At 32.0% G+C, this 136,324-nt stretch overlaps 12 protein-coding genes across 14 annotated transcripts; 6 read left to right on the forward strand and 6 right to left on the reverse strand.

The window, feature by feature from the left end:
- The first annotated feature begins 879 nt into the window (after nt 1–879).
- Nucleotides 880–42,479, forward strand: LOC119605237 (ras-related protein Rab-44). 2 transcript variants are annotated; one of them, XM_037958217.1, is made up of 5 exons: nt 880–1,078; nt 5,705–6,719; nt 38,016–38,414; nt 41,478–41,621; nt 41,684–42,479. In XM_037958217.1, exons 2-5 carry the CDS (start codon nt 5,871–5,873, stop codon nt 41,798–41,800), a joined length of 1,509 nt encoding a protein of 502 aa, XP_037814145.1. In that variant the 5' UTR covers nt 880–1,078; nt 5,705–5,870; the 3' UTR covers nt 41,801–42,479. The 2 variants fall into 2 exon arrangements, with proteins under 2 accessions (XP_037814145.1, XP_037814143.1); XM_037958215.1 differs by lacking the exons at nt 880–1,078; nt 5,705–6,719 and adding an exon at nt 26,404–28,846.
- A 4,915-nt stretch (nt 42,480–47,394) lies between these two features.
- Nucleotides 47,395–47,946, forward strand: LOC119605247. The gene has a single exon (XM_037958231.1). The coding sequence runs from the start codon at nt 47,395–47,397 to the stop codon at nt 47,944–47,946; it is 552 nt and encodes a 183-aa protein (XP_037814159.1).
- Nucleotides 47,947–52,641: 4,695 nt separating this feature from the next.
- LOC119605233 lies at nt 52,642–53,193 on the forward strand. Its single transcript, XM_037958210.1, has one exon. The coding sequence runs from the start codon at nt 52,642–52,644 to the stop codon at nt 53,191–53,193; it is 552 nt and encodes a 183-aa protein (XP_037814138.1).
- A 13,461-nt stretch (nt 53,194–66,654) lies between these two features.
- Nucleotides 66,655–67,570, reverse strand: LOC119605238. Its single transcript, XM_037958218.1, has one exon. It carries the CDS (start codon nt 67,480–67,482, stop codon nt 66,718–66,720), a length of 765 nt encoding a protein of 254 aa, XP_037814146.1. The 5' UTR covers nt 67,483–67,570; the 3' UTR covers nt 66,655–66,717.
- Nucleotides 67,571–69,999: 2,429 nt separating this feature from the next.
- LOC119605250 lies at nt 70,000–70,957 on the forward strand. Its single transcript, XM_037958235.1, has one exon. It carries the CDS (start codon nt 70,170–70,172, stop codon nt 70,923–70,925), a length of 756 nt encoding a protein of 251 aa, XP_037814163.1. The 5' UTR covers nt 70,000–70,169; the 3' UTR covers nt 70,926–70,957.
- Nucleotides 70,958–73,185: 2,228 nt separating this feature from the next.
- Nucleotides 73,186–74,511, reverse strand: LOC119605248. Its single transcript, XM_037958232.1, has one exon. It carries the CDS (start codon nt 74,360–74,362, stop codon nt 73,601–73,603), a length of 762 nt encoding a protein of 253 aa, XP_037814160.1. The 5' UTR covers nt 74,363–74,511; the 3' UTR covers nt 73,186–73,600.
- Nucleotides 74,512–79,408: 4,897 nt separating this feature from the next.
- On the forward strand, nt 79,409–83,681 carry LOC119605234 (uncharacterized protein K02A2.6-like). The gene is made up of 2 exons (XM_037958211.1): nt 79,409–83,599; nt 83,646–83,681. The coding sequence occupies exons 1-2, from the start codon at nt 79,409–79,411 to the stop codon at nt 83,679–83,681; spliced, it is 4,227 nt and encodes a 1,408-aa protein (XP_037814139.1).
- Nucleotides 83,682–88,205: 4,524 nt separating this feature from the next.
- On the reverse strand, nt 88,206–103,170 carry LOC119605236 (probable serine/threonine-protein kinase clkA). Of its 2 annotated transcripts, XM_037958214.1 has the most exons (4): nt 102,142–103,162; nt 97,299–98,384; nt 92,417–93,326; nt 88,206–88,309 (listed from the first exon to the last, which is right to left on the reverse strand). In XM_037958214.1, the coding sequence occupies exons 1-4, from the start codon at nt 102,567–102,569 to the stop codon at nt 88,307–88,309; spliced, it is 2,427 nt and encodes an 808-aa protein (XP_037814142.1). In that variant the 5' UTR covers nt 102,570–103,162; the 3' UTR covers nt 88,206–88,306. The 2 variants fall into 2 exon arrangements, with proteins under 2 accessions (XP_037814142.1, XP_037814141.1); XM_037958213.1 differs by lacking the exon at nt 88,206–88,309 and having other exon boundaries at nt 92,345–93,326; nt 102,142–103,170.
- A 743-nt stretch (nt 103,171–103,913) lies between these two features.
- LOC119605241 (zinc finger Ran-binding domain-containing protein 2) lies at nt 103,914–105,852 on the forward strand. The gene is made up of 3 exons (XM_037958224.1): nt 103,914–104,201; nt 104,450–104,718; nt 104,781–105,852. The coding sequence occupies exons 1-3, from the start codon at nt 104,104–104,106 to the stop codon at nt 105,647–105,649; spliced, it is 1,236 nt and encodes a 411-aa protein (XP_037814152.1). The 5' UTR covers nt 103,914–104,103; the 3' UTR covers nt 105,650–105,852.
- A 392-nt stretch (nt 105,853–106,244) lies between these two features.
- Nucleotides 106,245–107,391, reverse strand: LOC119605242 (28S ribosomal protein S15, mitochondrial). The gene is made up of 3 exons (XM_037958226.1): nt 107,049–107,391; nt 106,857–106,990; nt 106,245–106,804 (listed from the first exon to the last, which is right to left on the reverse strand). Exons 1-3 carry the CDS (start codon nt 107,261–107,263, stop codon nt 106,308–106,310), a joined length of 846 nt encoding a protein of 281 aa, XP_037814154.1. The 5' UTR covers nt 107,264–107,391; the 3' UTR covers nt 106,245–106,307.
- A 356-nt stretch (nt 107,392–107,747) lies between these two features.
- LOC119605243 (39S ribosomal protein L52, mitochondrial) lies at nt 107,748–108,513 on the reverse strand. The gene is made up of 3 exons (XM_037958227.1): nt 108,318–108,513; nt 108,101–108,246; nt 107,748–108,026 (listed from the first exon to the last, which is right to left on the reverse strand). The coding sequence occupies exons 1-3, from the start codon at nt 108,364–108,366 to the stop codon at nt 107,838–107,840; spliced, it is 384 nt and encodes a 127-aa protein (XP_037814155.1). The 5' UTR covers nt 108,367–108,513; the 3' UTR covers nt 107,748–107,837.
- A 487-nt stretch (nt 108,514–109,000) lies between these two features.
- LOC119605249 (DNA polymerase epsilon subunit 2) lies at nt 109,001–110,824 on the reverse strand. The gene is made up of 2 exons (XM_037958234.1): nt 110,015–110,824; nt 109,001–109,955 (listed from the first exon to the last, which is right to left on the reverse strand). Exons 1-2 carry the CDS (start codon nt 110,715–110,717, stop codon nt 109,081–109,083), a joined length of 1,578 nt encoding a protein of 525 aa, XP_037814162.1. The 5' UTR covers nt 110,718–110,824; the 3' UTR covers nt 109,001–109,080.
- Nucleotides 110,825–136,324: the final 25,500 nt, after the last annotated feature.

Here is a 136,324-nt window from a genome sequence, read left to right on the forward strand (position 1 = left end):
CAGAGTCCCAATGATTTATGGACTAATCAGTAAAAGTAGCCGAATTTCAAGGCTTGAACACCAACGTAGTTTTAAGTTGTATAGCTTTAGCTGTTGCAACAACAATCAGGTTAAAAGTCTTTAAACTTTGGACAGGAAGACTTTTTGTTATTTTTTTTTTAAACCTAATCAGCAGTCAATATTAAGAGAAATTACAAATCCCTAACTTCTTCCCTTAAATGGGCAGATGTACAAAAAGGACGGACATATTTAACTAGGTAGTCTTAAAATTGTATAAGTACCCAAATTTCAGATTTTACATTGTCACAATCATCAATTAAGTGAACGACATGTTCTTTTACGTGAAATAAATCTCTTAGTTTTTATTTTACATGCGCTTTTTCGACTAAAGAGTGACTAAACACCAACTAAGTTTACAATAACAATAAAACAGCAACCACAACAACAAAACAGCATGCTGCACATGAAAAGTGAAAGGGTATTTCTTGAAAATAATGAGAAAAAAATGCATGTTCTCTATTACATGAATATTCGTGATGATGACGATGAGGTTGATAATAGGAAAAAAAACACGTTAAATTTGTATCCAACAATAAAACTTTTTTTTTTAATATTTGGGGGTAAACCTACAAACCTCCAACCATATAGTGCAGTGTGAGTAAGTTAGCGGTTATATAGGAAACAAAAGCACAAGTTAATAAAAAAGAGCTTACTGCTCTCAATATAAAAGTTTATGTACTTTTTGCTACTGTTTTGTATTTGCCAGAGACAAAAACAATAACAAAGAAAAAAAAAAAAAAACATCAACAAAAACAAGAAAATACGAAACCAAAAACACACACAAAAAATCCAAACAAAAACAAAGTTAGAGTCATATTACGTTATAAAGTTTAGTTGTTATATTGAGACACTTGTGACCGGACGTTAAAGTGAAAATTAAATAAAAATTCACACAAAATTCATCGCATATTTTTATTCCGCCAATTATTTGTTTTTAATTTGTTTCAGTTACAAATTTTTAAATGTTTTTATTATTATTGTTGTTCGCCGTGAGTGTTTGCAGTTAAAGTGAAAAATTGTTAGTTTTTTTTTTCAACATATTTTAAGAGTTTTCTTTCTACTTCTTTATCATTTTATTATATTTTTTTGCAAAAAAAAGTGATAAAAATTACTCAAAGATAATACAAATTATAACGGTTTCATTAAATGTCAAATAACTACTAAAATAAAAAACAACAACAACATAAAAGCATAAAATAATTGAAAATATTGCCAAATAAAAAGAAAGAAGGAAAAAAGGTTTTTTTGTTAAGAGAGAGAGAGAGAAAAAGAGTGCGAGAAATATTTTTCATTATTGGCTAATTAATAATATTGTGAGTTTGTTTGTGTTTTTGTTTTTATTTCAAATATTTGCTTGTTTTTTTTTCATCATGCTTTTATTTTTAACTTAAGCTTTATTTGGTAATTTCTTTCTTTCTCTGCGTTTTTTCTTTATTGACCAAATTTATTTAAAATTTTTTGCTGCCAGAAGTCTTCTTGACAATTTTATTTATTTTACCAATTGAAGGTCTTTGAACTTGTTTTTGTGATGATTTTGTTTAATGGTTTCAATTTAACAATTTTGCATTTTTTATATTTTTTTTTTTCATTCAATTCATTTTTAATTCTTTTGTGAAGTCTGAATAATGGCAAATATTTTTTGTCAATATCATTCACATTCATTGAATGTGATAAGAATAACAAATGATGCAAAATAATAAAGAATAACAAAACAAATTGTTCTGTTAAAAGTTTAGATAATTTCCGCCTGAGAATTAATTATTAAAACAGCTACAACATCATTTGTAAGCAAAACAACATGTTAGTTATCATCTCATTCCATCCATCCAGCCAGTCAGTCAGTAATCCAACTACAATGTGTTCAGAAATGACCTAGGTTATGTTTACATAGGGGTTTAGTATAAAATCTGGTTGATTGTTCGTTTTTCGAAGAGTTCAAGAAAAACCTTTAACAACGAACTTGGAAGTTTTCGAAAGGTTCCATATAACCCGCAAGTAATGTTTGTGGAAAAAACGCAGAGCATTTCAGTGCTGTTGTACACTTTTCTGTACTTTTTGACATTAAAAATACCGTAGAACCCACGATATATGTACATATTAAGTACTTTTAATGTTTGAAATTTTCATAGATAAGCCCATAAACTAGTCAACAGATAAGTGCGTAGACTAATCAATAGACTAGCAGGGAAATTAGTTTATAGACTAGACCATATACTAGAACATAGACCTCAACATAGATTAGTCCAAAGAATAGGCAATCTGCAAATCCAGGAAATAATCAATCAATTCTAATTATCAGTCAAAAAACTATTCAATCCACTTGAAACTAGAATTAGCTAAAGACTAGTCCATGGAGTTAAATATTTTTCATCGGAAGAAGCACTTGGGCACTTTTCACTATTTTTGACATCGAAAAAATCCCTAGAACCCACGATATACATACATATTAAGTACTTTTTATGTTACGAACTTTCATAAGTAGTCAATACATTACTCAATAGATTACCATATAGATAATCCCATAAACTAGTACACAGATTAATGCGTATACTAATCAATAGACAAGCAATGAGATTAGTTTATAGACTAGACCATATACTAGAACATAGACCTCATCATAGATTAGTCCATAGAATAGCCATTCGGAAAATCTAGGAAATAGTCAATCGAGGTCGTTAATATTCTAATGGATCAGTCAAAAAAAACTATTCAATCGACTTGAAACTAGAATTAGCTAAAGACTTGTCCATGGAGTAGTCAATAAACATTGAATAGATTGAATAGAGCAGTCAATAAACTAGTCCACAGACTTATCAGACCTTCAACTAGATTAGTCCATAGACTTGTCCATCGGTGAGTAAATAGACTCATCCATAGAGCCAAAAAGTAATTTATTACTATGTAGTTTGTGAGTAGGGGTCAAATTAGTTAATTTTAGAGAAATTACAATATTGATAGAACAGTGAAACTTACCTCATAACTTTTCGGCGATACATCAGTCAATCGAAAGAGTGGGATCTAGCCATTCCTGCAAAAAAAAAATATATTGGAGTATATATGTATGTATGTAATCCATTTAGGTTATTTAAAAACTACACCTGTTCAAACATTATTAGAGTACATTATCCGATTAGTAGTCCTATATAATACAGACTATTGCAGGGACTATTTAGATTTGTTTTAAAAACAATATGGTCCATAGCCTACATAGAACCATGTTATGGATCATATACTATTAAAAATGGAGTAGTAAGTCTCAAGTTTTACAGGGATATAAAACGGTTCTTTAAAACGATTTTCTATCAATCAAATTTGGTAAATAAAAGTCGAAAAGCCAAAATAGCCGACTAGTCTTATATCGGGTACGAGTTCACTAATTTCTCAAGAATTGCAATATCGATAAAATAATAAAGATCCAAAGATCGGAAAGCCAAAATAGCCGACTAGTCTTATATCGGGTACGAGTTCACTAATTTCTCAAGAATTGCAATATCGATAAAACAGTAAAGATCCAAAGAATTAATAGAGTTAGATAATCTAGTTAAGTATTGGACATTTTTTAACTAAATTCTTGCTGAATCTACTCTATATTCCGAAGGTCATAGTATGATTTTTTTAAGATCTTAAACGTAATATAATTTTTTATTATGAATATTCATTTCTTGATTAGCAACAAATTTAGTGCTTTAGTATATTATTTAATAGATCCTACGTTTTATGATTTATTTTTAATGCGATAATTATTAATTTAAATATGTATACTTAAAATCCACTTAGATTCAATTAGCGCATATTTTTGATTAGCGAAGTTATGTACCAAAATAGCACATGCAGTTTTCTTGTATAATTAATACAGTATTATTCCATAAAATTATGACAGATTAGAAATTAAAAAAACTTCTACAAAATAATACAAAATGTACTTTACTTTATTATTTTTTGTGAGAGGGAGGATAGCGGGAGACATTTGGTTTAAATCTTTTTAAATCGAAAGTGACGGGAAATACTACAGCAGGAAGAATTTCCAATCTTTATCAAATGGGTATGTTCTTGATGAAAGGTATCGGGAACAAGTTTCCCAATATAAGAGGAACATATTCCATTGTAATATCGTAAGAACAGTGAAATACACTCCACATTGCGACGGTACTTTAGGGAATTACAAATAGGTAGATTCGACCTGCAAAATAGATTTTGAAGCTCCGGTCCATATATGAGAGTCGTATTACCGAGACACTGAATGCTTCTTTCGATACTTCAAAAAAAAAAAAAAATGTTAGTAAAATCGACTCTATTAGCTCGACCCCATTCAGTGATTTTTACCATTTCACGGTTGAGCGATTCATTTATGTTATGCCTCGAGCATTCTGTCAGGCAAGAATTACTAGGCTTCCACTTCTTACGAACTGGCGTTATATTAGCAACCATCCAACATGCAGGAAGTATGCCGACATGGTATAGAATGATAAAGATTAACTATTGGACTTGAAAAGTTCTGAACATGTTGCAATTGGGCAGTAAATATCAGGGTTGTTAACCTCTCTCTTCTTAGGAATTGGCGTAACATTAGCAACGTTACAACATGCAGGAAACATGCCGATTTGGTATAGAATGATTGAAATATTAGCAAAGGTATGAGCTAGAGTAGAAGATCACTTCCCCTGCCTTCCGGTCCAGAAGGCTTTTAAATGTTGAGATCTGCTAAACCCTACCTAATGATACCTTTTCGAGATCGAGCTTTTTGTCAGGAGTTTTTAGGAGTTTGCGTTGTACTAGCAACCATCCAACATGCAGAAGGTATGCCGGCATGGTATAGAATGATGAAAAGTTTAACTAATGGTCTTGGAATGTACTGAACATGTTGCAATTAGGCGGTAAATATCAGGATTGTTAGCCTCTCCCTTCTTAGGAATTTGAGTTATATTAGCAACCTTACAACATGTCGGATGACATAGAGTAGCAGAGCACTTCTCCTGCCTTCAGGTCCAGGAGACTTTTTAATGTCGTAGATCCGCTAACCCTTTTCGAGCTCGAGCTTTTTGTCAGGCACGAATTACTTGCAAAAAACTAAGTTAAAATGATGGTTAATAAATCTAACTTAAACAATCGGGTCCTTACACATTTAACGTACTCGATCTACAACAAAAAGTCTTAAAATTTCTCGGAACAGTAGAATATAATACTATTACTTGTTGATGGACCTTAAAATTCTGGTTGTTTTACAAAATTCTAAGACGTTCTCGATAAGATTGTCTAATAGCTGACTAATCAGTCTAATATTACTAATGTTCTAATTTATTTCAATGACACTGTATATTTTGTTCTTAAAATAAAAATACCATTCAATATTCACTGTCATAAATTAAATTTTATAGTGTCATTGTCTGATATTGTTATTGTACTCCTAAAAATTTCTTAAGATAAGGCAGATGCAGTATTTTTGTTAGTTTCGCTAGTGATGATGACCTTGAGCTATTGATAACTTGAAGTCTGTATTGTTGGTGGTTCTCAAACAAGACTGGATCGACGATTGATCTATTTATGCTCTTAAATAATGTTAAATAGCTGTTAATTAGGCCCTCTCTCTCTCTCTTTCTCTCTTTATTCACATGATTCACTAAAATTTTGTTATTCTCATTTTTAGTTTAAAATATTTGTTTGTAATTGCAAAACGATAAAAATTTTATTAATAAAATAAACTACATTATGGTACCACGTGCTTAATTAAATAAAAAGAAAAAAATATTAAAAATACAAAACAACAATAACAACTATTTAAGCAATTTTATTTTTGTTTTGCCATATTGTGTATGGCAAATGCAATTTTACGTGACGTTTTATCGACAACTAACAAGCAAAATTTAAACAGCGCAAAGTGTAATAAAGAAACTGATAACACCATCAGCACCACAACCACCTCTAGCACCAGCCGTAGAAATATCAATAACAATTGTACTAAAACAACCCACCGTTTAGTAGATTTTGTATGTACGTGTGTGTGTCATCACTCATCAAAGCTCTCGGCTGATTCACCCCATTATAGGCAGCACTTGATACCCAAACTATTGCCGGTCAATACAACAGCTAATAATAACAAACACAATACCAATACCACCGCTTTGGACGATGAAACTTTAGACTTTCGCTATTCGTATACAAGTTCAGAAGATTGTCAACGTTCAAATTGTCCCATAGAATATTTTAAATTTCGCACAATTGAAACATTTTCCAAACTAAACATTTCGTCGTCTACAGCATTTGAAAATACCTCTAACGAAGAGGTTACGGACGCGGATACCCTTCACACACCACCCCGAGAATATAGCGCCAACTTTAGAGCTTTGGGTATACTACAAGAGAAACGTTCTCCCTTATTTGGTCCACCTTTGAATACACCCTCCGGAGGAGTGTCATTGCGTAGCCAGAAACCCTACTATACGCAGCGTATTCTACAAAAAGAAGATCTCATATCATCGCCCAAGTCTGTTAAGAGATTTAAGGAAAATATCGATTATACAGCCACCGAAGCAATAAGTATGAATGGCGGAAAACAATTAAATAATGGACCATTAGGAACATTTACAAAATCAAACTCAACTGGACGGATGGCAAATGGTGGTATTGATATAAATCGTAATAATGGTGCACCTAGAAATTGGGTAAGTTTTTAATGGATTCTTTTTGCTATTTAGTTTAGTAATTTAAGTTAATATTAAGGCAATTTCTCAACTAAAAAGATGTTTTGATTAATGTATAGTAGCCCGATTTTTGTAAATTTTTATATTCTAAAATTTCAATAACTTTTTTGGGATTTTAACTATTCTGAGTTTTGACTATAAAGGTTTGCTTAAATTCGGAATTTGTAACTGAAATTGGACTCGGCGTTGCCAAATGTTGCCTATCATTTGTCTGATACTTTTCTCAAATATATAACATTAAGTTAAACTATATATTGTAGTCGATTTGGATTTTGAATTTCTAGTGAAAATCGAAATAAACGAAAAAATTATTAAATTTTATAGCTTCAGTATGGATTTTATAATAGTTCTTAAGGTGATTGAAAGAAGCCAGGTTCTGTAACAAATACTAGTACCCTTGCAGCATTTTCCGTGATTTGTCAAGGCACGGACCCCTTGCCCTTGGCTATAGTCGATTTTCATAACAATGAAATCGTACATGAAGTTGCGCTTTAATGGCTCCTCTCGCAAAACTTGTTCATTTTGCATCTCAAAATGTTGTCAAGTATCTGTCCATTATTCGATCAGACTTTAAATCGGTTTTAAATGTCTATGGTGTAAAATTTGTCTTATAGCTATCTCAGTTTACACTGAGCTCTTAATTTACTTTGATAGTTTAGACTGGAAGACTCCATTTTGTTACCACCTGGTTGTCAGAGCAATTAACACATTAAAGAGTCATCTGAAGAATGTGACTACTGCAGGTCTCGAAGCTATCTTAGTATATGTCGAGCTCTTAATTTACTCTAAAAATTTAGACTGGAAGACTCCATTTTGTTACCATCTGGTTGTCAGAGAAATTAACACATTAAAGAGTCATCTGAAGAATGTGACTACTGAAACTACTGAAACCCATCTCCCTCTACCTCCGATCTTTCAAGTTCATGGGTGTTATCGCATTTTTGACAATCTAGTCGATATTCCTGAGACTTCCTCTTCGTCCTGTTCTTCAGTTAGTCGTTAACCTTTGCATCCTTTTGAAGATGGATTTTCAGAGGGTATACGTTTTAGTGTCCTTGTTTCTGCTTCCCGATAACTTCAAATGAAATTCTGAAGCAAATTCGGATTCAGCATAGCTCGGTTGGAGGGTTATCGTGGTAGTTCTCTGCGCGCGAACAGTCAAGTAAAGTCGAAGGGACTACGTTTTGACTGTACCACTCCACTCGTCAGATGTAGTATTGTATAGTATTATATCGAGTCTGTAGCCGCAAGAAATCTCAGCAGTTCATTAAGTTTTGACCCAGATATCTTACCAAGATTGGATATAAAGAAATTGCCAAGGAAAATTAGTCTTTTAGCGGCTAGAGGAGGGCATTCGTAGAAAAGATGGAAGACCGCCTTTACAACTGGGACAGTATTCATTGAATGGGAGTCCAAGCCGTCTTGCTCGTCTTCCTAGCACCCAGTGACCAGTTATTACTGCCATTAACCTCGATATATCCCTTCTGTTTGGGGTTAAAAGTTGTGTTGTGCGTTTCCCATTGAAAGAAGGCGACAATAACTTGGCTCCTCTACATGTGACTTGATTATTCCATCTTTTTTGAAGAAAGAACCTTAGGAACTCCTATCGGAGTTGCAACTGAAACGGCATTGCAGATATTCAGTGCAGATCCCGTTCTGGCTATCTCATCTGCCTGTTCATTTCCAATGCGCAGGCACCCAAACAAGGGTGATGTCTGACAGGTGATCCAGCCTTGACAGATCTTTCTTGCATTGCTGACTAATATGGAAGCGGTAGTGTAGGAGTTTAGTGAAAGAAGTGCCGCTTGACAATCGACAAATATTCTTATATTGCCTTGAATATTGAGGTCAAATAGTACCCTACAAACAGACATAATCTAAGCACTACAGTTGTTGAGAAGACGGTGAAAGATCCTAGTGGTATGTTCGCTTGGAAAGTTACCCCTACACCAGAGATACAAGCCGATGCAAAATGATCGGCGGCGGCGGCGCAACCATTTTAGGTCGGCGGCGGCTGAATTGTCGGCTCAATTTAACTTTTTCTTCAGAAATTGACCTTATAAGCGTTAATTATAATGAAAAATGTCTGTATAATAGTCTGATATATAGAAACCTGTCTCTATATAAGTTTTTTTCTGCAGAAAATGGACATTTATAGTAGTTTTCACTATTTTAATATTAGCACAATATTGTGTGGCAACTCTTTTCAATTTACCATAAGAATTGAAATTCAAATTTGTGAAATTATTTTCTGAAATACATGTGCGATTCCACTCTTTATCAGCGGCTACGTTTAAGCCGACTTAGCTTTTGAGCCGAAAGAATTCGGCGGCGGCGCGGCTTGCAAAATATTACCGGCGGCCAGCCGCCGCCGATTTGAGCCGTCTCGGCTTATATCTCTGCCCTACACCACTCGTTCCAGAACGGAACTCTGACTTTGAAAACTCTGCCAAAGTTCGTATGTGGGTTGATATACTACATAGTATGGTGGCTCAAGAGGTGACTCATTGAGGTCAGTAGACTTAGGCTGATGTCAGAGTGGATCCCGTTCTATCTATCTCATCTGCCTGATCATTTTCATAGTAGTACCAATGCGCAGGCACCCAAACAAGGGTAATGTCTGACAGGTGATCCAGCCTTGACAGATCTTTCTTGCATTGTCTGACTTATATGGAAGCGGTAGTGTAGGAGTTTAGTGAAAGAAGTGCCGCTTGACAATCGACAAATATTCTTATATAACCCAGAATATTGAGGTCAAATAGTACCCTACAGACAGACATATTCTAAGCACTAGAGTTGTTGAGAAGACGGTGAAAGATCCTAGTGGTATATTCGCTTGGAAAGTTACCCTACACCACTCGTTCCCAAACGGAACTCTGACTTTGAAAACTCTGCCAAAGTTCGTATGTGGGTTGATATACTACATAGTATGGTGGCTCAAGAGGTGACTCATTGAGGTAAGTAGACTTAGGATGATGTCAAACCTTTCCTTGCGTTTTCTTATGTGTCATGTCAGAGTGAAAGTGAAACTTGATGCGAGAAAACACAAGTAAAAGTTTGTAGCAGGCACTCTGACATCAGCCTTTAAATCGTAGCATGTTCTTGATCTCCAACTTCCGCTGCAGGTCTTCACATGATGGCCATGTATAAAGTTCTATGGGTAGGATGTGCAATATAGTGTTCAGAGCACCTGTTATTCCAATGCATGCTGATCATTGAACTTTGTATAATTGTTCTACAATAAATTTCTTATTTGTTTAAGTCCACCATACAAGAGATCTATATGTAAGAATATACATCCATTTAACTATGTTGGGACTAATTCCCCATTTCAGCCCAAATATCTTACGACACGCATAGTAGGCTACCGTTGCCTTCTTGACTCTGTGTTGAATGTTAAGTTTCCATGATAATTGAGAGTCTAGGATGATTCCACTGTTTTATTTAAGTTTGAAATACCTAAAACTATAAACAATTTCTCTTGAATGAAATTTCAGTCCAAACAAAATTCATTGATACTCGTACAAGAAAAACACAACTGGTCGTAAATAATTTCTCTAAATAATTAATTTTATTGTGTTTTTAGTCTGGCATTGTTTGGCACAACTAAAAAAAATAAATCAGCTTTTGCTCTCTTTTACCGCATTCAATGAATATTCAATTACACTTAAACAAATAGGGAAAGAAAATTACTTAAAACAAATATCAAACCGCAGACGTGTTTGAAATAAACAAATAACTTTTTAATACTACTGGATTTTTGTTTTTATTAAGAAATTGTATATTGATGGACTTACTACACAGACTATACGTATATACATACTTACTATACTTTATGGGGTAATGGAAAAACGTTTAATTATTTAAATTAACACATATTCATACTTACAAAGGTATATGGACAACAGCCCAGCAAGAGAAATACAAAATAAATTGTATAATTTTTAAACTTTGGTTGACTTTTTTTAAAACTGGCAGTTGTGTTCTGCACAGTGGAGGTATTTTTAACAAAAAGTGGAAATAAATCTGTAGTTTCTAGATGTTCAGTTCGCCCAGAATTGAGAAATTGTTCTTTGAAATCAGATCTATAAACGAATAACAGTGATCGTTTTAAAAAACCCATTCCTTGGGAACTTTTAAACCCACTCACTGTAAGTCTAAGGGAATCTAATTCAAAACTAAACTCCACTGCAATTCAATGTTTTAAAATTTATAAAATTTTCTTTTCAATTTCCCTCCCCACTGTGCAGCGTAAAAGTATTTAACCATATTCTACGGACAGTGAAAAAAAAAATACAATAACAAATGGTTGAAATAAATACTACTAATTATTAAACAAGTGTTTTTGTATTTGTTGTTGTCTGTAGAAGAATTCCATTGAAATTAAAAGTCAACAAACATGTTTTTAGGAAAAATAAAAAAAATCTTTAAAATTATTACAAAAAATATGATTATTGGTCAAGGTCGTTTAACGTTTACGCTCCACAGTAATTAGCTTTAATGGATTTATTTAGTTGTTCCACTTTCGTGGTGAATTGCAACTGCTTGGAATTTAAGCGTTTACTTTATTCATTTCATTTTATGGCCAAATACAGATTGTGTGAGAAATGTTTTAAGAAAATGTATACATTTTAAAGAAATCAAATATTTATCTCAGTATATTTTAGTATGTCTAGATGTGTTTGTATTCTGTTCTCATAATTTTCTAAGTATAGTAATTATTCTACGGAAGATCGTTCAGAGATAGGCCCATAAAACAGTTATTTTGTGACAATATTTGAGATACTATTACTAACCTCCGGTAGGTTCTAGTCTGTCAATCCGAAGTTTGTTGGTTCGATTGCCATCAGATACACTGGCAAAGGAGTGCACAATAGGCTCGGTGAAGGCCCAGGTAAATTTTTTAGGATTTGATCGAACATACATCCTCCTATCAAACTAACTAACCAATTAGAACTATCAGACACAAGGATATTTCTGTGGATCATCTCCACCTATCTATTGATTTTGTTTTAAATGTCATTTATGAGTATAGTGTCAAGTACTTTCAGCCACCAGTTATATTTTTCATAATTCGGAAAAATATTAATGAAATAATGTATTGATTTCATTGCTTCACCTAGCATTGTCATCAGAAGCCCCTATTAAGCCCAAAAGATCGATCACTTCCGCTCAAAGAATCAATGCCTCCAAAAATGAAGGTATTTTCCACTAACGTCTTACCACATGTTTGTCTCTAATTCGTCTTTCGTCAGGAATGTACACTTTGTAAAAAAGAAGGAAGTCAGTCGTCGCTATACTGTCCCCAAGTAATCTGGAGAGTGGATAGCTTGAGCAAAAAGGTCCATTGCTATACGTTTTCTCCTTGAACTAACTGCCGCTTTGTAATCTTTGGAGTGATGATTGACGTCATCCTAGGACAAGCACATGTTAACATAGCTAGGTACCTGTGTAACCGGTGGGTTAACAGCACTACTACCGCTACAGCAAAAATACAAATACCTAACATTCCAATAAAGAACTTGAATGGTCCTCATTGAAAAAGGACCTAAAAGAAGACCAATTGACTGGCTAAGCAGGCAGCAAAGAATATTTATTATATCTATCAGCACTAACGCTTAAAACCCTCCCCACTCTAGTGGTGCAGGATTTGCTGACTAATTTCTGCAGTGACGGACCTCTCTTTGAATCCTTTAATAAAAACAACAACAACACCATCAACCTAATCACAACCAGGATTAAGTTGAGAAGTAGATGACTGGAGCAAGTGGGCAACTACACAGCCAAGTTATCGACCAGTAAAAACGGCTATTTGGTGCACATAGGAAGAAATTGAAGAAGATGCTCATATTAAGTCAAGCTCAGGACACTTCCAAGGATAAATTAGACTCTTGATTAGACGATTGAAAAGAGAAAAAGAGCCTGGCAAAGTACCTGAAGATCAGTATTGTAAGTTGAAAGAACTGGTAAAAAATTCAATAGTGGATTAATGAATAGCTGTAAAGGGCAAACGACCCATAGAGAGCGTAAGCAGCAAGTTCATCGGGGGATTAATGATTATGAGGCTGAAATCCATCATGAAGAATTTTGCGGAAAGTTCTTATGGAGAACGCTCCATTCGAAGGAGCTAAGGTAGACCTAGTTAAGAAGAGAAATCCTCCGGTACTTCTGAAGTCCACTGATTAATTCTAGTCAGGCCAAATGCTAAACTAGTCATGGATAAAATGAAGATATTTTACAGAAAAGACTACCAGAAATCGAAGGCTAGCTTTACTTCGTCTCTAAAACTTTTGTGTCCATGCCCCGACATGGACACAAAAGTATCGAAGATGGTGACCACAGTATTATTAGCAGGGCAACATGGAGGAGTCAAATCATAAAAACCAGAAGGTGATCACCAGTTTAGCTGTGTTTTCCAAAATTAGATAGTTGCCCATTGAAAGGTCTTTTACAAAGGTGCCTGCAGCATCATTAGCCCCTGCAGCAATAAATAGGGACCCATAGAACCCAAGTTAATATTATTTGGTGGCCAAATAACTTACAAATCTGAAGTTACCTACTGTTTTATATTGAAATAGAAATTCTTTTGAAAACAATCGTAATATTTATGTTTATAATATTTTATTTCCTTTCGTTTTTTTTTTTTTTGCCCCACAACATTTTATTTTTGAGCCACACCTTTAAGACATGTAAACATTTTCGATTATTAAATAAATTATTGCATGTGCCAAGTAACAATACATTCGAGACATGTTAGTAGGAAAAACTAAATGCAGACAGTGTCAAGCAGAAGTTAAACAATTTATGCACTAAGTTCAGGAAATAGAGTATGGACGTTAAAAAAGTAGTTTTGTGATATTCAATATTTTATCTGTTACATGTTTTGCTCATCACTGTAAGCAAATACAAACATATGAGTATAATACATACAATACAACCCTTTCTTTTGTTGGCTTTATAAAATTTTAATAAAATCGTTATTTATTGTTTGTTATGAAAACGAACCAACTAGTTTTCTTTAAACTTTAAAAATCGTAAGGGTTGTAAGTTTCAACAGTTACAAATTTAGTTTCAAGATAAAATAAAGAATAGATTTATTTACAATAAGTGAAATCCAAAATGATGTGCACAATTTGGAATAATGTCAACTTCAGTCACATTGTTTTAAGAATTAGATTCAACTAAAAAAACAAACCTGCAAAACCAATACTTATAAAACGTATAGTCGGTCAATAGTATCGATGTAGGGTATCACTGATATGAACTTATTTTTAGATGTACTGTGTATGACCTCAATCATGGTTCTACCTTGTTCTTAGGATCTTAGGTTTAGGTTTCTCAGACTGCTTACTGCTAGGAGTTGAGCTTTAGTTGGGTCCGTTTTGATTCGACTCCTTCATGTTACCTGGATAATAATACTGTGGTCAACATCGTAGGTATTTTTGTGTCCATGTCGGGGCAACAGCCCTTCCACCATACCAATTAGGACAGATGACAGCTATAGAGGCGAAGTAAGGCTAGCCTTGGATTTATGGTTGTCTTTCCTATAAAATATCTTAATTTTATCAATGACTAGAACAAAATAGTGGACTTCAAGAATACCGGAATATGCCTCTTATTACCTAGGCCCAGCTAGCGCCTTCCCTTCGAATCTTCAGGATTCAGGATTCTTCAGGTTCTTAATCATAATCATCATATTCATTACTCCCCCTACAAACTCGCTGCTCACGCCTTCTTTGGGTTGTTTGTCCTTTGCCCTTCTGTAATACTTTATAGTATTTTTGACCATGTCTTTCAAGGCGGATTACCTGCTAATAGCATATATAGTGCGGATATATTTTATTCGAACGATGACGTCTCTTTTCCTCTTTCAGAGTCTGGCTTCCTTTTCCGCATTTTAGGGACTTCTTTTCAAACGGCCTTATATTCGCCGTTAATTTACCTGACATTTTTATCTTCTCAATATCTGACTTGACTTTGCCTACCTTACTTTTCTGGGTAGAAGCCCTTTGAGCAAGGTATGGCTTGGTTTTGACAGTATTTTAGATAACGAGGAGATCTTTTTGGGTTTGTTTTCAGTGTTCAACTCATGCGGAGATCGGAATCTCTTTTTTCAGAAAAATTCCAATTTACCCTTGGATGTGTCCTGATGACGTCTCTTTTCCTCTTTCAGAGTCTGGCTTCCTTTTCCGCATTTTAGGGACTTCTTTTCAAACGGCCTTATATTCGCCGTTAATTTACCTGACGTTTTTATCTTCTCAATATCAGACTTGACTTTGCCTTCCTTACTTTTCTGGGTAGAAGCCCTTTGAGCAAGATATGGCTTGGTTTTGTCAGTATTTTACATAACAAGGAGATCTTTTTGGTTTTGTTTTCAGTGTTCAACTCATGCGGAGATCGGAATCTCTTTTTTTAGAAAAATTCAAAGAAGAGTCTAATTTCCCCCTGGTAGTGTCCTGAGCTTGATATGAACATCTTCTTCCTCTGGGCCACAGACAGACAATTTTAATGGTTGATAACTTTGCTGTGTAGTCGCCCACTTGCTCCAATATCTTCTAAACTTCAACCTAGTTCTGATTAGACTTATGGTGTTATTGTTCTCATTAGAGGTTTCAGAATCAGAAACGTCATCTGCTGAGGTTACTTCAAGCCCCCAAAGAGTAGAACCTTCCCCTTTACCTCTTCATTTTGGCCAATGGCATGTTGTACACTGGATGCATTACGCGCCACGGAAGCCAAAATATCCACTTCCATAGTAGTATTTGGTCCACGATCACAGGATCAAGACGAAACATTTAGCCTAACCTACAGATAAATTTGATAGCAACTGTCAGTTTACCCTTCACCACTAAGTGTAGGTGGTTCTATACTACCTTAACGTATACTCTAGAATATAGTTCTGAGTTGAGTGGAAACCTTGTACGAAAATACAAAGCTTTCAAAATAATTCTATGAAAAATAAAGCTTTGGAGCTCATTTTCCTCATAAAGTCTAATTTAGAAAATCAGTTTGATTCCATTTTAAATATACTCATAACTGGTGGGTACCAGTTATGAGTATAGACCAGGCCCGTCTATACTTTTTATACTCATTACTAGTGGGTATCACTTGGTCGACCAAGCCCTCCTTGCTTTTTACTTGTTCTCTTTTTTAGAACGTTCATAACTGATATGAAAATAACTCAAAAATAACTTAAGAACTGAGCGTTTTTATATTTCATATAAATTTCCAAGAGTAATTAAAATAAAATATTTGTCATCACTAACAGAAAAAAATACCAAAAAAAAGATAAGATTACAAAGATCCAGTAAACCTATACAAAATGAAATGATGCTTAAATAAAACAAATACAAAGCACTTTAATATAAATACTTTGTTGAAAAAAACGCATATAAAAATTGTTACACTTGCACAATCACGTTCGTTTTTATTTCAATATTTATTTAAAATTCCTTTTAAATCTTGTTTTTTCTTCTTTTGTTTCAATTCTTAATTGCATATTTTTACTATAAACCATACGTTTTTATATGGATTTTATTTGTTTTCTACTCCCTTTTACTTTTACTTTAGGTTTATGTCAAAGGAGAAAAAAAAACAACCATTAAGTTTTATTTATCATAAATTCAAAGTATTGCAAGTTGCAAGCAACTACCACTTTTAGAAGAAATGTTTGTAGTAAAAAAATGCATTTATGTACCATAAAATCATACTCGTAACTTAAAAGTAGGTTAAAATACGTAAGAAATATTACACTCAACGAAAAGTGTTGGTAAATGACACGTATGTATGTTGCAATTATTTACTTTATGAGGGAGAATTTTCCCAAATTAAATTCATCACCTCTATTTGTCATCATTGAATGCACTTAACTCCAACGTAGTAAGTTGGAATTGAGTTCTATGTTACATGTCAGTGGCCAAATTACTACATACCAAAACAATTACTTTTTGCGATTCTGATCATGAAGACAACATTTTTTTGGCTTCATATGTTCACAATATTTGTTCTTTGTGAGAAGAGCAACAACATTCCCTCAGAGAGTAAATCATCTAGTTTAGCCAGAAAACGATTTTTGGTGCGAAATAAATGTGATTACAGATTTCAATGCTTTTTTCCCTGGGGCCTCTAGTTTAGCCAGAATATGGACTTTTATGTTTTCACTCAAAAATCGATTTTTGGTAGGAAACAAAAGTGATCACAGATTTTAAAGTTTTTTGCCCTGGGGCCTCTAGTTTAGCCAGAAAATGGACTTTTATGTTTTCACTAAAAAATCAATTTTTGGTAGGAAATAAAAGTGATCATAGATTTCAATGCTTTTTGTCCTGAGGCCTCTAGTTTAGCCAGAAAATGGACTTTTATGTTTTCACTCAAAAATCGATTTTTGGTAGGAAATAAAAGTGATCACAGATTTTAAAGCTTTTTGCCCTGGGGCCTCTAGTTTAGCCAGAAAATGGACTTTTATGTTTTCAGTCAAAAATCGATTTTTGGTAGGAAATAAAAGTGATCACAGATTTTAAAGCTCTTTCCCTGGGGCCTCTAGTCAAAAAATGGACTTTTATGTTTTCACTCAAAAATCGATTTTTACTAGGAAATAAAAGTTATCACAGATTTTAAAGCTTTTTGCCCTGGAGCCTCTAGTTTAGCCAGAAAATGGATTTTTATATTTTCAGTCAAAAATCGATTTTTGGTAGGAAATAAAAGTAATCACAGATTTTAAAGCTTTTTGCCCTGGGCATTTAGTTTAGCCAGAATATGGATTTTTATGTTTTCACTCAAAAATCGATTTTTGGTAGGAAATAAAAGTGATCACAGATTTTAAAGCTTTTTGCCCTGGGGCCTTTAGTTTAGCCAGAAAATGGACTTTTATGTTTTCAGTCAAAAATCGATTTTTGGTAGGAAATAAAAGTGATCACAGATTTTAAAGCTTTTTGCCCTGGGGCCTCTAGTTTAACCAGAAAATGGACTTTTATGTTTTCACTCTAAAATCGATTTTTGGTGAGAAATAAAAGTGATCACAGATTTTCAAGCTTTTCGCCCTGGGGCCTCTAGTTTAGCCAGAAAATGGACTTTTATGTTTTCAGTCAAAAATCGATTTATGGTCGGAAATAAAAGTGATCACAGATTTCAATGCTTTTTGCCCTGGGGCCTCTAGTTTAGCCAGAAAATGGACTTTTATGTTTTCACTCAAAAATCGATTTTTGGTAGGAAATAAAAGTGATCACAGATGTTAAAGCTTTTTGCCCTGGGGCCTTTAGTTTAGCCAAAAAAGGGACTTTTATGTTTTCACTCAAAAATCGATTTTTGGTAGGAAATAAAAGTGATCACAGATTTTAAAACTTTTTGCCCTGGGGCCTTTAGTTTAGCCAGAAAATGGACTTTTATGTTTTCACTCAAAAATCGATTTTTTGTAGGAAATAAAAGTGATCACAGATTTCAATGCTTTTTGCCCTGGGGCCTCTAGTTTAGCCAGAAAATGGACTTTTATGTTTTCACTCAAAAATCGATTTTTGGTAGGAAATAAAAGTGATCACAGATTTTAAAGCTCTTTCCCTGGGGCCCACAGATTTCAAAGCTTTTTGCCCTGGGGCCTCTAGTTTAGCCAGAAAATGGACTTTTATGTTTTCACTCAAAAATCGATTTTTACTAGGAAATAAAAGTTATCACAGATTTTAAAGCTTTTTGCCCTGGAGCCTCTAGTTTAGCCAGAAAATGGATTTTTATATTTTCAGTCAAAAATCGATTTTTGGTAGGAAATAAAAGTAATCACAGATTTTAAAGCTTTTTGCCCTGGGCATTTAGTTTAGCCAGAATATGGACTTTTATGTTTTCACTCAAAAATCGATTTTTGGTAGGAAATAAAAGTGATCACAGATTTTAAAGCTTTTTGCCCTGGGGCCTTTAGTTTAGCCAGAAAATGGACTTTTATGTTTTCAGTCAAAAATCGATTTTTGGTAGGAAATAAAAGTGATCACAGATTTTAAAGCTTTTTGCCCTGGGGCCTCTAGTTTAACCAGAAAATGGACTTTTATGTTTTCACTCTAAAATCGATTTTTGGTGAGAAATAAAAGTGATCACAGATTTTCAAGCTTTTCGCCCTGGGGCCTCTAGTTTAGCCAGAAAATGGACTTTTATGTTTTCAGTCAAAAATCGATTTATGGTCGGAAATAAAAGTGATCACAGATTTAAATGCTTTTTGCCCTAGGGCCTCTAGTTTAGCCAGAAAATGGACTTTTATGTTTTCACTCAAAAATCGACTTTTGGTGAAAAATAAAAGTGAACAGATTTTAAAGCTTTTTGGTGAGAAATAGAAGTGATCACATATTTTAAAGCTTTTTGTCCTGGGGCCTCTAGTTTAGCTAGAAAATGGACTTTTATGTTTTCAGTCAAAAATCGATTTTTGGTAGGAAATAAAAGTGATCACAGATTTTAAAGCTTTTTGTCCTGGGGCCTCTAGTTTAGCCAGAAAATGGACTTTTATGTTTTCACTCAAAAATAAATTTTAGGTGAGAAATAAAGTGATCACAGATTTCAATGCTTTTTGCCCCGGGGCCTCTAGTTTATCCAAAAAATGGACTTTACGTTTTCACTCAAAAATTGATTGTTGGTAGGAAATAGAAGTGATCACAGATTTATAAAGTGGTATAAATCTGTGATAAAAGTGATCACAGATTTTAAAGCTTTTTGTCCTGGGGCCTCTAGTTTAGCCAGAAAATGGACTTTTATGTTTTCACTCAAAAATCAATTTTAGGTGAGAAATAAAGTGATCACAGATTTCAATGCTTTTTGCCCTGGGGCCTCTAGTTTAGCCAGAAAATGGACTTTTATGTTTTCACTCAAAAATTGATTTTTGGTAGGAAATAAAAGTGATCACAGATTTTAAAGCTTTTTGCCCCGGGGCCTCTAGTTTAGCCAGAAAATGGTCTTTTACGTTTTCACTCAAAAATCTATTTTTGGTAGGAAATAAAAGTGATCACAGATTTTAAAGCTTTTTGCCCTGGGGCCTCTAGTTTAGCCAGAAAATGGATTTTTATGTTTTCAGTCAAAAATCGATTTTTGGTGAGAAATAGAAGTGATCACAAATTTCAAAGCTTTTTGCCCTGGGGCCTCTAGTTTAACCAGAAAATGGACTTTTATGTTTTCACTCAAAAATCGATTTTTGGTAGGAAATAAAAGTAATCACAGATTTTAAAGCTTTTTACCCTGGGGCCTCTAGTTTGGTCTTTTACGTTTTCACTCAAAAATCGATTTTTGGTAGGAAATAAAAGTGATCACAGATTTTAAAGCTTTTTGCCCAGGGGCCTCTAGTTTAGCCAGAAAATGGATTTTTATGTTTTCAGTCAAAAATCGATTTTTGGTGAGAAATAAAAGTGATCACAGATTTCAAAGCTTTTTGCCCTGGGGTCTTCAGTTTAGCCAGAAAATGGACTTTTATGTTTTCACTCAAAAATCGATTTTTGGTAGGAAATAAAACTGATCACAGATTTCAATGCTGGGGCCTCTAAATAAAAAATAAATTTTTGGTGACAAATAAAAGTGATCACAGATTTCAATGCGTTTTGCCCTGATGCCTCTAGTTTAGCCAGAAAATGGACTCAAAAATCGATTTTTGGTAGGAAATAAATTCCGAAAGGTTTGCAAGACATTTTTCAAAAATAACACCGAGGCCCCAAATCTTTGGGGCCTATAACTATAAAAGTGCATGACTTTGGGCAAAACTGGAAGACACGGGTCTTCTTATTTTTGGTCTTTTATCATATAGTGGTGTCTGTGTCTGATGCACTGTGTCACCAATTACTAATTCATGTAAAGCCATCAAAAATTTTTTGTAATTTAAATTTCTTTTTGTTTTACTAATTTAAGGACAACATTTTCGTGAGGGTTCTGAAATAGATAGCATTTGAATAATAAAGTGAGGAAATAAGCTGTTGAAGTACAAACACGTGTATATATGTGATTTGCATTATATTAAATATTTAGTTAAGAATATTCCATAATGCAACTACGTTCATAACAAAAAGCTACGTGCCATTTTCTTAAAATTCCTAGATCCTTTATAAATATGGGTCATTAAAATGAGTTAAATGCAGATGTATGCTTTTTAATAACACACAACCAAATTAAAATTTAATTAAAAGAATATAAATTATGTTTAAATACATGACCCTAGGGATAAATTATTTGAATAAAGATACATATTACATTACATATCGATGTGTAATCCAAAATATCCAATGCTTTGAGTCCATGAATATAATTTTAAAAATATCTAGTATAGTAATTATTTTCTTGATAATTGAATATTTGCAACATTAACTAAAAATGTTATATATTCTAATCAAGTTTACGTGGAAAATATGTTTAGTTGTTATAGTAAATATTTTTAAGGAAATATACAAATGTTATTCGCAAAGATAAATATGATACATTTAACTATTTGCGGTTAATGATTTTATTGATTTAGAAATCAACTAGTACGAGCATTTCGTCATTGTTAATAAATATAAATGAATATATTATATGGAAAAGGGCATTAGTCACATATTTTTGTAATGTACAACTTTTTGGCGCCATTTTATATTTAGGATTTTTATATATTTTCTGTAAAAAGGGCATAAGTTTTACTATTATTGGGTCTGTAGGAAAAGGTCACGAATTTGGTCCTAATAAATTTTTGTAAAACTAACAATATTTGAAAAAATAAAACAACATTTTTAGAAATAGACTCTTTTGAAATAATGGACTTATGCCCTTTTCGAATTACCTACATATAAGTATGTAGTATGTATGGATATTGATGCATTAACATTACACTTACTGATTTAGAATTATTTAAAACCCATCAAGTGCGTGTGAGAAATATTTTTTTGCATGAGTGATTAATGATTTACTTTTTGGAATTCTTCTTGTCCAATACTGGTTCTAACTGATTCTAAGATTAAAATGCAGTACCTTATGAACATTTGATATGCTTGTTTGAATGGCCAAGAAGCTAAACAGGTTAACTATAGTTGGAAGGTATATTATTTGATGCTTTTTAACCTAAGTATTTGGTGTAGTTTGGTATAATAGGCATATTGAGGGGCTATATTCAAGAGTCTCTATCTTAAAAAACAAAAGTATTCAGGAGATCAAGTAATGGATAAATTTCAATATAGAAATTTATATCACGGATGTGGAATTGTTTGCTGAGTCCAAATTTTTTAATTGTATATATAGACGCCATTTAAGTGAGACCTGACAAATGACATGGGCAAACTGTTTAAATCACTGAGAAGATGACAAGTAAACAGAATACCTTTACAATAACAACAGAGTATAAGAACGATACTTTGGTTACGGATGAGAAACAACAGTACGATATTTGGAAATGAAACTTCGAGAGAACTATGAACGTTATTAACAGAAAACGTTAAAGCTATTCCAGAGAAGACTACTGATGGTAATATTTATAAGTTTATGGGACCGTGAGATCACAGAAGTTAAACTATGGCTAGCTTCAGCCATCACAGGCTTGCAGCAGCTGGCTTCAGCCCTCACAGATCCAATACTTTAAAAATGATTCATAGGCTTGCAGCAGACTATGAATCGTTAGCTCATACCAGTTTAATCTATGGCTGGCTTCAGCCCTCACATATAGAATATTTTAAAGCTGATACTGAATCTTACAGTAGGCTACTTAAGATAAGATATATATTGCGATAATACCTGTTTAATCTGTAACTGGCTTCAGTTCTTACAGATCGAGCTTAGACCATTTTAATACGATCAGCATTAGTACTAAGCAATCTGTCGAATTCTATAGACAAGACCATCAATAGACTGAAGACAAGACTACCGACAAGACTATCGAAAATACTATAGGCAAGACTACAGACACGACTATAGACAAGACTTTCGACAAGATTATAGACAAGACTATAGTCAAGATTATCAAGAATACTATACATAAGACTAACGACAAGACTATAGATAAGACTATAGACATGACTTTAGACAAGTCTATTGACAAGACTGTAAACAATACTATGGGGAAGACTATAAACAATACTATGGACAAGACTATCGACAACACTATAGTCAAGACTATTGACACGACTATAGACAAGACTAACGACAAGAATATAGATAAGACTATAGACATGACTATAGACAAGACTATCGACAAGATTATAGACAATACTATAGAAAAGACTATGGACAAGACTATAGACAAGACTATAAACAATACTATGGCCAAGACTATCGACAAGGTTATAGTCGTTCCCATGACAATTGTCAACTCAGCAACAGCTGTATCAACCGGAAGTTTTTTCCCCAGGGAAGTACGTCCAGTCACAGCCAATCTCTTACAACAACAACAAGACTGAAGTCAAGACTATGGACAATACTATATACAAGACTAACGACAAGACTATAGACATGACTGTAGACAAGACTATCTACAAGACTATAGACAAGACTTACGGCAAGACTATAGATAAGACTATAGACATGACTATAGACAAGACTATAGACAATACTATAGACAAGACTATGGACAAGTCCATAGACAAGACTATAGAAAAGACTATAAACAATACTATGGACAAGACTATAGACTATCGGCAATACTATATACACTATATATGACATTTATGGATTTCTAAAAGGTGTTCGAAGCAGTTAGACCAAGCAGTCACCTTGGGAAAACATATTTTCCAATTAATGAACTTCGTCTTTTTCCAATATTTAAATTGTCGATTTTTGGAACATTTTTCATAGAAACTTTATCTAAACAATATTTTCGCAAGTTAAATGTGAACCGATTTTTTCATACTTTTTAATATAATTTCCGGATGCATAAAGCCCTTAAATAAGTTTTATTACGATTTTTGCAAAACCTACATTGCAACTGTAATTTGAGGAACAATTGCACGGGGCTAGGTGAAATCGGGGACCAATATGACTCATAAACAGATGTATGTAGATCATAGTGGAACTTTAGAGTGGCCCAGAAAATATGCGATACAAGAGAAATCCATCTTTTTTATACAAATTATTTTCATTTATTTAACCATAACTGTAAGGCCCCACAACTGTCGACATAAATGTACATATCTATAATTATCATATATATTTTTTTGACATCACATAAATATGCGTTGTTAAATCTAGTCAAGCATAAAAGGTAACGGATCTGGTTAACCATCGATTAATAACTTAAATTACATTAAGTAATATTCCCTACCGTTGTTATTGATATTTATTTTCATATGAAAAGCAAGCGAAGAAGTTTTCCTTCCCTGCAGCATCAATATCACTTAAAAATTGTATTGACTATTGACTTCTATATTTAGTGATGATGATTAAAATTGAAATCATAATTTTTAACTAAAGCATCACTTGTACTGGTTTGTCATTTGTATATTAAATCAATACATTTGATTGTTTTTATATTTATTCATTTTATATTTTATATTTTATTCATTTGCAAATATCTTAAGATTTTGTTCATTCAATTGGAATGTCAGGGTTTTGATTTAGTTTGTATTTATTTTTTTTTCTAATCTTAATCACTAAATATTTGTGTGAAATAATAAAACTGACCATTGTTGTGTGAAATATAAAGACAATATTTATTATTTATTAATCAGTGGTAATTATTTTAAAATAATTTTTAAGATAGTGCATTGCAAAAGTAGTGTTTAGAATGATTAGGATTGAACTTGGACTGGTAGGATTAAACTTGTACTTATAGAGTACATTGATTAGAAATGTCAAAATATGAGCGCAGTATGACAGTTCGTTTGACAGTTAACCCTTTCGGAAATTAACCTAAGTTCTTTGCATCAAACCGCAACCACAACATAGAGACATATTTGGTAGTCCAAAGGACGAACTCCATTAAGTTGAAAACAGTTGTTTCCATACCATAGGAGAAACACTGTGATAAGTTAGGTATAAACTGAAGAAATTCATGCATAAAAGACCAAGATAATCCCATTCAACAGACATCATCCATTCAACAAGGACGTTACCTATTTTTTGCAATATCAACTCATTTTTCTCCGTATTGTTCCACCTTTATTCCATCCGTGGTAGTATCTGTTGAGTTGGCAATAACACCGGAAACTTATCCCGAAGTAATAACTAGTTTTAACATTCACTTTCCGCTTTTCTTTCAACATGGCTTTCAAATGACGTGAACCCCGAAGGGACGTCACAAGTAACTAGCACAGGACTGTCATCTCTCGTCCTTTTAATAGTCACTGTAGACCAGAGGTACACCTGGAAACACTTCTATAACCAGGGATTGCATTAACATCAAGATATTGACGGTTCAGCAAGATAACATGCCCCGGGAGATATGGACTGATAAAACTCAGAATGCTGGACGTTAGTAACTATCCAATGATGTCACTTTTTCAGTCGCAGTAGTAACTAAAGACGACTCAGCACCGACCCCTTTTCTAACTTGTAAAGAACACACAGGTGACAATTACAGTACTGTTTCCGGTCCAAGTACTAATCAATATCAGACCAACAGATTCCGTAATATCCACAATCACACTGATAGAATGGTCTCTGCTGATTCGACAACAACAACTATAGACGTATTTGATGGACCGAACACGATCTCCATCAATAAGATAAGATTTCGCTCTTGCTCACAGAGGGCATACTGCTGTATGTCTGATAGAAACAGAGTAAACTCTGGACATACCATGACAAGGAAGGAAATTTTATCGATAACACATCAATAGGAATACCGTACATCCATCACTATTCAATCCAACGTATTATTTTGAGAAATTCCACGGACCCCAATATCCTGGTGAAGTGAACTCAAGTTTTACGCACAGTAAAATACATGGAGCTATAAGGGGAATCATTCCAAAGCTTTGAATTAAAGGGAGACAGCATGGTTTATCTGAGAACTTTATATATATAAGGATATCAGTTGGTCAATATTAAAGCATGATATTTAGGGATATTTCGACTCTTATATAAATAATTATATATAAAATGTGCGAAAATCTACACTAATCTAAATTTCACATTTAACATTTTAAATGTGAACCTATCAGAAGTCTCAACTTCTAATAGTTGAAAGTTTTCCACTTCCTACTTGTATACTTTTCAAATACTTAATCTTCTTATAAAAAAAATCCAGACTGAATTATCTGTAGTCAACATGTGTCAACATTTACTTGCATATTCATACATGTCTATGCACTTGTTGCGAGCACTGTACATTGACCGCAATCAATTTTGAGCAGAACTCAAATTTCCACCTCAAATTGTACTCATTTGGTGTGATGGTTGTTGGTCCCTTTAACTTAGACCAGACTAGAATAGATAGAATTGGTTTGATTTGACTTGAGGTGTCTACATAGTAGTATAGTGTGTATGAGTGTGTAAACATAGTACATATTGTAATCTAAAACCCTTATTCACAACAAATTGCAAATACTACATGGACTGACTACTGAAACACATTGTTTGTTTGTCGTTCGTGGTTGGTTTGGCCCTCAAATGTATAAAGCAGATGACGACGTTTGTGTTTTGATATATTTTATTTTTTTTTTTTTGCTGCTGAATGAAAACTTAAAAACAAAAACAACAAAAAAAATTTATAAAAAGCCTACAAATACCTAGAAGAGAATAGTTATGTTCAAATTGGCGTTGTAAACGGTGGTGATTTAAATACGATTAAATAACGGACAAATATTTACAGTTAATTACTGTTGGCAGCAACAATAACCGGTTAAAAAAGCTCCGCCCGCAAACAAGGATATAACATTTTAAGAAACGTATTATAATGAGTGAAAATGGTCCAGGATGTTGGAAAAATAATTATAATAACTAATAATGGAATTTTATACAAGAATTTGTAAATGTTTTTTTATGAATTTAAGTTTGTGTTCTATTTAAAATAATTGCATTAAAGAAACCTTACAAGTGCTTTTAGTGAAATCAAGAAAATCTTTTGCTATAATTTATGTTAAATCAATTGAAATCTTGTTGTACAAAACCCTTCGTCCTTCACGTCCTCTTTAAAATTCCCCTCATTCCTTTCACTCGTGCTAAAAATTTATAATAATATGCAAAATATTGACCCGGGCGAAAATAACGATACTTTAAACAAGTTTGAAAACTTGCAACTAACACAACCCACTTCACTAGAAAGTTTGACTTGTGAACAACATCAACTTTTAGAGGATAGTTCTAAAGCTGAAAGTTCTCGTACCATACAGTCTGATCCGGAGGAGACTCAAGCTAAAACCAAAACTCGTTCACGTTTTTCCTCTGCTCTGAAAAAACTATCACGTTCTACACGCAAAAAGGAGAAACCAAATATTAAAGGTTCTTCCACAGCTACCGAATCTTCAGAACAGATTATTTCAAGTGGAGCTGAAGATTTACCCGAATCTAATCTGTCAGCAGATGACGATAAGAAATCAAAGAAAAAGAAGAAATCTGGTAAATCTCTATTTGGACTAAAAAAGTCCAAGGTAGCGGCTAAACAAGATCCTGAAGCAAAACAAAACTTTGAAGAACAAGAAACTGCAAAACTTTTAGAGCCGATTTTTCAGGACAATGAAAATGAAGTAGTTATTACTACAGAACGTCTAACACCTTTGAACTCTAGAAGTAAAGTTCAAATTACAATCAAATCGAAGAAAATCGAAACCGTGGCTTCACAAGAACAACTAAATAAAAACCCATCTACTCCAAAATCATCACCAACGCCGTCCCCAACCAATAATACCAAAACCTTAGATGATAATAAACCTAAGACCACAGATACCGTGACGAAATCATCTGATGAAACATTAGATAAAAGTAAAAAACTCAAACCTAAACATACAACTCAAACGACGCAGAAACTCTCAACAACAACAGCAACAGCACAATCTAAAAGTAAACAGCAAGAAGAGATAACAATCACTCAAAGTTCTAAAGATACGCCACCCAAAGAGAGAGCACCCACTAAGCCATCACGCTTAACAACGACAACAAATACGAGTACGACAACATCTACACCGACCAGTCAAACGAGTACAAGCAGTGGTGCAATACGCAAAACAGCTACCACAACTAGAGCAGCTATTAAACTAGTAACGGGTGCAAAATCCAAACAGAAATCGTCGTCTTCGAAGACCGCAAAAGGATCCAGCACAGCTGCCAACACGTCAGCAGCAGCCGCAACAGATAAAACTGTAGCCGCAACAAAAAAGGAAACAGAATTAATGATAAATCCACAAAGAGGTCATAGACTTCCAAGACCTACCTCAACAATAACACCACCACCAAATACTGTTAAGGAACCCCAACTTGTGGAAGCAGCAGTTGTTGAGCCAACAACAGCAACAGCCACACATGCAACTCAAGCCATAGATCATACATCACTGCCAACGAATTCATCAATTCAAAAACAACTACAACCAACAACACCCGACAGTCTGACTACTTGTAAAAGTTTACCACAAACATCAGCTGAAATTCAATCTTCTTCAACTAACGCTTCATTGGCAACACCGCCGACGCCACCGATTTCAATCACAACAACATCTGCCACCGACGACATTACCACTGTTAGACAGCAGCAACAGGAAAATATACAAACATCTCCCATTGACAATTCGAATTCAGTTCAATTGAAAACCTTTCTACAAGCAGACGATCACATCTCATTAGCGGAAAGTGTTAAACCAGGTGATTATTCTGGTGACACGCATTACGATTCTCTTGAAGCAATCAAGGAACCCGTTACCGTACATTTCGCCGTAGGCAGTCCAGTTAGAGCTCCTTTCCAACAGTCCTTATTTGAGTTTAACGTTCAGGAACCGGCCAATCTTTCGGAAAAATACATTGACGACAAAGATACATCCCTGGCAGAGGCAAATCGTCGTCGCATACACTATATATCACAGTCGAGTATATACGACGAATTGAATTCGTTGGAATTGAAACGTTCGCATTATCGTTATCAATCGGGTGTTAGTGATTTATCCTTGGATACGGACGAAAACCAAGTTTCACTTGAAGAGTTACAACAGATGCCAGCTTTTGGTGATTTAACTATGGATCAAGATATGGAACCGGTAAGAATATGTTTGCATATATTAGAAACCGTTAATGAAATAGTGTGGGTATTCGGTAAAACGTGTTTAAACTAAGCGGAGTATTGAATTCCAAAAAGAGATATCTATGTATGTCTCTTAACCTGTTTAAATAATTAACTTAAATTATGGGAGTACTTGGTCTATAACAATCCAGTTGTTATGGACCATGTAGTTTTCAAAAAATGAACATGGTCCTTGTCTGGATTACTTAGGACTACTAAACGTCTCATGTACTCCAATAATGTTTGTAGGGATGAATCATGAACTGCAAACAATTTTTGCATGTTTTGGGATTAATCTCACGTAAGGTATATTTGGATCATGTAGACCTTAACTAAGACATCGTTACCTCAAAAGGAGCATGAGTTTTTATTAGTTTTGGACTAACCCAAGTGCTTTGGGGACTGCTCTTTACACACGTGTAGTCTAAATTTTTGCCGAGAAGTGAAGTAAAATTTTAAGGAAATAATTAAAATTGATTAAGTTGTTCATTGCGTCCATAATATTTGAGATACGACCTTTATCCTTTGGTCCAGCTCACCAAATATTAGCAAAAAGAAACAGATTTTGAGAAACATATGTATTATTAAATTGAACTAAACTTGTATTTTAGTTCAAAACATTCCAACGAAAACTTTACCTAAATCTAAACTGAAAAAAGTGACATTTTACTTTTCTATAAAAAAAGGAGCTAAGACCAATTATGAATGTATCCTAAGTTATATGCGTTTTAGTTATTTTCGATAGAAGACATTATATGGGAGATATAGACAATCATAGTCCAATTCTACAAAAGTTTCACAACAAGATTTTTGTATACACAAAAATCCTTCCTTTTCGAAAAGGAACCTTTTATGGAAGCTATACCAATTATGGACCCATCATCAAAAACAGTTGGATCAAATTGTGTGTTAATATCATAACGTTATTAAAGTTTACGTGATTTTCGGAGAGTGATCTTATGTGGAAGCTATTCTCGATTATGGACTGAAAGAATTTTACTCGCATAAGTAAAATTTTGTAAAAGGATGTTATTAACAATAAATCTATTTTTCGGGAATATATATACATTTTTGTGGAAGGTATGAGAATTTTTGGACCGATTTCACCAATTTTCAATAACTGACAAATGAAATTGAAATGAAATTCTTTCAAAATATTTAATCGGTCCAAATAGTTATGAATCAAAATTTTAAATATCGATATTTTACACAAACATCAACAGCTTAAATGAAATAATAAGAACGATGGGAGAATCCATGTGAAAGCGGACAGCAGTCGGATTTACCATCTCCGATTTAAATGAAACTTACCACACATATAATATATATAATATGTTCCACATATCATTGACTTTTTGAGTGGAATCTCATTCCAATGTAAAAATATCGCGATTTGAAAATTGAAAAATATGTTAAAATTTCCTAAAAGTACATACACATAATTGCCCGTAACTCTGAAACTACTTAAAGTCCAACATAATTTTTGATTTCATATTAAGGCCAAAGATATTGTCTTTAAAATCGTGTAAACAGAATATTTCACTTCCAAAAGGTTAAAGGTCAATTTTCATAGTGTATAATAATTCAATGTCAAATAGGTCAGACAGCCCCGTGTTAAACATTATAAAAATACATGGTATGAGAATACCTAAACTCTCTTCTATATTTAAGTGAAAACTTTTCGATGGAGACTCGTGTAGTTCAGGAGTTATTAACCAAAACGTAATTTAAAACCAGTTTTTTATACAAGATCGTATGAAAAATTAAACAAACAGAAAAAATACAGATTAGAATCAATTTCAATTTATATGGTAAATTACATTGTATCTCATAAACCGATTTAAATGAAATGTGCAAGAAAATTATGAAGGACGATCAGGCCTTACTGGAGGTATCCTTTGTCATCACAATATTAAAATAAAAGGTGGAAAACAGCGTTTAAGAAGTTAACTCTTCGACTTCAAAAATTATTTTAAAGCTTCTATCATCTATAAATGAGATCAAATTTAACTGATCATAAACTTTTCGTAATCTATACAACACAGTAAAGCTATATCCATATTGCAATACTAATTAAATTTAAGGGTTTAAGAGATATAATTTAAATAAAGTAGTAAACAAAAGTTAAACAATTAAACTAAAATAATTTTTCAATTTTACTTATAACTTAGTACTACCATTAAGTTTTATAATACCCGTAATGTCTACTATAAGAAAAATTTAACTTCAGCCAAATCGGTCCTTATTTGCAGATTTGTGAAGCTTTAATATTTTTTTATAATCGAAGTACTCTCATTAAACACCACGTACCTCACCTTGTATTTTAACACGGCGGTAACAAGGTAATTTTTCAGTAAGGTTAAATCGTTCTTAATAATTTTCTTGTATATATTATTTAAATTGGTCCTGCAGTTTAAGAGATACATAGCATTTTCCATATAAATTGAATTGATTCCACTTTGTATTTTTTTCTGTTTGATTAATTTTTCATGCGATTTTGTATTAAAAAAACTTGCTTTAAATGACGTTTTGGTTAATAACTCCTGAACTACACGAGTCTCCATCGAAAAAATTTCACTAAAATATAGAAGAGAGTATAGGTATCCTCATACCATGTCCTTTTATAATTTTTAATACGGGGCTGTCTGATATATTTGGAATTGAAAAATACACTATAAAAATTGACCCTTAACCTTTTGGAAGTAAAATATTTTATTTACACGATTTTAAAGACAATATCTTTGGCTTTATAACGAAATCAAAAATTATCCTGTACTTAAAGGAATTTCAAAGTTATGGGCAATTATATGTATTTACTTTTAGACAATTTTAACCTATTTTTAAATTTTCGAGGCACGATATTTTTGGTCTGGAACGGGATTCCGATCAAAAAGTCATTGATTTAGGGAACACTTTCCAACCATAATATATGTGGGAAATTTCATTAAAATCGGAGATGGTAAATCCGAAAATTGCTGTTTTCTGTCCGTTTTGATATGGATTCACTCCGATATTGTATTATGTATTTTGGTAACACCCAAGAGGTATCAATTGTCCTCTTTACTACAAGATCAAGATACTTATGCAATAATGTCTCCTACAAGTATTACAACGAAAATCATCTCTCAAGAACCATTAGTTAATAATACAGTTCAACAAAGTAAGAAATTATAGTCGGGCGAGGCCGACCATATAATACCCTACATCAGTTATAAAAAGAAAATGTGATATATGTAGTTTTCATAATAAAACATTTAAGTTGAATTGTACTTTGCCTCAGATATACTTAAGCCATTTATTTTTGAATAAAATTGTGGACATTTAATTCATATTTTGAAGGGGGCTAGGGTCAAATGAGGCCCTATCTTTATAAAACGAATCAGGATCTTAAATGTTAGTATATACATAACTTGGTTTTGCAGCTTTTTGTCAAGATACGAGTATATTAAACGTAATTATGAACTTAAAAGCCCCATTCGGGGTATTCAGTTGTATGGGGGCTAAGTGAAATAATGGATCGATGTTAACCACTTTCGTCTCTGGTACAATAGAAGATTATGTGACAAATTTCATTGAATTATCTTCAAAATTGCGACCTGTTGTTTGATTACAAGGTTTACAAGCCCTATTCGTTCAGATCTGGACCGATCTTAACCATCAATAGGCTTCGTCCCTGGGACAATAGAATATTATGTACCAAATTGAATTATCTTTAAAATTCGAATCATAAAATGATTCTACGCCGATTGGTATACTTTAAGGTGGGTAGCTATAGGACCAATATTATTGTGCGTTACAAACATCAGCACAAACCCAATATAACCCCCCCACTAAAGTGGTGTAGGATATAAAAAGTCGAAACCCAGAGATCAAAGCATACCTTTTGTATGTTATGTCATTTGAAAACTCGACTTGAAAATATAGGTTTAACATCTGTTTTATCTTATTTCTTTTTCGAGATATCTTGACCTTAAGCTTGAAACTACTATTAATTCTAAGAAAAATCACGGCAAAAACTTCAGCGGATGATATCTCACCAAATTCAAGAGATTTTTAAACAATTAAAAATTTTTTTGATGGGACATGCATATTAGGGTATATATAACCCTAATTTTAGAAAATTTGCCGCTGGGTACTACGTAGTGATAGGGCCCAATTTTAGTTATAACCCTAATGCATATCTATGAGTTTCTTACAATAATGGTTGTATCAATGAAAGAAGCAGATACAACGGAGGTTAAATCTTCATTATAAAGTCGTCAGATTGGGCTTTCAGATGCCATAACAGGTTTTACAAACAAATATGAGTTCGCGCTATTATAACCTCTGAAATATGGCCTAAACGTTAAGGCTTGATATCTTGAAAACCTAATGTGATTGAGAAGTTTAGAGGCCAGATTCAAGTTCAAACCAAATTAATTCTTTAGAAAGGTATACTTTGGTCTCAGGGCTAAGAATAAGATTTAAAGGTGTTGGCCCTCACCTTTAAGGTATTGATAAATTTCAATCTAATTTTACATTAGCTTTACACATGTTACGTCCTTCCTACTTAAAACCTTGGAACGGATAGTCGATAGCATGGTTAAAAGCAGCATACCATACAATGACCTTAAATATAAGCAGCATGCTTATGTAAAGGGACGATCGGTGGAAACCGCTTTAAATGAAGTTGTCCACTACATAGGTGAATCTTTCGATAGCAAACTGTATACACTGGCAGTATGCATTGACATCGAAGGCGCTTTCAATAACGTGCACACTGATACCCTTATCCAATCCCTAGACCAGTTTTATGTTGACCGGGTGCTCCGTAACTGGATCAACTACATGCTAAGGAACAGATGGATAAGCTGCGAGATGTACGATATAACTATAAGGAAAAAGGTATTTCGAGGTATACCACAGGGTGGCATTTTGTCACCTTTACTCTGGGTCACCACGATTAATAGCCTCCTAAGGACCCTAACCGAGAAAGGACTTAGACCTGTCTGCTATGCAGACGATGTCGTAATACTTTTAAAGGGAAAGGATCCAAATTACTTGTGTAGAAGAGCTGAGGAGGCTCTGAATACGGCCTTGAGCTGGGCTCAACCGAGAGGCCTCAATGTTAACCCGGCGAAGACGGAAATCTGTCTTTTCACAAGAAAGACAAAAATTTCTACATATACTGAACCTTGCTTCTTGGGCAAGAAGATACCGGTGACAGACAAAGTTAAGTACTTAGGTGTAATACTTGACCGGAAATTAAAATGGAGACACCACATAGAGGATAGGATCAACAAGGCACATCGGTGCTGGGCGATATGTAGGAGAACCATAGGCATGAAATGGGGTCTTAGTCCTACTATGACAAATTGGCTTTATAAAAGTGTAATTAGACCAATTCTAGCTTATGCTTCAATAATCTGGTGGACTGCTTTGGACAAAAAGTGTAATATCAAATTACTACAGGGAGTTCAGCGTACATGCTGCTTGGGTATAAGTGGTGCCATGTGTACTACTTCAACCAAGGCTCTGGAAACGTTGCTAGATATTCCACCCATTGAAACATATATAAGATATGAGGCGGCGCTTACAGCCGAACGGCTCTTTACTTTAGGCGAACTGGCCAGAAACGGTTATAGGACACGTCATCAATGTATACTGGACACATTGGAAGGTTATACACATTCATCGGACGTGCCTGATCGCATACCAGACACTGAATATGTCGGAAACTTTGAAACGCTAATCCCAGATAGAATGTCTTGGTCAAGCGGAACATTAGAGCAAATACCAGTAGGAATCCGTTGCTACACGGATGGCTCTAAATTAGGGGACAAAGTGGGTCTGGGGTTCTATATTGAAGACCCAGAAACAGAAATATACCACCGTTTACCTAATCATAACACAAGCTTCCAGGCAGAAGTACGAGCAATAACGGAATGTGTAAATTGGATTAGAATAAATATGGCGCCCACAGGGCTTAATATATTTACCGACAGCCAGAAGGCAATTTGTGCGATATCAGGTGATAGAATTAAATCTAAGACCGTATTGGATTGTAAGAAAGCTTTAACTGAATACTCTCCCAGAGGTAAGGTTCACATCATATGGGTACCAGGCCACTCGGGAGTAATCGGCAACGAAAGGGCGAATGCAATAGCTTTAAAGGGAAGGGAGCTCGATGTAGTTAACCTGACAAACGCAAAACCATTCGACGCAACAAAAGCTGAATTAAAAATATGGATGAGAGAATCCCATAAGGCCTCTTGGAATAATGAAACGGTGGGTAGAACCACAAAGATTCTATGGGGTGACCCTGATGAGAGCAAGACGAGAAATCTTCTCAAAATGAGCAAGTCTGAGGTTAGTATGATGGTACGTATTCTCAGTGGACACACAGGATTACGAGCACATCTATACAAAATTGGACGTGCGAATTCAGACGAATGTAGAGCATGTGGAGAGGACAGTGAAACTCTGGAGCACTTTCTTTGCCATTGTCAGGCATTCGTCGAAGTTAGATCCAAGTATCTTGGAAGTGATGTTATTCCGGAAATAACATTCTTAACCAACACCGATTGGAAGATTCTTAGGAATTACGTCCAGGAAACTGAGTTTCTGAACATTCAGTAAACAATTTTTTTTTTTTTTTTTTTTCTTGAATTGGAGCGCACAACAGGCCCGATAGTGGCCTAGGTGTATTTCTTCGGATTTGATGTAGTATACATCCTCCTATCAACCTAACCTAACCTAACCTAACACATGTTGTGATAATTTCTACATACAAATGTTGTAAAACAATTATAGCCATGTTTTTTTTTAAATTTAACGTGATATAGACAAGGCGACACTTATTCAGTTTATTCACTCGTACAAGTATATAGTTTTGAATTAAATAAATACTTAATATTAGGAATCAAAAAGCATGTAGCTTTTTTTAAAATACTCAGATCAATTACATATATTCATATTTAAATTATTACAATTATCATTGTACTCATTAACAATACAAATCTATATGTCTTTCTTTTAAATGTTTACAACTCACACAGTATTTCTACATTCTCAAACTATTTCCTTATTGATTTAGTTGTTGTAATAGGGGTTTTGAGTGAAAACTACAAGAGAAATTTGAGTCTGGAAACCTTAAAAATGCTATAGTTGATTTCTTTTCCTGATTTTTAATGTTACTGTCTGTTGCTGCAAATAAATAAATAAATATTTTAAATAGTATCGATGTTTTAATCTAAATTATTATTATTATTTTTAACATGCTTTTTCAATGACTTTATAGTTTCCATTTTTTTTGTTTGTTTTAATCTTATTCTTAGGCTAAAGAACCATGTTCAAGGAAATAAAAGTCATTCAACTATTTACATATAAGAAACCCTAGAGCAAAGAATATAAAGAAATTGGGGCTTGTCAGTTGGTACGTAAAGGAGTTGTCATTCGGTACCTAACTCTAAGTATGTATTGGTAGAATTTTTGTATTAGTATTGGAGCTCCAACCACTTTCACCACACTTTCCAAACATACATGCTTGCATAAAATCGTACATAAAAATTTTAGGAAAAATAAATATCATTTAAATTTCTACATTCGCAGATTTTTTAATTTATTTTGCCCACATCTAATCAGTAAACATTTAATAAATATATTTTTCGGACTTAAAATCTCTTTTTTTGCAAAAAAATAAGTTTATTTTAAATAATTTTTTCATTTTCAATACCAAAATATACAACTTTGTTTTGTCAATTTTAATTTCAACACACAAAAATTAATTATCAAAAAAATTAAAATAATATTTTTTTAGTTTGTGAAAAATAAAATTATTTCGGATTGTTAAATGCGATAAAATTGTGTAAAAAATTAAAAAATAGTTCTGTGTTTGTGAAAAAACGTCGTTCAAGTCCTATTATCCCGGTATTTTCGCGAAAAAGTTTTGAAGTATTGTGAGAGAATTGAGTTCTCACAAGTGTGTTGAATTTACACAGAACTCGTCTGTGAAGAGAAGGAAATGTTATTGTTGTAAAACAATGTCATAGTCCAACTTCTTATTATTCTTTGCCCTAGAGCTTAAAAGAAAATCTAAGAAAAAGACTAAGTCTAAAGACTGGAAAAAAGTTTAAGAAATCATATAAAAAAGATTTTTCAATGATTTATTAAGAAAAAGAAATCAATTGCTTATACGATTTACTGATTTGTGGCTTCAGATTGAGAACTTTTTTGAGACTTTATTGAAAAAAAGTCACTTTTTATACCCTACACCACTTTAGTGGGGAGGGTATATTGGATTTGTGCTGATGTTTGTAACATACAAAAATATTCGTCCTATACCCACCTTAAAGTATACCAATCGGCTTAGAATCGTTTTCTGAGTCGATTAAGCTATGTCCGTCCGTCCGTCCGTCTGGCTGGCTGTCCATGTAAACCTTGTGCGCAAGGTACAGGTCGCAATTTTCAAGATAATTGGATGAAATTTGGCACGCACGTTTGATTTGGCCCAAGGACGAAGCCTATTGAAAATGGTTAAAATCGGTCCATTATTTCACCTAGCCCCCATAGAACAGAAACCCCCGAAAAGGGCTTCTGAGCTCATAATTATGCTAAATATACAGATATATCGATAAAATACGGCACAACTAATTTTTATTGAAGTCTTGATGACCCTGCCAAATTTCATAAAGATCGGGCCCCCTTTTGACCCTAGCTCCCATACAAAGTCCCCTTCAGAAAATTACTTGAATGTCCCAAATTAACTTATAAACACAAATATCGCGATGAAATTCAGCACAATAAAATATTATGTAAATATAAATATATTGAAAAAATTTTACCGGGCTTGGTCCATATTTGCCCCTAGCCCCCATATAAAGCCTCTTTCAGAAAATTAGTTTTTCATCCATAAATTGCTTAAATGTATCGGAACAAGGGAATATTGAAGATAAATGCTTTATTATGAAAAATAAATCACATTTAATATTCATAACTGGTGTAGGGTATCATATGGTCGGCCACGGCCGACTATACTTTCTTACTTGTTTCTTTTTGAATTAAGCATTTTCAAAGCTTTATTTTAAGTTTACTTTGTTCTTAACTATTTCTCTTTATATTACCTTCTTCTAAAGAATATTTTTCTTTACCTATATTTTCTTTTCCAGACTGTAATGACATCATCAAGCACTGAAAAGCGTGAGCATCTTTATAAAATTCTAGTCATCGGTGAATTGGGCACTGGCAAAACATCGTTCATTAAACGTTATGTTCATCAGTTTTTCAGCCAAAATTATCGTGCCACAATTGGTGTGGATTTCGCCTTAAAAGTTTTACACTGGGATCCCAATACGATTGTACGTTTACAGTTATGGGATATTGCCGGTCAGGAGCGTTTTGGTAATATGACAAGAGTGTATTACAAGGAAGCCGTTGGTGCCTTTATTGTTTTCGATGTAACACGTAGTGGTACATTCGATTGTGTTAGTAAATGGAAAGAGGATTTAGATTCAAAAGTACAATTGCCAGATGGTAGTCCGATTCCGTGTATATTGCTGGCCAATAAGGTAAGTGTTTGTTATTTTTATTATTTATTATAATCTTACTGGCGATAATAGTGAAGACCAGTAGAAAAATAGACTTTTTAGAGGGAATTAAATCGGGAAACCTAAGATTGGTGGCTCATTTACCACCTTTTTACGGATATAAAGAGTCGTAATTCAGGTTCGGGTCATCGTTTGGCTTTTGACAGTTTTACCTCCCGCTCGTTGTTATACGTTGTCTGCATTAACCTCTTAATCTTATTTTACCCCAAAGTGAGATTACGTTTAACTGGTAGAGATCGTTGTATTCTCGAAATATACCCTGTTGGAGAATATATAAACTCTAATAGTATTCTTGTGTAAATTCCTTCCCCTCACTTAACTCAACTTTATAAATTATTTTGTATGAAATAGCGAAACGGACCAAGATCTGGAGTAATAGGCAAATGAGACAAAACTTCCCAACTACTACTTCGTAAATTGTTTTTAACTGGTCATTCGTCATGTTTGTGGACCAATGATAGCTTCAGTCAACTGAATTGCATTTAGTATAGGTCCACCGTGATTATTTGACATACAAAAATGTCGAAAAATAATCAACATTCATGGAGTAAAGCTGATCAGGGTCAAATTTCGTGTCAAATTCTCCATTACTTAATGGCACAAACCAATTCTCGGCACATTAAAATCGGTGGAACATATTTAGGTTAAACTTGTTGGTTCAAGTATTTCAAATGTTCTATTGGTCCACAAATGTTCTGACCACTGCGAATATCTCGCAATGATTCCATTCTCGGATACCATGTTCTTATTGAAACGAGTTTTCTGCAAAATGTTAATCGATTCTATACTCAGATAATCACTGATGGGGTTTCTGTATGTATGGAGACGATATTCATTCTATGGAACAGTGCAGGAATCAGTTCTTTAATCAATGTTTCTAATTTGACAATATCGGAACTATTTCTAGCGGAGCTTTAAGAAAAATACTCAGGAAGTTTCTTTAGAACAGTTCTAAAACTAGTTAAGAATAGGATCAAAAACTCAATTCAAACATTAGGAATTGGTATCTCGAAAACTTGATGTGATGAAGAAATTCTGAAGCCAGATTCCTTTAGAAAAATAACCACAGGTATTTGCGTTAACAGTTTTTCGGTCTGTGCCAGGTTAAGTTAGATTGATAGGAGGATGTATACAACATAAAATTTGAAATTTGGGCGATGTCGTTCCTGTTGGTCCAATTTCCTGGACATAATCCCTTATAATTTTCCAACCAGTTTTCGTGAGGGAAGTTATATCCGGAACAATATCACTCCCAAGATATTTGGATCAAATTTCGACGAAAGCCTGACAATGACAAAGAAAGTGCTCCAGACTTTCACTGTCCATGCTCCATATTCGTCTATATCGTCACGTCCTATTTTGTATAGCTGTGATAGTAATCCTTTGAATCCTTATTTTGAGGAGACTTCTCTTCCGGCTCTCCTTGTGGTCGCCACATAGTATCTTTGTGGTTTTACCTAACGTTTCATTATTATAAGAGGACTTATGGGATTCTCTCACCCATATTTTTAATTAAGCCCCATAAATCGAATGGACAAAGAGAAGTAGGGTTGGCTAAGCAGTTGAATATGTGGTGCGTATCGCGGGGACCTTGACCACATGTTGGACATTAATTGGGGACGGCACGGTCTATAAGTGACCAGTACGCATTTAGCCTGTTGCTCCATTTCGATCTTAGTTGTGCAGGAAGTACTCTTGATTTCCACGGCAGGTTTTCTTCTGTGTTTGCTATGGGCGGTGGGCGACTCCAAGTACGACATGCGTTATCCTGCGACAGCGGAATTTATTGCGGCTCTATTAATGTCATTCAAAGCTGCCGTATACCAGGACTGATCTATTGGATCATATACATAACTGCGTATATTCTCCTCGTATCCCCCGGGGCATATTTCCTTGATGAATGGCACCATCTTGGTGCATTGCAATCCCGGTGTATAGAGTTTCTAACAGTACCTCTAGTCAGCCGGGACTATAAACTGGTGATGATGAAATGTATCCTTGGCCTTTCCTTGCAATTTTTTGACATGGGATCGAACCAGAGCTCCTAGTTTCAAGGAGCAGTACAAATCACAGGGCAAGGCTGTGGATAAATAAAATGTTGGATTTGAGCTGATAATGCAGACATTGGGTATGCGTTGGTGTGCGATTTACCATCGGATACATGTATCTGATTGATGACAGTTATTCTGAGTTGTATCTGTGGAGATGTCGGAATGATTTATTTGCGATTTTCCATCATGATTGCGTGTGTTGGAGTTTACTCTAAAACTCTCTCAACTTATCACAGTAGGTCCTTGTGGCGACTGAAATAAGTCTTGTCAATTGAAAATAGATCCGTGTTTCGGATTGAAAGATCACCGTAACATAGGCCAATATGGCAGATGTTCACGTAAAGCACTTCGACACTCATTTTCCTCGTTTGTACGAAGGTTCTTCCTCACATGCCTCGGCGGAGTATCCAACTGTTAACTGATGTTAAAGTTAGAATGAATCGTCCGGTGATATCGCAGGAAAAACTATTTAGTCAACATGACATTGTGTTCCTTTTCCGAGAGGTCCTTAGTTTCCTTGTTCAGATGATGTTCCGAGGTAATTTGTAAGCAGCCCGTTACAGTCCTTAGGGCAGCATTTTGGCATCATTAAATGTTTCTCCACTGGCTATCACTGAGCGAAGGTTTCTTTAGCAACAACAATTCAGCCCCGGTAGCGTCTGTGTTGTCAAAATGACATTGGATTCGTTGACCGGGAGGGCCTTAGTTTCCAAGTGCAGATAATGTTCCGAGGTAATTGAATACGAGGTATGTAGAATACCTCGAGTTCCCTTTCCTTTAAAGCTATTACATTCATTCTTTTGTAGCCGACTACTGGCGAGTGGAATTGTACCCGTATGATGTAAACCTTACCTCTGGGAGAATATTCGGTTAAAGATTTCTTACAATTCAATAAGAACATTGAACTTTTTGGAACTTCTACATATACATTTTTAAAGTTAACTAAAAATATTTTTAATTTCTTTTTTTTTAGTGCGATCAAGATAAACAGGGTGTTGTAACGAATACCGAAAAAATGGATGAATATGTTAAGGAGCATGGTTTTGCTGGATGGTTTGAAACATCCGCCAAAGAAAATATCAACATAGATGAGGCAGCTAGAGCGTTAGTTAATAAGGTAACAAAAACAAAAATTTAACATTAATTAAAAAGAAATCTAATCTTAAACTTATATTGCAGATTTTACTAAACGATAAACTAATAAGTGCTGCAGATTTGGCCGACAGTGAAAAATTCAATCTCAACAATACGGGAGATCAAACAGCTTTAGATGGCAAAAACAAATGTTCCTGTTGATTTTGTTTTTATCATCATCATTATATTATAATTATTAAATATTATCATTATTACTTTATATAAACATAATACATATGAGAGAAAATTTAATACTGTTTGCCTTATACATTTATATAAATATTTAATAGAAGTTTTGTTTTCACTTTTCTTTAATTTATAATATTTAACGGTTTTCTTTCTAATATTGTAAATGTATTTATAAAACAAAAAATCGAAATTATTGAAAAAAGTTTTGTCATTTTTTTTTCATATAAAATAATTATAATTATTACAACACTTTAGTAGATCAAAATACATACACTATAAACACTTTTTATAAAAAAATATATATTATACATTTTAAAAACTAAAATAAAAAAAATAATAATTAAACAAATATAATAATTTATAAATGAAAAAGTAAAAAAAAATAATTTATTTTTATACTTGTTCTCTAGTATTTCTATTTTTTTCTTTCACACAGCCCTTGAGTTTTTATAACTATTTTTTTGCTATTTAGTATATAAACTAATTACAGCAATTAGCAGTAGAGTAGTAATGTTATAAAATAATTTATGTGCTGCATACATAAATACATACATATATAAAACTAAAATCTAACATTTAATAATGGTGTGAAATCCGTCTGTAGCCATATGCAAATGCATACATAAAATATTTACTTTAGTTTTTAAGATAAGCAGCAAAAAATCATATTTTTTATTAAACAATTTTTATGTTAAAATTCTTTAAAAACATTGTTTTTATCTTAATTTGTTTGTTTTTAGTTTTGTTTTTCTATTTCTGTTTATTTTATTAAATTTATTTACTTTTGTATTATGATGCAACTTAAAACAAAACTTTCTATTTAATAGTTTATTTCTTTCAAAATTGTGTCTTTTGTTTTTCTCTTATTTTATCTATTTATTTAAGAAAACATAAATAATAAAAAAATTAATCTCAAATCGAGACAAATGTCTAAAGAATACTATCTTTTATAAACTACAGTAAGGTTTTTTTAGAAATTATATTAGTAATATGAATTATGATCAGAATGATTACAATGCATTTTCATTTAAACATACGCAATTTTGGTAATCATATTCAAGGTTAAAATTTTTATACCCTACACTACTATAGTGGGGAGGGTACTACACGTTTGTGCTGATATTTGTAACAGCCACGCTACAGGTCGCAATTTTCAAAATAATTTAAAGAAATTTGGCACATAATAGGGCAAAAGAAAAAGAGGAGATATATGCCCCCATATAACCCCTCTTTCAGAAAATTACTTTTTTTTGGCAAACACTTTTTCAAATATTTCGGAATAAAGGTAAAATGTTGTATTCTTAGAAAAACAAGTTAGGATTTTTTAGTTAATATGTACTAAAAAGGACATATCTCCTATGTCAAGCCTGTGTTAAAATCATCACTTCTTCAGATCTTTTTCAGTACTTCCATAGAATAAATTCTACTTCTTTTTCCTTCTTTGGAAGTTCTTTTTTTGCTGGAACTAGAGATATCTCTATCCAGAAGTGATTTGTATATATAAAGAACTTATTTCTGCCAAATTTTCGTCCAATATCTTTATTTATCAATGAAATATACGATTTTCATAAGTGGATCTCATATGAGATATATGACCAATTATGGACCGACCCGGAAAATATTTCTCAGGATGGTTTATATCTACTTTAAACGCATTCATTACGAATTTTATACCAATATATCTTTATTAAGTAATGAAAAATTTCCGTTTACGTGGTTATTGGTAGTGGTCCTTATATAAGAGCTATGACCAATTGTGGACTTGGCCGAATCTTAAATACCCTCCACCTGTAAGCTACTTTTTATGAAAACACATCTAAGTAGTTTTAGATATTACGTGATGAGGGTGCTATCATTTAGAAATCATTTATTAGTTGTTTTATACATTTATGGAACTAACTTTGATCAAGTCTTATAGACTAGACTTTATGTAAGATATGACCAATTATTGGCCAATTCGAATAAAATTTCCCAGAATGATTTATAGATATTCAAAATATTTTATTTCGGATTTTATCCATATAAACTTATGAAGTGACTTAAGAAAGTGGATCTTTGACTTATTATGGAAAAAAAAAAATATATTCCCAGCAAAAATAAAATGAAGTACTTCCAAAAGAATAACATTTATCATCACTTCAAAAGTAGTATCCTAATTAATGTTAATATTATTTAAGTCAAATTTGTATTCTACATATAATACTACAATTTCACTTCCGAATAACTTCCAAAAAAAGAGCATTAAAATTACTTCTTGAGAATGACTTCAGAAGTAATGAATTTGGAATCAAATAAAAAGGACATATCTCCCATGCCAAGCCTGTGTTAAAATCATCACTTCTTCAGATCTTTTTTCAGTACTTCCATAGAGTAAATTCTACTTCTTTTTCGCTTCTTTGGAAGTTATTTTTTTGCTGGAATTAGATATATCTCTTTTCGTCGATGAAATATATGCGTTTAAGTAATTTTCGGAAGTGGACTGTATATCGATGACTAGACAAATTTTGGGCCTATCCAGAAGTGATTTGTATATATAAAGAACTTATTTATTCCAAATTTTCGTCCAATATCTTTATTTATCAATGAAATATACGATTTTCATAAGTGGATCTCATATGAGATCTATGAGACCAATTATGGACCGATCCGGAAAATATTTCTCAGGATGGTTTATATTTACTTTAAACGCATTCATTACGAATTTTATACCAATATCTTTATTCAGTAATGAAAAATTTCCGTTTACGTGGTTATCGGTAGTGGTCCTTGTACAAGAGCTATGACTAATTGTGGACCGATCCGGAAAAAATTTAGTAGAGTCATATAAGTATACACAAAACATATTTATGCCGAATATTATTCCAATAACTTTATTTCTCAATAAGTTATGTGTATTTAAGTGATTTTCGAAAGTGGACCTTTTATGTGAGTTATGACCAATTATGGACGGATACAGATCTAAGTTGGTAATATGATTTCTGTTTATATCATATAGATATCTGCAAAATATATCTGCAATAATATATAATATTATCTTCAGTAGTTTTTGAGGAAACAACCCGAGAATTAGGAAAAAAAAATTAATTTTTTAGAGGTAGTCTGAATTTTTTACTAATATATTTAAACGTTGTGAACCGATTTTGTTGATTTTCAATACCAAACTGTTTAGGACATCAATGAATATTTTCGTTGAATTTGAATTACTTCCTTTGATTAGTTTTAACGTGAGCGTGTTTTAGGCAGCTAATTCGACTCAGAATTTGATAAGGACCCGGAATATATATACTTTGTTGGGTCTTAGATAATAATAAACTTATATATACCCTCTATCACCTCTAATGCCCGACTACACATTCTTACTTTTTTTTTTAGTTAAAACCTATTTATAAGTTGTATGTATATTTTATATCATAATGAACAGGTAAGAATGTTATATTTGGCTATGCCGAATCTATCAAAGTATGTAAATTTTATAATAGTGTATGGGTAGTAATGGACCGATCTCTTAAGAATTTAAAAGCAAGATTGATACTTTTTATCGAATTGTATCATAATACTAAAATGAAAGGGGATATGATTAATTATTAACCGATTCACATAAAACAAGTAAGATAGTATAGTCGGGCGTGGCCGACCATATGATACCCTACACCAGTTATGAATATTAAATGTGATTTATTTTTCATAATAAAGCATTTATCTTCAATATTCCCTTGTTCCGATACATTTAAGCAATTTATGAATGAAAAACTAATTTTCTGAAAGAGGCTTTATATGGGGGCTGGGGGCTGAATATATTTATATTTACATAATATTTTATTGTGCTAAATTTCATCGCGATATTTGTGTTTATCAGTTAATTTGGGACATTCAAGTAATTTTCTGAAGGGTACTATGTATGGGAGCTAGGGTCAAATGGGGCCCGATCTTTATGAAATTTGGTAGGGTTATCAAGACTTCTATAAAACTTAGTTGTGCCGCATTTTATCGATATATCTGTATATTTAACATAATTATGAGCTCAAAAGCCCTTTTCGGGGGGTTCTGTTCTATGGGGGCTAGGTGAAATAATGGACCGATTTTAACCATTTTCAATAGGCTTCGTCCTTGGGTCAAATAAAACATGCGTGCCAAATTTCATCCAATTATCTTTAATCGACTCAGAAAACGATTCTAAGCCGATTGGTATACTTTAAGGTGGGTCTAGGACGAATATTTTTGTATGTTACAAACATCAGCACAAATCCAATATACCCTCCCCACTAAAGTGGTGTAGGGTATAATTACAAAGTGTTTTTTCGATGCATTTTCTGTAGTGGACTTTATGGTGGCTAAAATCCAATATGGACCGATTCTTATGAAATTTGCGCGAGAGAGTTTAAGGTTTTATTCCTATATTATTATTTTCAAGCTAGTAATCAGGCCTCTGAAGAGGGTCCTATATGGACCGGTTCTTATACGATACGCTTACAGGCAGTAAGTTTGATGATGATAAAATGATGTGTATAACCTGCATAGTAGATATTTTGTATTACAATATAGATTTATGTATTAATCCTATGGTTCTCCTACATAGCGCCCAACATCGATATGTATTGTTGGATATTAAATTGCAATAAAAAATTAAAGAAACCCAATTGAAAACCTCAAAAAGACCATTTTATCTTTGATCCAGCTCACCAAATATTATTGTCAGGGCAAAACTTTTGAGATATGCTAGGATATCATTTCTCAAAATTGAACAAAAATTAATGAAATTTTCACTTTCTGCGGGAACATCAGATATATAAATTTGTTGGCCAACCTTATGTTTAGGTTAGGTTATGAAGGGTTATGCGCCATAAAGAGGTGCAACTTCAATCGAAGACCATAAGGCCAATCCTTATATATGTAATATAAAATTAATAATTTGTCACCATTTAAATGTTATTATAAAAGTTGCAAAAAATATAATTGTGTTTAATTTGTTCTAATATTACCCATCCGATTAATAATAACGACAGACTTCCCATTAAACTTCTAATTTTACTTATAATGCGAATGGCTCCTATTATTAACAATTATAGTCATTTATTTATTTAGAAATAATATTAATCACTAAATTTATGAATAAATTAATTAGAGGGCTTGCTGCAGTAACATGATAAGCCACTCTATATCGAAAACTGATTTTATCAGTTAATTGCATTATCAAATATCTTGTCTACCTCCACCAAAAATATTTTCATAAAATTTTAATATAATTATTTTATATAGCGAGACCAAAAAATATATTGGAAATGGATGCAATATTCATATATTTATATGTAGATGATTCAATTACATCAGATAATGTAATTGAATCATCTATTTCTGATGTACTTTTAACTGATAAAAACCGCAATGCTAGTGAAGACATGCGACAGAACGATGACGTTTTTTAACAGATTTTTCTCACAAATATTTTGCAATAAAAGGAAGCTTTATATTAATATTAGAAATAGTAAAGCAAAATTCTTCAGATCAACAACTAAAGACTTTTTATCTAAAGAACTTATTAAAAGTAATTAAAAAAATTTTATTTAAAAATGGATTCATCAAGTGTTCAATGTTCAAATTGTAATAAGTATTTTAATAACGATGACATTATTAGCGCATCAACCAAATGTGGACATTTGTATCATCAAACATGTTTGAAGGCGAAATTTGAAAAGGAATCCCGATTATGTGATGGTAGATATCGATGTCCAGCGACTTGTTATCCTCGTTATTGTAGACGTGTGTACTTACAATTTAATACTTTCAATTGGTTACAAGTAAAACCCAAAATCTTTAAACGTGATGAAAAGGAGTTTGAGGACAGAGCATTAAAGTTGGGCACCAATAAAAAAGGTCACAATATTTATGCCGCTCGTGTTATTCTTGAAGATAAAATTAAAAAATGTTACTATAATGTACAAACCGAACAGATATACGCTGATTTTGAATGTAATTCAGAATATGTCTCTAAGCCATATGAAATTTTAGATGTCAGCCAGGATTCTGAATATCAATACGTTTGGGAAGATTGCCAACAAACATCAAGTAATGATTATTTCAAAAATAATAAAAAATTATTAAGAATACCGGCCAAAATGTAATCATATTGCAGAAAAGCTGTGCTGTTTTAGTTTTAGATTTAATACTCTTGATATTTTACTTTATTGTTTTATTAAAGTAAGGCAACCATTATTTGATATTTATTAATAAAATTAGCATTTAAATAAAACTTTTACAATTACTTTAACAATGCAGGTTTTACAGAGTGTAATATAAAAAATTAACAAAAACTTAAATTAGAAATTAAAAAAAATTGTCCCCATAATTTATACTAATCAAAACCTGCCCATAATTGATCTAAAATCCCATTGGAGGACCTCTTTCAAAAATCACTCTGACAATGATAAAGTTCGTTATAATAAGTTTCATAACAACATGTAGGGTAGAAGGGGGATCATAGCCATAGGGGCACATCTGCCAATAGCGAATAACTTGAAAACTGAGTAATCGATTTTATCGCATTATCAAATTTTGTTTTCGTTTATCGAGTATCTATCATCCCTGAAAATTTGAAACATTAACTTTACATATGATGGGAGGCAGACATGATTTATTGTTTTTCAAAGGGCTGAGAAAATATTTCACTGTGTGAACTTTTTGTGCTAACTTTTTTAGTTTTTGTGATAGAAAAAATATATTGGTCAGTATTAGAACGTCAATAATAGTGAACAATAAGACATAATAATATTTTCAATAATATAATTTGAAGCCCGAAAAAAATTGAAACTAAACCCCAGAACTGCCCGTGGGGCACATACGCCAAATATATGTAATGCTTGTGATGTAGAACAAAATTTGGTTAAAATATAAAAAAATCAGTAATAATTAGTTTTAATTTTTTTGTTAAGTTTTGTGAAATAAACAATAAATATCTGGTTTATTATACTTTGTTTAATGAATTAAAGTATAAAACAGCAAAATAAGTTTTTATTTTTGTAATCTTATCTTTTATTTTACTAATGACAAATCTGCCCCATCCCCTTGGCGCATTTACCCCATGGATGGGGCGGTATCGCCGTTTTTGGTCAGTGCGGAAAAGTTAAAAAAATATGTACACGAGGATGACTTAGGAAAGATTGAAAGGAATAAAACTAAAGCCAACATATCTAAGTATCCGAACCAAGAAAAAAATTAAGAATATGTATTGTGGTTTTAATTTCAGGCAGCCTCAAAAAAAAGTGGCGTATGGTCCCCCTTCTACCCTATAACTCTATAAAGAGAACCTTTACTAACCCTTATACTACTCATACCCGTTAAAGACTCAAGAGATTTTTGAGATTTTAATATATAATATTGATATAATCTTAATATTATAAAATAGTGAGAAGTTGAGTAAATCGATTAATTAATTAAGATGGAATCAGTCCATATCGATTTTTGAGATTTTAATATATAATATTGATACAATCTTAATATTATAAAATAGTGAGAAGTTGATTAAATCGATTAATTAATTAAGATGGAATCAGTCCATATCGTAGCGTATATACGACAATTATTACACACATTTTTATACAAAACACCACTATAGTGGGGAGGATATTATACGTTTGTTCTGATGTTTGTAATCCACAAAATATTGGTCCTAAGTCCTACTACTACTTAAAGTATACCAATCAACTTCAATCATTTTCTGAGTAGATTAAGCCATGTCCTTCCGTACGTCTTTTTCATCCGTCCATGTAAGCCTTGTAATCAATGTACAGATCTCAATTTTGAAGATAATAATTCGATGAATTTAAATCGGTCCATTATTTTACCTAGCTTCCATACAACGGAATCTCCCAAATATGACTTTGGAGCTCCTGTTAAATATGCATGTATCTTTATCTAAATTCAGTTCAGTTTTATAACAGTAAAGAAATATACTGCCGATTTTAGTAATAGTAGATTCATTGGCAACAATAGCCCCCATACATAATACTCTTCACGAAAATCTTTTAAAGTCCATAATATACTTATAGGCATTACTTTTTGCTGAGATTCATATGACATATGCTGTTCAATTAAACTAAATATTGTGACGACTGATTTATAAATATTGAATTATAGTTTTCTAAGAATAAAACTTTATTCATTCATTTGTCGCCGATATTCTTGCGGTTTGTATTGCGCAACGATTTATATATTGTCCTAGGCATAGTACATACTTTACGAATAGGTTTTAAAAGTTTTCACAAGCCTTCATTTCGTTGGCCTGAATTTGAGACATCTTAAGACCAGATTCCAGTCTCTGGGTTAAACATTTAATGGCTTATATTATTTTAACACGTAAATGTTGTTATATATATTTTAAGATTCCTTAAGATGACATCCAAAGGATGTCGAAATTTCGTATGACAATAAAGGGAATATTGAAAGATAAACATACGACCGCAAGCTCGAATCAATTTTTTCACTTATTAATAGGATAAAAAGGTCGAAGAAAATTTATAAATATTCCGATATATTTGTTGTTATATCGGGGAATGAAAAATAAAATTTGTTTCAATGATTTTGTTTTAAATTCTTATTTTATTTATAAATATAAAAAATAATGGCTGCACAGTATTTCTTCAAAATGATTACATTTTGGCAGGAATCCTTAATAATCTTTTATTATTCTGGAAATAATCATTGCATGATGATTGTCGACAATCTTCCCAAATATATTGATGTTCAGAATCTTAACTGACATCTAAAATTTCATATGGCTTAGAAACATATTCTGAATTGCATTCAAAATCAGCGTATATCTGTTCGGTTTGTACATTATAGTAACATTTTTTAACTTTATCTTCAAGAATAACACGAGCCGCATAAATATTATAACCTTTTTTATTGGTGCCCAACTTTAATGCTCTGTCCTCAAACTCCTTTTCATCACGTTTAAAAATTTTGGGGTTTACTTCTAACCAATTGAAAGTATTAAATTGTAAGTACACATGTCGACAATAACGAGGATACCAAGTTGCTGGACATCGATATCTACCATCACATAATCGGGAATCCTTTTCAACTTTCGCCTTCAAACATGTTTGATGATACAAATGTCCACATTTGGTTTGAACATTGAACACTTGATGAATCCATTTTTAAGTAAAAAGTTTTACTTTTAATAAGTTCTTTAGATAAAAAGGCTTTAGTTGTTAATCTTATGAATTCTTCTTTACTACTTGCAATTAGATGATAAAGTTTCTTTTTTTTGCAAAGTATTTATGAAATAAATTTAAAAAAAAAACGTCATTACTCTGTCGTACGACTTCACTATTAATAGATTCTAGAATACGGCATCGTTCTTTGCGGTAATCAAAGGTATATCAAAAATAAATAATTCAATTATATTATCTCATAAAAATATAATGATGACAATTTACTAATTAAACGCTCCATAACAATTGTAGCCACTTAATCGTTTACTCACATAATCATATTTACAAGGACCATATACATATGTATGTATATATGTATTTCCTGGTCATATGTTTATGGTCCTTGTAAATATGCAATGTATTGAAAATTAATCTTTTAATAGGGATTTAATCGACATAAAATTTGAAAAGAAGAAATATTTATGCAGGAGGGCCTCGGAGGGCACAACAAACGAAACCGTTTCTTTTCACAAGAAAGACTAAATTTCCTTCCTATACTCAACATGACGTTATCAGTGACGTCGCCAGATACTAGGGATTCCGCATATCGTGGTTATTTAGGAGTTTCTTTTTTCAATATTCACATTTCTCATCAATACATTTACCATGTTTTCAGAATATTCTTCATCATTGACTTTAATAAGATCAACATCAGATTTATTCGATTCAATAAACTCCACATCTCTACTAATAACAATATTCTTGTAGTTTAAATTAATAATTAATTTAATAATTAATAATTAAAAACTTCCGTCTAATACTGGATGTTGATTTCAGCATCATTTAATATGCATCTTGTCATTTCCATTAAACTTTGGTTTTTCCTTTCTGCCACCCCATTTTGTTCAGATGTGTAGGGATCAGTAAGTTGATGAATTATGCCTTTACATTTCAAGTATTTATCCATCTTCTTGTTACCACGATTAGTTCTTACAACTTTTAATTATAAAAGTTGCAAAAAATTTTGTAATTGTGTTTATATTGTTCTAATTTTTCCTATCCGATTAATATTAACGACAGACTTCCTATTAAACTTCTAATTCTACTTATAATGCGCATGGCTCCTATTATTAACAATTATAGTCATTTATTTATTTAGAAATAATATTAATCACTAAATTTATGAATAAATTAATTAGAGGGCTTGCTGCAGTAACATGATAAGTCACTCTATATCGAAAACTGATTTTATCAGCTAATTGCATTATTAAATATCTTGTCTATCTATATTTTTCATTTCAATCTTATTTCATAAAGTTTTAATATAACTATTTTATATAGCGAGACCAAAAAATATAAAGATTCGAAAAAATTGTATAAAATAGGATGCAATGTTCATATTTATATAGATGTATCAATTACATCAGATAATGTAATTGAATCATATATTTGTGATGTACTTTTTAACTGATAGTAACCGCAATCCTAGTGAAGACATGCGACAGAACGATGACGGTTTTTATGGGATTTTTCATAAACATTTTGCAATAAAAGGAAGATTTATATTCATATTAGAATTAGTAAAGCAAAATTCTTCAGATCAACAACTAAAGACTTTTTATCTAAAGAACTTATTAAAAGTAATTAAAACTATTTTATTTAAAAATGGACTCATCAAGTGTTCAATGTTCAAATTGTAATAAGTATTTCAATAACGAAGACATTATTAGCGCATCAACCAAATGTGGACATTTGTATCATCAAACATGTTTGAAGGCGAAATTTGAAAAGGATTCCCGATTATGTGATGGTAGATACCGATGTCCAGCGACTTGTTATCCTTGTTATTGTCGACGTGTGTATTTACAGTTTGATACATACAATTGGTTACAAGTAAAACCCAAAATCTTTAAACGTGATGAAAAGGAGTTTGAGGACAGAGCATTAAAGTTGGGCACCAATAAAAAAGGTCACAATATTTATGCCGCTCGTGTTATTCTTGAAGATAAAATTAAAAAATGTTACTATAATGTACAAACCGAACAGATATACGCTGATTTTGAATGTAATTCAGAATATGTCTCTAAGCCATATGAAATTTTAGATGTCAGCCAGGATTCTGAATATCAATACGTTTGGGAAGATTGCCGACAAACATCATGTAATGATTATTTCAAAAATAATAAAAAATTATTAAGGATACCGGCCAAAATGTAATCATATTGCAGAAAAGCTGTGTTGTTTTAGTTTTAGATTTAATACTCTTGATATTTTATTTTATTGTTTAATTAAAGTAAGTCAACCATTATTTGATATTTATTAATAAAATTAGCATTTAAATAAAACTTTTACAATTATATCTTAATTATAACAACTCCAATTGTGAATATTTTGAAAAACAAATTTAAACTTCATAGTGTTGCCAGACAGAACCACAGAAAACAGTTTGCTACCAAAACAATGCAGGTTTTATAGAAAAGAAGAAGACAACTGCAAGTGTAATATAAAAAAATTAACAAAAACTTAAATTAGAAATTAAAAAAAAAAAATTATATCGAATTCCCCATAATTTATACTAATCAAAACCTGCCCATAATTGATCTAAAATCCCATAGGAGGACCTCTTTCAAAAATCACTCTGACAATGATAAGGTTCTATATAATAAGTTTTATAATAACATGTATAAAGAAGACCTTTACTAACTAACCCCTATACTACTTATACCAGTTAAAGACTCAAGAGATTTTTGAGATTTTAATATATAATATTGATACAATCTTAGTATTATAAAACAGTAAGATCGGTCGCGAAATCGATCATGCTGTTCAATTAAACTAAATATAGTGACGACCGATTTATAAATATTGTATTATAGTTTTCTAAGAATACAACTTTATTCATTTACTTTATTCATTCATTTGTTGCCGATATTCTTGCGGTTGGTATTGCGCAATGATTTATATATTGTCCTAGACATAGTACAAACTTTACAATTAATAAGAAGAGATTTTTTTAATTTCAATTGTTATGAAATTTTTACAATTAAAATTAATAAATACATAACAATATTTCTTTAAAGTTGGAAAATTATTCATTAATTTCGATTGTATAAATTTCATAAAATTTATTTTAATATTAATAAATTTTATCCATCAACTGGATAACTATCTTGCCGCGATGTGGTGGCTTAAATGTTGGCTGTGCATCCTGTCTCTCAAATAGACTCTACACTAGCATTGTCTACTTAGAGTCAATCTTTAGGTGAACGATTAGCTATTAAATTAAAATTAATCCTCTAAAGTTGTTTTTGAGTACTCAATTAGTTAATTTTGTTTGCAAGTTTAAGCGCCCAATGGAGGTGGTTTAAACTTGAACAAAAAATTAAAAAGTGTAAACAGCTGATGCAAAAAAATTATCACAATTTTTATAAAAATAAGCATTAAAATGTTTGATTTATTGATATACATTTTTTGTTTTAAATTTAAGTTTTCATTTCTCCAAGATATGAATACCAACAATAATAATAAACAAAAACAAAAGAATAAAAAGAAGAAGATTGGCTCCTTCACAGAAGACGACCTTTTAGCCTCTAGATAAGAGAGCGCAAATAATGTCATCGTTATTAAAAAACTTATTACAATTTGAACATTGAACACTTGATGAATACATTTTTATACCCTCCACCACCATTAGTGGTGATAGAGGGTATATATAAGTTTGTCGTTCCGTGTGTAACATCAAGAAATATTAATCTATGACCCAACAAAGTATATATATTCTGGGTCCTCATGAAATTCTGAGTCGATTTAGCTATATCCGTCTGTCTGTCTGTGTAAAACACGCTCACGTTAAAACTAAGCAAAGGAAATCAACCAAATTCACCCAAAATATTTATTATTATCCTAAGCAGTTTGGTATTAAAAATCAGCAAAATCGGTTCACAATGTAAAAAGTTATGAGTAAAAATTTCAGACTACCTCTAAAAAATTACGGTTTTTTCATAATTCTTTTGAAGTTTTCTCAGAAACTTCCAAAGATATTTCGATGAATTTTGTCACACATTATTTTTTCAGGGCAGTGATCAATTATGTTCAAAATCTTTACAATCGATCCAATATTTCCCATAGCCCCCATACAAAGGTATATATTCCCGGAAATTAGTTTATCGTTAATAACTCCCTCAAATATATCGGTCTCAACACAAAATTTTGTACATGCAAATATAATATGAACAGAAATCATATTATCAACGTAGATCTCAGTCGTTTCACAATTGGTCATAGCTCTCATATAAGGTCCACTTTCGAAAATCACCTAAACGCACATATTTCATTGATGAATAAAGCTATTGTGATAAAATTCAAGTTAAATATGTTTTGTGTACATACAAATCATTCTACGAAATTTTTTACGGATCGGTCCATTATTGGTCCTAGCTCCCATATAAGGCCCACATCCGAAAATTTTTAAAAGCTCATATTTCATTGTCAAATAAAGCTATCTTGATAAAATTCGACACAAATATGTTTAGACTAAATATGAATCACTCTACGAAATTTTTTCCGGAAAGGTCCATAATTGGTCATAGCTACCATATAAAGTTCACTTCCGAAAATCACTTAAACGCATATATTTCAATGAATTATAAAGCTATCGGGATAAAATTCGACACAAATATGTTTTGTATACAAACAAATTATTTTACAATTTTTTTTTACGGATCGGTCCATTATTGGTCATAGCTCCGATATAAGGCCTACTTCCGAAAATCACTTAAAAACACATATTTCATTGTCAAATAAAGTTATCTTGATAAAATTCGACACAAATATGTTTTGTCTTTATATGAATCTCTCTACGATATGAATCTCTTTTCCGGATAGGCTCCCATATATTTCTTTGAATAATAAGGCTATCGGGATGAAGTACAACTTGAATATGTTTCGTGAGCATATAAATCATTCTATCAAATTTTTTTCGCATTGGTCCATATATTGTAATAGCTCCTATATGAGGTCCACTTCTTACTTTCGACTAGATTTGTGTACTCAATTTTAAAACGAGAAAAATTATGAGAACTCGTTTTAAACGAGAAATTTACTCGGATTCGATTTACAGAACAGACAGTATTATATTAAAATGTTTTCAAGCTGGCCTATTAATATACATTTTTCTCGATCTAATTAAAATTAGTTTGAGATATGCATAAATGTTAGCACCCTCAATACGGAAACAAAAATTTCAACAAGATATCTAAAAATTAGATAGTTAAATGGGTTTCAATAAAAAGTAGCTTGCTGGTGGAGGGTATTTAAGATTCGGCATAGCCGAATATAGCACTCTAACTTGTTAAGTAAAAAGTTTTACTTTTAATAAGTTCTTTAGATAAAAACTCTTCTTTACTACTTGCAATTAGATGATAAAGTTTCCTTTTATTGCAAAGTATTTATGAAATAAATTTTAAAAAACGTCGTCATTCTGTCGTAAGACTTCACTAGTAATAGATTCTGGAATACGGCATCGGGTTTTAGCCTATATTTTCAATGAAAAGGAGCGCACAATAGGCCCGACTGCTTAGTGTCGGATCTAAACTACAAAATCAACCGATTTTTTTAGTTCGAGTTTTTATAAACAAAAAATGCATTTATATAAGAACACATATTAAAATTCTCAGCTTTATTTTATTGCATACTTTTAGGAGGCTGATAATGTTATGGAAAATCAGTGTTGCCATGAAAGCGTTTTTTTTTAATTACGAAATATCTTTTAATGGTTCACCACAAAATCTCAATCAAATTGAGGCCTGGGGGTTTACTCTGTAATCCAATTCGAAGGCAAAAATCCTCCAATTTGTATGTTCAATACATTTTCTTTCGAAAGCTTTCTCTTTCGAATCGAAATACGAAGTAACCACCCAGGACTTTGGGCGGACTACTTCATCTATAAGAAATTTTGTGGGTTAAGCTATTTATCACGATTTTTGACGTATGCTTTGGATCTCCGTCCCGCGGAGAAATTAAATCTTCGAGTAGCGGCGATACTGGGCGCTCTTGTCTACAAAAGTAAAACGATGAATTTTCAAAATACAAAGAAGACTGTGTATTGTGACAGGGACTTTGAGGTGGACTTTAACTATGGAAAATTTTGGTTGCTAAGCCATTTCGACGGTGTTTTTTATTCAAAAAAAAAAGGCGATGTATTGTACAAATCGTAAAGAATAGACTAGACTATAGACTAGACTATAGACTTGACTATAGGCTAGACTATAGAATAGACTATAGGCTAGACTATAGACTAGACTTTAGGCTAGACTATAGACTAGTCTATAGACTAGACTATAGACTAGACTTTAGACTAGACTATAGACTAGACTATAGACTAGACTATAGACTAGACTATAAACTAGACTATAGACTAGACTATAGACTAGACTATAGACTAGACTATAGACTAGACTATAAACTAGACTATAGACTAGACTAGACTATAGACTAGACTATAGACTAGACTATAGACTAGACTATAGACTAGACTATAGACTAGACTAGACTAGACTAGACTATAGACTAGACTATAGACTAGACTATAGACTAGACTATAGACTAGACTATAGACTAGACTATAGACTAGACTATAGACTAGACTATAGACTTTCTCTTTCGAATCGAAATACGAAGTAACCACCCAGGACTTTGGGCGGACTACTTCATCTATAAGAAATTTTGTGGGTTAAGCTATTTATCACGATTTTTGACGTATGCTTTGGATCTCCGTCCCGCGGAGAAATTAAATCTTCGAGTAGCGGCGATACTGGGCGCTCTTGTCTACAAAAGTAAAACGATGAATTTTCAAAATACAAAGAAGACTGTGTATTGTGACAGGGACTTTGAGGTGGACTTTAACTATGGAAAATTTTGGTTGCTAAGCCATTTCGACGGTGTTTTTTATTCAAAAAAAAAGGCGATGTATTGTACAAATCGTAAAGAATAGACTAGACTATAGACTAGACTATAGACTAGACTATAGGCTAGACTATAGAATAGACTATAGGCTAGACTATAGACTAGACTATAGGCTAGACTATAGACTAGTCTATAGACTAGACTATAGACTAGACTTTAGACTAGACTATAGACTAGACTATAGACTAGACTATAGACTAGACTATAAACTAGACTATAGACTAGACTATAGACTAGACTATAGACTAGACTATAAACTAGACTATAGACTAGACTATAGACTAGACTATAGACTAGACTATAGACTAGACTATAGACTAGACTATAGACTAGACTATAGACTAGACTATAGACTAGACTATAGACTAGACTATAGACTAGACTATAGACTAGACTATAGACTAGACCATAGACTAGACTATAGACTAGACTATAGACTAGACTATAGACTAGACTATAGACTAGACTATAGACTAGACTATAGACTAGACTATAGACTAGACTATAGACTAGACTATAGACTAGACTATAGACTAGACTATAGACTAGACTATAGACTAGACTATAGACTAGACTATAGACTAGACTATAGACTAGACTATAGACTAGACTATAGACTAGACTATAGACTAGACTATAGACTAGACTATAGACTAGACTATAGACTAGACTATAGACTAGACTATAGACTAGACTATAGACTAGACTATAGACTAGACTATAGACTAGACTATAGACTAGACTATAGACTAGACTATAGACTAGACTATAGACTAGACTATAGATATACTATAGACTAGACTATAGACTAGACTATAGACTAGACTATAGACTAGACTATAGACTAGACTATAGACTAGACTATAGACTAGACTATAGACTAGACTATAGACTAGACTATAGACTAGACTATAGATTAGACTATAGACTAGACTATAGACTAGACTATAGACTAGACTATAGACTAGACTATAGACTAGTACTATAGACTAGACTATAGACTAGACTATAGACTAGACTATAGACTAGACTATAGACTAGACTATAGACTAGACTATAGACTAGACTATAGACTAAACTATAGACTAGACTATAGACTAGACTATAGACTAGACTATAGACTAGACTATAGACTAGACTATAAACTAGACTAGACTAGACTATAGACTAGACTATAGACTATGGACTATAGACTAGACTATAGACTAGACTATAGACTAGACTATAGACTAGACTATAGACTAGACTATAGACTAGACTATAGACTAGACTATAGACTAGACTATAGACTAGACTATAGACTAGACTATAGACTAGACTATAAACTAGACTATAGACTAGACTATAGACTAGACTATAGACTAGACTATAGACTAGACTATAGACTAGACTATAGACTAGACCATAGACTAGACTATAGACTAGACTATAGACTAGACCATAGACTAGACTATAGACTAGACTATAGACTAGACTATAGACTAGACTATAGACTAGACTATAGACTAGACTATAGACTAGACTATAGACTAGACTATAGACTAGACTATAGACTAGACTATAGACTAGACTATAGACTAGACTATAGACTAGACTATAGACTAGACTATAGACTAGACTATAGACTAGACTATAGACTAGACTATAGACTAGACTATAGACTAGACTATAGACTAGACTATAGACTAGACTATAGACTAGACTATAGACTAGACTATAGACTAGACTATAGACTAGACTATAGACTAGACTATAGACTAGACTATAGACTAGACTATAGACTAGACTATAGACTAGACTATAGACTAGACTATAGACTAGACTATAGACTAGACTAGACTATAGACTATAGACTAGACTATAGACTAGACTATAGACTAGACCATAGACTAGACTATAGACTAGACTATAGACTAGACCATAGACTAGACTATAGACTAGACTATAGACTAGACTATAGACTAGACTATAGACTAGACTATAGACTAGACTATAGACTAGACTATAGACTAGACTATAGACTAGACTATAGACTAGACTATAGACTAGACTATAGACTAGACTATAGACTAGACTATAGACTAGACTATAGACTAGACTATAGACTAGACTATAGACTAGACTACGGACTATAGACTAGACTATAGACTAGACCAACGGTTCCCAAATGGGGGTCCGCGGACCCCTAGTGGTCCGTAGTAAAATCCTAGGGGGTCCGCGAAGACGAACGAAAAAAACCATGAATAAACAATATTCTGCTTTTATATGTATGTACAAATATCTCCAATTTTTGTGCAATAATCCCAAATTTTTTGGTGACTTTTTGAATTTTATTTTTTCGGTTGTTTATCAGGAGGAAGCTAGGCCCTACAAATTTATTGTATAACTTTATAAAGTAAAGTATTGCGTGATTTGTAATTTTTATTCCTGTATATGTACTGAAATAATGTTTTTTATTTCAGACAAATAATACTCTGCCTTACAATTAAATTAGGGATACTGGTATTCCGGAGTATGAAGTTCAATTCAAAGACAAGCTTATTACAGATTTAAGTTTACCAAATTGTAAGCAAAAGTGTTCTTGTTTGAAAGGACTAAAATTATATATTTCCAAAACAGAGGTGACTCTTTATGCATCTCTTTATAAATATTCCAATCCGACGTGATACACAGATTTTAACTTGATTTTGTCGACCAATACATATTATTAAATTAACATCAGAAAATCCATAGCGTTTCGCGTAAATATGTAGCCAAAAACCATGAAGTAAAATAATTCGTTGGTATTTTAAAATTCAAATTTAAGTTCCAAATTCACAGTACTTTAACAAAGAGTTCAAATCATATATTATGCGCATAACGCATTCCGCAACAACATAGAAGAAGTCCAACTTTCTTATATCATTTTCCCGAAAACTTAGCTCACTTAATCAGTTCACCCTTTGCAATCGCAACAAATTTTTGAAACGTGACTCCTTAAGCACATGTGACAATATTTGATAAAGAAACCTTTTCGCTACCTCGAAGAAAAATGAACATGAAAGATCTCACGATCATAAAATGAAACATCATGAAACATATCAACAAAGAAGTCATTCTATCTTCAAAATATGCAATTTGAAAACCTATCTGAAATATAATATATTCTCAATGTACGGGAATATTTTATAGATATGACATCTCTACATTTATTAGACCTAGGATTAATGAACTAGGTCCATTTTCGGATGGACAATTATTTAGAACATAAGATATCAAATATGTATGGGGGTCCGCGAAATTAAATAAGTTCTTCAAGGGGTCCGCGAAGTAAAAATCGGTGGGAACCGCTGGACTAGACTAATAGACTAGACTATAGACTAGCTATAGACTAAGAATATAGACTAATACTATAGACTAGACTATAGACTAGACTAAGACTAGACTTAGACTAGACTAATATACTAGACTATTAGACTAGACTATGACTAGACTATAGAATAGACTATAGACTATACTATAGACTTCAGACTAACTATAGACTATACTATAGACTAGACTATAGATAGTAAGACTAGATATGAATAACTCTAGACTAGACTAGACTAGACTATATCGACTAGACTATAGAAAGACTAGACTATCACTAGACTATAGACTAGCTATTAGAATAAGTATCTTAGGACCGAATAAAAACTATGACTAGACTATATAGGACTAGACTATAGACTAGACTATAGACTAGACTATAGACTAGACTATAGACTAGACTATAGACTAGACTATAGACTAGACTATAGACTAGACTATAGACTAGACTATAGACTAGACTATAGACTAGACTATAGACTAGACTATAGACTAGACTATAGACTAGACTATAGACTAGACTATAGACTAGACTATAGACTAGACTATAGACTAGACTATAGACTAGACTATAGACTAGACTATAGACTGGACTATAGACTAGACTAGACTATAGACTAGACTAGACTATAGACTATGACTAGACTAGACTATAGACTATAGACTAGACTATAGACTAGACTATAGACTAGACTATAGACGACTATAGACTAGACTATAGACTAGACTATAGACTAGACTATAGACTAGACTATAGACTAGACTATAGACTAGACTATAGACTAGACTATAGACTAGACTATAGACTAGACTATAGACTAGACTATAGACTAGACTATAGACTAGACTATAGACTAGACTATAGTACTAGACTATAGACTAGACTATAACTAGACTATAGACTAGACTATGACTAGACTATAGACTAGACTATAGACTAGACTATAGACTAGACTATAGACTAGACTATAGACTAGGACTATAGACTAGACTATAGACTACTAGAGACTAGACTATAGACTAGACTATAGACTAGACTATAGACTAGACTATAGACTAGACTATAGACTAGACTATAGACTAGACTATAGACTAGACTATAGACTAGACTATAGACTAGACTATAGACTAGACTATAGACTAGACTATAGACTAGACTATAGACTAGACTATAGACTAGACTATAGACTAGACTATAGACTAGACTATAGACTAGACTATAGACTAGACTATGACTAGACTATAGACTAGACTATAGACTAGACTATAGACTAGACTATAGACTAGACTATAGACTAGACTATAGACTAGACTATAGACTATAGACTAGACTATAGACTAGACTATAGACTAGACTATAGACTAGACTATAGACTAGACTATAGACTAGACTATAGACTATAGACTAGACTATAGACTAGACTATAGACTAGACTATAGACTAGACTATAGACTAGACTATAGACTAGACTATAGACTAGACTATAGACTAGACTATAGACTAGACTATAGACTAGACTATAGACTAGACTATAGACTAGACTATAGACTAGACTATAGACTAGACTATAGACTAGACTATAGACTAGACTATAGACTAGACTATAGACTAGACTATAGACTAGACTATAGACTAGACTATAGACTAGACTATAGACTAGACTATAGACTAGACTATAGACTAGACTATAGACTAGACTATAGACTAGACTATAGACTAGACTATAGACTAGACTATAGACTAGACTATAGACTAGACTATAGACTAGACTATAGACTAGACTATAGACTAGACTATAGACTAGACTATAGACTAGACTATAGACTAGACTATAGACTAGACTATAGACTAGACTATAGACTAGACTATAGACTAGACTATAGACTAGACTATAGACTAGACTATAGACTAGACTATAGACTAGACTATAGACTAGACTATAGACTAGACTAGACTATAGACTAGACTATAGACTAGACTATAGACTAGACTAGACTATAGACTATAACTAGACTATGACATAGACTATAGACTAACTATAGACTAGACTATAGACTAGACTTGATAGACTAGACCTATAGACTAGACTATAGACTAGACTATAGACTAGACTATAGACTAGACTATAGACTAGACTATAGACTAACTATAGACTAGACTATAGACTAGACTATAGACTAGACTATAGACTATACTATAGACTAGACTATAGACTAGACTATAGACTAGACTATAGACTAGACTATAGACTAGACTATAGACTAACTATAGACTAGACTATAGACTAGACTATAGACTAGACTATATACTAAACTATAGACTAGACTATAGACTAGACTATAGACTAGACTATAGACTAGACTATAGACTAGACTATAGACTAGACTATAGACTAGAACTATAGACTAGACTATAGACTAGACTATAGACTAGACTATAGACTAGACTATAGACTAGACTAGAGACTAGACTATAGACTAGACTATAGACTATACTATAAGACTAGACTAGACATAGACTATACTATAGACTAGACTATAGACTAGACGATACGACTAGACTATAGACTAGACCTAGTAGACTAGACTATAGACTATACTATAGACTAGACTATAGACTAGACTATAGACTAGACTATAGACTAGACTATAGACTAGACTATAGACTAGACTATAGACTAGACTATAGACTAGACTATAGACTAGACTATAGACTAGACTATAGACTAGACTATAGACTAGACTATAGACTAGACTATAGACTAGACTATAGACTAGACTATAGACTAGACTATAGACTAGACTATAGACTAGACTATAGACTAGACTATAGACTAGACTATAGACTAGACTATAGACTAGACTATAGACTAGACTATAGACTAGACTATAGACTAGACTATAGACTAGACTATAGACTAGACTATAGACTAGACTATAGACTAGACTATAGACTAGACTATAGACTAGACTATAGACTAGACTATAGACTAGACTATAGACTAGACTATAGACTAGACTATAGACTAGACTATAGACTAGACTATAGACTAGACTATAGACTAGACTATAGACTAGACTATAGACTAGACTATAGACTAGACTATAGACTAGACTATAGACTAGACTATAGACTAGACTATAGACTAGACTATAGACTAGACTATAGACTAGACTATAGACTAGACTATAGACTAGAATAGACTTATAGACTAGACTATAGACTAGACTATAGACTAGACTATAGACTAGACTATAGACTAGACTATAGACTAGACTATAGACTAGACTATAGACTAGACTATAGACTAGACTATAGACTAGACTATGACTAGACTATAGACTAGACTATAGACTAGACTATAGACTAGACTATAGACTAGACTATAGACTAGACTATGACTAGACTATAGACTAGACTATAGACTAGACTATAGACTAGACTATAGACTAGACTATAGACTAGACTATAGACTAGACTATAGACTAGACTATAGACTAGACTATAGACTAGACTATAGACTAGACTATAGACTAGACTATAGACTAGACTATAGACTAGACTATAGACTAGACTATAGACTAGACTATAGACTAGACTATAGACTAGACTATAGACTAGACTATAGACTAGACTATAGACTAGACTATAGACTAGACTATAGACTAGACTATAGACTACTATAGACTAGACTATAGACTAGACTATAGACTAGACTATAGACTAGACTATAGACTAGACTATAGACTAGACTATAGACTAGACTATAGACTAGACTATAGACTAGACTATAGACTAGACTATAGACTAGACTATAGACTAGACTATAGACTAGACTATAGACTAGACTATAGACTAGACTATAGACTAGACTATAGACTAGACTATAGACTAGACTATAGACTAGACTATAGACTAGACTATAGACTAGACTATAGACTAGATTATAGACTAGACTATAGACTAGACTATAGACTAGACTATAGACTAGACTATAGACTAGACTATAGACTAGATTATAGACTAGACTATAGACTAGACTATAGACTAGACTATAGACTAGACTATAGACTAGACTATAGACTAGACTATAGACTAGACTATAGACTAGACTATAGACTGGACTATAGACTAGACTAGACTATAGACTAGACTAGACTATAGACTAGACTAGACTATAGACTAGACTATAGACTAGACTATAGACTAGACTATGGACTAGACTATAGACTATGGACTAGACTATAGACTAGACTATAGACTAGACTATAGACAAGACTATAGACTAGACTATAGACTAGACTATAGACTAGACTATAGACTAGACTATAGACTGGACTATAGACTAGACTAGACTATAGACTAGACTAGACTATAGACTAGACTAGACTATAGACTAGACTATAGACTAGACTATAGACTAGACTATGGACTAGACTATAGACTATGGACTAGACTATAGACTAGACTATAGACTAGACTATAGACAAGACTATAGACTAGACTATAGACTAGACTATAGACTAGACTATAGACTAGACTATAGACTAGACTATAGACTAGACTATAGACTAGACTATAGACTAGACTATAGACTAGACTATAGAGACTACTAGACTATAGACTAGACTATAGACTAGACTATAGACTAGACTATAGACTAGACTAATAGACTAGACTATAGACTAAACTATAGACTAGACTATAGACTAGACTATAGACTAGACTATAGACTAGACTATAGACTTGACTACAGACTAGACTATAGACTAGACTATAGACTAGACTATAGACTTGACTATAGACTAGACTATAGACTAGACTAGACTATAGTCTAGTCTATAATATAGACTAGAATGTAGACTAGATTACAGACTAGACTATAGGTAGAGTGTTCTCCACCAGTCAAATGCTTCCTACGTTATAATGATTTTGTCAAAAAGCCATTTCACAGTGCCTGGACTGATGCTCCAAGTCTTACCTATGGCCTTCCTACATCCTTAATACATTTAAGTAGATGTCTTGACAGCTTAGACAGCAATGTCTGAGAGCCTGAGATCCACACCGTAAAAACGAGCGGCGGAATAGAACATATAAACAATAAAAATATTTAATTTTTTGACGATACCAAAGAAAATTTTTTCTATTAAAGTTTAGTATTACCCTGTATTAAAGCAAATAGAGCTGAAAATGAATTTTGAACAAAAATATGTATCTCTTGAACTAAAAATGGTAACTACAAAGATAACTCGCAAACACCTCAGCATCGAATATATCCAATAGTTCTAAGCCACTGTTAAATACCCTTTTGTATAATTTTATCAATATTAGGAAATCAATTTTACATTCGCTTAAATTTTTACAAATTACATACATATTTTATTAAACCCAAAATGAAACTGCGAATTTACACTATACATTTAGTACTTTTATGGATTTCTTACTAGAACTTCGCAGATATTCTTGTCATTTGCATGAAATTCAATCTCTTCGTTTCCAAAAGCCAAATAAATTTGGTTATTTTCACCATTGTCTGTCGAGCATAATTTGCCATAAAGAATTTTACCTTTGTATACACCACGAGCAATATAAAGCTTCTCGTTCAATTTATCTGGTCCATCAGCATCACTCGACAATAAATCCGAAGAGCAGTGTGTTATATCAAATGCATTTTCTGGAAGCTGATTGTTCTCGAACTGTTGCCATTCATATAAACGTATATCATCAGCGCTTATATCCAGAAGATCAATATCCTCTTGTAGCTGATACGCATGTCCGCCAAAAGTCGTAATGGCACACTTCCGGGCGGCGACATAATAAGCTGGTAATATGTTTCCATTAAGAAAACATCTTGCTGCGTAAATATCATCATTTTTGTTATCGATTCCCAGTTTAAGGCAAGTTTTAGACAATTCCTGTGGTTCCAAAAGTGTTTTAGAATCACAATACATCCAATTGTACTCCCAGGGATAAAAACCATCTTCACTTTGGACTTTTGATTCTGAATATACATTTAATTTACGACATTGACGTTTATCATACAGTACATGGCAAACGGAGCACGTTCTTTTGTATATTATTTTTCTCAGGCACTCTTTATGATAAATGTGTCCACATTTTATTATAGAGTATACGTTCTTAGAATCATTTAAATTGTCCAAACATAAACTACACAGAACACTTTGAGAGTACATTTTGTTACTTTGAGGATCGCTCGTACAATGTAATAATACAAATTGTTGTCGATCTAGTTTACTTTTAAATCAGTTCCTGATATGGTCGATATGTTATCATAAGTAAGTTGTTTTTTTAAATAATGAATAAATCATTTCATTTCTAGTTATTTTGTTTGTGGTCGCAATATCTACATTAATTTATTTAAAAGATTTCAATAAAAATAAATGAGATTCTTGATCTTGAACACTTAATACCAATTGTGGAATTGAAATTACAGTTACAGTAGAATAGCTCAAATTTAGAAGAACTAACATTTTATAGTAGCCTATAAATAACTAGCTAAGATCGATCCGCGTTGCTCACCACAGGATTCACTTTGAAGGAACCTAAATTACACCAAAAAATTAAGGTGTTACTACCTCAAATTTAAGAATTATCTTTAATACTCCTCATGTTCCCTATAATTTACCTAATTTTGTTCATTAGATGCCGTAGTTCCTGAGTTCATAGAACCCATACCCTATCCATCCAATACCCTAATGCGTTAAAAAAGCACTTTTAAGGTCAAGGTGGTTGGAAGCATTGCCGAGAGCCTGAATGGCTAATTAGTGCAATACGGATCTATCCTTAGACGGAGGACTGACACTAACTGACATTCATGCTAGGATCTTGAAGCATGGACATATAATGTGGACGTCCTTCTAGAGCTGTAGAAGGACTCCTTTGGAGAATCCAGCGCCGCACAGAGGTTTGGGGAACATGACACCACTGCGGTGTCTGCTCATGGTTGGAGGACAGAGTCATCCCAATTGTACTAATTTTCAACCGAGTTTATCCTTGGATCACAACAATAACTTGTGCCTACATTTTGGAATTAGCTGTTATATTTTCTAAAAAATTTAACAATTTTTTCCATAATATATGTATATTGGCATCATGGGTTCTTTCTTAATTTTGCGGAAATCTCCTTTATGTATGGAGCGATTCCGCTGATTTTGAAAAACGAATTTTCAATAAAGGAATGTAAAACAGTATAGATTTCGTTTTTTTCAAATCTCACTTGAAAGAGATTTCGGCAGTATGTATAATGAATGGAGTATTACCGTTATACCCCATTCAGACCGATTGAAAAGTTGGGCTAGAAATGAAATCTTACCTGTTCAGACTGTTGTTTTTGGCAAACGGATTTTGCTTGCAGGCTAAAAACGTTCTTTTGCGTAACATTGATCTTTTTAAACTTTAAATAATTACTTTAATCACTTTTATTAACTTTTTTAGCAATTTAATTAATTTTTATCGTTTTTATATTGTTTTAAAATATGCATTAGTTTTTGTTTCGCGCACAGTTGTAAAAATATGTAGGTAATTTTAACACAAAGACAGGGCTGTACATTGTGATTACAAGTTAATTTCAATGAGATTAAGCAAACTTGATTTCAAATTAACAAAATCTATGGGAAATTACTTACGGCCGGTTTCTCTAAATGCGAAAGAACATTTTCTTTCTTACAAATACAGTGCACTCGCGGTAACGTGAACACCGTCTATCGTGAACACCGCCTAACGTGAACGAGATGTTTTTTACATTGACTACTCTGTAACGTGAACAAACACAGAAAGCTCTATAACGTGAACAATTTTTTTCACAATATATGTTTTCTAAGCATGTAGACAACATTGAAATACATTCATTAAATTCGAATTTTAAAATTTTGGGAATCTCCTTATATAAATGAATGTATATCCCCTAAATTATTTTGTTTATATGGCAAAGAAATTTGAAGTTATGAGTATAAAAAAATCTAAATGTTTGCAGTTAAAAGAAAAGGCAGACATTTTAGATAGTTTGCAAAGAGGAACAAGTGTGACTAGTTTGGTTTGGTTCAAATAAGCTATACATTTTCGTTCGTTATTAGTGTTCTATAGTTGAAACGAAAAGTCGACTTTTCGACTTTTTTCATTTAGTTAAAAGTCGACTTTTCGGCTTCTCGACTTTTTGCATTTATGAAAAGTCGATTTTTCGACTTTTTTATTTAATTAAAAGTCGACTTTTAGACTTTTCGACTATAAATATTTTATAAATAGTCGACTTTTCGACTTTTTTCGACTTTTCGAATTTTTTCGACTTTTTTCGACTTTTTCCGACTTTTCGATTTTTCGACTTTTTGACTATTTTCGACTTCTTTCGACTTTTTTTTCCACTGTTTTAAGATTTTCGACTATTTTTGACTTTTCGACTTATCGATTTTTTTTCGAGTTTTATTAACGAAGTCGATTTTTCGACTTTTTTCACAGACCATAGTCGAGTTATCGACTTTTTTGGAACAAAATAGTCGACTTCGACTTTTCGACTTTTTTCGACAAAAAGTCAATTGTTCGATTATTCGAAAGTCGATTTATAGAACCCTATTCGTTTCGTTATATGAGAATTAACAGTAGTGGTGAATTAATAATAACAAAAGTGTTGCCATGTTAGAGAGATTAATTCATAACATTGCTATTAAAATCTCTACATTTAATAGAAAGATCGCTAAATTATCACACTGTTAAGAATGCAACTAGACAAATTTAATTTCACAACATTACTACTACTGCATTATTTAAATCATGGATAAATTAAATGTTAAAGAATAGAAATTAAACAAATTTTTATCTAAAAGTACTAATTTTTTAAGTTAATTTTGATTCACTTTTAAATTTGCAAATGTCTTCGTTAAATATTTTGTGCGCAATTTGTAGTGAATTTTTCAAACACAACGATATAATATACTCTACCCGTTGTGGACATGTATTCCACAAGGGGTGTCTATTCAGGTGGCTAAGACGTTCATTAACCTGTCCACAATGTCGAAAGAATTGTTTGAAACATAATTGTCATCAGTTGTATATTAATTTTGTGGAAACGGTACCTAGTGAAAATGGACCGGAAATGGAATTTCCTAAAATTTACGATTGGCTTTATATAGAACATGATATGGATGTTAGTGATATAGATGCCTTCGCTTTGAAATTTGGCCAGAATGAAGAAGGCAATGATATATATGCTGCTCGTGGTCGATTCAATGGTGATCTTATACCTGGCTATTATGTGCCTCACAAGAAATCCGTTATTGTTCCTTGGGGTTTTAAATCACACTTAATTACCGATGACATAGAGTTATTAGATGTTTCAAATGATGATGCAGAATACAAATGGGTTGCAGCATCCAATGGTGAAATTCCCGAAAATGCCTTTGCCACTGGACACACTATCATGGGTGATGTTCTCTATACGGCGCGAGCGGAACATGAAAATATGATGTTATATGGTAAACTGCATCAACGTTATAATTCAGCATATGTGCCTTATAAAGATCTGGAAATTTGTACTGGTTCTTACGAGATTTTAGTGAGGAAACCTAAAAAAAATACTACTACAGATGTTCAGCACCAAAAACATTTCCCAAGATTTTATGTATAAAAATAAAACAAAATATGTTATTGCAAAATTAATGAGACATGTAAATCTCCTCTATATATTTATTAATATTTTACCTCTTTAATAAGGTTTTCCATAGAATAGAAATGCGTTTGTAATAAGTTTTAGAAATATGTAAAGGATTTAGAAACTCTTAGAAGTTGCGGTAAATAAATCCCCAAAAGTTGGTCTAGAAACATAACCCTCTCCGAACGAGTGGATATCACAAGGAGGGAGCGTCAAACTATGCTCTTAATTACCATAATTAAAATTCACTGTAAGAGATTCAATAGTCTTCGAAGCCGATTTCCATGTATGTACATTGTACATATCATTTTTCTCAGAAATAGATCCTCCAAGTTCAAAGTAATCAGTAGATGTGGCTTGATATTTATCCGCTACCACTTCAAATTCATTAGACTATTAGAATAACAGACGTATTAAGAATAACAGTAACATGTAAGAAAACACAATAGATAATCACGTTGATTTATAGATAATCAACAGATGATTCACATTTTCATCACCAACTCTGTTGGTAAAATTAACGTTTTGTTATTACAAATTGGATCCATGAAGCGGTTATTAAACCTATTCTCTTTTACGGGGCTGTTGTCTGGTGGAAAGCACTGGACAACAACTCCAATTGTATACTTCTTGATAAGGTACTAAGAAGGATAGCAATCCTTATAACAGGAGCACTGAGAACAACTTCCACCAAATCTCTATTCGCAATGCTTAATTGGATCCCAACGGATCTGATAGCCAGAAAACTGGCACTCATCACTGCCCTCAGACTTGATGCCATAAATGCTTGGACACACAGGCCATACGGCCATGCGGCTATTATGAAGGAAACATCTTTCCTCCCGGGCAATATTGATTACTGCACACCCAAACCTTTCCTCCGTAGGGACTTCGGATACACAATATCCGAAAACTCTTCACTGGAGGAGAACAGTTCCCCAAGAACCCTCCTGGTATATACGGATGGTTCGAAAAAGGGGAACGAGTTGGAGGTGGCATTTTTATCCCTGAATTTGGAACTAAAATAAGCTTTAGGATACAGAATAATTGTAGTCCACTACAGGCTGAACTATCAGCCATAAAAAGAGCAGCAAATTGGCTTTGGTACTACAGAATATCAAACAGAGATATTCAAATTTGTACCGATAGCCAAGCTGCTATCAAATCCCTGATTGGTGTATATACTACATCTAAACTAGTCCAGAAATGCCGGGCATCCTTAAACAGGATGGCGAGACATTCAATAATCGTGCTCAAATGGGTACGGGGACACGGGGATTTGACTGGCAACTATATCGCTGATGAATTAGCGAAACTAGGAGCCTCAATGTCCGACAGAGACATAGACATCTTTTGCGGAATACCGCTAAAAGCTTGCAAGACCATAATAGATGGAAAGTTCTATGAAATTTCTCAGACAAGATGGCGTAATGAACCAACTTGTATCAATACCAGGAAGATATGGCCAAATTTGGACAGTAAACGCACGTCATATCTTCTGCAACTAAACCGCCCTCATATCAGCAACCTTGTTGCTGTCATTACGGGGCATATCTTATTGGGAAACCATGCAAGAAGACTTGGAATTCCCCACAACGACTTCTGTAGAAGTTGTCAAGACGAAGAGGAGGAAGAATCTATCGAACATCTTCTCTGTCAATGCCCTGCGCTAGCGGACACTCGATCCGTATATCTAGGAAAACGACTATTTGATGATTTGTCAGAACTATCCAGTCTAGGACTGGATAACATAAATGCCTTCATCAGGCACAGTAACTGGTTTTAGGACCACCAAGCCATAATTAAGGCATTCACTAGTCCACAAGGACAGACCTCTCAATCTTCTCCTCCACTTCAATTTCTCTTCTATGACTTAATCCTAAACTATCTTCTACTATCCTCTACCCTCTTTCTTTTATATTTTATTATCTTTACAGGTATCACAAAGGGACCAACAGGACCCAAGTGTGCGTCTTTGCAGCCTGAATACCTAACCTAACCTATTACAAGTTGCATAGACTGATTGACTCATCTCCATTATTATAACAAAAAATAATTTAAATAACGTACAATTAAACATGATCGCAAAAGCAGTTGTATTGTTTTCAAAAATATGATATTATTTGCATTACTAAGAATAAGAAGAAAATAAAAGAACATGTTATGACCTCAAATGCAATACAATGATTAAATTAAAAGTACCCATTATAAAAATAGAATGAAATTTTCGCAAATAAACTTTTTATTACTCTACATTTCACCTTCGTCAGAAGGGTATAAATATAATAATAGTATAATAACAATTATAATAATAATAATTTAGAAAATATTTAGACGGAAAACTGTCAAATTGGAAATGTTTAATTTTATCTAAAAAATAACAGTATTGTATACTGTATTATTTCAAATAAGAAGATTTTCAAAACATTGGTAAAATTTAAATTAAATTTTCTTCATCTTAAAATACAACAACATTAATATAGCTTATATTAAAATATTTTTAACAAATACATAACGCTAATTTCACAAATATGTATGTCAGTAAATCCAAAAAGTCCAGTTTTAAAAGTAAACAGATAAAAAACAATATATAAGCGTTATTTATACAATATACTAATAAATATACAGAAAGATTGGCAAATGAAATTGATTTATACACTATCCTTGGGTATTCTAACCAGTACTTCATAGTTTCGATTATTAAGTTCCTTTCCTTTATATGGTATATAGGCACAGCCATGTGATGGATGCAATTTTCCATAACGCATCCTATCATTGTGTACATAACGGGCAGTGTATAAGGTTTCCCCAGTTTCAGCATAGCCGGATGCTAAAGCATTTGTTGGTATTTCACCATTCGAGCTTGGCAACCATTTGTAATCAGCATTATCGTTATTAATGTGTAATAGTTCAATGCCTTCGGTTAGAAAATGAGATTCACAATTCCAAGCAGCGTAAGCACCTTTTAATTTAGGCACATAATAGGCCGGCAAGAGATCATCCTCTAAATAGACACGAGCCGCAAATAATGGATCACTTTCCTTATCTAGACCCAATATAAAACCAAATTGTGCTATTTCTTCGGCCGTAATACTTTCGTCAACATACAACCACTCAAAACTCTTAATGGGTTCGGCATCGATTTCGTCCATTGCAGTGGGTTCACTGAAATTCAAAAATAAACGATGCACATTGTGTTGATGTACACTGGCACGACACTGGGGACAGGTATTGGAACGTGTCAGCCAACGGAACAGGCACTGGCGATGAAAAACATGACCACACTTTGAAGTACTATAAATGATATCGGTACTTTTAAAAAATTCACTACAAATCGCACACATCACGTTTAAAGATGATTGCAATGATGTCACTTTAGTCTCAACATTTTCCTCTTTATTTTCTTCCTCCATTATTGTTTTGGAAATAATTATGAAATTTTCGTCCAGAGAATTAACTTTTTTCTTTGTCTTGAAGTGTAGACTAATGAAGACAACTGCATCCAACAAATTTCGCAATAACAAATATAAATAAAAGAATAACAACAACGACGCAATGATGATTAATACAAAACAAAGTTCCCTATAGGAAATTCTAAAAGAATATCTCAAAGCTATATAAAGTGAAATTTTTAAATATAACTGTCATGTGTGACAACTTGAAATTATGTATGTATATCCGTTCAGATGTTGTTAAAGCGAATTCAGCCAAAGGCGAATCTTGTATATCGTCACCTGAAACCCAAACGGCCCTAACTAACCAAAAATTCAAAATTGATTTTATTGTTGATTCTAATGTATTGCATCAAAACAAATATCCACACCAAAAATTGGACTCCTCCGACCAAAATTATCAATTTTATTGACAAAAAACAAATGGCCCTATCTACAAAAACATTAAAATTTTAAAGACAAAAAGTCCAATTTATCCATTTTTATATACGCCATTATCAACTATCATAACAAATGATAATAATTTGTTTATTTACTACAAATAAATTGCGTTGATAGAAACAAACTTTTCAATTTAAATAGTTTTTTGCTTCTCCTGTAAAATTTTAAAAATGTTAAATAGGGCTGTTTGCGTTTTAGGTGACGATATGTACATATGGTTTTCTTTTTATAGAGTTTCTACGATCCACAATTAATTTAAATGAAAAAATAAGTAATTTAATGACGGAATAACTTTATTTGCATTAAATAGTTTTTACTGTGATTGTCTTAGAGCGGGTTTTTGAGATGGTAATCAAATGCCAATTAATAATCAGATTAGTTAATCTAAAAACAAGTTAGAGTGCTATATTCGGCTGAGCCGAATCTTAAATACCCTCCACCAGCAACTTTTGTATTAATACATTTCTAATTAATAAAATATTTGTAGAAATAAGTTTTCTCATGTCTTAAATAGAAAAATCCCAAGATTTAAACAGCTTAAATCTACTACAATTCCAAGATTTATTGAACATTAGAAACGCCACTTTCATTTACATTTTTATAGCGCCCTAAGATATGCTTTAGCGATATCTCGTATTTGCATGTATGCATGTGTGTGAAAGATTTAAGGATTTTAAAAATACATACATATATATAATTTTGTTCTACACAAATTGATAATGCAAATAGTTAAATACGGTTAAAGCGCTTTTAGGGGCAGGACCTAGTATGAGAGATATGACCAAATATAGACCGATCGTGAAAAATTTTTGAAATAGCATTAAGTGCTTTTTGCATTACAAAATAGTATTTATGAACAAAAATAGTATTTATTTATATCATTATTTGGTAATGAGTTATGTGCCTTTAAGTGTTTTTCTGAAAGGGACCTTGTATGGGAGCTATGATCAATTATGGATCGATAGGAAAACAATTTCACAGTAATATTTCTCTGTATATGAGCAATATTTTTGCCAAACTTTATATGGATATCTTAATTTAGTAATGAGTTATGTGCGTTTAAGAGATTTTCGGGAGGGGACCTTGTATGGGAGCTATGATAAATTATGGACCGATCGGAAAAAAATTTCACAACAAAATTTCTGTGCATATGAGTAATATTTGTACCAAATTTTATATGGATATCTTAATTTTGTAATGAGTAATGTGCGTTTAAGTGATTTTCGGAAGGAGACCTTGTATGGGAGCTATGACCAATTATGGACCGATCGGAAAAAAATTTCACAGTAATATTTCTATGCATATGGGCAATACTTATACCAAATTTTACTTGGATATCTTAATTTAGTAATGAGTTATGCGCGTTTAAGTGATTTTCGGGAGGGGACCTTGTATGGGAGCTATGATCAATTATGGACCGATCGGAAAACAATTTCACAACAATATTTCTGTGCATATGAGTAATATTTGTACCAAATTTTATATGGATATCTTAATTTAGTACTGAGTTATGCGCGTTTAAGTGATTTTCGGGAGGGGACCTTGTATGGGAGCTATGACCAATTATGGACCGATCGGAAAAAACTTTCACAGTAATATTTCTATGCATATGGGCAATACTTACACCAAATTTTACTTTGATATCTTAATTTAGTAATGAGTTATGCGCGTTTAAGTGATTTTCGGGAGGGGACCTTGTATGGGAGCTATGACCAATTATGGACCGATCGGAAAAAACTTTCACAGTAATATTTCTATGCATATGGGCAATACTTACACCAAATTTTACTTTGATATCTTAATTTAGTAATGAGTTATGCGCGTTTAAGTGATTTTCGGGAGGGGACCTTGTATGGGAGCTATGACCAATTATGGACCGATCGGAAAAAACTTTCACAGTAATATTTCTATGCATATGGGCAATACTTACACCAAATTTTATTTGGATATCTTAATTTAGTAATGAGTTAAGCGCGTTTAAGTGATTTTCGGGAGGGGACCTTGTATGGGAGCTATGACCAATTATGGACCGATCGGAAAAAAATTTCACAGTAATATTTCTATGCATATGGGCAATACTTATACCAAATTTTATTTGAATATCTTAATTTAGTAATGAGTTATGCTCGTTTAAGTGATTTTCGGGAGGGGACCTTGTATGGGAGCTATGTCCAATTATGGACCGATCCATAAAATTTTTCCTCTGAAAGAATTCTATTGACATAAGATTTTAATTTGTAAAATTTTGTGAAGATATCGACATTGTGGCGGAAGTTATTAACAAAAAACCCATTTTCCGGGAATATGTACTTTTGTATGGGAGGTATATGAAATTGTGGACCGATTCTGGCAATTTTCAGCAGGGATCAAGATCATGTGCAGAAACGAATGTATGGTGATTTCCATGGAATTATCTTGCATAGTTTTCGAGAAAACTACATCAGAATGTGTAAAAAATGCTTATTTTTTTCCGAGGTTGTTTTAAATTTTGATTCATAACTTTTCCCGGTGTGAACCGATTTTGCCCATTTGCAATACCAAACAACTTAGGAAAATGAAGAACATTTTGGGTGAATTTGGTCAAGCTCTATTGCTTCGTTTTATCGTGAGCGTGTTTTACACAGACAGACGGACAGACGGACAGACGGACAGACGGACATAGCTAAATCGACTCAGAATTTGATAAGGACCCAGAATATATATACTTTGTTGGGTCTCAGATGAATATTTCTTGGTGTTACACACGGAATGACAAAGTTATATATACCCTCTATCACCACTGATGGTGGTGGAGGGTATAATAAATTTAATCTTATGTTAATCCCCTTTGATGTTTTTGAGTACAAGATTAAACTTCGCAGTGTTGCCATATAAAACAACAGAAAACCTTACTGTTTGTTATCAAAACAATGCATATTTTATAAAAAGAAGAAGACAATTGTAAATTTAATATGAAAATTAATGAAAACTTAAATTAAAAACAAAAAAATGTATTTTGAAGTGTCCATAATTTATACTAATCAATAAATAGAATTGATTTCCTTTTGTATAAATACGCTTGGTTTTACTATTTTTCCAATTAGGTTAATTTTAACATATGTTCAGAGTGCTGCCAAGTTTTAGAATAAATCGTTGTTAAAAAGTGTAACTAAAACCGTTAATTTCAAGAAATTCTATTATATTATTTTCAATAGATAGTTGATTGGCAACTGTTGGAATCACAGAATATGAATTCTATTTAGAAATAAATCACTCAAACATTGTTTGAAAATGTACCATAATCCTTTTCTGGAAAAAATCTTACTTTTTCTTATTCCTTCTAATAGATTTCTATTATTCTATTGAAACAAAAAGTCAACTTTTCGTTTTTTACAACTTATTTTGACGTTTAGCTACAAACATTTTGACTTTTTAGGGCAAAATTGTCGATTTTGACTTTTTTCGACAAAAAGTTGATTTTTCGAATGTAAATTCAGAAAAAGTATGAAATCAAACTCATTGACCATAGCTCCCATACAAGATAATGTTCTGAAAATAAACAAAACGAACATAATTCATTAACAAATAACCATATCAGGACAAAATTTAGGACGAATATGTCGTGCACATACCAGCGTTGTCAAAATTGGTATATTTGTCTTTTTTTGTACAATTCGATCTTCAAAAGTACAATGGGTACACCAATGACCCATTTTTTACAATTTTAATCATTGAAATAATAATTTAAAATATATGTACTAAACTTCAGAAGATAACATTTACAATTCTTCTTTATATTCTCTCACATTGTAAAGAAGATTGGAAGATATTAAATCAGACAAACAGGAATAACTATTACCAAAGAGAGTACTTTTTAGAATAATTTTTTTATACGATCGCTTTTCTATGGTCTTGTCTATTAACTAGACCAGGGATTACTCTATGAATTAGTCTTTGGACTTGTATATCGTCACCTAAAACGCAAACGGCCCTATCTAACATTTTGAACATTTTACAGGAGAAGCAAAAAACTACTTAAATTGAAAAATTTGTTTCTATCAACGCGATTTATTTGTAGGAAATAAACAAATTGTTTAATAGTGAAACCTATCATTTGTTATAATAGTTGACAATGGCGTATATAACAAGTAAGAGTGCTATATTCGGCTGTGCCGAATCTTATATACCGTTCACCATAGTGTATTTAAAAAAATCTATTTTATAAAATTTAAATTTATTTCATTTTCCCGACAATATTATTGTTATAGTAATAGCTAAACAAAATAAACAACAACAACGCTAAACGAAATAAACACACAAAAAACAAAATACACAAGGCAGTAAAACCAACAGACATCCAAACATACGAAACGAAGTACACAAAAAAAAAACTGTTATGTTTAATACTACTTGTTTAAATTTGATTCTTAAACGTTTGTAGTAACTTATGATTTTTGTTTACTTTTTGAAGTTTATGTTTTAAATTGAAATTATTCGATTGTTAATTTTTCATTGCTGTATATCTAAATTTAAATAAAGAAATACGTTATTTAAAAAACACAATATTGGTGTCAGAAGTGGGATATAATGAGTATGTCCCAAGAGCAACTATCGAATGTTATGGAATTACTGGCAGGAGCAATTCGCTCTGCAGTTGCAGATGTGGCGCAGACTGCATCCATGGGTTTTTCGTCGCCTTCATCTTCTGCAGAATTGAATTCAAAACCACCACAATTTTCAATGGTCGAATATAAACAAGAAGATGGAGGATCAGTTTCTGATTATTTTACTAGGTTCGACTGGGCGTTGCAGTTGTCGAGAGTTGCAGAAACTGAGTATGCAAATTACGCACGTGTGCATATGGGCACACAACTGAATACAGCTTTAAAAATATTAACAAGTCCGAGATCGCCAGGAGAATTAAATTATGCTGAAATCAAAGACATTCTGATTCGTCATTTCGATGGAAAGAAAAATAAATATGCAGAAAGCGTGAAATTTAGACAAATGAAACAAGAACCGGGAGAATCAGTAGCAAAATTTAGTCTTCGATTGAAAAATGGAGCAGTTTTCTGCGAGTACGGCCAATTTTTAGACAGGATGCTAATTGAGCAGCTTTTAATGGGGCTAGAATCTGCAACTATTTGTGATGAACTGATTGCAAAACAACCACAGAGCTTTAGTGAAGCATACGAGATAGCTTATGCTAGAGAACTAACTCATCATGCAACAAAAGAAGTTAAATCCAGCAATGAGCCTTCGCAACCGGAACAGACATTCAAGTTAGGTTTTGCTCCAGTTAAAACCAAAAATAAAAATAGTAAATCTGATGCTGTATTTCCAAATAAAGGTAAATGTTACGGGTGTAATGGGAATCACACGAGAAACAACTGTAAATTTAAGAGTGCGAAATGCTTCGCTTGCGGTAAAATCGGCCATATTTCTAAGGTATGTAAAAGTAAAACTGGTCAAGTAACGATGGAACAGGACGAAGAAAACGATTCTGTTGAGCAATTGCGTTTTATAAATAAAATTAAATTTTCAAAACCGTATGAAAAGAAAATGATATTTGTGAGTATCGATGGTAGGAAATTGGAAATGGAGCTTGATACTGGTGCTCCTTGTAGTATAATTAGCAAGAAACGCTTACGTGCTATCAAACCCTATTACACTTTACATAAATCTGACAGAAAATTTGCTAGCTATACAGGTCACTCAATAAATTGTATTGGCAGAGTTGTAGTAAATGTGACTTTGGGAAAAACTTCTCGTGTCTTGAATTTATATGTTGTAGAAGATGATTTAGACACTTTGTGCGGCCGTGAATGGATAAGTCATTTTGCACACGATATTAATTTTTCAGATCTATTCGCATCTACACCGCCAAATAATAACTCTCCAAACGATAGCTTTAGTTTAAATACTATTACTTCCGATGTATCGATATTAAATTCTATTGAAAAAAATCAACTACAACAAATTGTAGATAAATTTGATGATGTATTTGGAAGTTCAGCTGGAAAGCTTAAATGTCCTCCTATAAAGATTCATATGAAGCCGAATGCTAGACCCATATTCGCTAGACCAAGAGAAGTTCCTTTAGCTTTAAGAGAAGCATATGCCAAGGAAATTGATGCTAAAATTGCTGCCGGTTATTATAAAAAAGTCGAATTCTCAGAATGGGCTTCCACGACCCATGTAGTAACTAAAAAAAATGGAGCTATACGTATTACTGGAAACTATAAACCTACGGTCAACCCTCAAATGATTATCGATGAGCATCCTATTCCAAAACCAGAAGATTTATTCAACAGAATTAAGGGTGCTACAATGTTTGCTCATCTAGATGTTACCGACGCATATACGCATTTGCCAATAGATGAAGAGTTTGGACATGTTCTTACCTTAAATACTATTACTCATGGCCTTATACAACCCACTCGTGCAGTCTATGGGGCTGCAAATATTCCAGCAATATGGCAGCGAAAAATGGAAGAAGTTTTAAAAGGATTACCTAATTGTCTTAATTTCTTCGATGATATACTATTATTTGCAAAAGATTTTAATGAATTACAACAAATTTTAGATTTGACTTTGGCCCGAATTAGACAGTGTGGTCTTAAATTAAACAAATCGAAGTGTGTTTTTGCAGCAACGTCAGTGGAATTTTTAGGGCATTTAATTGATGCCAAGGGTATACATAAGTCAAATAAGCATATTGAATCTGTATTGAACGCACCGAAACCAAACTCTTTAGAAGACTTACAGCTATTTCTAGGTAAAGCCTCATACTATAGTGCCTTTATTCCGGATCTAGCAACCCGTGAGAGGCCATTACGAGATATTCTAAAATCAAAGGTATTTTCATGGAATTTAATCGCGGATGCTGCTTACAACGATATTAAGAAAATTTTAGTATCTCCACAAGTTTTAATATCATATGATCCAAAACTACCATTATTGTTGGCAACGGATGCTAGTAAAACTGGCTTGGGCGCGGTATTGTCTCACCGTTTACCTAATGGCGAAGAACGACCTATAGCATACGCAAGTAGAACAATGAGTGTGACAGAACAACGTTACTCTCAAATAGATAAAGAGGCTTTGGCCATAGTATGGGCCGTTCAAAAATTCTTTAAATATTTATATGCACGGCATTGGACATTAATAACCGATCACAAGCCACTTACTCAGATTTTGCACCCTAGTAAATCGCTTCCAGTTCTTTGTATTTCTCGTATGGCAAACTATGCCGATTTTTTAAGTAACTTTGACTTCGAGATAATATATAAACCATCCAAAGAGAATATTAATGCAGATTACATGTCACGTATTGTTCCAGATAATTCAGTAAAGTCACAATGCAACGAAAATTATGTAATTACTGAATACGACGAGTTTGATACTTTTATTTTCCGACAAATTAACCAGTTACCCGTTACAGCTGAAAAAATTGCCAATGAAACCCGTAAAGATTCAGTACTTGGAAAAATAGTTGCAATATTAGAGAAAGGACATTCGTTGGCAAAATATGGTTATACTGCACCAGAATCGAATTATAGACTCTCAGGTAATTGCTTAATATTCGAACACAGAGTTGTAATTCCACAAAAGTTTCGAAAAGACATTCTTCAAAATCTACACGCAGCTCATTTAGGGATGGTAAAAATGAAAGGTATTGCTCGTTCCTTTGTGTATTGGCCAAAAATCGATGCAGATATTGAAGCAGTGGCAAAAGACTGCAACGATTGTGCAAGAGTAGCAAATAAACCTAAGAAGTATACAGATCATCACTGGGAATATCCCAAAGGTCCTTGGGAACGAGTGCATATAGATTATGCTGGCCCTTTCGAGGGTATGATGTTACTAATTATTACAGATGCCTATAGCAAATGGCTGGATGTGAAAATAACTAAATCTATAACAGCTGAGGCAACAATTGCATTAGTCGATGAAGTTTTTGCAAATTACGGTGTTCCAGCGATGGTAGTATCCGATAATGGTACAAATTTCTCATCAGAAGAGTTTAACAAATACTTGACGGCTGTGGGAGTCAGATATCATAAATACACTGCACCTTATCATCCCTCTACTAACGGCCAAGCTGAACGTAGCGTTCAAACAGTAAAAAACGCATTAAAAGCTATGTGTACATCAAAACAAACATTACAACAAAATCTCAACGAGTTTTTAAGGCAGTATAAGAATGCACCTCATTCAACAACTGGAGTATCTCCAGCACAACTTTTTCTAGGCCGTCAAATTCGCACCCGCCTTGATTTAGTACATCCAGAAAATGTTTCTTCTAAAATAACAAATAAACAATTTTTGAAACAACATGAGCAATTTAGAGAGTTTCAAGTGGGTGACAATATATATTTTTTATCCGGTAATCAAAAGGAAAGCAAATGGATACCAGGTAAAATAAATAGGCGTTTAGGCGATATTCATTACGAAATTCTTTATGAAAATAAGTATGTACGAAGACATATTGATCAAATTCGTGGTGCTACTCAAGGTGTACAAAAGGATGTGGTAAATGGAAACCTGAGTTATGGAAACAGAAGATCTGAGGAAAACAGGTCTTATAGGAGTATTATATATCCAGAAAATATGACTGATAATGTTTTAGTCCCCAGACATCCCGCTCCTAATCTTCAGCATCCTGAAATAAATTCAAGTTCTCCTAATAATGCAAGAGATCCAGTAAATGAAGATAATGTTGTCCGCTCTCCTGTTCGGGAAAAGGATACAGATGATGAATTTGAAACACCACAAGCTGGTCAAAATCAAAACCACCCGCAAACACCACATTACAAAACAGCGCAAGCGCGACGAGAAGAAACCAGTGAACAGTTAAATATAGAGAATTCACATTTACCAAGTGATCAGCATCTACGACGATCAAAAAGGATTCCAAAACCAAGAGTTTTATTTTCACCTGACAATTCCTAAAGGAAGAGATAAATGTTATGTTTAATACTACTTGTTTAAATTTGATTCTTAAACGTTTGTAGTAACTTATGATTTTTGTTTACTTTTTGAAGTTTATGTTTTAAATTGAAATTATTCGATTGTTAATTTTTCATTGCTGTATATCTAAATTTAAATAAAGAAATACGTTATTTAAAAAACACAATAAAAACAAAATACACAACGCAGTGAAACCAACAGACATCCCAACATACGAATACACCAAGAAACAAAAACAATAAACAGCCATCCAAACATACGAAACTGAATACACCAAGAAACAAAAACAACATACACATGGCATTGAAACACACAGCCATTCAAACATACGAAATTTTCAGAGGTTGTCTCGGATTTTTGCTTATATCTCCGTTGTTTATGGACGGATTTTGCTGATTTTAAATAGGAAACTTCTCGAAAGCATGTCTGATAGAATTATTGATGATTTGGATCCCGAAGATATCTGGGGTCTTTAGAAAACTGATTTCAACAGACAGACAGACGGACATGGCTTAATCGACTCCGCTATCTATAAGGATTCAGAATATACAGTGAATCAACTAAGTTTTTTGCCTACCTTTTTTTAAGAGAATTTCGTTTTTTGTTCATAAATAAAATTCAAAAAAACAGGTAAAAAGTAAATTTATGTCTTCCAATTGAAAATAGAGATTGTGTAGAATGGGAAAACCAAGAAAAAAATATTAAAATAAAAATGTTGGTGCATTTGTTGTTGCATTTTATTATTTTTCATCAGAATTTGCACGTCAATAAAGTATTTTGCATATTGAAATTTCCAGTTAATTTCGTTGGGTTTTTCAAATTATTTTTTAATTGCTTTTTGAAATTTATTGTTTTATTGTTAGAAGGACACGTGTTAAGTATTTTTCAATTGTAATTTTCAAAAATCATATCCTCATTGTGTGAAACTGTGTAGTTATTTGCGTTAAAAATGTTTAAAAGGAAATAATGAGGCAATTACAATATAAAAAACTAGTTTAGATTTTTAGGACAAGTATAAATCAATGAAATTCAATTATGAGAAGGTTAATCAATCATTAAAAAATATAAAATATAGAAATTGATGAATTAACACAAAGAATTATTAAAAAAAACGCACTGAGTTGTCTTTCAAAATCTTTAACTGCCAAAGGAGAGCGACTTGTATCCAAGCAAAAACCATTGAAGTCCTCATTTATCTTCTCCAAAGTCCGTATACGAACTTAAAAGAACACTATGTTTAAATTTAGACCTCTAAACAGACCTTAGGTTGCTTGGAAACAATATAAAGTGAACTATCGTGTGGTACGGGAAAAATACTTAATTTAGGCATTTACAAATAGAGGCGGTTCTCATCACCTAAGATCCACAAAAGCAATATTTTTCAGCTAATACATACACTTATATATAGTTAGAACCCAAATCAAGAATAACTATCCAAATCCAGCTACGCCTACTGTATTTTATTCATAAAATAATGCATTCAAAATATGAGGTAGAATATCAAAATTCTAGCATGTAATAGTTCTATAGTGGTATACGGTGATATCCCCATACTTAGAGTGGCTAGGATAGTACTAAGTGTTAGCTTTATTGAATAAGAATCAATATTATACAATTCTAAATAAAATTCACACAGTACTCCCCAAATAGATGGGGTTTCCGTAGTGTAGTTTTTGTTTATCAATACAAAATGACCAAAAACCCAGATTTTTTTTGTTATAATCTATAGATTTATACCCCACTAATATTTTTTTCTAGGTCCAAATCCATTGATTTCCTAATATATCATGTATCCAATTCAAAATTACTTATTATTTTCGAAATTTAATCAAAAAACTATAGATTTCATGTTAAGTCAGATATTGAAAAATTCTTATAGGTATATAGGATAATAAATCGGCTAAGAAATGTCCAAACTTAGTCGTTCCACTACTAAATTATCTAAAAAATGTTATTCTAATATATAGGAGTAATAAAAATATGAAATTTTTATAAAATAATGCAGCAATATTAAAAAAATTCACAAAAAAACCTAAAAAAGCAAAATACTTTACTGACCTTAAAAATTAACAATACGTTCAGATTTTATCAAAAATCTCGTTAATTAATATCACGATTTTACTTTTTATGGTAGAAAATTAAAATATAAGATATTCTTTAAAAAATACAACAAACAAATTGCTTTATTTTGCTAAAAATAATTGTTCAGATAAAGTTTTTTCTTAAAATTTATAAAATTTTACATAGGCAAATTACTTAATTGATTCACTGTATATACTTTATAGGGTCGGAAAATTATATTTTGGAAATTACAAACGGAATGACAAACTTATATATACCCTTCTCACGAAGGTGAAGGGCAAAGTATAACAAGTAGTCCGACTCTCACGTACACGAAATTCCACCTCCACATTTACGGGTGCTGTGTGCTGTGCTGTTATACTTTGGTGAAGGGTATAAAAATAAATAAATTTGACTTTTTGCCTTTAATATTTCAATGTTTTTGTAGATAGGGCCTTTTGTTTTTTGTCAATAAAATCGATAATTATGGTCGGAGGAGTCCAATTTTTGGAGTGGACATTTCTTTTTTGATGCAATACATTACAATCAACAATAAAATCGATTTTACATTTTTGGTTAGTTAGGGCCGTTTACATTTCAGGTGACGATATGGACTATTCTATAGACTAGATAATATAATGTATATTCTGTAGACTAGTTTATTGTCTAGTTTTCTAGGGACTATCCTATGAATTAGTCTTTGGACTGGTATAAAAACTTCACTATATACTAGTTAATTGCCTATTCACTGGGCTAGACTAGTCTGCCGTCTTGTCTATAGAATAGCACGTTGCCTAGTCAATGAACTACTACATTGGCAAATGGACTTGCTTATTGATACATATATTGATTAGTTTACCGACTGAAGATATCGATTTGACAATATTAAATGCAGTTTTGTACAATTTTAAAGTTCGATTTACCATCCCTGGTACATACGCAAATAATTGAGCGAAATTTTTTCCATATCGGCCCTTAATTTGTCATAGTTTCTACTTCCGAAAGTCAGTTAATTACTGTATGTAAGTTATGTACGTATATATGAAAATCATTCTGCGATTTTTTCGATCGATCCATAATTAACCAAGCCTGATCAAAGATGTTTCACATAAAACATATGGTAATTTAATTATAGTAACAAATTTGATTCAAGTTTTTTTATGTTCTAATTATAAATTTATTTGTTTTTAACATTTGTTTTAAACTTAATTATTTTTGTTTTAATAAATCTCTTAAAAACTATTAATGGATTTTGTTTTACTACTTTATTTTTATGTATATTCTTTTATTATTTATTTCTCTTATAACAATGTGATATTTTAAAATGTAATACATTTTTAAGTATTTTTTTCAGTTTTTTTGTGATAAAATAGGAAGAAAAAAGAAAATTAACTTAAAGAATTCAAACAAAAAAGAGAGAAAATAAAATTAAAATACATTTATCTAAAATAATCATGTTTTATTTTTAAACAATCAATCTTAATAAACATACAAAAAATAAACATGTTTTGTCTTATTTGTTAAACAATAAAATTTAAGTAGAAAAATAAAACATGAGAGAAAACAAAACAAATATATTAATTAATATTATTAAATATAATTATAATGATAAATGGAGCAAACATACATAAAGTCTATATACAATGATATATTATGCGGGGGTAGGTAGGTAAAAGGGGATATTGGAAATAGACACAAGTAAATAGAAAATGGCGGATACATATACGATAATTATTAATTTGTAAAATACAATAAACAAAATGGCAACTGAATTAACTATGTATTTAATTTAATTTAAAGGTGGTTGTTTGGTTAAAACTTTTTGTAACAAATTTTTTGTTCATTTTTTTATTACTTTTTATTTTAATTTGAGTTTGAGCTAAAAGGCAGTTTGTAATTTCTGAATTAAATAATTGTTGTTGTTAAAAACCTGAGCTCCGGCGGAAATTTTGTTTTGTTAATTATTTTTGTTTCTAAATCTATATATAATTTGTATTTTTATTTCTGTTAGCAACAAACCATTTAGAATGGCCAATTCTTTGTTTTAAATAGTGTTTTTTATACAATTTTTTTTTATTTAATTAAAATAAACTATAAATAAATGTTAATCAAAATAGTTAAAAATAAAAAAGCAAATTTGTTAACAATAATCGTAAATTCTAGTATTTAAAATAGTATTAAGAAAAGAGGGAAAGGTATAAGGGGTAAGGGTGGTTAGTTGATTTGTAATTTAAATGATAATAAATGTTTAATTTTTAAATGTTTTATGTTTAACTTTGTAGCTTTTAATATTCAGATCTATTGTTTTATAGAAAAAAATGTTCAAATACCATTTTTTCTTTTGTTTTTTATTTTATACCACAGAGTATCTATTGGTTTTTAGTTAAATTTTTACTAGAGCAGACATTGAAAGGAATACATTCTTTATCTTTGCCTTATCTTCCAAAAAATTCACTAAAAATAAACAAGAAAGAAATATTTTCAATAAATTTATTAAAATCGTTCTAATTTATCAACGTCTTTCATATGTACGTATGTATATCAGTTTGCATATGAAAATAACATGACGACAACATCTTCTCTAGCTTACCCATGCTTTTTTACAATTTTGGTTTAAATACATTACATACGTGTTGATTTAATAAATATACTAGTATAGCGTGCAAGTGAAAGGAAAAGTAAAAATATAAACGTTTTTTATACCAGGATCATGCATAAATAAATGCCCAAGTCAATTATTAAACGAGTCCTTAGGAATATTTTAAAAGTAAATAATGTTGCAAATTAAAAGAATTTATAAAATAAATATGTATATTAATGTAATATTCATGAAATTAACTACAAATGAGGTTTCTACAAATTCTAAATTTAAGTACAGGACAGATATTTTTGGTGAAAACATTTCAATTTTTACATTTTTAAAGGAAGTTGTGATTCTTTTCCCTTAGCTAGTATTACGACAAGATTTTCATTATAATAAGACTAAATAAAATCGGCATAGCGGTATTAAACAATACTTTTAACAATTTAAATAGTTATTGTTAATAAAAAAACATTATTATTTAAAATTGTATTTCCTTTTTACCTAAACAGCTATTGAATTTTAAAAGAATTTTAAAAAAGTGGCAAGATTATTAAACCTAAACTATAATTTATATAGTATGTAAATGATCACAACAGATGACTTGGTTTCTGTCTTAAGTAACATACATATAAGTATGTCATTTTGAAGGATGCATAATTTTCAAATATGGTTCGATCATTATACATTATCATGAAGGGATTTACGTTTATATGAATGTTATGAACGAATTTCACATCGTTTATAAGTGAATTATGAAAGTTCAAGTTATTATCGGAAGGGGACTTTGTATGGAAACTAGGGGTCAAATGAGAGGCGATCAATACGAAAATTTGCAGTATCTTTAAGGTTTATATAAAACTTATATCTACCGATTTTGCAGAGATATTAGTATATTTATGTTTTCGTCAGACTTTGTGATCAAGAATTCTTTAGGCTGAATTAACATCCATAAATTGGTTCAGGTTTTATCGAATATACAATGTTGATATTCGAATATACATTGATATCCAGGCAACCCTAAAGACCCTAATACTTGGTCCTCGAATGCCGGACATCCCTTAACGAGATGGAGAAACATTCCACAATATGACTGCACTCGATTCCAGATCATCAACAGATAACTGCGAAACGAGGCCTACAATTTCGTCGGCATTCCACTTTCAACTTGCAAACGCTCGATTCGTGATAAACTCCACGAGCTTCCGCAATTCAGGTCGACTGAGGCTGTATGCAGATTGGTAAATATCATGTAGCCTTCATCACAAGCCTTAATAAACATTCCGAGAGCACAGCTACGGAACATTATTGCAGTGGTAATTGGCCACTGGCCATTTGGACGTCTTGCTAGAAAAAATGGCCAAAAATGTACCAAAATTGTACCAAATTTCATAAAATCATCTCCAACTGAAGAGGTTACTCTAGAAAAAGGTTACCAAGAGGAACACTCGAAAGAAGACTGTCCATAATTTATTCGGCAGGTAGTTGTAGAGGTGATGTCAAGTGCCCCTCCCCGAGATAAGAATTACACCATCCGAAGAAAGGAAGGAACGGCAAGAAACGGATACTATATACTCTCTAAAATGTTCTATTTAGACAATATGTTATAGTTTCCCTACCTTATGTGGAAAATTTTGTAAATGTTATGATTCGCTAAATAACCAGCAGGAACTTGTAACTAATTTCATTATATACCGATTATGAAAAAAGGTTTTACTAAATAATTAGAGTTTTTGCAAAGCACAGGCGCATTTTACATATTGGACTTCATTAAGGTGGTCATATTGTCTTCCCTTGACTTCAATTAGATAGACTAGACCGTCCAACTAGGGACGGCTGATTTGTATCCGATAGACTGTTTGATGTGTGTGTAGTTTTTTCCCCAACGGGTCCAAGAAGGATATCGCTAATACCGATATAAAAAGACTTCCTGATGAATGTAGTGCTTTCCAAGAGATCGTAGCGATCTGAAAAGCGAAGGAACGGATACGGAATCATATCAATCTAGACTCGGTAATGAGAATTTATGTCAAACGGTACGTTCGCGCCTGGTTGTTGATTATAGAAATGCGTTTAAGGACATTATGAGACTGTTTACTATTAGACTGTGTTAGGTTCCGGACCATTACGAAGTGTGTGATAAAGAGGTTGCGGACGAACTACCTAGATTAGGGTCAAACCTTGACATAGATGATATACATAGATAAAAGAGTGAAACCATCAATGTCACTATATTAGGTTGATTTGTGAGAGAATTCGTGTCCTAGAATAGTAGAATGGATGCAAAATGCCAAAGACCTTATGGCGAACACTTAATGTGAGGGCTACCAGTATAATTGTAGGATTGGATAGTGAGCTGTCTAAGGATTCTTACATTGATCTTAACGCGGCATTGCTCAATTAGGGCCTCTGTCAGTAAATGGGACAGTAATATACCAGACTATTGCAGGATATGCGAAGCAGAGGAACTAGGGATGATTGAGCACATTATTTGCCACTGTCTTAAAATACGGAATTTCAGGTTTAAGTGGCTAAAAAATAGATTCCATGGCGAACAGGAAGAAATTGCGAGACTTAGTCCTCGCAGTCTATCAGGGATATTAGTAATTTCTTCGACTGGGTTATATAGGAAGACTCAGTTTCTCTCAAAATTCTTTCTTTAGGGAATCTATACATCCAGGTTGAAATCGGTCCGTTTTCATTTCTCTATCTTCTTCACTTATGTTCTTTTTGTTTTTTTCTAGTGTTTTGTTTCTCTATCATTGAATTTTCACACTCTACGAAGAGAATTACAATAGACCTTATGGTCTGCGTGTGGAGTTGAACCTTTTTATGGTACATAATTCCTCTTAACTTAAACTTAGGCAAGAAGAAAGTATGTGTCTGAAACAGGCACAAATAAAGCTGTTCAGAAAAGCATCACTGCGTTGCGTCTGATGTACACTACCTTAACTCATGGGTTCATCGATTACGAAGAAATACGTCTTTATTATAATTTATGTTATTATAAATTTTTTTACAACGTATTTGACTTTTTATCTAAATAAATATAATTTGCAGAGAGGAAAAATATATGTAATTGTGACAAGATTTTTTTACAAAGCTGGCATTATATTAGTTTGTATTTTGACTTAAATCTATATTTCTTTAAAGAAAAAACTAACTTCACATTTTTGTCTAAATTTGGATGCAATAGTTCTTGAGTTTATTTTCCTCATATAAAAAGCAAAAATAGTCCATCTATAGAAACAAGTTAGACATCAAAATCATTCAGTAGCAAATATACAAATTAATTTCATTTGTTAATAGTTTAATGACCTTTAAAAAGAATTCCCGTGTATGATAAAAAAAATAATAAAATTTCAAATTTGTTTATACAATCTATGGACAAAAAATTATTAATTAATAAGACATTAATTAAATACAATTTACTATTAACACAAAACAAAATACATATAACAACTTTTAAAATCTGCGCCGAAAAAACAAACCCAAATGAATCTAGAAAAAATAGATATAATGATTAGTATTCTGAAGTTACAAACAGCATTCCTTTCAATGTCCGTAATATGTTAAACAAAAACCAAAAACTAAATAAATACAAAATTAAAAAAATGTAATAAAGTAAGAAAAGGATATTAAAACCATACATATTAACACCACACACGCACACACTCTATGTATAGGATAAATATTATTTGTTTCAGACAAAAACATACAAAATTAAACCTAATTGAAACTGTAGATATCATTCTTAAATGTTAAAAAACATATTTGTTTTGCAATAATATTTTATTAGAGGGAAAAATTATTTTTGATTTTTATTTTGAAAAGAAATGGCAAAAAATAATTTTCCCTCCAAAACTAAAAACGTTAAAAAATATAACGATTTCTTTTGATACATTTGTTATAAGGGAGCAGGTTTATTTTTTGGATGATAAATAATTCATATAGTCTGTAGTTTGACGAGCATTACGTACCAATTCACTATTTGTATCCTTGTCATTCCAATGCTGAATATCATTGGGAAGATCTTGTTGCTGTTGCGAAGAAGTACGTCGGGAAAACGAACGATTTCTTTGATGGTGGCGGCGATCTAAAGTGCTGGAAGCATCACTGGCCAAACTGCTTTGACTACTATAACGACTGCCAAATTTGTGTGATCGATTTTTATTTTGATGCTGGTTATGATGTTGATGATGATGATTGCCACCACCACCGCGCTGCTGATAACTGTTGGGACTTTGACTGCGTCTATAGTTATTACTTTGATTGTTGCCATCAATTCTAGACTTGGCCGGTCTGGGCAAGGTGCGTGCTCTTGAGGAGCTGCGACTATTTGACTCGGGTCCATTTGTGTTGTATGAAGAATTTTCATCCACATATTGTAAATTACTATTTGAACTTCTCCAGGTATCTGAATTTTTATCTTTAGAATTTTTATTATTCTTCTGAAAACGTGGTGGCTTGTCGTAAGTGGGCCTATTATTATAGTGTCTACCACCACCTCTACGATGGTTATTACCACGCTCATAGTTGCTCATATAGGAACGTTCACTGCGATCGTCTCGTTGTGATTGTCGATCCCAATTTGAATTCGCTATACCCGTGTACGATGACTGATTGCCTGAACGTTCAATTTTCTCTTGAGCATGTTTCAGGCGATCATTAATGCTGTAGAGGCGTATACTACCACCATCACTGCGTATACTTTGACGATCATCGTCAAAACTGGCACTAAAACGTCTTTGAGCATTGCGCGATCTATTGTCTTTATTTTGATCGTCACGATTAAATCTGGGAGCACGCCAACGTGGCAATGGTTTTGATTCGTCACGTTCTTCATTACCGCTATTTTGAGAATCGCGACTATTCTGTAACGGTTCATTGCTAGAAAATAATCGTAAAATAAAAATAAACAAAAAAATAAAATTTAGAATTTGGAAAACAAAAAAAGGTTTAGTCAATTGCAAATTAAGGTGTAATGAATAAATTTTTAAAGGGACATACATCTCAGCCAACACAGAGGGTTAGTTAGTTGATCGAAAACTCAAAATAATTTGAATTTCTAATGTCTAAAGTTTTATTGTAATTCAAGAATAAGTACTTTCGTCTCAACTTATTTATAAGTTTTCTATATTAATCCTAGCTTTATTCCGCAGTGCCGGACGTTATATAACTTTCATCAAAAAAAAAAAAAAAATATTTTTAAAATTTTTTAACTTTTTTAATTTCAATGTTCAAGAATAAATCCAAATTACGTACGCTTCAACGGCTTATGTCCAAAATTATGAAAGATTTGAGGAATTTAAATATTCGAAAAGAAAACCTCACAACAAAGTCACAAATACTTTCTCATTCTCTTTCTAAGATAATAACTGAAAGCATAGGTGTCAGGTTATGCGAACATAAAGAAGAACTAGAAACGATAGATTACCACTGTCTGAGAATACAGAATATCAGATTGAAAAGACTTGGAAATAGGTTCCAAGACGAATTGGGAGAAATTACGGGATTTAACACTCGCAGTGCACTAGGATTTTAAATATTGGAAAAGATTCTCTCACATTTCTTTATTATTGAATCGAATCGGTAAATCTTCTGCATTGAATATCTGTTTTTGTTTATCTCTCCTCTTTAACTGTGTTCTTTAAAATGCAACAATGCGAATTTTATGAAAAACTAGAGTTTAAAACTTCTGCGCGTCCGAAGGCTGGCAAAACAAGTCACTTTTTTAAAAATCCAATATGCAACATACACCAAAGTAGTAAGGAGCAATTCTATACGGAAAAAGAGTGCATCTTTCTTAAATTCTCATCAAATAATCCAACACATTTCTGTATTAAAAATATCACAGTTTCTATGTATATAATGCATCCATGGATACTGTCACCTTTTGTTGTGTTATAATATGCATGGACATAATGACATAGGATATTATATGTCACTTTTTAATTCGATTGCGTGTCCTTTAATATAGACATAAGAATCTCACTATCGCAATGGTTATTTGAGTAATGTTTCACGGTGTTCCTAAGGCTTTTTTGAAATTGATCCTACATCATAAACTCAAGAACTTTTGCACCAAAAAAAATTTAAAATTTACATATTAATTTCATTATTAATTAGTTCTAATTTTAAACAAAAATTCAGGGATTTTATTCAATAGTTGATATCTCTTAGACTAGACTATAGACTAGACTAGACTAGACTATAGACTATAGACTAGACTATAGACTATAGACTAGACTAGACTATAGACTAGACTATAGACTAGACTATAGACTAGACTATAGACTAGACTATAGACTAGACTATAGACTAGACTATAGACTAGACTATAGACTAGACTATAGACTAGACTATAGACTAGACTATAGACTAGACTATAGACTAGACTATAGACTAGACTATAGACTAGACTATAGACTAGACTATAGACTAGACTATAGACTAGACTATAGACTAGACTATAGACTAGACTATAGACTAGACTATAGACTAGACTATACTAGACTATAGACTAGACTATAGACTAGACTATAGACTAGACTATAGACTAGACTATAGACTAGACTATAGACTAGACTATAGACTAGACTATAGACTAGACTATAGACTAGACTATAGACTAGACTATAGACTAGACTATAGACTAGACTATAGACTAGACTATAGACTAGACTATAGACTAGACTATAGACTAGACTATAGACTAGACTATAGACTAGACTATAGACTAGACTATAGACTAGACTATAGACTAGACTATAGACTAGACTATAGAACTAGACTATAGACTAGACTATAGACTAGACTATAGACTAGACTATAGACTAGACTATAGACTAGACTATAGACTAGACTATAGACTAGACTATAGACTATAGACTAGACTATAGACTAGACTATAGACTAGACTATAGACTAGACTATAGACTAGACTATAGACTAGACTATAGACTAGACTATAGACTAGACTATAGACTAGACTATAGACTAGACTATAGACTAGAGTATAGACTAGACTATAGACTAGACTATAGACTAGACTATAGACTAGACTATAGACTAGACTATAGACTAGACTATAGACTAGACTATAGACTAGACTATAGACTAGACTATAGACTAGACTATAGACTAGACTATAGACTAGACTATAGACTAGACTATAGACTAGACTATAGACTAGACTATAGACTAGACTATAGACTAGGCTATAGACTAGACTATAGACTAGACTATAGACTAGGCTATAGACTAGACTATAGACTAGACTATAGACTAGACTATAGACTAGACTATAGACTAGACTATAGACTAGACTATAGACTAGACTATAGACTAGACTATAGACTAGACTATAGACTAGACTATAGACTAGACTATAGACTAGACTATAGACTAGACTATAGACTAGACTATAGACTAGACTATAGACTAGACTATAGACTAGACTAGACTATAGACTAGACTATAGACTAGACTAGACTATAGACTAGACTATAGACTAGACTATAGACTAGACTATAGACTAGACTATAGACTAGACTATAGACTAGACTATAGACTAGACTATAGACTAGACTATAGACTAGACTATAGACTAGACTATAGACTAGACTATAGACTAGACTATAGACTAGACTATAGACTAGACTAGACTAGACTATAGACTAGACTATAGACTAGACTATAGACTAGACTATAGACTAGACTATAGACTAGACTATAGACTAGACTATAGACTAGACTATAGACTAGACTATAGACTAGACTATAGACTAGACTATAGACTAGACTAGACTAGACTATAGACTAGACTATAGACTATAGACTAGACTAGACTATAGACTAGACTAGACTATAGACTAGACTATAGACTAGACTATAGACTAGACTATAGACTAGACTATAGACTAGACTATAGACTAGACTATAGACTAGACTATAGACTAGACTATAGACTAGACTATAGACTAGACTATAGACTATAGAATATAGACTATAGACTAGACTAAACTAGAGTAGACTAGACTATATACTATAGACTATAAACTAGACTAGACTATAGACTAGACTAGAATAGACTAAACTAGACTAGAGTAGACTAGACTATATACTATTGACTATAGACTAGACTATAGACTATAGACTAGACTAGACTAGATTAAACTAGACTATAGACTAGACTATATACTAGACTATATTATAGACTAGGCAACAGACTATTGACTACTTATCAAAAGTTTATAAGTTAGAAAAAGTACCGAAAGTATCATGGGGTTCCGCGGTATTTTTCCATATCAAAAAGTACTAAAGTACTGAATTTTTCATGACATGTTATAAATTTGCAAATAACGCAAAATTTTAAATTATATGAGGTTTTAAGATATAAAAATATTTAAAAAGATCATATTAAAGAATCTTCACGAACTAGCGAAATAAAAAGTTTTTGTTCTTCTAAAAACTTTTCTTGTTTAAGATAGAGACTCTTGAATATATGATGTAAAAAACAATATGATCCCATTTATTTCTATTGCAGACAAAAAAAGATGAAATATGCATAATAATACCATTTAAAACTAAAAACAAAAATCAATAAATTTCTAATAATAAAATTTAACTAATCAATATAAAAATAGTATGTAAAAAGCGTTATAAATAATTTACTAACTAAAGCCCCTATCACCAGAAATATTTATCCCAAAAACAAAAATTAAAAAATATACCAAATTAGTTTTAAACATAAACATGACATATATTTCTTTCGTACAATTTACAATTGCATTTGTGATAGATAAATAAATATGACTTTATACTTTTCTTACATTACGAATGAACTAAAAAATAACTTACCTATTGAAATTTTGTTTAAGTGGTCTTGGTGATTGTCTGGGTTGAAATGAGCGTCTTGAGTTGCGACTCTGTCTATCGCTGTCATTATCATAACTCCTATTAGAAGAATGCTGACGATCACGTTCATCACCAAAGCTTCTGTTCAATTGATCCTGATTACCACCACTGCTGCTCAAATTTAATTCACTTTCGACACCGTTGTACTCCTCAAAAGAATCCTCACAAACTTGTTCGCTCCACTTCTTGTAGCTGTCGGGATCATCTTCGGTGTTGTCGTTAACATTACCAGAATCTCCATTTTCATAGCTGGTATTATTTGACGACGAAGGCAGGGGAACTTCATCGTAACTATTCTGCTGCTGCTGTAGTTGAGTTGAAGGGCAGGTGAAATTTTGTTGTTGTTGTTGTTGATGCTGGGGACTATTGTTGGTTTGATTTTGTTGCTGATGAGAATTAGCTTGCGACGAAGGTGTTTGTTGATTAGAATTTTGATTATTGTTGCCCTCGTCATCGTCCTCCATAATGAAATATTTTGTATACATTACTTCTAATTGTGACCCTAAACTTGCAAAATTGCTATAAAATAAATCTAAAGTCATTAACATAATGGCTTTAACGGTTGGCTTCAAATTTGGCTGCTCTATTAGATTCTTTCGTATGTGATATAGTAATTGTGATATTTCCGTTTTATGCAGATTGCGCATCAAATCACCATTAAGTGTTATTTGTGACAATATTAATTTCGCCAATTTCACATCGTTCACATTCTTCTCCTCCTTAATTTCACGTATGAGTAGACCCAATAACGACTCACCCAATATGTTGATGGGCGAATTATCTGCCAAACGTACACGATGATAATATTCTCCCAAAAGTGTTATAGAATTATAAAGACGTTCACGATCATGCAATCTATAGTTTTCAGCATTAACGAAATTCTTTTGCAACAGTGTTAACATGGCTGTTCGCACTTTTGTCTCCTTCATGGCGAGAACATCAAAATTATGTGATGCAAAGAGTAAAGCAAATTTTAAAGCTGTTTCACCATCTTCCAATGCTTTGTCATTTAGATATTCCATTGATTCACTAAAAGAGAAGAGGAAAAAATGTAAAATAAAACATTAATTTAAAACGTTATAAAAATATAATTGATGATAATTTATTGTTTTGGTACAAAATTAATTAAGATTTTTTTTTTAATATTATTTTGTGTATGAATGTTTTGATGACTTTCTTTTATTAAATTTGTGTTATTGTTAGTGTGGGAGTTGGGTTAGATATACACATATATTCATTCGTTTGAAATGAAATATATGTATGTTTGTAGATACAAAAGGTCATAATTGAATTTAATAGAATTAATAAGTCTTAATTAAAAAGCTGTATAAAATAAATAAAAACTAAAAACACTGAGTTTGGAATAAAAACTTTTTCCAGCAAAACAACATGGAAAATTAATGTAATAGATCTCTATCGACCAGTCTATGGACTTGACTATATTCTTTAGTGTAAAAACTGATATATTGACTAGTCTATGGACTTGACTATTGATAACTCTAAGGAATTGTCTATTGACTAGTCTAATATCTATCTAATCTAACCATAGACTTTTGATTGTTTATGGTTGGGAAACAGATTCGGCAGCTATTAACTTGCTAACTGTATTCTGTACGGACTAGTCTATTGACTTGTCTATTGGACAGCATATTGACTGGACTATAGACATGGCTATTAACTAGACTTCCTACTACTATATTGTCTAGTCTACGAACTTTTCTATTGACTAGTGTTCTATGGATTAGTCTATGAAATAGTTCGTAAACTTGTCCATTGTCTTTTCTATTAGCTAGTCTATTAACTACTCCATTAACAAGACTACCCATAGGCTTTTGATTGTTTATGGTTGGGAAACAGGAAAGATTTCAAGAGGCTCAAGAGAGCTATTGACTTCCCAACTGACTTCTCTACGGACACGTCTATTGACTAGTGTCCGTAGACTAGTCTATTGACTAGTGTCCGTAGACTAGTCTATCGAATAGTTCATAGACTTGGTTATTGACTAGACTAAATACCAGTTAATTAACCAGACTAATATATTGTCCAGTCTACGTACTTGTCTATTGACTAGAATATGGTCTATGTACTAGTCTATGAATTAGTCCGTAGACTTTTCTATCGACTAATCGTTTGTCTTGTCTATGGACTCTATTGACTAGACTATGAACTTGTCTATTTTTCTATAGATATGGCTATTGACTAGACTACTAACTAATCTATGGTCTATGGACTGTCTATCAAATAGTCCATAGATTTGTCTATTGACTATTTTATTGACTAGTCTATGATTTCACCTATGAACTAGCCTATCAACTTTTCTAGTCTATAGAAAATTCCATAGACTAGTCCAAACTCAAGTAAAATTTTCTAAACATAACAAATATTGATGTTTCACAACGAATTTAAAAAGGTGACATATATTTTTACTATTAATTTAAGATACAAAAGCCGCAACAGTGAATCATTTAATTCAAAATATCTTCTATGTATAAAAATGGAAAACCTAAGACAACTAAAACAGATTATAAACAAATACATACGTAAGTAAATAAATACAATACAATAAGTATATAAAGAACTAAACAACAACATAATAAATTTGCAAAAAAAAAATAAAATAATAAAAGTAAATGACAACAATGGAAAAAAATAACAACGTAAGATAGAAAATAGTATATAAAAAAATTAATGACAAACCAAACGCTGACCACACAATAGTTGAATTTTAAATTGTAATAAAAACATTGACAAGAAAAACAACAACAACATAGATACACAACGGACAACATGAACAACATAAATTAGCAAATAACGTAATAAAGAGATACATACAATGAAGTAAATCAATTTGCTGCTACGTCTAAAGGTATTAAAAACAAAACAACAACTACAGTACACTTCAAAGCAACAAATAAACCATCTACTACTAACCACCAACTAACTTAAACAGTACAAGTACTTAAGGCTGTTGCTGTTAGTGGTGCTATATCTGCGATTGTTTAAATATGCTGTAAAATAACAATAATTATTTGCTATAATCTACACAAACATACAATCGTTGTTGCATATGTGCCATGTACATTAGGGTGTTAATGAAAATTTGAATTTCTTTCAACAGACAAGGAAAGGCATGGCAACAGGAATTGTCTACTCAACAACACATTGTGTTGTCTGACCATCAGTAGATAATCCACATTGACATATCCGGTTGCGATTCGGAATACATTTTTGGGTAAATTATAAACCTTGCCATTGGGTGTCGCTGAGGAAAGAGATCCATTCTAGGAATGTCTAGTTGAGAAGGGATCAACCAATTACCTTGTACGCCGCTACAATCATATCTTGTACATCTTAAAGCTAGCGCTTTAAGGACCCTGTTTCAATTTCTAACCTATGTAATAATGGAGTTTGTGTGCTCTAAGAATTATAAAGGCTTTCAAAGAGTACCAGTAAAATCTTCAAAACCTTCAGGATTATAAGACCTTCGACTGTAGTGTTTGGTTTAAGAGTAGAAAAGAGACGCCGATGATTTCGAAGCAGATAACTTACGTCCATGGAATGTCTCATATTGAGTGATTTTAGCATTTATGGTACATGATAGGACAACATGGAGACATTTTTGAGGTTCTAGAAGATTGGGAAAATAAAGATGAGTCATGCGCTATTTGGAAATTTGACGTCTGAATTTAGCAAATTCAAATTTGAATTCTTTAGGGAGAGTGGAGTTCGTGATGCAATTTATTAGCATCATATCAAATGCCATAATTCCAGCGCAGCGATGCTGGTCTATTATAAATTCGAAATTAACCCTTTTGAAGGCTGCCTATTGCATCACTTTTTCACTTTGTAAGTTTTTGTGAAAGTATTACAATACTTCCGGATATAGCACAGTTAAAACAAAAATGTGTGCTCATATAATTCACTACGCCAACCTAATGTTTATCTATACCCAGCAAAAAAAATTTGCAGTAGTGCGAAGGAAATGTAAGTTTCATGACTTCTTTAATAACAGTGCTAATACAACTCATTCTAAATGACTTCCTAAATTCAACCTATTCCGCAGTTAAAAAATTTCTTTAAAACTTAAAAAATTAATTCAGATGGTTAATTTAATCAAATGAGATTTATGCGTTTTTAGAAATAATTTTTATTAATAATATTATTTTATGTATCCTCCCATATTTATTATAATATTTTCCTTATAACTATGTAAAATATCTTCCAAAAATACATACAAAACAAATAGCTTTCGAATCATTGAAATTGCATTGGTTCGATTATTCGAAATTCTCGCATAAACACATGATCTCCAATGACACGCTAATGTTAAAATCATCCATGTTTCACCTAAATCGAACCAATTCGTCATCACTTGCACCTCTGATTAAACAACATCTTTGTCATGTAACTTTTTGCTGGGTAAATATAGACTGATTTTCGCTTTATAAAAAAAACAATGCTACTACCCTTCATCCATATCATTATAAATATACATAAGGTACCAATGTACTAACTACATACAAATACTACCACTAGGTATCTTGAAGTAGTGATGAATTCGAGTAGTAGCAGTAGTAAGAAAAAAATAAAAACACATTCGTTTTGTACAAAATTATAACCTCAATTGATGCTTTCTTTCACATTAATCTAACTAATAAAGTTGATTTTCATGCAAACAAATACAAACAAGACAGTGTTGCTATTGTAGAATGGAAATGAGTTATGATTGATAAGAATACATGTATGTATAAAGATAGATAGATGATGGTTGGCTGATACTACTTACCACAACATATTTTCATCACGTACAATATTACAGAAATCTGTTTCGATTGATTTGATCTTGTGATTCATGGTTATGCCATCATCTTGTAAATCCAGACCACGTATCATTTCGATTATGTGATCGTAGGGACAAACACCAGGCGGCAGGGACATTGTACTATTGATGGGTTGCAAATAGCTACGCAAATCACTAAGACTAGTAACACCGTCGTTGACAGGGTGCACGGGAATGCCACCACCACCACCACCGCTGCTGCCACATACAACAACATTACGACCTGTTGTTGTATTTACTAGGTTAACCGAGCTGGCTGCTGTGGCAGTAGAAATGTTTGAAGCAGAGGAAGAGTTAGACATTAGACCTCCTCTGGCCATACCACCATTTTTTGATTTTGTATTATTATTGTTACTAATCATATTAGCAGCCATATAGCCAAAAAGTGACGACGATACAATGTCTGTTGTCTCTATGCCTTTGTGTCTGTCTTTCTGTCCGTGTCAATGGCTGTTGCTCAGTTCGCTAATTGCGCCTTTCCCTTGTGTATTTGGTTGGCTTAAAAAATTTCTTATTGCTGCTTTTTCTGCTTCTGTTGAATTTGTTTTTGTAGTCTGCTTAATTTTTCGGTGGTAATTTATTTATTTTCTCCCTTTTTAGTTAAACGTTTTGTTAATAAAAAAATTATAACAAAAAGAAATGTGTGTGCGTCCAATATACATAAATCGAACAAATTGTATATAGGGAGACAACAGAAATGCGTCTTAAACACGATTTTTTTTGTTTTATGATGGTGAAATTTTTTTTTGTTAAATTTATGACTTTTTTAAGCACCTGATATTTGTAAAGTTGTTTGCTTTTTTATAAATTACTTATAATTACAATTTAAAACTTAATAAACACTAGACATTTAATAACTATTTACGTTCTTTACTTTAAATTTGAAAAAGAAATGTTACAATTTTGCAAAGAAAAATCTTTTTTTTCGTGGAAAAAATATATTTTGCCCGAAAAACGTTAGAAGAATGCAAAATCATAAAGAAGAAAAAACAAGAAAGAAGAAATCAAAAGAGACAAAAACAGGCGGCGATAACAATTTGTTCGTATAAAAAATCGATAACTGCGTGTCAATGCTAAAGCAGATACTAATCGGAGCAACACTGGGTATATGGTTGCCAATACATTTATAGACAAGTCACATGAAGTCATTAAAAATCAGATATTTTATATAAAATCTGTTAACAAATTTATTAAAGAGATAAAAAACACAAATTCAATTTTTTCGAAATATTTCTTCTACAATGGAAATTTATGATTGTTTTAAATTGTTTGACCTAACGAAATCTCGATTTGAGATATTTTTAGAATATCGTAATTTCCCTCCGGGCCTTTAAAATTGAAGTATTCGATGTCAATCAAAATATATTTAAGCTCAATGACATTATGGTACGTATCCAAATGTTTTTTGGATTTTTTTCATGAACAAAAATTTAAATCATTTTAAATTTATACTGAAATCTATATAAACTTTTCTAAAAAATCGATGAATCTAGATCAGGGCTAACTGTGAAATTGCGGTACCGTTAGTTAACGTTAGAAAACGGTAAACAGTATACCAGCAAAAACGTACATTGAAAAGTAATGAGTTAAAAATATGCTTTTCACTACTTCTTCATTAGCATTTTAACATATTTTTTATATTTTAAAAATTATTTTTGAAACTTATCCGGCTTACAGCCGATTCAAGTTACCGTCGAAGGTTTTAGTATCAGCCGCCGGCGACGTTAATGTTTGTCGACGCAGGTCTTTAACTACTTGACGCAAAAATGCTGCGAAAAAAAAATTCAATAATTTTTTTGCAGCAGTAATAATAAAAATCCAAAAAGGACATAATCTAAATAAAAACAAAGTTATTTGAAGAAAATTCAGAGAAAATAGGACATTTTTCGTGTGGAAACAAAGAAGAATATGTCTTCCAGCTTATCGGATGTGTGCGGTGGTAGCAGTCGTGATGGCGTTGGTACCGGTGGAGTTAATAGTGGTGATTGGATTTGTAGCGATGTAACGTGAGTGTAAAGCATCGTGTGCTTTGGACGCTTATCAATCCACAACCAATAATAAATATACATATCAATTTATTTATAAAATCTAAACATGAAGAAAAATCACTAATATGTATTTTTTTACTTAATCCCGTTTCTTTTTGGTGAATGCCTTGCGCTTACACTATTAACCCCTAAACGTAATTGTGGGGTCGTTGTCGGGCATGACCGGCCAATGTGTATTTTTGTGTATAATCTTTTTACATATCTAGCTGTCGTCATTCGAATTTCGCTCGCCGTCAGCAGTGTAACAAATGCCAACGTGATCGCAGCTTGGAACGCAGTAGTAGTGTGGGTAGTAGTGGTTCGAATAAAAAGAAATTGGGCACGGAAATCGGCAAAGCTGCAGCGGAGAAATCACGCGGTCTCTTTAGTGCCGAAGATTGGCAATGCAACAAATGTGCCAATGTTAATTGGGCCCGTCGTTCTACCTGTAATATGTGTAATGCTCCAAAGTTTTGTGATGTTGAGGAGAGAACAGGTGAGTAGTTGTAGAAGGGTTGTTATTGGAACTTGTGATATCTACTCCTAATTATTTTGAAGGTTTTGGTGGTGGTTACAACGATCGCGGTGTTGTAGAATATAAAGAAAGGGAAGAATCTGACAGTGAATATGATGAGTTTGGTCGCTTAAAGAAGCGTAGAAAGAGTTCTTATAATAATGAAGGAATACGAATTAAAAATAATGCAAACAGAGAAAAGTCCACTGTCGAAGAGGCGGACGAAGATGATGAAGAAGAGGAAGAAGATGGTGATGATGATAATTTGGCTAAATACAATCTATTTAGTGATGATGAGGAGGTGGTTTTGCCAGCTGTTAAATCAGAAAATTCCAAAGTAGGGGAAAACAATTTAAAGGAAACTTTAAACAAATCGTCAAATGAAAAAGATAAATCCAATAATAGACGTTCAAGATCAAAAACTCGTTCAGATGTTAGACGGCGTCAATCATATTCATCCTCCCGGGGCTCATCCTCTTCTAGATCTACCTCATCAACGACATCCTCTTCATCATCATCATCTTCGTCGTCTTCCACTTCCTCCACATCATCATCTTCACAGCACTCGAAATCACGTGAACAGATTCGTTCTAAAAAACGTTCGTATTCACGTTCTCGCAGTCGCAGTCGCACAAGGTCAGCATCAAAACGTCAAAGATCCTCCTCTCGTGATGGTAATACAAAAAAACGATCTCATGATAAATCAAAGTTGCCCACAACTGAACGTCATCGTGGCTATTCTTCAAAATCTCGCTCCAAATCGCGCAGTTCCCATCACAGTTCTCTATCGCCCTCCTCCACTAAGCGCAATCGTAATTCCAGCTCTTTGCGAAAACGCTCACGTTCACCGCGTTCATCGCACCGCAAGAGAACAACACGCTCCCGCTCGGTGACACCCAAACGTAGACGTTGATCGTAGTGATGATGCTAACTAACCAGTGATGTTGAAAAGTAGAAAATTATGAAATTTATTTTTTAAACAATAATGCACTTGTTTATATAATTAGTAATATGATGATGATAATGATGTCCACACACTATTCCAAAAAAACAAGAAAACTATTTGAAAGCAAGCAAAGACAAAGAAATGAGCTTTTATTAAAGCTTTGTAAGGAATTTTCAAAATTGTTTTATTTAATGGTTTGTTAGGTGATCATAAATTAATATCTAAGGTTGTCAAAATCTTATGTTTTCCCTATTCTCGATTACGTTTTCGCATTCAATTGCTCCCTTAGCGATAAAATATATTCTAACAAAAAAGAAATCGTATGAAAAAATTAAGCAATTGCAATTCATTTCTGCATTACGATTGGTGTTACTTATTTTTGTACGTTACTACCTGCGAAATGGAGAAAATTTCGATTCTAATGGAAATGTTGAATGGAGTTTCTAATTTTACATTTCTTGATGGCTTTACAAGAAAGTTACATATTTCCAATTGTAGACCTAACCGTATAAATTTTTAAACTCATTTTCTGAATTGGGTCGAAACATTGAAAACGGTAAAATTTCAAATTCCGATATTTTGTTTTAATTTCTATATAACATTTACTATTAACAGTAACAATTGATTAATATTTTATTAATTCATCCTTCTTCGCTGCTGCTTTCGTTTCCTCCCTAAAGAGCTTCAATTCTTCCAATTGTTTTTTGTGCTCATCTATCTCCTCCTTGGTTACAGTCACTGGTATATCCAAATCAATTTGTTCTTGACGTATAAATTCCATTTTTCTAATGGCATCCTCTAAAAAGGGTATCTGTTGTTCCTCCAATGTTTTGCGATACTCATTCAATCTTTCTTGTTTCAATTGTTCGCAATGTATGTCGGTAAGTTTTTGTAAGGATTCTTTACGGGTAATCCAGTGGAATTCGACTGGTGGTGGTTTGTAGACTAAGTCCAATTTTTCCAAAATCCACTCGAAACGTCTGTAATCCCAACGTCTTAGATACTTAAGGAATTTCTTGCGTTTTTCGATTAATTCCTTGAGTTGTACTTTGCGTTTTTTGTCGCGGGGATGTTCCAGCATATACTCTTGGTAACGTCTGATGGTAGCAGTCATACGGGCCACTAAAAGTAATTTATTAATACAAACTTTACGTTTGAAAGTAAAAGAACTTACATCTCGCTTCCATGGAGCCAAAATCTAAAGGATGTCTTTGTACTTCCTTAATCATTTGCTCACGACAGTAGTCAGTGGTAAGATAATTAGGATTATTACCCAATTCAAATAAGGAACGTACCGTGGCATCGGCTCTAAAATATGTAAAAATTGTAATCTTATCTGAAATACATACTCTTAACACCAACTTACGTTTCCAGTTCCTTTGATTTGTCAAAACCTTTCATTAGTGTCTGACCATTTACTGCTGGCAGTTTGCTGCAATCACCACTTTTGGCTGGATCAATAGATTGTATCTTTTCGGGTCTTACCCATTTTATTTTTAAATCTGACTTAAAAGCATACTGACGCACCAATTGCCGATTCGCAATCAATGTGCCGGTACGTAATAAAGGTGTTATATTCATTTTATTCAAATATTTATTTAAAATTAAATGAAATTATTACGCTGCTTTGCACAGGAGAAATGAAAAATAACACAATTATGTACAAAAAGAGGTTATGTCACAAACAGCTGTTGGTGGTGCTATAAAAAAGAGTGATGTCAAGTGTAAATAAAATATAAACGAAAAAAGTAAACAAATGACTTTAGTAAATAGTAAAGTACTAAAAAATGGCTTAATGTTTTTATAAAAAATACTTTTTTATTTTATTAAATTCCTGTAATAGTTTAAATTTTGTGTCAATACTAGGTTTTATTCATAATATAACAATTACTGGTTGTATTATGGTTTTATTTATTTTTAATATACATATTTGTGACAAGTAGGCATCACTTTCCACCAACCGGCAGCTGTCTGATGTTATAATTTGCGTTAATAATTTCCAGTGAATGCAGCAAAATGTAAACAAATGTTTTTTTTATACTACTTTGTAAAATTAAAATCAAAATTACTCTTTATATATCAATTTATTTAACATATTTTGTAACATTTAATGATCTAACACAATTTTTACAATATCTCACAGAGATTAGTGACTTTACTTTTTCTGTTCCAATAAATATTTGCCTTTGGGTTTTAATTTTGCTTGCATAACCTTTTGTCTTTCGGCAGCTTGCTGTTCCTGCAATTGTTTATAACGCTGTTTGGCCATATCTAATTCCTTGCTCATGGTGACAATTTTAGCAGCGATTTCCTGCTGTTTGATTAAACGTTTCCTTTGATTTGACTATAAGCAGATAAAAATATGTTTTTGTTTCAATATTTAAAAATTTAAAGTAAATTGTTATGGTAAATACTTACTCCTAAGGGTGTGGGACGACCATCCAAGAAAGTATAATCGGGTAAATTGGTTAAAGGTCCAAACTCATTGGGATTTTCGGGCAAGCCCTGTTCCTCCCGCCACTTTTGATCCAGTGCTAGTCTACCCGTGCACGAGATATTTCTAGCTGCAAAATTTTTTTTGAAAATATTAACAATTTCTTATTTTGACGTTAATTTTTAATAGTTTTCCACTTACCCATCGTGCTTTTAATTAATTGTGTAGAGGTTTTAGTAATTTTTAACATTTTCCAAGTATTTTTTAATTTAAAACTCGTTTAAATTATCTTTATTTACAAAAAAGTATTGTTTTACAAAATTCCTAAAATATTAACCTCTTATAAATTTTATAGCAAAAGTGTAGACATCTATGTTGGCAAATTTGAAAGTGACGGCGTCAGACTGTTAGATAGTAAAGGCGGATTATATTGTTTATTAGCCGGCTCTTTTTTAATTTTTGAAAACAAAATTTTAAATTTGTCTTTTACTATTTTGTTCTTATTCTTTTATTATTTTGTTAATTTTTAACATTTAAACAAAAATTTCATTAAATAAATTTTTACAAAAAATTAAAATTTGGTCATAATTTTTACTAAAATTTAAAATTGTTAAAAAATTAATTGATTTTTATAGAAATTTTTATCAAAAAATAAAATTTTTATTTAAAATTTCACTAAAAATTCAAATATGTAAGATAATTATTAAAATATATTCTGGATATTTACGCGGGTAAAATTATTATGAGAGATAAGTCCAAGTATGGGATATATTATTTATATTGCAATATAGGGTGCAAATTTCAGTTGTCTTTATCAACTAATTTTTTGGCAAAATTGTGCTGAAATCATTAAAAATAATCACAAAAACAAAAAATGGAACTGATATATTTAAAACTGTTTTTATTTGCAACTTTAAAACCCTTATTATGTATATTAAAAATAAACAAACAATAACTTAAAACATTATTCCTCCATTTCATCAGGTATCTCTGAATCTTCAATGGTCTTTGTCGATGGTATATAAACTTTAAAGGCAAATTTCGATTTGACAAATGAACCGGTATTCAATACCGTACAACCGTGTTGTGACGTCGAAAAACTTTGACACGAGTCACCAATAACTATTAAATCGGGCAATGGATATAGCCACAACGCGGCATCATAATCCCAATGCACTGGCATGGCTATAGGGTGAATCGGTGTTAAATGACCCTGACATATAAGGGTACGAGCAAAATGTTGCTCAATCTTAGAGGTATCTGGGGGGAAATGTAAAGTATTGCGGCAAAATTTCGCCATCAAATCAAGACGACAAACGACAATTTGTTGAGTGCAATATTGCAGACGACAGGGATTGGTCGCCAAACGTGTGCGAGGCCAAACCTTAAGCAAACCGGCTGCTAAGGTATTCGGTATAGGTGAACGCGGAAATATATTGGGCGCAGCAGGATCCTCACAGGAAGGTATAAGTATAAGTTCGGTTTGTTTTTTAAGCTGTTCACAACCATTTGCCAGGGCACCCAAGGCATTGAGATGTTGCTTTAAGGCATGATGTTGCCTTTCGCTGGCCGCAAAAGGACCCATAAGCACTATAGCTACTGGGGGGCAGGAGTCATAACCAACAAATAACATACGTAGTTTTTCCATAACCACCGGTACATCCAATCTGACATCTGAGAGAAAAACTATAGTGGCTTCTGTATTGGTTCTCTCCAATTCCTGTAAACGGGTAGAGTATTTCAGTAATTTTGTAGATTCTCCTCCCCAGCTATTTTGAGTACCAAAGAAAGCTCGACTACTGGCTGCCGGTTCAGCGGGAGGAAATCCCAAACCATCAACTAATAACAATTTATAGTTATTAATATAAAATATTGAACTTTATTAATTAAATACCCACCTTTTAAAACTCCTCCATTATAGCAACCTTCAGCTAAAACAAAGCATCCTTCACAGAAAAAGCCGGCATGAAATCTAGCCGCACTTAAATCCAATTCGACGCAACCCGTAGGATCTTCTATATAGAATTTTCCCTCCTTCAATTGGGTTAACAAACCTAAAACTACCGCCTCTTCTACCGAAGAGTTGGCCAATAGGTTTTCACAATACAACAGCTTAAACTTCTTTGCTCTCGATTCCGAGGTCACACCATTCTCAATAACTGCCGGTGCAAACAACTCATGCCGCAGAGTTTTTTGCAATAACATTTCATAGCGCTGTCTCAGTTGTCCCGACTTTAAAGAAGGCTTTGCCAAAATACCTCTTTGTCCCTGATCCAGTTCAAATTTTTTGTTCATTTTATTGTAAACATATCTGGGAACATCAAAGGCATTTATCACTGAAAATACCGCTTCACCTTCGTCCAGACCTACACGATTTATTTCATTGATGGCTTTTTCCAAAGCTGCTCTCTCTACATGAGCAGATTTTAAACGTTGACTTTGTAGGTTTTCAGTGATTATAGTCAACCATTTGTCACGTTCATCCTCTTCGAATGGTAGCAATTGTTCCGCCAGGAAAACACTATTCTCGGATCTAATTAGAAAACCACTTATTTTAAATGAATTTGTTATTTTCTTTTTTAATTTCGCCAAGTCGTCCATTGTTTGTTTGGAATTTGTTTAATTTGTGATAAAAAGTTTTTGCAAAAAACAACAAACAAAAATGTAAACAAAATTAAAGTTTGCTGTCAAAATATTTGCGCCAATTTTGTAACAAACGTGTTGCCAGCTTGATGAATATTATTCGCTGTCCCCACAAGCAATGATTCAGAATATTTTAAACTGTCAAATTCTTTTGCAGAAAATATAGAACTTTTTTAAATATTGAAAATGTTTCTAACAATAGACAGTCGGGTTATTTAAGAAAAATATATGTACATATTTTTTAAAAGGAACAATTAAGTGTATTTAATGCAAATTCCATTAACCACCTAACTGCATTATCATATCGCTCACTTACTACAAGACTAGCATAATCCAAAATAGTCGTTTCGCGAAAATTGGCTTTGAATGTTTAATGACATTAAACAAATCATTAGATTTGAAAAAATTAAAAAAATATTCAGATAATAGAGGTTAATATGTATGTCCATCCAAGTTTAAATTTTATTTATCTTATATTCGTAAAAACATGAGTTTTATTTTTTACGTTTAAAACAAAAAATCGATATCACGCCGAAAATAAAAGTCATACATACATATACAGTGTCTCACATAAGTATTCGAATTTGGTTGTACTTTGAAAAGAAACATAATTTAATAATATTTTTTGTGTGTGAAATGAATAATTAAATTTGTTATATTGTCTAGAGAGTCCTAAGGTATAATATCACACTCTTTAAAATTTGGAAAAATAACATTTACCTCAATTGATTTAACTTTTTTTAAAAAAAGTCCATAAAATTGCCTCACAAAAGTATTCGAATTTTTCCTGTATTTCATATATGACCATATACGAAACACAAAAATTATAATCGAGTGGTTTCTTGCTTAAAATTGTATTAAGGGGTTACTATCAACCGAAATTATATATTTTGGGTCCATTTGTTCCACAATTTTGGAGCATTTGTACCATCTTTTCATGTAATATCATTAAAATGGCGATTTTTGACCATATTTGCATTTTTTTCCTTTTTTTGCAGAAATAAAACCAAACTTTAATATTGGAATTTAATAGACCCCTTGAGGTATCTAAAAATAATAATTTTTGTTATAAGGATCTGTACTTAAAAGTTCCAAGATGTATTTTTGGTATCGTTCTTCTGTTTCTAATTGAATTGTATGGATCTTAAGTCCCTTTTCGTACCCCTAGGGTCGATATTTTCCGACAAAGTTGGCTAGTATACATTCATGTACATATTAGCACTAATATATTTAAAATTTTCAATACATTATATCGGTATACAATTCCAAAACATGCCTTTACAAAACGTCATCCTATACAGTAGATTTCAGTTTTTACTATTCGTAACTTTCACGCTTATGTTGCCCATTACAATAACACTGTAAGTCCAAAATTTTAGGTTTATTTTAATCATAGTAATCAATATTTAAATAGGTATCGATATTTTTGAGTTAGACCATAATTATATAGTGGCATGCAGCCTGGAGGTCATTGGTGCATAAAAATAATGATACTACCATATTGAATGGTGTTTCTTCGAGGCATGTTTTGGAGTTGTACACTTCCACAATACATTGAAAACTTAAAATATATAAAAGCTGATATCTAAAAGAATATATACAAGAAAACTTTCCCGAAAATTTTTGACCCTAGTATTATGAAAATGGACTTAAGTTCCAATATATTGAATTAGCGACAGAATAATGATATCAATAATATATCTTGGATCGTTCAAATACTGATTATTGTAACAAAAAATACTATTTTTAGATACTCCAAGGGTTCTATTAAATCCCAATATCAAATTTTGCTTTTATCTCTGGAAAAAAGAGAAAATACTACAAATATTGCAAAAAAAAATCGCCATTTTAATGATATTACATAAAAAGAGGGTACAAATCCCCAAAAATTTTGGACCAAATGGGCCAAAAATATATCATTTCGGTTGATAGTAACCCTTTAAAACAATTTAAAGCATAAAAACCATTCGATTCAAAAATTTGTGTTTCGTATAATATGGTCAAATATGAAATACAGGAAAAATTCTTATACTTTTGTGAGGCAATTTCATGGACTTTTTTTAAAAAAAGCTAATTTAATTTATGTAAATGTAAATTTTTCAAGTTTTAAAAAGCGTGATATCAAACCTAAGGAATGTCTTGACAATATAACAAATTAATTTATTTTTTTTTGCACACAAAATATATTATTAAATTTGGTTTCTTTTCATAGTTCACCTAAATTCGAATACTTATGAGAGACACTGTATATTTGAACTTTAATAAATCTATATCAACGACTTTAGTATTACGCACGTTTCGTAATCCGCAGTTCAAAAATCCCGAATTTTAGATTATGCCAGTCTTGTAGTAATTAAGCGATATTTTTTGAAATATATCTCATAATTCAAATCTGTTCCTAAAAATCACCTTTTCACATAAAACACAATTAAATCATTTTATGTACAATCGAAAGTGCTAAATTAAACTCAATACCTCAATTCTGTGGTCACTAATCAATCTATGTTACAATTGACACTCAACGTAATGCAATTTCACATCAATGTTTAAGCATTTAAAGGCATGAATTCCAGTATGAAAATCGTTGGATATGAAGAACAAACATCATTAATAAATTATGAGGAATTGTGAACAAAATGACATGACCTATATACAGGAATAAATCTATTACTGTTTAGTTAAACCACAAAATTCATTGACAAACAATTATGGCAAAATGTTTAATTCGATTCAATATAACCACATAAACATCAACACACACAAGGAGATAATTGGGAAAGTATAATCGGTTATGACCAAGCCCTACATTAAGGCTGAATTATATTATATCAAGATGTATATATTAATCTTAATACATATATCAGTGCAGTTGTTATTCGGGTCTGAATTGGAGGAAAGCTGTAACGTCATCACATTGTATAAATGTCATGTTACGCAATGTCAGTATCAACCTCGTGGCGTGGTTTAACTTCAAAGTGTCAGTTAGTTAGTTAGTTAGTTAATTATTTAGTTAGTTAGTCAGTTAGTTAGTCAGTTAGTTAGTTAGTTAGTTAGTTAGTTATTTAGTTAGTTAGTTAGTTAGTTAGTTAGTTAGTTAATTAGTTAGTTAGTTAGTTAGTTAGTTAGTTAGTTAGTTAGTTAGTTAGTTAGTTAGTTAGTTAGTTAGTTAGTTAGTTAGTTAGTTAGTTAGTTAGTTAGTTAGTTAGTTAGTTAGTTAGTTAGTTAGTTAGTTAGTTAGTTAGTTAGTTAGTTAGTTTAGTTAGTTAGTTAGTTAGTTAGTTAGTTAGTTAGTTAGTTAGTTAGTTAGTTAGTTAATTATTTAGTTAGTTAATTATAGTTAGTTAGTTAGTTAGTCAGTTAGTTAGTTAGTTAGTTAGTTAGTTAGTTAATTATTTAGTTAGTTAGTCAGTTAGTTAGTCAGTTAGTTAGTTAGTTAGTTAGTTAGTTAGTTAGTTAGTTAGTTAGTTACTTAGTTAGTTAGTTAGTTAGGTAGTTAGTTAGTTAGTTAGTCAGTTAGTTAGTTAGTTAGTTAGTTAGTTAGTTAGTTATTTAGTTAGTTAGTTAGTTAGTTAGTTAGTTAATTAGTTAGTAGTTAGTAGTTAGTTAGTTAGTAGTTAGTTAGTTAGTTAGTTAGTTAGTTAGTAGTTAGTTAGTTAGTTAGTTAGTCAGTTAGTTAGTAGTTAGTTAGTTAGTTAGTTAGTTAGTTAGTTAGTTAGTTAGTAGTTAGTTAGTTAGTAGTTAGTTAGTTAGTTAGTTAGTTAGTTAGTTAGTTAGTTAGTTAGTTAGTTAGTTAGTTAGTTAGTTAGTTAGTAGTTAGTTAGTTAGTTAGTTAGTTAGTTAGTTAGTTAGTTAGTTAGTAGTTAGTTAGTTAGTTAGTTAGTTAGTTAGTTAGTTAATTATTTAGTTAGTTAATTATTTAGTTAGTTAGTAGTTAGTCAGTTAGTTAGTTAGTTAGTTAGTTAGTTAGTTAATTATTTAGTTAGTTAGTCAGTTAGTTAGTCAGTTAGTTAGTTAGTAGTTAGTTAGTTAGTAGTTAGTTAGTTAGTTAGTTAGTAGTTATACTTAGTTAGTTAGTTAGTTAGGTAGTTAGTAGTTAGTTAGTCAGTAGTTAGTTAGTTAGTTAGTTAGTTAGTTAGTTAGTTAGTTAGTTAGTCAGTTAGTTAGTTAGTAGTAGTTAGTTAGTTAGTTAGTTAGTTAGTTAGTTAGTTAGTTAGTTAGTTAGTTAGTTAGTTGTTAGTAGTTAGTTAGTTAGTTAGTTAGTTAGTTAGTTAGTAGTTAGTTAGTTAGTTCGTTAGTAGTTAGTTAGTTAGTTAGTTAGTTAGTTAGTTAGTTAGTTAGTTAGTTAGTTAGTTAGTTAGTTAGTTAGTTAGTTAGTTAGTTAGTTAGTTAGTTAGTTAGTTAGTTAGTTAGTAGTTAGTTAGTTAGTTAGTTAGTAGTTAGTTAGTTAGTTAGTTAGTTAGTTAGTTAGTTAGTTAGTTAGTTAGTTAGTTAGTTAGTTAGTTAGTTAGTTAGTTAGTTAGTTAGTTAGTTAGTTAGTTAGTTAGTTAGTTAGTTAGTTAGTTAGTTAGTTAGTTAGTTAGTTAGTTAGTTAGTTAGTTAGTTAGTTAGTTAGTTAGTTAGTTAGTTAGTTAGTTAGTTAGTTAGTTAGTTAGTTAGTTAGTTAGTTAGTTAGTTAGTTAGTTAGTTAGTTAGTTAGTTAGTTAGTTAGTTAGTTAGTAGTTAGTTAGTTAGTTAGTAGTTAGTTAGTTAGTTAGTTAGTTAGTTAGTTAGTTAGTTAGTTAGTTAGTTAGTTAGTTAGTTAGTTAGTTAGTTAGTTAGTTAGTTAGTAGTTAGTTAGTTAGTTAGTTAGTTAGTTAGTTAGTTAGTTAGTTAGTAGTTAGTTAGTTAGTTAGTAGTTAGTTAGTTAGTTAGTTAGTTAGTTAGTTAGTTAGTTAGTTAGTTAGTTAGTTAGTTAGTTAGTTAGTTAGTTAGTTAGTTAGTTAGTTAGTTAGTTAGTTAGTTAGTTAGTTAGTTAGTTAGTTAGTTAGTTAGTTAGTTAGTTAGTTAGTTAGTTAGTTAGTTAGTTAGTAGTTAGTTAGTTAGTTAGTTAGTTAGTTAGTTAGTTAGTTAGTTAGTTAGTTAGTTAGTTAGTTAGTTAGTTAGTTAGTTAGTTAGTAGTTAGTTAGTTAGTTTAGTTAGTTAGTTAGTTAGTTAGTTAGTTAGTTAGTTAGTTCGTTAGTTAGTTAGTTAGTTAGTTAGTTAGTTAGTTAGTTAGTTAGTTAGTTAGTTAGTTAGTAGTTAGTTAGTTAGTTAGTTAGTTAGTTAGTTAGTTAGTTAGTTAGTTAGTTAGTTAGTTAGTTAGTTAGTTAGTTAGTTAGTTAGTTAGTTAGTTAGTTAGTTAGTTAGTTAGTTAGTTAGTTAGTTAGTTAGTTAGTAGTTAGTTAGTTAGTTAGTTAGTTAGTTAGTTAGTTAGTTAGTTAGTTAGTTAGTTAGTTAGTTAGTTAGTTAGTTAGTTAGTTAGTTAGTTAGTTAGTTAGTTAGTTAGTTAGTTAGTTAGTTAGTAGTTAGTTAGTTAGTTAGTTAGTTAGTTAGTTAGTTAGTTAGTTAGTTAGTTAGTTAGTAGTTAGTTAGTTAGTTAGTTAGTTAGTTAGTTAGTTAGTTAGTTAGTTAGTTAGTTAGTTAGTTAGTTAGTTAGTTAGTTAGTAGTTAGTTAGTTAGTTAGTTAGTTAGTTAGTTAGTTAGTTAGTTAGTTAGTTAGTTAGTTAGTTAGTTAGTTAGTTAGTTAGTTAGTTAGTTAGTTAGTTAGTTAGTTAGTTAGTTAGTTAGTTAGTTAGTTAGTAGTTAGTTAGTTAGTTAGTTAGTTAGTAGTTAGTTAGTTAGTTAGTTAGTAGTTAGTTAGTTAGTTAGTTAGTTAGTTAGTTAGTTAGTTAGTTAGTTAGTTAGTTAGTTAGTAGTTAGTTAGTTAGTTAGTTAGTTAGTTAGTTAGTTAGTAGTTAGTTAGTTAGTTAGTTAGTTAGTTAGTTAGTTAGTTAGTAGTTAGTTAGTTAGTTAGTTAGTTAGTTAGTTAGTTAGTTAGTTAGTTAGTTAGTTAGTTAGTTAGTAGTTAGTTAGTTAGTTAGTTAGTTAGTTAGTTAGTTAGTTAGTTAGTTAGTTAGTTAGTTAGTAGTTAGTTAGTTAGTTAGTTAGTTAGTTAGTTAGTTAGTTAGTTAGTTAGTTAGTTAGTTAGTTAGTTAGTTAGTTAGTTAGTTAGTTAGTTAGTTAGTAGTTAGTTAGTTAGTTAGTTAGTTAGTTAGTTAGTTAGTTAGTTAGTTAGTTAGTTAGTTAGTTAGTTAGTTAGTTAGTTAGTTAGTTAGTTAGTTAGTTAGTTAGTTAGTTAGTTAGTTAGTTAGTTAGTTAGTAGTTAGTTAGTTAGTTAGTTAGTTAGTTAGTTAGTTAGTTAGTTAGTTAGTTAGTTAGTTAGTTAGTTAGTTAGTTAGTTAGTTAGTTAGTTAGTTAGTTAGTTAGTTAGTTAGTTAGTTAGTTAGTTAGTTAGTTAGTTAGTTAGTTAGTTAGTTAGTTAGTTAGTTAGTTAGTTAGTTAGTTAGTTAGTTAGTTAGTTAGTTAGTTAGTTAGTTAGTTAGTTAGTTAGTTAGTTAGTTAGTTAGTTAGTTAGTTAGTTAGTAGTTAGTTAGTTAGTTAGTTAGTTAGTTAGTTAGTTAGTTAGTTAGTTAGTTAGTTAGTTAGTTAGTTAGTTAGTTAGTTAGTTAGTTAGTTAGTTAGTTAGTTAGTTAGTTAGTAGTTAGTTAGTTAGTTAGTTAGTTAGTTAGTTAGTTAGTTAGTTAGTTAGTTAGTTAGTTAGTTAGTTAGTTAGTTAGTTAGTTAGTTAGTTAGTTAGTTAGTTAGTTAGTTAGTTAGTTAGTTAGTTAGTTAGTTAGTTAGTTAGTTAGTTAGTTAGTTAGTTAGTTAGTTAGTTAGTTAGTTAGTTAGTTAGTTAGTTAGTTAGTAGTTAGTTAGTTAGTTAGTAGTTAGTTAGTTAGTTAGTAGTTAGTTAGTTAGTTAGTAGTTAGTTAGTTAGTTAGTTAGTTAGTTAGTTAGTTAGTTAGTTAGTTAGTTAGTTAGTTAGTTAGTTAGTTAGTTAGTTAGTTAGTTAGTTAGTTAGTTAGTTAGTTAGTTAGTTAGTTAGTTAGTTAGTAGTTAGTTAGTTAGTTAGTTAGTTAGTTAGTTAGTTAGTTAGTTAGTTAGTTAGTTAGTAGTTAGTAGTAGTTAGTTAGTTAGTTAGTTAGTCTTAGTTAGTTAGTTAGTAGTTACTTAGTTAGTTAGTTAGTTAGTTATTAGTTAGTTAGTTAGTTAGTTAGTAGTTAGTTAGTTAGTTAGTTAGTTAGTTAGTTAGTTAGTTAGTTAGTTAGTTAGTTAGTTAGTTAGTTAGTTAGTTAGTTAGTTAGTTAGTTAGTTAGTTAGTTAGTTAGTTAGTTAGTTAGTTAGTTAGTTAGTAGTTAGTTAGTTAGTTAGTTAGTTAGTTAGTTAGTTAGTTAGTTGTTAGTTAGTTAGTTAGTTAGATAGTTAATATTGATGTTTATGACTATTATGTTGTTTCAGATAATTCAATTTATAAACTGAATATGTTCAGCAATCTAATTGGTTTCCTTCAAATAAATATATGGCACATTTGATAATAAAAAGTTCAATATTACATCTAAATTAAGCCTTTGCAATCAACTGTGTAGTCAAATCGTTTAGTTTAATCTTTTGTTTGTACGTTAGCGGATAACTAGTATTCTAGATTCTATGTGTTCAAAACACACTTATCAATGCGAAATTAATTACTCGAGCTGTCGGGTGATTACAGAAATTCTATTCTCGCAGTTATTTTCAAAATAAACATACAAACAATGTTGGTTGCTTTAAGCATCAGGCCACGTATTCACCAAAAAGCCAGTCTGTGCGATGCATACTAATTAGAACTTTGTGTTTGTTCAATATGAATGCATTTGAATTTCAAACACCGAAATATAGGCTGCAATTTTTGTGCATTTTCAAGGGTGTTAGGATTTTTGTGTACATTAGGGTCCCGTTGTTATAGATGATAAATATGGTATTGATGTTTCCACCGAAAAAAACTTGATTAATTCTAAAATACCGCTTCTCAAAATGTTTGTCCTGGGGTCAATAATCGGTAAGCTGGGTCAAAGGTTATTTTTTAAGGTTTTGCTTCATACCCGTGAAGCAGCAACATAATTTGAATCCACTGGTGAAATTTGAAAAAAGTGGAGATTTAGTGTCCTAAACATGCCTTTCTAATGGACTGAGGTTTTCAAGATATCGTGTCCTTAAGTTTGAAAAGCTCTGTTTTGGACATATTTGAGACAAAATGTGTACAAAATAATCGGTTAAGTCAATTTAGAAATCGGTTTAACTGTACCAAAGTGAAGAGGAATTCGGGAGCTTTTGATCTCGACCAACAATGCACAATAAATCGTCTAAAGTAAAAGGAATTCAGAACGAATCCATGAGCCCTAGATCTTTTGAAGATGCAGTAATAAAAGGTAGTACAATTCGTCCTAATATACAGTGATAAAGATCAGGATCTCTAGTTTCCAATTCGTTGAACGTAAAAAATGACGTATATGATCCGGAGGCGAATAATACAGAATATGTAAACTAAGGAGGTGAGAAAAGAGCGAATATAAAGTTTTCTTTATTTAATTGTACCAGAAAAAGTACCATTTCATATAACACTAAAATCCCTGTTTCATATTCCCCCTTTAAAAAAAGAATGTGTGTTAAAATTTGCAAACAAACTAAATTGCTTGCAACACAAAAGGATCCATATTAACACTTAAATATTTAGCGTAAATCAAAAAATAAAACATGTTATCGCAGTTTGCTAGAAAATCATAGCGAACATATTAATGAACACAAGTAGAGAAAGTGCTCAGTGGGGAACAATTGGACAACAGTTGTTTCGTACAACTAAATGTCAATGTGAATTGTTGTGAATTGGAAATAAAAACGGTATGCAGTTGGAATAATTAAACAAATATTTTATGAATATGAAGATTTTGTTTGTTTATAGTTGTCAGAATTTGAGATACATGTTGAACTTAAGGACACTACAGGACATCAACACGTACATGTATAAACTTATAAATCATTTAAACATTTGAGAAATGTAAGTAATGCTATGTACCTACATATGTATGTCTATAAAGTTTAATTAAAATGTTAATTGTATATTTTTATCTAAATATATGATTTTAATAAAGTGTGACTAGCACAAATACCTTACATTAAGGTGACCCCCCAAAATGCATGTTGTTGAAATTAAAACTATAGTTCATTAATTTAAAATGCTCTCGAAAATTAACATCCTTTTGTGACCTTGTAGCAGTTTAATTTATGTTGATAGGAGGATGTATGTAGACAACTATCGGTACCAATACCAATTACCAATATTGTCCAATCAGTCGACTTTAAATTAAAGATTTAACCGATTTTATATCTTCTTTTATAAGTAAAGATGTCTTTGAGTTGTTATAACGTCTCAAAAACAGGGTGTTTTCGATTTTAAGGCACGATATCTCCAAAATTAATAACACAGGCCAGCTAACTTGTTATAAAGATTGGAAAAATTACTAATCAGTCGACTTTAAATTAAAGGTTTAACCGATGTTAAAGATATCTTTGAGCTGTAATAACGTCTCAAAAACAGTGGGATTTCGGTTTTTAAGAGCACGATATCTCCAAACTTTATGTGATGGGGAAATTTTGAGGCCTTGATGTAATGAATTCAATACAGCACAATTCCTTTCAAAAGTATGCTTTGATCTCTGGTTTAGAAATTGGTTGGTCTGTGTAATTCATGTTTACTTGTATTTGGAATACCCAGTATACACTCAATTAAAATTTCCATGTAAATATTTTCTCTATAAGCGCGTGAAAATAAATAACGGCCATGTGTGGGAATTTCAACGAACCACAAAAACTTTTGTTTTTGATAATAACTCCGAAAAAGGGGGGTGGAGGTTGAAATACTAGCATTGAAACAATGTAAATAAGTGTTATTTGTTTGGCTGGTGAACCATTGAAAAGGTCTTTTCAAAAACGACAACACCATTAAGTGATCTAAGAGACGGGGATTGTGCAATAATTTCTTAGACAAATTTTCAAAAATAATATTCATATAAGTAGTACATATTAAAAAACTGTCTTGAGAATCACCCATTCCTCATCTCTCCCCACATCAATGAGCTAATCCTTCTGAAACGAGAATTGTAGAACGATCGACAGATGGACTTATCTTGTATTGCAGTTGTGAGGGTTAAATTTGGTTGGCGAAAATGACTAGCGCTTTAGGTTTTTATTATTAGTATTTTTATAACTATAAATTTTCTAGTCCGAAGTCCTACATTGATGCCGAAGTCTTATTTCTTCTAAGTTAATCTACTCCTTCTGGATTAGTTTATAAGTAGTGAATATGTAGTAAGCCTAATGGGAACAGTCTATAATAAGTGACATACATATTACGACAATAAAGTTCATGATCTTTCCGAAAAACTAGACTATAGACTAGACTATAGACTAGACTATAGACTAGACTATAGACTAGACTATAGACTAGACTATAGATAGACTAGACTAGACTAGACTAGACTATAGACTAGACTTAGACTAGACTATACTAGACTAGACTAGACTATAGACTAGACTATAGACTAGACTATAGACTAGACTATAGACTAGACGACTATAGACTAGACTATGACTAGACTATAGACTAGACTATAGACTAGACTATAGACTAGACTATAGACTAGGACTATAGACTAGACTATAGACTAGACTATAGACTAGACTATAGACTAGACTATAGACTAGACTATAGACTAGACTAGACTATAGACTATACTATAGACTAGCTATAGACTAGACTATAGACTAGACTAGACTATAGACTAGACTAGACTATAGACTAGACTAGACTAGACTAGACTAAGACTAGGGACTAGACTCTAGACTAGACTAGACTAGACTAGACTAGACTAGACCTAGACTAGACTAGACTAGACTAGACTAGACTATAGACTAGACTATAGACTAGACTATAGACTAGACTATAGACTAGACTATAGACTAGACTATAGACTAGGACTATAGACTAGACTAGACTATAGACTAGACTATAGACTAGACTATAGACTAGACTATAGACTAGACTATAGACTAGATAGACTATAGACTATAGACTATAGACTAGACTAGACTAGACTAGACTAGACTAGACTAGACTAGACTAGACTAGACTAGACTAGACTAGACTAGACTAGACTAGACTAGACTAGACTAGACTAGACTAGACTCTAGACTAGATAGACTAGACTATAGACTAGACTCTATAGACTAGACTATAGACTAGACTATAGACTAGACTATAGACTAGACTATACACTAGACTATAGACTATAGACTAGACTATAGACTAGACTATAGACTAGACTATAGACTAGACTATAGACTAGACTATAGACTAGACTATAGACTAGACTATAGACTAGACTATAGACTAGACTATAGACTAGACTATAGACTAGACTATAGACTAGACTATAGACTAGACTATAGACTGGACTATAGACTAGACTATAGACTAGACTATAGACTAGACTATAGACTAGACTATAGACTAGACTATAGACTAGACTATAGACTAGACTATAGACTAGACTATAGACTAGACTATAGACTAGACTATAGACTAGACTATAGACTAGACTATAGACTAGACTATAGACTAGACTATAGACTAGACTATAGACTAGACTATAGACTAGACTATAGACTAGACTATAGACTAGACTATAGACTAGACTATAGACTAGACTATAGACTAGACTATAGACTAGACTATAGACTAGACTATAGACTAGACTATAGACTAGACTATAGACTAGACTATAGACTAGACTATAGACTAGACTATAGACTAGACTATAGACTAGACTATAGACTAGACTATAGACTAGACTATAGACTAGACTATAGACTAGACTATAGACTAGACTATAGACTAGACTATAGACTAGACTATAGACTAGACTATAGACTAGACTATAGACTAGACTATAGACTAGACTATAGACTAGACTATAGACTAGACTATAGACTAGACTATAGACTAGACTATAGACTAGACTATAGACTAGACTATAGACTAGACTATAGACTAGACTATAGACTAGACTATAGACTAGACTATAGACTAGACTATAGACTAGACTATAGACTAGACTATAGACTAGACTATAGACTAGACTATAGACTAGACTATAGACTAGACTATAGACTAGACTATAGACTAGACTATAGACTAGACTATAGACTAGACTATAGACTAGACTATAGACTAGACTATAGACTAGACTATAGACTAGACTATAGACTAGACTATAGACTAGACTATAGACTAGACTATAGACTAGACTATAGACTAGACTATAGACTAGACTATAGACTAGACTATAGACTAGACTATAGACTAGACTATAGACTAGACTATAGACTAGACTATAGACTAGACTATAGACTAGACTATAGACTAGACTATAGACTAGACTATAGACTAGACTATAGACTAGACTATAGACTAGACTATAGACTAGACTATAGACTAGAATAGACTAGACTATAGACTAGACTATAGACTAGACTATAGACTAGACTATAGACTAGACTATAGACTAGACTATAGACTAGACTATAGACTAGACTATAGACTAGACTATAGACTAGACTATAGACTAGACTATAGACTAGACTATAGACTAGACTATAGACTAGACTATAGACTAGAATAGACTAGACTATAGACTGGACTATAGACTAGACTATAGACTAGACTATAGACTAGACTATAGACTAGACTATAGACTAGACTATAGACTAGACTATAGACTAGACTATAGACTAGACTATAGACTAGACTATAGACTAGACTATAGACTAGACTATAGACTAGACTATAGACTAGACTATAGACTAGACTATAGACTAGACTATAGACTAGACTATAGACTAGACTATATAGACTAGACTATAGACTAGACTATAGACTAGACTATAGACTAGACTATAGACTAGACTATAGACTAGACTATAGACTAGACTATAGACTAGACTATAGACTAGACTATAGACTAGACTATAGACTAGACTATAGACTAGACTAGACTAGACTATAGACTAGACTATAGACTAGACTATAGACTACTAGACTATAGACTAGACTATAGACTAGACTATAGACTAGACTATAGACTAGACTATAGACTAGACTATAGACTAGACTATAGACTAGACTATAGACTAGACTATAGACTAGACTATAGACTAGACTATAGACTAGAACTATAGACTAGACTATAGACTAGACTATAGACTATACTAGACTATAGACTAGACTAGACTAGACTATAGACTAGACTATAGACTAGACTATAGACTAGACTATAGACTAGACTATAGACTAGACTATAGACTAGACTATAGACTAGACTATAGACTAGACTATAGACTAGACTATAGACTAGACTATAGACTAGACTATAGACTAGACTATAGACTAGACTATAGACTAGACTATAGACTAGACTATAGACTAGACTATAGACTAGACTATAGACTAGACTATAGACTAGACTATAGACTAGACTATAGACTAGACTATAGACTGGACTATAGACTAGACTATAGACTAGACTATAGACTAGACTATAGACTAGACTATAGACTAGACTATAGACTAGACTATAGACTAGACTATAGACTAGACTATAGACTAGACTATGGACTAGACTATAGACTAGACTATGGACTAGACTATAGACTAGACTATAGACTAGACTATAGACTAGACTATAGACTAGACTATAGACTAGACTATAGACTAGACTATAGACTAGACTATAGACTAGACTATAGACTAGACTATAGACTAGACTATAGACTAGACTATAGACTAGACTATAGACTAGACTATAGACTAGACTATAGACTAGACTATAGACTAGACTATAGACTAGACTATAGACTAGACTATAGACTAGACTATAGACTAGACTATAGACTAGACTATAGACTAGACTATAGACTAGACTATAGACTAGACTATAGACTAGACTATAGACTAGACTATAGACTAGACTATAGACTAGACTATAGACTAGACTATAGACTAGACTAGACTAGACTATAGACTAGACTATAGACTAGACTATAGACTAGACTATAGACTAGACTATAGACTAGACTATAGACTAGACTATAGACTAGACTATAGACTAGACTATAGACTAGACTATAGACTAGACTATAGACTAGACTATAGACTAGACTATAGACTAGACTATAGACTAGACTATAGACTAGACTATAGACTAGACTATAGACTAGACTATAGACTAGACTATAGACTAGACTATAGACTAGACTATAGACTAGACTATAGACTAGACTATAGACTAGACTAGACTATAGTCTAGACTATAGACTAGACTATAGTCTAGACTATAGTCTAGACTATAGACTAGACTATAGACTAGACTATAGACTAGACTATAGACTAGACTATAGACTAGACTATAGACTAGACTATAGACTAGACTATAGACTAGACTATAGACTAGACTATAGACTAGACTATAGACTAGACTATAGACTAGACTATAGACTAGACTATAGACTAGACTATAGACTAGACTATAGTCTAGACTATAGACTAGACTATAGACTAGACTATAGACTAGACTATAGACTAGACTATAGACTAGACTATAGTCTAGACTATAGACTAGACTATAGACTAGACTATAGACTAGACTATAGACTAGACTATAGACTAGACTATAGACTAGACTATAGACTAGACTATAGACTAGACTATAGACTAGACTATAGACTAGACTATAGACTAGACTATAGACTAGACTATAGACTAGACTATAGACTAGACTAGACTAGACTATAGACTAGACTATAGACTAGACTATAGACTAGACTATAGACTAGACTATAGACTAGACTATAGACTAGACTATAGACTAGACTATAGACTAGACTATATAGACTAGACTATAGACTACACTATAGACTACACTATAGACTAGACTATAGACTAGACTATAGACTAGACTATAGACTAGACTATAGACTAGACTATAGACTAGACTATAGACTAGACTATAGACTAGACTATAGACTAGACTATAGACTAGACTATAGACTAGACTATGGACTAGACTATTGACCACACTATAGACTAGACTATTGGCTAGACTATAGACTAGACTATAGACTAGACTATAGACTAGACTATAGACTAGACTATAGACTAGACTATAGACTAGACTAGACTATAGACTAGACTATAGACTAGACTATAGACTAGACTATAGACTAGACTATAGACTTGACTATAGACTTGACTATAGAGTAGACTATAGACTTGACTATAGACTTGACTATAGAGTAGACTATAGACTAGACTATAGACTAGACTATAGACTAGACTATAGACTAGACTATAGACTAGACTATAGACTAGACTATAGACTAGACTATAGACTAGACTATAGACTAGACTATAGACTAGACTATAGACTAGACTATAGACTAGACTATAGACTAGACTATAGACTAGACTATAGACTAGACTATAGACTAGACTATAGACTAGACTATAGACTAGACTATAGACTAGACTATAGACTAGACTATAGACTAGACTATAGACTAGACTAGACTAGACTATAGACTAGACTATAGACTAGACTATAGACTAGACTATAGACTAGACTATAGACTAGACTATAGACTAGACTATAGACTAGACTATAGACTAGACTATAGACTAGACTATAGACTAGACTATAGACTAGACTATAGACTAGACTATAGACTAGACTATAGACTTGACTATAGACTTGACTATAGAGTAGACTATAGACTTGACTATAGACTTGACTATAGAGTAGACTATAGACTAGACTATAGACTAGACTATAGACTAGACTATAGACTAGACTATAGACTAGACTATAGACTAGACTATAGACTAGACTATAGACTAGACTATAGACTAGACTATAGACTAGACTATAGACTAGACTATAGACAGACGATAGACTAGACTATAGACTAGACTATAGACTAGACTATAGACAACTATAGACTAGACTTAGACTAGACTATAGACTAGACTATTAGAGCCTAGACTATAGACTAGACTAGAGCTAGACTATAGACATAGACTATAGACTAGACTATAGTAGACTAGACTATAGACTAGACTATAGACTAGACCTATGACTAGACTATAGACTAGAACTATAGAACTAAGACTATAGACCTAGACACTATAGAACTAGCACTATAGACTAGACCTATAAGACACTAGACTATATACTAGACTATAGACTAGACTATAAGACTAGAAACTATAGACTAGACTATAGACTATACTAATAGACTAGACTAATAGACTAGACTATAGACTAGACTATAGACTAGGACTTGGACTAGACTATGACTACTGGACTAGACTAGTGACCACACTAATAGACTAGACTAATTGGGCTAGACTATAGACTAGACTATAGACTAGACTTATAGGACTAGACTATAAGACTAGACTAATAGACCTAGACTATAGACTAAACTATAGACTAGACTATTGACTAGACTATTGACTAGACTATTGACTAGACTATAGACTATCAAAAAGAACTAAATTCTCCATTCCTTATTAATTTGGTGAATGTCACAAAAAAAGAGAGACATTTTATTAAAGATCTTTGATAGATTCTAGATGATGAAAGAAATTCTCCCAATTCATCTTTGTCCAAGTAAAAGAAATTAATTTTTTCGAAAATCTTAGAATCATCACACAATCCTCGAATACAAATTCTCACCACTTTTCCTGAACCGTAGAAATTTGCTCAAAAAGGCGCTTATACAATCAGCCAGCCATTCAAAATTCCTAAATAAACATTTACAGCGTTATTTTAAATGAACCCTTCACAGTTTTTAGGCGTTTTGGTTTTTCCTATGTTTTAGGCGACCAAGCAAACGAGTAAATTTGTATGTGTATATTGATGTATGTTTGTATGTGTGCTCGCTTTTATAAACTTGTGTTATTATCGTTGTTGTTGCTTTGTCAAGTTCATAGAAATGTTTTGAAATTTGGTTGTGGTAAACCTGACAACACACACGCACAAATTCCTTTTCCACACTCACTCACCCGTCCTCTCTCACATCAATTGCATATTTTTCCTAAATAACATTTTTAACACGCTGAAAAATAAGAAAAACTCTTAAAAAAATGTTTATAAACCTTTTGATCTTTAACCATATACATATGTATATGTACATACGTTTTGTGTACATGGTTTTACTGGAAGAGCAAAAAAAAAAAAAAAGTTAAAATCATGTTTATTGGTTGTAGTTTTAATGCGAATTTCAACACAACGATGTTTAGACGCAACTTTAGGGACGCTAAAATAATGTGTCTATGTTTAGGATTTTTATTTCATCCTTTTTTGGTTTGAAAGAATGTTCTATAATTTGGTAAATTACCACCAACACATGAACATGTGTAAGTTCACACGTGTGTGTGAGTGTTCTTGTCAGTAAATATGCTTCCGTAACCGCAAATACAAATTACGTTATTTGTTTGAATTTTCATTTACTTGAAATTACTGGAGTATTACCAAAAGGCACTTTATAAAAATTGTTTTGGGTGTATTAGGGAATAAAGGAGTTATTTTACCCGAAAAATTATTTTAATTTAAAAGAAGTAACGTTTTTCTTTTAAATTAAAATAATGAATTTTCTTAGAACAATTCTTTTAAGTGCTTGTCTTAAAGTCATATGTGTTACATTTAATGCCTATAAATTCGATAATTAGGGGAAAATATGTTGTTCTAATAGTCCCAAATTTTTACTAATTATACTCTTCGCCTTCATGAGAAGGCTATAAATAAGTTTATCATTCCGTTTGTAATATTACATGTATATATACACAGAAAAAAATGAAATTCAAAATCAAACAAAAATTCATAAAGCCAAGCATTTCTTTAACTAAAATAGGACCTATCACGAAATTCGTAAAATCAAGTACTCAAATTCGTAAATTCTTTATTGAAAAAATTTCAGGATTTTTCTTATTAAAATAATATACTATTTACGAAAAACATTAATAAATATTCGCAACATTTCCAAACAATTATTTTACTTAAACAATAACGCAAATTATTTGTATTTGTACTGAAATTCAAGCAATTATTTTTTCTGAAACAGATAAATTATTTATTGTATTTTGGAAATAATAATACACAAAATTCCTTATTGAATCTATAAAAATTTTGTTAAAAAATATATATATTGAATTTTAACAAAAATTTTACTAATTCTATAAAATTAAAATTTGTAGAAAAAAGTACTTATATACTTACAACAAATTTATTTCACATTCTAGAAACTATTATTTGTACTGTGAAAACTGAAACACTTATACATTAAATGTTATAAACCAAGTAAGAATTATATCAATTCATTTTAGTACATTCCAAAACTAGTTTTATTGTTGTATTCCATATGCTGACATATAAATAAAACTCAAACAAAAACATTTATTGAACCAGTAAAAATATTTACTGAAAATTAAATTTATTTCAATAAAGTGTTTGTTAGAAAATATTTTCCTTCTGCGTGAAAATCAAACAAATTCGTTATAAAACCAAATAAAAATTTTTATAAAAATCGAAATTAAATTTAAGCAAACGATTGTTAAGAAAAAAAATGTGCATATTTTTTTCTGTGTACGTATATATTCCAATTCCTTTATTTAGATAGCAGAGTCGATTTAGATTCAGCATACGACTCTAACAGCTCTATATTACATTGATATCGGGGATGGAAAATTGATATATACACTGGTCCATTGACTTGTCTGTGGACTAGTTTTTGGATTAGTCTATGGACGAAACAGTCTTATGGACTATTCTAAGGACTCTATTGACAATTCTCTGGACAAATTTATTGTCTGGTCTATTGACTAGTCTATTAACCGAACTATTGTTTACATTATTGACTAGGCTATGAAATAGTCTATGAACTAGTTTATTGCAATCTCAGTGCAGTGCAACACAATGGAGTCAATTCGAAATGAACTATTGGTGTGACATCTTTTCTAAAATTTGTAAGCAGAGTATACAATTGAAGTTTTTTTTTGTCAGCAGCTTTTTCCTGTTTAATCTTAATTTTAAATATTTGTTTTGTAAATGTTATATGGAAAGAGTTTATAAATAAAGTTTATTACAAGTTTACACTCCTCTGACATAAACACACACCACACCTCCTTAAGCATAGATAATTCTATGTCCTTAAGTATATAAAGTTCAAAAGCTTTCACGTGTTTTTATTATTTTGTTAATATGCTATGTATATATGTATGTATGTTTAACTTAAAATGTTTGTGTATACAAGTCAGATATTTTGTTGTCCTGGCAATGTTACTAGATATGTATATGTTATTTATATGTATATTTTTGTAGTTTTTTTCCTATATTTGTTTACATGATTGTTTTGTGGAATGTTTTAATTAATTCTTTTTAAGATTAATAGTTTTGTAGCGTAAAATATTATTGCGAAAATCCCAAAATAGGCACTTACTTACAAACATGAAAACATATAAACAAATTTATACATTTTTTACGGAACCATACCGCCACCATACTTATATATACACATACATACACACATATTACTTCCGATGGCATTTCCGTTTATTGTAGATGGCAGCAGGGATATTTGCACTTTTGCCTTTTGAACTTTGTGATTATAATTCTATTTGTTGTTGTTCTTAAAGCATTGTTTTGTTTTTCTTTCTTTATAATATTTGTCTGCTATAGTTTATTTGGAACTTAGGGAATTTTCTCATTTGTTGCTTTGTGCTTTTGTGTCTGTAGCAATTATAGAATCCTCCGCCACGCTCTACTCCAAAATTAATCTATGCTCCCATACATATGTATGTAATATGTGCTCATGTGTGTGTATCAGGGTGATTTTAACAAACTAACTAACTACTAACTAACTAACTAACTAACTAACTAACTAACTAACTACTAACTAACTAACTAACTAACTAACTAACTAACTAACTAACTAACTAACTAACTACTAACTAACTAACTAACTACTACTAACTACTAACTAACTAACTAACTAACTAACTAACTAACTAACTAACTAACTACTAACTAACTAACTAACTAACTAACTAACTAACTAACTAACTAACTAACTACTAACTAACTAACTAACTAACTAACTAACTAACTAACTAACTAACTAACTACTAACTACTACTAACTAACTAACTAACTAACTACTAACTAACTAACTAACTAACTAACTACTACTAACTAACTACTAACTAACTAACTAACTAACTAACTAACTAACTAACTAACTAACTAACTACCTAACTAACTAACTAACTAACTAACTAACTAACTAACTAACTAACTAACTAACTAACTAACTAACTAACTAACTAACTAACTACTAACTAACTAACTAACTAACTACTAACTAACTAACTAACTAACTAACTAACTAACTAACTAACTAACTAACTAACTAACTAACTAACTAACTAACTAACTAACTACTAACTAACTAACTAACTAACTAACTAACTAACTAACTACTAACTAACTAACTAACTAACTAACTAACTAACTAACTAACTAACTAACTAAACTAACTAACTAACTAACTAACTAACTAACTAACTAACTAACTAACTAACTACTAACTAACTAACTAACTAACTAACTAACTAACTACTAACTAACTAACTAACTAACTAACTAACTAACTAACTAACTAACTAACTAACTAACTAACTAACTAACTAACCTAACTAACTAACTACTAACTAACTAACTAACTAACTAACTAACTAACTAACTAACTAACTAACTAACTAACTAACTAACTAACTAACTAACTAACTAACTAACTAACTAACTAACTAACTAACTAACTAACTAACTAACTAACTAACTAACTAACTAACTAACTAACTAACTAACTAACTAACTAACTAACTAACTAACTAACTAACTAACTAACTAACTAACTAACTAACTAACTAACTAACTAACTAACTAACTAACTAACTAACTAACTAACTAACTAACTAACTAACTAACTAACTAACTAACTAACTAACTACTAACTAACTAACTAACTAACTTCACTAGAATATCCAATAGAAACAAACATCCTCGTTTTTGACTCTTCTAAATTTTGATATCGAAAATTCCGAAACCACTCCAATGTCCCTTTAAGCCAGCGTATAAGTGTTGTATTGAACGTAAATTCCGAAACCACTCTAATGTCCCTTTAAGTCAGTGTATAAGTGTTGTATTGAACGTTTTAATACGAATTTTTATTTTCATTTCAAATTGTATTCCTTGTGTTCTAGTTTTTATGCAGACCAAGAGAAATGTCAAGTAAAACCCAAATAAAACAACCGATTCATAAAAATTTTCATTAAATGTTTCTTTTATTTCTTCTTTTGTTTACTTAAAGAATTTCTGGTTTAATTTCTTTGGCTGGAATTTCGTCGTCTTATGTGTGTGTATTTTTTTTTGGAAATATTTTGTGGCCAAATTTTAATCACTTTTTCTTGATACGAAATAATCTTAAAGTTATGTGCAATTACACTGAGAGAAATTTTATTTTGAAATGAAAAATTTAAGAATTGTTAGAAAATGTTTAAAGACATAGGAAACATTTTTATGCACATCATCAAATATTGATTTCTGCCATCATTATATATGAAAATTCCAATAAAAATTTTCTTAGTTTGAATACTAAGGACCAATCTTAAGGTGAAAGATTAGCGATTAAATTAAAATTAATCCTCGAAAGATGTTTTTGACTACTCAATTAGTTAATTTTGTTTGCAAGTTTAAGCGCCCAATGGAGGTAGTTTAAACTGAAGCACGAAATGTTAAAACAAAAACAGCTGATGCAAAAAAAAAAATTAATACAATTTTTATAAATATAAATATTAAAATGTTTTATTTTTTGATTAGTATAAATTGTGGACTCTTCAAAAGACATTTTTATACCCACCATCAAAAAAGATGGGGGTATATTGATTTTGTCATTCCGTTTGTAACACATCGAAATATTGGTCATAGGCCCATAAAAGTATATATATTCCGGGTCCTTATTAAATTCTAAGACGATCTAGCCATGTCCGTCCGTCCGTCTGTCTGTTGAAATCACGATAGGGACCACACGAGAGGAGCTAGACAGTTGAAATTTTGCATAACTATTCCCTATTGTTAAGGTTTGTTTGGTATTGAAAATGGGCAATATCGGTCCACTTTTTCGGATAGCCCCCATACAAGTGGACCTCCAAAAAACAGCTTTAACGGGCATAACTGTTTTATAAGTAGGAGTATAGCGATGAAATTCGACATAAAGAAGTTTAATGTGAGCCAAAATCTTTCTACCAAATTTTTTAAGGATCGGCCTATAAATGACCCTACCCCCATATAAGGTCCCCTTCTTAAAATTACTTTAACACTCATTACTGGTCGCAAAATGCAAGTATAGCGATGAAATTCGGTATAAGTATATTTCTTACAAACCAAAATCTCTCTACCAATGTTTTTTAGGATCGGCCCATAAATGACCCTACCCCCTATATAAGGTCCCCTTTATAAAATGACTTTAACACTCATTACTAGCCTAAAAATTCGAGTATAGCGATGAAATTCAGTATAAGTAAGTTTCTTACGAACCAAAATCGCTCTACGACCCTATCCCCCATATAAGGTCCCCTTCTGAAAATGACTTTAACGCTCATTACTGGCTAAAAATATATGAATATAGCAATAAAATTTTACACAACTAAGTTCCTCGCGAGCCAAAATCTTTTTAATAACTTTTATGTGGATAGGTCCATAATTGGACCTACTCCCCCTATTGGGTCCACTTCAGGAAATAGCTTAAACGCTCATTACTGTCTTAAAAATACGAGTAAAGCGATGAAATGCTACACACGTAAGTTTCTTGCGAGCCAAAACCTCTGTACCAATTTTTTTGGATCGGCCCATACATGACCCTTCCCAGATATAAGGTCCCCCTCTGCAAATAACTACAATGCTCATTACTGGCTTTAAAATATGAATGTGACGAAAATTGACGCACATAAGTTTAATGCGTGCCAAAATCACTCCACCAAATTTAGGGAGGATCTGTCCATAATTTACCCTACCGCCCATATAAGGTCCCCTTCGGAAAATTACTTAAACGATCATTACTGGCTAAAAAATATGAGTTATGAAATACGGTCATGAAATTCGCACCGAATTTCATGCTGAATGTGTTGGTAATACACAAAAGGTTCCCTTCAGGAAAGAGTTTTGGTTAATAACTACGAGTGTTCCTTATTTAAAATACTAGTATAGCGCTGAAATTTTGCATAAACAAGTCCTATACGTAATCTATGTACAAATTTTATGAGTATCGGTTCATAATTGACGCTCACGGTTTAAGAATTGAAATAAAATATTTGTTTTTTTTTTAAATTAATATTTTGTTAGTTCAAAAGAGTTCGGGCCATAATTGACTTAAGCCATATTCCAAATATCACGCTGATGTTTATAGGGGAGCATTCCTTTTACGGCATACGGTTTGATGGTGGGTATATGAGATTCGGCACGGCCGAATATAACACTCTTACTTGTTTGTTTTAAATTTAAGTTTTCATTAACTTTCATATTAAATTTACAATTGTCTTCTTCTTTTTTATAAAATATGCATTGTTTTGATAACAAACACTGACGTTTTCTGTTGTTTTGTATGGCAACACTGCGAAGTTGAGTCTTGTACTCAAAAACATCAAAGGGGATTAACATTAGGGTTCTATAGTTGAAACGAAAAGTCGACTTTTCGACTTTTTTCATTTAGTTAAAAGTCGACTTTTCGACTTTTTGCATTTTATGAAAAGTCCATTTTTCGACTTTTTTCATTTAATTAAAAGTCGACTTTTAGACTTTTCGACTATAAGTATTTTATAAATAGTCGACTTTTCGACTTTTTCCGACTTTTTCGACTTTTCTACTTTTTCCGACTTTTCGACTTATTGACTATTTTCGACTTCTTTCGAATTTTTTTTCGACTATTTTTTGACTTTTTTCGAGTTTTTTCGACTATTTTAGAGTTTTTGACTCTGATTTCCGACTATTAAATATTAATATTTTATTCGACCTTTCAATTTCTTCAAATCAAATTATTAAACAAATTATTGACATCGAGCTCGTTTAATAATTTGATTTGAAGGATTTCCGACTATTTTTGACTTTTTTCTACAATTTTAGATTTTTCGACTTTTTCCGACTTTTCGACTTTTTCCGACTTTTTACGACTTTTCGACTTTATTCGACTATTGGACTTTTTTCGACTTATCGACTTTTTTCGACTTTTCCACTTTCAGACTTTTCGACTTTTTTCGACTTTTATTAACAAAGTCGACTTTTCGACTTTTTCACAGTCGATAGTCGAGTTATCGCCTTTTTTGGAACAAAATAGTCGACTTCGACTTTTCGACTTTTTTCGACAAAAAGTCGATTGTTCGATTATTTGAAAGTCGATTTATAGAACCCTAATTAACATAAGATTAAATTTATTTTTAGATTAACTAATCTGATTATTAATTGGCATTTGATTGCCATCTCAAAAACTCGCTCTAAATAAGTCGAGTTTTATAAACATATTTTTTATGCAGTGTACCCATAAAACTTGAATATTTAGTAGCATCTTGGCTACAATCTCCATTAAATTCAACAAAACAATTTTAAATTGTGATTTAATGTTGATTTATAGTCTGGTGAATTGTTTCACATAATAAATTTTGCCAACAAACGACAACAACTTGAACATTTGTACCAAAAATTGTTTACAAATATTTGATATTTTGCATTTAAATTACGACGGATAGTGGGAATGAGTTAGTGGGCTGGGTGGTGTTGAGACCAAAATCAAAAGAGATAAAATTAAATACTTACACAAGTTGTTGTATGCCAATTTCATAAATGATTTTTATTTTTCGTTTTTTTTTTTGGTTTATAACCCCCAAAAGCACTTTGAAAATGTTTTGTGTGTAAATTTTGACATTTATGGGCTGAAAAAGGAAATTAATACTCAGAGAACATGCACACATACATATACATACATATTATTTATATACTTGCATGTGTAGTGTATATTTTAAAAAAATTCATTCAGAAATAATTAGTTCTTTCTAAAGCACCTCCTGAAAATTCGATTTGGATAATTTGAGAAAATAATAGTTTGAAGAACTACCTCCTAAAATTGATACTATATTCACAATGTTGGAACTATTCCCACTATCACCTAAACCTAAATAATAATACAACTTATTTGAAACTATTATATAAACTTCATTTTTACGGTATTAACACCTTATAAATAATATTATTTCTTTTTTTTCGTGAGTCTATATAATT

Source organism: Lucilia sericata, unplaced genomic scaffold, assembly GCF_015586225.1.
Source record: "Lucilia sericata isolate MDLA Ls3-8-SP2 unplaced genomic scaffold, ASM1558622v1 Contig000467F_arrow, whole genome shotgun sequence".
Taxonomy (NCBI): Eukaryota; Metazoa; Arthropoda; class Insecta; order Diptera; family Calliphoridae; genus Lucilia; species Lucilia sericata.

Excerpts from the sequence above, each read along its gene's own strand:
- LOC119605241 (XM_037958224.1), top strand. The coding sequence starts at position 104,104 with ATGTCTTCCAGCTTATCGGATGTGTGCGGTGGTAGCAGTCGTGATGGC. Across the intron at positions 104,202-104,449 it reads TGGATTTGTAGCGATGTAAC|CTGTCGTCATTCGAATTTCG; the intron begins GTGAGTGTAAAG and ends TTACATATCTAG. Across the intron at positions 104,719-104,780 it reads TGATGTTGAGGAGAGAACAG|GTTTTGGTGGTGGTTACAAC; the intron begins GTGAGTAGTTGT and ends ATTATTTTGAAG.
- LOC119605236 (XM_037958213.1), bottom strand. The coding sequence starts at position 102,569 with ATGGCTGCTAATATGATTAGTAACAATAATAATACAAAATCAAAAAAT. Across the intron at positions 98,385-102,141 it reads CGTGATGAAAATATGTTGTG|TGAATCAATGGAATATCTAA; the intron begins GTAAGTAGTATC and ends CTTCTCTTTTAG. Across the intron at positions 93,327-97,298 it reads CTTAAACAAAATTTCAATAG|CAATGAACCGTTACAGAATA; the intron begins GTAAGTTATTTT and ends ATTATTTTCTAG.
- LOC119605237 (XM_037958215.1), top strand. The coding sequence starts at position 26,843 with ATGCAAAATATTGACCCGGGCGAAAATAACGATACTTTAAACAAGTTT. Across the intron at positions 28,847-38,015 it reads TGGATCAAGATATGGAACCG|ACTGTAATGACATCATCAAG; the intron begins GTAAGAATATGT and ends TTTCTTTTCCAG. Across the intron at positions 41,622-41,683 it reads CTAGAGCGTTAGTTAATAAG|ATTTTACTAAACGATAAACT; the intron begins GTAACAAAAACA and ends CTTATATTGCAG.
- LOC119605233 (XM_037958210.1), top strand. The coding sequence starts at position 52,642 with ATGGACTCATCAAGTGTTCAATGTTCAAATTGTAATAAGTATTTCAAT.
- LOC119605238 (XM_037958218.1), bottom strand. The coding sequence starts at position 67,482 with ATGTACTCTCAAAGTGTTCTGTGTAGTTTATGTTTGGACAATTTAAAT.
- LOC119605249 (XM_037958234.1), bottom strand. The coding sequence starts at position 110,717 with ATGGACGACTTGGCGAAATTAAAAAAGAAAATAACAAATTCATTTAAA. Across the intron at positions 109,956-110,014 it reads TAATGGAGGAGTTTTAAAAG|TTGATGGTTTGGGATTTCCT; the intron begins GTGGGTATTTAA and ends AATTGTTATTAG.
- LOC119605234 (XM_037958211.1), top strand. The coding sequence starts at position 79,409 with ATGAGTATGTCCCAAGAGCAACTATCGAATGTTATGGAATTACTGGCA. Across the intron at positions 83,600-83,645 it reads ATGAATTTGAAACACCACAA|CGCAAGCGCGACGAGAAGAA; the intron begins GCTGGTCAAAAT and ends ATTACAAAACAG.
- LOC119605242 (XM_037958226.1), bottom strand. The coding sequence starts at position 107,263 with ATGAATATAACACCTTTATTACGTACCGGCACATTGATTGCGAATCGG. Across the intron at positions 106,991-107,048 it reads AAATCAAAGGAACTGGAAAC|AGCCGATGCCACGGTACGTT; the intron begins GTAAGTTGGTGT and ends TACATATTTTAG. Across the intron at positions 106,805-106,856 it reads TGGCTCCATGGAAGCGAGAT|TGGCCCGTATGACTGCTACC; the intron begins GTAAGTTCTTTT and ends AATTACTTTTAG.
- LOC119605243 (XM_037958227.1), bottom strand. The coding sequence starts at position 108,366 with ATGTTAAAAATTACTAAAACCTCTACACAATTAATTAAAAGCACGATG. Across the intron at positions 108,247-108,317 it reads ATTAATTAAAAGCACGATGG|CTAGAAATATCTCGTGCACG; the intron begins GTAAGTGGAAAA and ends AAAATTTTGCAG. Across the intron at positions 108,027-108,100 it reads GTCGTCCCACACCCTTAGGA|TCAAATCAAAGGAAACGTTT; the intron begins GTAAGTATTTAC and ends ATCTGCTTATAG.
- LOC119605248 (XM_037958232.1), bottom strand. The coding sequence starts at position 74,362 with ATGGAGGAAGAAAATAAAGAGGAAAATGTTGAGACTAAAGTGACATCA.
- LOC119605247 (XM_037958231.1), top strand. The coding sequence starts at position 47,395 with ATGGATTCATCAAGTGTTCAATGTTCAAATTGTAATAAGTATTTTAAT.
- LOC119605250 (XM_037958235.1), top strand. The coding sequence starts at position 70,170 with ATGTCTTCGTTAAATATTTTGTGCGCAATTTGTAGTGAATTTTTCAAA.